A 115,716-nucleotide genomic window follows, 5' to 3' on the forward strand; every position below is an offset into this window, starting at 1 on the left:
CCGGGTGTGGCCCAAAAACCAAAAAAATAAAAATAAAAATAAATAAAATAAAATAGTGTCCAGTGCTTTTCCTTATGTCAGTGTTTCCCTTAGGTCAATATTTCTGTGTGTGTGTGTGTGTGTGTGTGTGTGTGTGTGTGTGTGTGTCTCCTGGCAGGCACGGGAACCATATGGGATGCCGAGATTTGAACCACCGTCCGGCTGTGCAAGGCAAACACCCTACCGCTATCTCTCCAGTCCCCTGGTCTATATTTCTATTCTAAGTCAAGTTCCTCAAATTTTTGCATAGCAGCATTTCTATGGATATTTTTGTTCAGCAATTATTCACACTCATGGTTCTAGATTTTTGTGGGTTTTGCTTTATTGGGGGGGTTGTTTTATTTTATTTTTGTTCTTAGGTCACACCTGACAGGTGCTCAGGGGATATCCTTGGCTCTGCACTCAGGAATTACTCCTGGAAGTACTTTGGGGACTATATGCGATGCTGTGAATCAAATCTGCCTTGGCCACATGTAAGGCAAGCACCCTCCTACCCATAAATAAATAAATATATTTATTTATTTAGTGTTTTGGGGCCATATCCAGCAGCGCTCAGGCATCACTCCTGGATCTGCACTCAGAAATTGCTCCTGGCAGGCTAAGAAGACCATATGGGATGCCGGGGAAATCAAACCAGGATTGGTCCTGGGTCAGCTGCATGCAAGGCAAAGCCCTACTGCTGTGCTATCTCTTCAGCCCCTCATGGATATTTCTTTTTTGGGGGGGGGGCCACACCCGGCAGCGCTCAGGGGTTACTCCTGGATCCAGGCTCAGAAATCACTCCTGGCAGGCTCGGGGACCATATGGGATGCTGGGATTCGAAACACCGACCTTCTGCATGCAAGGCAAACGCCCTACCTCCATGCTATCTCTCCGGCCCTTCATGGATATTTCTTATAGGAAACTAAATCAGGGAAGTATAATTACTGCATCAAGGTCTGGGCACATCAGCGTTTTGTTTGTGTGTGTGTGTGTGTGTGTGTGTGTGTGTGTGTGTGTGTGTGTGTGTGTGTGTGTGTGTGTGTGTGCTATCACTCCAACCCACGGCCCATCTTTAAGGCTTCTCCTTTGGAGACAGTTGTAGCTTTCAGGGCATGTCTGGGGGTCACATTTTAGAACATGCTGTGTAACCATGATTTAGAACAGACAGTAGTTCTAAATGTGGCAATGTGGCCTGTGCTACCACAGATGGATTGAGCTCTGGAACCTCCTAATTCTCCCAGTTGGTCACACCCAGGTGTGACCCTGAGCCACTCAACCCTGGATGCAACTTTAACCATGATAAGCATGGGTCTGATACACAGCTACCCTCACAATGCTCAGCCCTGGGACAAATGTGCTGATATGTGAGTGATGAGTCAGGTTTGCAGAGGAACCTCTGGCTCTAGGCTCTCAGGGGCATAGGGCTCCCTCCTCACTCCACTCATGTTGGAGGGGAGTGTCTGTTTCCACTACTGTAATATAGTAGGATAGAATACAGCTCTGGTGATGACAGTATTGGAGGATGCCCAGTGTCAGCCTGTGGATGTGGCACTTGTAGTGGGAAAGGCAGGGGCCATGGGCACATCTCCTAACTGTAACAGGGGACTTGTTTTGTATGTGGTTGACCCAGTTTCAATCCCCAGAACTCCACATTGTTTCTGGAGCCCTGCACGAAGAGCCAGGAGAAAGCTCTGAGTATTGCCATTGTGGTCCTGAAACCTAAATAAATAACAAATACTGCCAGGGCATGCCTAAGCTTTTAGGGGGGCTCAGCCCACCAGATGTATCTTCAGATTTTCCCGCTGTGAACGCCTTTTTCTCCTGCGTGGATGGTTGAGGAATTTCCAAAGAGACACCTGGTATTACATTTTCAGCCAGTATCTGACTATCTCTCCTTTGTTTATATTAGGCAAAATATTGACCTCTATCAAATAATTTGGCCCAGAAATTCCAGCACCAAAGTTTATTTGAGAATCCCTTTTTTCTGAATATAGTCAGCCCTAAAAGCAAAGACAATTTTTCTCTCCTTTTCAAATATGTCCTTTGCAGCTGCAGTTTCTGGTAATCAAGGGCGTAACCAGAATACAGATTTTGACTTTTGACCCTCCTTTAGAAATAGGGAAGCTCATTCTTGGGGATTTGGTACCTCCCTTCATTTAACTCTATAACAATAGAGTGCAGCCTAGAAAGACCAAGTTTCTAGATATTTCCTATTTTCTCCTAATCCTGATTTTTGCGTTTTAAGTAAGCTTGCAAGGAGTTGTGACCTTCTCTCTTGTAATTTAGAATTTTTAGTCACACCCATAGCTTAGGTATTGTTATTGTTATAGTAGGCTTTGTGACTACAATTATTCTTCACCTGTGGCTAATTTTACCCCTATAAATTCCCCTGCTCAAAAAATTAAACTTGTCGCACTCCTGCCAGAAACGTGTTGACCCCACATTCTCCGTGTGGTTTCATTTATTTCATATTTCATCTGCTTGTGCTCCCACTTTCCTATCGTGTAGTGCTATGACTCACGAGAATTGCTGAGACGCAAGATGTCTACAACAAAATACATATATATATATATATATATATATATATATATATATATATATATATATATATATATATATATTTTGGTTTTTGGGCCACACTCGGTAACGCTCAGGGGTTACTCCTGGCTATGTGCTCAGAAGTTGCTCCTGGCTTGGGGGACCATATGGGACGCCGGGGGATCGAACCGCGGTCCGTCCAAGGCTAGCGCAGGCAAGGCAGGCACCTTACCTTTAGCGCCACCGCCCGGCCCCAAAATACATATTTTTTACTCATAGCCTGACCCCAGGGCCAGAATGTCCTGAGAATGTCCAGATCTCACATGGAAGAGTGGGGTGGCAGCATAGGAGCACTAGGTGTTCATGGAGTGAATACAAGATATATGAGGACCAGCAACTTCTGTAGTAGGGTGACTCTGAGATGCAAACACAGGTGTCTCACCATGAGAGCTGCATGGGTGCAAGTGGAAAACTGAGACAGAGGCCTGGAGAGATAGCACAGTGGCATTTGCCTTGCAAGCAGCTGATCCAGGACCAGAGGTGGTTGGTTCGAATCCTGGTGTCCCATATGGTCCCCAGTGCCTGCCAGGAGCTATTTCTGAGCAGACAGCCAGGAGTAACCCCTGAGCACCGCTGGGTGTGGCCCAAAAACCAAAAAAGAAAGAAAGAAAAAAAAAGGAAAACTGAGACAGGCAAAAGCACAAGCTAGTTTTAGTCCTGGGGCCCCTGAGGAGAAGCAATTAGAAGATGGGAGAGGGCAGGACCTAGAGCAGGGGTCTCAAACTCAGCCTGTGGGCCATTTGCAGCCCTCTGTACAACATTTTGTGGCCCTGCCCTAGAGGAATCTTTGTTTTGTTTTGTTTTGTTTTAGTTGTTTGGGTCACACACCCCCAATATTCAAGGCTTACTACTGACTTTGCACTCAAGGATCACCCCGACTTTGCCTCCTGCGGCCCCCAAGTAAATTGAGTTTGAGACCCCTGACCTAGAGGGACTGACTGTCTCTTCTCTCTCTCTCTCTCTCTCTCTCTCTCTCTCTCTCTCTCTCTCTCTCTCTCTCTCTCTCTCTCTCTCTCTCTCTCTCTTTCTTCTCTCTCTCTCTCTCTCTTTCTTCTCTCTCTCTCTCTCTTTCTTCTCTCTTTCTCTTTTTCTCTCTGTCTCTTTCTCCTGGGTTTGATACCCGACACCCCATAGGCTCCTCTGAACCAGCCAGGAATAAATTCTGAGGTATTTTTGCAGTATGCACAACCGGGTGTGACCCAAAACAACAATAACAACAAACAAGTAAACAACAAAAAAAGAAAAAGAATTTACAAAATTCTGAAGACCTTCCTCTTGGGAACTTTACTTCAATAGGCCTTGAGAGGACACTAGGACCCTTGATTCTTTTGTTTGTTTGTTTGTTTGTTTGTTTGTTTGTTTTGGGCCACACCCATTTGATGCTCAGGGGTTACTCCTGGCTAAGCACTCAGAAATCGCCCCTGGCATGGGGGGGGGGGACGACCATATGGGACACCGGGGGATCGAACCGAGGTCCTTCCTTGGCTAGAGCTTACAAGGCAGACACCTTACCTCTAGCACCACCTCACCGACCCCAAACCCCCGATTCTTAAGAAGCATCTGGGGCAGGGTGGTCCTCATAATGAGAGAAGCCTGAGCACTCTCTAGCTTTCCTGCACACCTACCCTTTCAGCTGGACACAGCTCCTGAACTTCTGTTCCCACAAATGGTAAAAGTAATGAAATCCCAGACTCAAGACTGGTTAGATCCAAACACAGGTCACAGTCAAGGGGATTCTCTGAATACACAAATTATGTGAAAATCAGGGGGGAAACTAGCCTGGAACTGCTTAGAAAGCCCACAGAGTTTTGTGCAAATGTTTAATATTGTTGTATTGACTTGGCACTTGCTTGATAAAAATGTGTTTGTATTTCACAAGTATGTGTCACTTAGATACCAAGTAAAGTGTCCCATGATCCCCACCAGAGGTCAGCAACCTTTCTGATGGCAACCAGTGGGCATAGACTATGCCAGGGGGTGGTGCTTGGGGCAAAGGCAAAGCTGGCAGGCAGGAACAAGGTCAGAACAAGGGCAGAGCAGGGTTGTGACCTCTTCTTTACGAACTCCTTTCCATCCCATGCCTTTACTGGAGCTCACATGGCTTAGTTAACACAAATCGCAGCCCAGGTGTCCATCCATCAATGTGTTAAAATCTAGTGATTCTTTTATGAATCACTTCTTCCAAGTAGACTTCCCTGATTGCAGCAAATGAATTTTTCTCTCTCATAGCATTTGTGAATACTCATAACTTTGGGTGTGCAATTGTCTCAGATGTGCATTAGTTCTCTTTAGGACTGGGCTCTGGTTTCCACTCTGGGCTGTAAGCTCATCCAACTCACACATTCCTGAGTTTTATAGGCCCCTGCTTTTCACAGTTTTTTGGTCACTATTCTGGGCTAGGATATCAATTTTATGGCTGATGTTTCTCAAAATTGTCTGAAAACAACTGTCTGGTACTGGAGTTAATGCTATACAGACTCTCCCTGGGGTGGATATGTAGGGAACAGGGGAAGGTTGGAATTTAAAGTCAGTTTCATTTAGGAGTAAACCAAGAATATTCTAGGACTTCAAACTTTTCTACTGGTAAAGTGCCAGAGTGATAGTACAGAAAGTAAGATGGGGGCCGGAGAGATAGCATGGAGGTAAGGCGTTTGCCTTTCATGCAGAAGGACGGCGGTTCAAATCCCGGCATCCCATATGGTCCCCTATGCCTGCCTGGGGCGATTTCTGAGCATAGAGCCAGGAGTAACTACTGAGCACTGCCGGGTGTGACCCAAAACAAAACAAAACAAACAAACAAAACAAAACAAAACAAAAGTAGGATGATGGGTCAGAGAGCTAGCACAGCGGTAGGGCATTTGCTTTGCACATGGCCAACCCTGTACAGACCCAGGTTTGATTCCTGGCATCCCATATGGTCCCAAGCCTGCCAGGAACAATTTCTGAGTGCAGAGCCATAAGTAACCTCTGAGCACCACCAGGTGTGGCCCAACAACAAACAACCCCCCCCCCCCACACACACACACCAAAAAAGAAAGTAGGATGTTTGCTTTGCACATTGCTGACCCAGGTTTGATTCCTGAACCACACCAGGAGTGATCCTGGAGTACTGCTGGGTCTGGCCCCCAAAACAAACAAGCAAAAAGTATCTATAAATCACCTGGTGATGTCATTGAATACATATCTCAGACAACTCAAAGGATTAAAATTACTCTTTATGTGCAATTACTCTTTATATATAAATATAAATATAAATTGGTATCTCAAGAATAAAGCCAGGGGGCCAGAGAAATAGCACAGTGGTAGGGCATTTTCCCTGTATACAGTCAACCCAGGATGGACGGTGGTTTGAATCCCAACATCCCATATGATCCCAGAGCCTGCCAGGAGCAATTTCTCAGCACAGAGCCAGGAGAAACCCCTGAGCACCGCTAGGTGTGACCCAAAAACAAAACAAACAAAATAAAAAGAATAAAGCTAGGAGTAGCCCCTTCCCCAGCACCAGAGGATGGAGCATGGAACAAAAAGCAAACAAATAAATGCTGACTGGGCTGAGGAGGTTTAGTACTGGCAACACAATGGGGAGGTGCTGCAGGACAAGGCAGTGAGGTCAGAGTCACCAGAAGCCTCAGTGTCAGCGAGCAGGACTTTGTCACCAAGTGGGCAGAGCCTTGTAGCACAAAGGACAAAGTGTGCAGTGCAGTGTGGGCATAGGCAAGTAGTGGAGCTGGGGGTGTGTGCGGAGGGCATGGCAGAGATAGGTTTGGAGGACTCAGGGGCCTGGGAAATGGGAGCAGTCACAGAGAGGCAGGTCACTGACCCCTAGCCAAGGCAGTGGCCACAAGTGACCTTATGTGGACTGAACCATGCTGAGCCACTGACAGCTCCACAACTTCTGCAGAGCTGATGGGGTTTAGGGTGCTATATGATTGAACACATTTGATGGGAAAGTAGAGCATCTTTGTTTTTAATTTATTTACTTTTTTTTTTTTTTTTTTTTGATTTTGATTTATACCTGGAAGTGCTCAGGGATTACTCCTGGTTCTGTTCACCACTCACTCCTGGTGGTGCTCAGGGCATCATATGGGATGTGGAGGGTCGAAATGGATAAGCAGCATGCAAGGAAAGTGCCCAACCTGCTGTATTATCCCCTCTGCCCCCAGAAGAGAAACATATATAGATGTATATATACAAATTCTTTAATTGAATTACTGTGACATACACAATTACAAAGTTCTTTTTTTTCCTTTTTTTTTTTTCTGATTTTGGGGTCACACCTGGCAGTGCACAGGGGTTACTTCCTGGCTCTACGCTCCTGGCAGGATCAGGGGACCATGCTGGGATTTGAACCATCATCCTTCTGCATGCAAGGCAAACGTACTACCTCCATGCTATCTCTCCAGCCCCACAAAGTTCTTTTTAATTTTTTTAAATTTCGGTTTTATGTTTTTTTTTTTTTTTTTATGGTCACACTTGGCAACGCTCAGGGGTTACTCCTGGCTCTGTGCTCAGAAATGTCTCCTGGCAGGCTCAGGGGACCATATGGGATGCTGGGTTTCGAACCACAGTCCATCCTGGGTCACTGCATGCAAGGCAAGTTGTTTCCAGATTCTGGCTATTGTAAATAGCACTGCAATAAATAGGCATGAGGCATGCATTGTATTGTGTTTTTGTGTTCCTAGGATATATTCCTAGGAGTGCTATAGCTGGGTCATATGAAAGCTCAATTTCATATTGGAGGAATCTCCATATTGTTTTCCATAAAGGCTGGACTAGACGGCATTCCCACCAGTAATGAATGGGATTTCCTTTCTCCCCACATTCCCTACAGCACTTATTGTTCTTGTTCTTTGTGATGTGTGCCAGTCTGTGTGATGTGAGATGGTACCTCATTGTTGTTTTGATTTGCATCTCCCTGATAGTGATGTGGAGCATTTTTTCATGCATCTTTTGGCCATTTCATATTTCTTCTTTGAGGAAGTGTTTATTCTTCTCCCCATTTTTTTGTTTTTGGGTCCCATCTGGTGGTGCTCAGGGGTTACACCTGACTCTGTGCTCAGAAATCCCTTCTGGTAGGCACGGAGGACCATATTGGATGCTGGGATTTGAACCACTGTCTGTCCTGCAATCTCTCCGGCCTTCTTCTCCCCATTTTTTGAAGGAGTTAGACTTATTTTGTTGTTATTTGTTTGTTTATTTGTTTGGTTTTTGGGCCACACCGGTAACCCTCAGGGGTTACTCCTGGCTATGTGCTCAGAAGTCGCTCCTGGCCTGGGGGGACCATATGGGACGCCAGGGGATTGAACTGCGGTCCATTCCTAGGCTAGCGCTGGCAAGACAGACACCTTACCTCTAGCGCCACCGCGCCGGCCCCGTTATTGTTGTTCAGTTCTATCCGAACCTTGTATATCTTAAATGTTAGCCCCTTATCTGATGGGTATTGGGTGAATGATTTCTCCCATTCTGTGGGTGGCCTTTGTATCCTAGTCACTGTTTCCTTTGAGGTGCAAAAGCTTCTCAGTTTAATGTAGTCCCATTTGTTTATTTCTGCTTCCACTTGTTTGCACAGTGATGCCTCCTCTTTGTTTGTTTTTTTTTGTTTTTGTTTTTGTTTTTGGGCCACACCCAGCATTGCTCAGGGGTTACTACTGGCTGTCTGCTCAGAAATAGCTCCTGGCAGGCACAGGGGACCATGTGGGACACCGGGATTCGAACCAACCACCTTTGGTCCTGGATCGGCTGCTTGCAAGGCAAACACCGCTGTGCTATCTCTCCGGGCCTGATGAAGATGCCTTTAGTCTCAATGTCATGGAGTGTTTCACCTATGTGATCTTCTATATACCTTCAGGTATGGGTCTGATATCAAGGTCTTAAATCCATTTGGATTTGGCCTTTGTGCATGGTATTAGATGGACATCCAAGTTTTGTTGAAGAGGCTTTCCTTGTTCCATTTTGCATTTCTTGCCCCTTTATTAAAGATTAATTTATTGTATGCCTGGGGAACATTCTCTGAAAACTCAATCTATTCCATTGATCTGAGGGTCTATCTTTATTCCAATACCATGCTGTTTTAATGACTATTGCTTTAATTATAAAGTTCTTAATGATTTTCAGTCACACAATGTCCAATATTCTTTACCAGTGCAGATTTTCTGCCACCAATGTCTTCAGCTTCCCTTCAGTCCTCATCACTACCCTCTCCTGCCTACCTCTATGGTGGCAGACATTTTCTTCTCTCTCTCTCTCTCTCTCTCTCTCTCTCTCTCTCTCTCTCTCTCTCTCTCTCTCTCCCTCTCTCTCTCTCTCTCTCTCTCTCTCTCTCTCTCTCCCTCTCTCTCTCTCTCTCTCTCTCTCCATATCACTTTATTTTCTCTCAGCACCCAGTTCTTGTCCAGAGTGATTATTTCCAATTATCATTGCTATAGGGGTCCCTTTTCTGCCCTAATTGCACTTGCCCACTATTTATGGCAAACTTCCTACCATGCTCTGGTCCTCCTGGATCTCATTTCTATTGTTTATTGATATTAATATTATACTATCTTTTTTAATATCCCACAGATGTGTTTGATCCTACTGTGCCTATTCTTCTCCCACTGACTCATTTCACTCAGCACAATACTTTCCATATCCATCCATATATAAGCAAATTTCATGACTTCATTTTTCCTAATAGCTGCACAGTATTCCATTGTGTAGATGTACCACAGATTCTTTATCCACTGTTTTTTTTTTTGTGTGTGGTTTTTTTTTTTTTTTTTTTGGTTTTTGGGCCACACCCAGCAGTGCTCAGGGGTCACTCCTGACTGTCTGCTCAAAAATAGCTCCTGGCAGGCACAGGGGACCATATGGGACACCGGGATTCAAACCAACCACCTTTGGTCCTGGATCGGCTGCTTGCAAGGCAAACGCCACTGTGCTATCTCTCCGGGCCCATTATCCACTGTTCTTTAGTACTTGGGTAGTTTCCAGATTCTGGCTATTGTGAGTAGTGCTAAAATGAATAGAGGAGTACAGAGGGCTTTTCTGCTTTTTATTTTTGGGTCTCTAGGGCATATTCCAAGCAATGGTATTGTTTAGTCATATGGAAGCTCAATTTCTAGTTTTATGAGGAATATTCATATTATTTTCCAAAAAGGCTTGACCAGTAGGCATTCTCACTAGCAGTGAATGAGGGTCTCTTTCTCCCTGCATTTACACAAACATTGGTTGTTCTTATTCTTTTTGGTGTCTGCCAGTCAGTAGTGGAACTTTAAATCTGATGTAGTGCTCACAAGACCTAAGGAGTCAGAGTTGACTGGGCCCTGAGGTATAGGGACCCTTTGGGGGTCTCCAGAGCCATACTATACTGAGGTTTCAACTCAAGTCCTGGCACACTGAAAAATCCCAGCCCTGCAAACACCCTGGTAGTCAAACACTGATCTGAAGTGTCTGAAGTGAGTCAAAAAGACTTGCAGTGGGAGAGGAAGACAAATCTTGTTCATGACATGCGAATGGCCCCATACTTTGTGCTCTGAGAAGGCAAAGGTGAGCAGAGTCTGTGTTTCTCAGGGTAATTGGGGAAGACACTTTGGAGGCAGTAACAAATGACTTGGAAGGGCTGACAAGCTTGGTGAAGAATGATAATGCAAAGGGAAAACAAGCTTCTGGAACATAGGAGTTTGCATAACATTGGGAGATGGCACATGGCAGAAGTCCAGGCTGTACTGGTGGATGATTTCGACAGAGAGACAGAGAGGCTAGGGTATATACAGAGCCTGTATGACAAACTGGAGACTTCTGATTTACTGAGGAAGGTTTTGCCACAGGAGAATAATTTCTGGCTCTGTGCTCAGAGATCACTCATGACTGAGCTTGGGGGGTCATATGGAGTACTGGGAATTGAACCTTGGTTGGCCACATGCAAGGCAAGTATTCTACCTGCTGTAATATCACTCCAGTCTCTACTTTTTTTTTTTCGGGAGGGGGGCACACCTGGTGACACTCAGGGGTTACTCCTGGCTGTGTGCTCAGAAATCGCTCCTGGCTTGGGGGACCATATGGGAAGCCGGGGATCGAATCACCGTCTGTCCTGGGTCAGCTATGTGCAAGGCAAACGACTACCACTGCGCCATTGCTCCAGCCCCTCCAAACTCTACTTTTTAAATCATACATCAATGTAGGAATTCATAAGGGGCATCACAAACCTAATTTTAAATACTTACCTGGCAGGGGAGATACCATGATCACAAAGGTGGTTTCCCCAGGGCGAGGCTTATCCATTGCACTCCGGATGTGCTGACCCCTACGATTTCCCCAAATGTGGGAAACTCGACTGCATAATTTGTGGTAGTGGGGGACAGCGTTCATGCTCTCCCCTGAAAAACAAAAAAGAAGAAAAACAAAACAAACAAAAAAAACCCTAATTTTAAAGTGAATGCCCCTTCATCAACTGCTGCTGACTACTCATGCCAGACTCTTTCCAGGCTTAATCATCAGTCTGTGGAGCTCAAAATCTTGTCCTATGACGTGAGCCTGGATCTCACTTTCAAGATCTGCACTATCAGGCCTCTCCAGATGACCTTTATACGCTTATCTTCTGCTGCTATGACTTTCTTTCTCCCTGGGACCAAATTCCACTCATTCACTCTCCAAGCAAGAACTAGTTCAAACTGCTCCTCCTTTATGAAGTTTTGTCTCTGCTTCTCTCTCAAGGGGAGAGGTCCATTATGCTTCTGAATCATCCAAGTTATATATGTAAATATATATACATATATACACACACATATATATATATATATATATGTCACACCTGTTCTCAGAAGACTATGTAGTGAGAAGTTTTGAACCCAGGTCTGCAATAAGCAAGGCAAGTGCCTTACCCATTGTACTCTCTGACCCCTTTAGTGCTATTCTCTTATTCTCCATCTGAATCTAGGACAAGGTCATGACACACTATGTGTGTTGAAACTGGGAAGCATAGTCTTCCACGCCCCAAGAGACCAGTTCAAGAGTTCAAGTAAAGGAGACAGTTTTGAGTTTAGAATCTACAAAGTCCTTTGCGGCGGGGGTGGGGATAGGCAGGGAAAGTTACTCACTTTGAGTTAATACCTCACTCCAGAGCATAGCTATTTAGATTATTATTATACCTACACCCAGAGGCACCAAGAGTCACTCCTGGCAGTACCCAGACCATATGTAGCATATGGGACTCTAACTGGGTGCCGATGTGTGCAAGACAAGCACTTTACCCCTCCCCCATTTGTACTATCTCTCTGGTCCCCTATATGATGATGATGATAACACCCAAGCTGGCAGGGGAGATGTCTCAAAGGGTTAGAGACATATTCTGTTTGTGGAAACTGGCGGGGAGGTGGTGTTTCATCTCTGGCACCACATCATCTCCAGAGAAACAAGTTGGCAACAGGTCCCTGGCTGTGGATCCCCAAACTATACTGCCCCCTTAAAGTACTATACTTACCCCTAAACCTGCCCCCAAGTAAAGTGCATGTAAATAATGAGCCCACTAGCGTTTACTTCACCTCTCACATCTGTGGAGGTCTTCCAGCCTGCAAGGTCGAATCAGACCCTTATTAGCAGTGATCATTACCAGGGCTGAGGATGCATCCTAGGCAGGCTTGCATTTGGGGACAGGGAACTGAGGCAGGGGCTTGGCCATGGCCACTGGTGTGTGTCAAGATCTGAATAGGAGCTTCGAGCTATATACGTGTTGTCGTCCAAGATGCACAAGAAATAAAGGGTTTCAAAGCTCCCAAATCCGCACAAATTCATTATAGCGAACTGCACTAGCAGCCTGTGCCGACTGACTTAGACTTGGGGGCGGGCACTTGAGGCGAGTCTTCAGCGCATGCGCAGTAGCCTGAAGTTCCCACACGGCTGAACTTTCCAGGCAGCCGGAGAAGGCGTTAGCTGTTTTTTGGCTCAGTAAGGCCTCCGTAGGACGACGGCTCCCGGGGAGCGGAGTTTGGCGCGAGTGCACGACCGGGATGATGAATAAACCGATACGCTCCGCCTTGACCGGTGGCGACCGGCCGGAGCTCGTCGGGGCCGGTCACGTGAGCGCCGGCCGGAGGAGGCAGCAGCGGCGCGATGACGTAACGACGTCGGTCGTCACGTCGAGTGCGTCACGCCACGCCAAGCCGCGCCCCCATCGGGGGTCAGTCAAGGTCTGCGCCTGCGCCTGCGCCTCCGCTGGACCTGCGGGCCGGCCGCCGGCTTCGGGTGGGAGCCGGGCGCCCGCGGTGATGGGTGAGTCCGGCTGCGGGGGTGGCGCGGGGGCGGGGAAGGACTCCGCCGGGATGCACGGAGGGCTCGAAGCAGCCGCCCGGGCCCGGAGCCCCGGCGCGGGGAGGGTCTCGGGTGGAGCCGAGGTTCCTTGCCCGGCCTCTGGGCCGCTGGAGACGAGTCGGCGCTCCCGAAATCAACCAACCTGCGATGCGCTGGACGGCGCGCGCCCACCGCGGGGCGGGAGGAAGCTGGGCCTGGGCTGGCTCTGCAACCCCCGCATCACCCCTGGGGTCCGGATCTCGGGGACCCCGGGCAGATTTCCTTTCAGAGACGGTGCCTTGGTGCATTTGGCCCGGCTTCTCCTCTTTTCCCCCTTGCAAGGGGTAAGATGAAGTCCCCCAAAGCTGGACCCGTGTTGCATGCATGCATGGCACGGGCCTGCGACACCATGTTGCATCGCTTTGTTGGCGACTGTGGCCCAAGGCGGGGAGGGAGCGAGCAGGTGGGGTGATGAAGACTTGTGTCGGGTCGAGGTGTTGCTGGTGAATCTCTGGATTGAGTTGGGTGGGTTGAGCTAGCTAGGTGAATGAAGCGAGCATGCCTCCTCCGCCTGGATTGACTTCTTTGGACTGGAAGAAGCTTTGTTTTTTTAGCCCTTCAAGCTGCTCTGGAGTCCCACCTCTTTATGTCTCTGGAATCAGAAGCCCTTTTTGGGGGGTCGGCCCTTAAGACTCCCGAGGCGCGCACGCCCTTGGCCTTGCAACTAGGAGTCTCTGCCCTGAGTTTGTTGTTGTTGTTGTTGTTGTTGTAATGGACTGGTTTGGTCCTTGAACGAAACGTCCAGAACACAGTTTTAGGATTTTTGGCTCTTGAGTCTCTGTGGACGGTTCTTAGGCCGTTAGCAGAAATTTTTATTTTTTTAAATTTTTGTTCTTAGGCCACATCTGGCTTTGCTCAGGGCTTGTTCCAGTTTCTGCACTCAGGCCTGTACTACTGGCGGGCACCGGTGACCATAGGGGATGTCTGGTATCTAATCCACTGCACTACTCTCTATCACTCTGCCCCCCAGGCACTTCCTAATTGTAGCTTTTTAAGTGTGCTTCTAATTGTGTTGATCGTGGCTAAGGTGTCAGGCTGAGGAGTAGACTTGACTGATTTTGTTTGTTTGGTTTTTTGTTTTGTTTTGTTGTTGTTTTGGAGCCTCAGGGGGTTACTCCTGGCAGATGCGAGGTGAGGGGGGGACGGGACACCATATGGGATGCCATATGGGACGCCAGAGATCAAACCCAGGTCCATCCCAGGTCCATCCCAGGTCCGCAGCTTGCTATCACTATGGGTGCATGTTTGGGTGTTTTGGCTGATTCTTTTCTGCATGCTGACTCAGGCCGGGTGACTTGTGGGAGTTCCTATCCTTGGAGAATTACTGTGGCCTTCTCCCCAGTTCTTGTGAGCAAAGCAAGACCTTTGGCCTGCGATCACCTCCAGGTCTTGTTTATTCCTGCTTGCTATAAATTACAGTGTTAGATGCTACACTTTTCTTATCCCGCTCAAGTTGGATGCTTGCAGGTGCTGGAAAGCCAGCTTCATGAACTTTGCTTTCTAATGTTGAGACATGTTGTTAGCTGATGTTTTATTTAGGTAGCAGGTGTAGATTATGATAGGTAAGCAAACAGCCAGAAATTACTATTCAGATTAAAGAATTTAAAGAGAGAGGTCTGTTTGGTGAGGAGAAGACATGTTTACAATGTAGAACAGCATGCAAACATCTCAACTGCATTTCCCTGTTGGACACACTAGCCTTTCTGTTGCCAAATTAAGAAGCTCCTCAGGATGAGGATGAGAGGATGAGAGGAACGGGAGAAATTGAAATCTGTTTGCCCTGGGAGTGTTCCGTAACAGTATTTTCACTTGTGCCAGGTATTTTTATTTCGGGGCATGGGTTGCCAGGGATGGAAACAGGGCCACATGCATGCTAGAATGCTCCACTGCTGAGCCTCATCCTATTAGCCACCATTCCTGCTCACTTTATAGCAGCTACAATTTCAGGTTGTTTTGGGTTGTTTACATCCTATGTTCATCTGTACTCAGGCGACGCCCAGTTTGGCGTTTAGGAGATTGTGTGGTGCCCGGGGTGGAACCTGGGCTCCTGCAGACTAAGCATGTTCACAGGCCCATTGAACTACCGTGTTTCACCATACAGTCTTAGATTTGTAAGGCGAAATACATTTATTTTGGCAGACAGAAGTGGTTGTGACCGTTATGTACAGTTTTGAGAATGGGGGGGGGATCTGAGGTGTCTGGTATGTGGGGCTGCTCCTCTGAGCAGTGCTCAGAGATCGAACCTAAGGCTCAGGGTTGCTCCTAGCATCATGCAGTGCCAGGGATGGGGGCTTGAGCCTCCTACATGCAAAGCTTGTGCTCTGCCTGATGAGCTGACTCTAGCACTGAAGCTTTTCCTCAGTGAGCCAAGTATTACTGAGAAAAAAGGCAGGGTGTGAATCTTTTTTTTTTTTTTTTTTTGGTTTTTGGGCCACACCCGGCGTTGCTCAGGGGTTACTCCTGGCTGGCTGCTCAGAAATAGCTCCTGCCAGGCACGAGGGACCATATAGGACACCGGGATTCGAACCAACCACCTTTGGTCCTGGATCGGCTGCTTGCAAGGCAAGCTGTGCCTTGTGCTATCTCTCCAGGCTGTGCTATCTCTCCGGGCCCCAGGGTGTGAATCTTATACAGCAAAATAAGGTATCTCCCTGGGCCTAGCCCAATTCTGGATCCTTGACAAACTGGGTAAAGTACCATTAACTTGAAAAGTAATTCAAGTGCCATTCTAATACAAATACAATTAAATGTGTGTGTGTGTGTGTGTGTGTGTGTGTGTGTGTGTGTGTGTGTGTGTGTGTGTGTGTGTGTGTGTGTGTGTGTGTGTGTATGGACAAGTTTTGTGTTGTTTTAGGGTCATACACAGAGGTGCTCTGAATTTATTTCTGGCTCTGCCACCAAAGATCATGTAAGGTGCTGGGAATTGAAGCCTGGTAAGCCATAGGCAGGGCATATGCCCTACCGCTGTGCTATCTCCAGCAGCTGTGGTTGCAAAATTTTGTTGCTCAAGTGCGCTTGTAATTTGTATTACCAAGGAGCACATATTATTAAAAGCCTTTCGAGTTTTATATATATTAGGTGTTCAGTATGTAAAATGTGAAAACATTTTCTTTTTTTCTCTCTTTTTTTTTTTTCCTTTTTAACCTTTACTTTTTAAGCTACGGGCTAAAAGAAATAGTATTTGGGGCCAGAGAGATAGCATGGAGGTAAGGCGTTTGCCTTTCGTGCAGAAGATCGGTGGTTCGAATCCCGGTATCCCATACGGTCTCCTGAGCCCGCCAGGAGCGATTTCTGAACATATAGCCAGGAGTAAACCCTGAGCGCTGCCGGGTGTAACCCAAAAAACAAAAACAAAACAAAACAAAAAAAAATATATACTGTTAAAAGATTACATTTATATAATTCATATGTACACTTTTAGTGGTGATTTCTTAACAGACAAAATTCTAGAATATGAGTTTACAAACAAACTACATAGAAGACTTCATTAACGTAAAATAGCTTAAATTTATCATTCTTCCTAGGAAGGATTTCACATGTCTGGTTCACTAACATAAACTAGCAGTCTAATTTTTTCTAATTAAATCCACTTATGAATGGGCTGGAGTTCATTTAAAAAACATGTAGAAGTAGCTATTTTTTAATATAATTTGTATTTTGAACATAGTGGCTTACATATTGTTGACAGTATTTTAGGTACATATTTACATAAAATTAGGGGGATTCCCATCACCGATTTGTCCTCCCTATATCTCCGTTTTCGTCCTACCTCCCAAATCCTCCTCCCTCACCCCCGGGGCTGCTAGAAAATATGGTCCCCTCTGTACCTAGTTTACTACTTAGTAGTCTTGCACCTGTTTGGTCTTGGTGCCTCCCTTATTTCCCCCTCTAACTGGGAGGCAGGACTAGATAGTTCAAGTTATGTGGTTTTGTTTGAAGAAGAGAAAAGTAATAAACTAGGGTAAAAGTCTAATATGCCGAAAATGGGAGAAGTAGCTATTTTATAGATAGCAAGTTCGTACTTAAGTCGTTCTTTTAATAAATAATTTTCTAGGACTCTATACATTTAATACTCTTCTGCCTTAAGAAAATAGAAGCTTTATCACACTTTGATACCATCTGTAAATTTTGAAAACTTCTTTTTTTTTTTTTTTTTTTTTTTTAATGGTTTTTGGGTCACACCTGGTGGCACTCAGGAATTACTCCTGGCTTTGCTTTCAGAAGTTACTCCTGGGGCCAGAGAGATAGCATGGAGGTAAGGCATTTGCCTTGCATGCAGAGGTCATTGGTTCGAATCCAGGAGTAACCCAAGTGCTGTCGGGTGTGACCCAAAAACCAAAAAAAAAAGAAAAAGAAGTCGCTCCTGTCAGGCTCGGGGGTCCACATGGGATGCCTGGATTCAAACTGGGGTCCAAACTGGGTCCATATCGCTCAGGCCCCTGAAGACTTTTTCTTTTTTCTTTTCTTTTCTTTTTTTTTTTTTTTTTTTTTTTTTTTTTTTTTTTGGTTTTTGGGTCACACCTAGCAGTGCTCAGAGGTTACTCCTGACTCTACGCTCAGAAATCGCTCCTGGCAGGCTCAGGGGACCATATGGGATGCTGGGATTCCAACCACCAACCTTGTGCATGCAAGGCCAACGCCTTATCTCCAAGCTATCTCTCCAGACTCTGAAAACATTTTCTTTTGTTTGTGTGTTTGTTTGTTTGTTTGGTTGGTTGATTTTTGGTTTTTGGGTCACACCCAGCAGCACTCAGGGGTTACTCCTGGCTCCACACTCAGAAATCCCTCCTGGCAGGCTCAGGGGACTATATGGGATGCCGGGATTCAAATTACTGACCTTCTGCATGCAAGGCAAAACGCCTTACCTCCATGCTATCTCTGGCCCCTGAAAACATTTTCTTTTTTTTTTTTTTTTTTGGTTTTTGGTTTTTGGGCCACACCCGATAATGCTCAGGGGTTACTCCTGGCTATGTACTCAGAAGTTGCTCCTGGCTTGGGGGACCATATGGGACACCGGGGGATCGAACCGCGGTCCGTCCAAGGTTAGCGCAGGCAAGGCAGGCACCTTACCTTTAGCGCCACCGCCCGGCCCTTCTTTTTTGTCTTGAAAACATTTTCTTAAGTTACATTGTGTTACTTTGTAGTCATATATACATTAATCTCATTTTTTTACTCATTTATTTATATTTTTTGGTTTTTGTTTTTTGTTTGTTTTGTTTTTGGGTCACACCCAGCGGTGCTCAGGGGTTACTCCTAGCTGTCTGCTCAGAAATAGCTCCTGGCAGGCACGGGGGACCATATGGGACACCGGGATTCGAACCAACCACTTTAGGTCCTGGATCAGCTGCTTGCAAGGCAAACACCGCTGTGCTATCTCTCCGGGCCCTATTTTTTGGTTTTTGGGCCACATCCGGCAGTGCTCAGAAATTGCACCTGGCAGGCTCAGGGGACCATATGGGATGCTGGGATTCGAATCACCATCTGTCCTGGGTCAGCTGCATACAAAGGAAATGCCTTATTGCTGTCTCCGGCCCCTACATTTTTTTTTTTTATGAAGCAATTGTGATCAGTCCTTCATAATTGAGTTTCAGATATACAATGAATCAGGGCCCTTCCCATCTTACCTCCACCAATGGACCCAGAGTGTGTCCTATGCCATCACTCTTTGCCCCCTGGCCTACCAGTATAACAGATCCCTTTAAGTTTAGATTATTGTGGATGGAGAGATATCACTGCTGTATGGCATTTGCCTTGCACACAGCCGACCCAGGACGGATGGCAGTTCAAAGCCGAGCATCCCATAAAATCCCCCAGCCAGCCAGGAATGATTTCTGAGTGCAGAGCTGGGAGTAACCCAAGTGCTGTCAGGTGTGACCCAAAAATAAAATAAAACAAAAAGTTTAGATACTTAAAGTTTAGGTCCCTTGATTCTATTGATTCTATTATCGTTGACTTTGGCTTGGGTGTTTAGTTCTGTTCTTATATTTTTTCCCTGCCAAATATCCAAGACCACTTTGCCCCTGGCCCCCAGCCTTTATCTATTTCTCTTAGTTATATAGAAAAATGCGGGAATATGTGGTAAAATAAAGTAAACCATGTCCCAAGTTTCTATGTAAAAGGCGGAAGCCCCAATTTAAAAACTAAGAGTTAAAAAAATACAATAAAAAAGGGGGGACAGCAAAATATGGGGTAAATAGGGCTGAAGCTGTAAGTCATTTGTTTGCCTTGCACATGACCAACACGAGATGGACCCTGGTTTGAATCCCGGCATTTCATATGGTGCCCCGAGCCTGCCAGGAGTGACTTCAAAGCACAGAGCCAGGAGTAACCCCTGAGTGTGGCCAGGTATGACCAAAAAAACCAATAAATAAATAATATGAGGAAAATAGAAAGGAAAAACCTTTGATCTTAAAACAGGGAGACCTTACCAATGAAGAAACATCATGGCATAAAACCAACTATAGGCTCTGGGCATACTGAGTTGTCTAACCCCAAAGTCTTTCTCTGTGGTTCCAGTAAAAGCTCTTCACAATCATGGTTGTCGTGATCAGGTTTCTATAGTTAGAAATCCTGGTTTTTGTATAGATCTTATGTTGAAGTTAGGGTGACACGGAGCATCTTCTGTTTTTTTCTCACCAGTAGGTTGCAATGCAGAGAACCCTGCCCTGAAAGCATGTTGTTGTTGTTACCAAGTTGTCAGGGTATCATATGAACCCACTCTGGAGCAAGTTGATGTCATGGCAGCATTAGGGCCTTCCCTGGTAGAAGTCCAATTCCTGGTGCTGGTGTTGAAAATCATGCTGGTTCGATAAATGGAATCCAAGGTTCAGGGGTGAATGGCCAATGTTTGATCTTCTGAAGCCTAAGCCAAGACACTATGACTAGTGTTCAGAGTGTAAGACCCCACTGCAATATAAAATTTAAGTGTTCCTTGGCAGAATGGCATTGCCCATACACCCCTGAGCCACGGACACCATCTCTGGAAACAACCACAATTGTCTATAACATTACCAGGAAGCAAACTTCTACCAGGAAAGACCCTACCTACCATTGCCTGGCATTGACTTACTCCAAAGCGGGTTTTCTTAACACCCAGACAACTTAGCAACAGCAGCAACCTGCTTGTAGGGCAGGGCTCTTCGCATCTAATGGTGAAGTGAAACCAGAAGACGCTCCACATCATCCTGACTTCGATGAAGGAAATGCACAGAAACCAGAATCTTTAACTATAGGAACCTGACACCAACAACAGCTAATGTGCGAGAAAATTTCACCGGGACCATAGAGGACTCAGGGATTGGACAACCTAGTATGCCTGGAGCCCAGAGTTGTTCTTTTTTTTTTTTTTTTTTTTTTTTTTTTTTTGTGGTTTTTGGGTCACACCCGGCAGTGCTCAGTATTACTCCTGGCTCCATGCTCAGAAATTGCTCCTGGCAGGCACGGGGGACCATATGGGACGCTGGGATTCGAACCGATGACCTCTTGCATGAAAGGCAAACGCCTTACCTCCATGCTATCTCTCCAGCCCCCCAGAGTTGTTCTTATGCCAGAAAACTTTAGTGATAAGGTCTCCTTGTATGTCGGCTTTTTTTTTCCCATTTTCCCCATATATTGCTGGGCCTATGCAAACAACTATTGCCATTCTCACACCATTATTATTGTTGGATTTTTTTTTAGCTCTTATCCTTTAAAAAAAAAAAAGAGGGGCCAGAGAGATAGCATGGAGGTAGGGTGTTTGCCTTGCATGCAGAAGGACTGTGGTTTGAATCCTGACATCTCATACAGTCCCCTGAGCCTGCCAGGAGTGATTTCTGAGCTTAGAGCCAGGAGTAACCCGAGTGCAGCCAGGTGTGACCCAAAAAACAAACAAACAAACTAAAAATAACTGTAGTAAAATGCCTGTCTCGAATACAGACGGGATGGGAAGGAGGGAGGGGGGCACTGGTGGTGGGAATGTTGCACTGGGTTGTGCTGTTAATGACCGAAACACAACTACAATCGTGTTTGTAATCATGGTGCTTAAATAAAGAGTTTATAAAAAAAATTTACATGTTCCTATACCTACTAGATAAGAACTTATTTTCACATGTAAGATTTCCCCATTTTAATGTGCCTATGCAAAAAGGAACAATGCCACATGGTACTTACCAGTGCATATGGGAGTCAAAGTAACAAGCTAAACAATCCCGATAACCTGGTTCTAACATCTGTGTTCCAACATAAACTTGGAACACAAGAGAAACTTATCTACTGGAATTTCCTACTAAGGAGATTCAAAAAAAGGAATGTGGATGTTATTGTCAACAATATGTAAGACACTATGATCAAAATAAAAATTATATATATTAAAAAAAAAAAAGGAATGTGGAAAACTGCCGCTACGTAAGATAGACAATAAAAATTATACCTATTAAGGAAATACATCTAAAGAAATATTCAAAGGAGAATTACATGTCCCCTTTAAGATTTTTTTTTCTTTCTCCTCACCTCTCCCCCTTTAAGTTTTTTGAAATAGTCTGAGCGGGGAGTGGGGATGTAAAATCCAGAGCACACCTGAAGCCTGCAACATGGTCTTGTGGAGTCTGAAAAATGGCTCCCAGAAGTCACATATCAGGAAATGTCCTTGAGCTGAGGGGCTTTTGCATCAATATCATTTTTTTTTTTTTTTTTTTGGTTTTTGGGCCACACCCAGTAACGCTCAGGGGTTACTCCTGGCTATGTGCTCAGAAGTTGCTCCTGGCTTGGGGGACCATATGGGACACCGGGGGATCGAACCACGGTCCGTCCAAGGTTAGCGCAGGCGAGGCAGGCACCTTACCTTTAGCGCCACCGCCCGGCCCCATCAATATCATTTTTTAAAACATCGTTGAGTTCTTGGACTGTAGAAGGGCAGAACATAACAGGACTATAAAGTATTTCTATGTCAATTGTGTTTTAAATGTTCGTTCATTTCTGACCAACATAGGGCCTTATAGGGTTTGAAAGAGCTCAGTGGAGCTATTTCTGGAGCACATGCTCTGCCTGCAGAAGGCCTGAGTTCTATCCCTGACACTCAGTTTGCTGAGAGCAACAGGTCCAACCTGGGAGTACCGTATTTTCCGGTGTATAAGACGACCCCCAATTTTGCAGTTAAAACAGGTTTAGACCTATATTCGCTGTATCAGACAGAACGTTCCTGTGCTGCATGTGTTCCTGTGCTCATGTACCACAGTGAGCCAATCACAACAAGCAAAGGTTCAAAGGTTCTACTGTAATAGACTTCCTCTCTGACTCTGGCCAATCTGAGCAGGCTTTTTACAGTGTAGATTCGGGTCCAGAACATTGTCTAATTTGCATGCATAAAAAGCCTGCTTGGATTGGCTGAGTTAGAGAGGCGGTCAGAGCAGCCTTGCAGTGACTGGTGCAGGATCGAGTTGGAAAATTCGTTTTGTGGCAATATTCAGACAATTTTCGTTCAGCGGCTTTCGGGATATACTCGGCGTATAAGACGACCCCCTATTTTCGGTTGACTTTGTTTGTTTCAAGGGTCGTCTTATACGCCAGAAAATATGGTAAGATATGCGGCATAGTTTTTAGAAACTAAAATCTTGTTACTAAGGCTTAATTGACATGCTGGCACTTTTGAGGAAATTATTTGGTTTTGTGTGGCAGTTTGGGCATTCAGGCTCAAAAAGGTTAGCCATCACTGGTGCTTGCTTTGTTCATGGCTCACAGAAGTTCCATTCCTTGCATCCCATATAGTCCCTGAACCCACTAGGATTGATTCCTGGTAAGAGCCAGGAGTAAGCCCTCAGCACTACTGGGTGTGGTCCTAAACAAAAAAAAAAAACAAAACAGACAAACAAAAATACCCCCATACCCAGCTGGGTGTGGTCCTAAACCAAAAAACAAAACAAACAAACAAAAATACCCCCACACCCAGCTTTTAACTCTTGTCTGTTAATACAATTAAAGTAAAAATACAGATGACCAAGTAATTAATAATTATCAATTATATCAATGGTACTCTAGCAGATTGTTCTATTGTCTATATATAGAACATATGTTTAAAATATATAAAAGATGGGGCCAGAGAGATAACATGGAGGTAGCACATATGCCTTGCATGCAGAAGGACTGTGGTTAGAATCCTAGCATCTTATATGGTCCGCTGAGCCTGCCAGTAGTGATTTCTGAGCATAGAGCCAGGAGTGACCCCTGAGCACTGCCGGGTGAGACCCAAAAGCCAAAATAAATAAATATATTTTATATGTATTTATTATATATTTATAAATATATTTATATGAATATATGCTTGTATTTTTTGTATATATATAAAAGGGGCAAAAGTGATAGCACAGTGGGTAGGGTGTTTGCCTTCCATGCCGCCAACCTGGGTTCGATCGTAGGCATCCCATATGGTCCCCCCCCAAGCCTGCAAGGAGTAATTTCTGAGTGCAGATTCAGGAGTAACCCCTGAGCATCACTGGGTGTGACCCCAAACCTAAAATTAAGTAACATGCATAAATATGTGTTATATAAAATTTATAAATGAGGAGCTAGAGTGATAATATGGAGGGTACGATGCTTCCAGTGCATGCAGCCAACCCAGGTTTGATCACCAGTATCCTATATGGTCCTCAAGTACTGCCGCGAGTGATTACTGAGTAGTGAGCCAGGAGTAGTTCCTGAGCACGTCGGTTGTTGCCTTCCCCCAATTATATAAAAATTGTATATGAATACTGTTTGTTTGGGCCACACCTGGCAATGCTCGGGACCCTGTGTTGTGCCGGGGATTGAACTCAGGTCAACTGCTTGCAAGGCCAAGTACCCTGTCCACTGTACGATCTCTTTAGTGGGGTCTCAAACTTGCGGCCCACGGGTCACAAACGGCCCTCCGTACATTTTGTGGCCCTGCCCTAGAGGAATCTTTTTTTGTTTTGTTTTGTTTTAGTTGTTTGGGTCAAACCCCCAATGTTCAAGGCTTACTACTGACTTTGCACTCAAGGATCACCCCGACTTTGCCTCCTGCGGCCCCCCAGGTAAATTGAGTTTGAGACCCCTGTGTCTAGCCACTATATATAAGTATTTATATATGTGTGTGTGTGTGTGTGTGTGTGTGTGTGTGTGTGTGTGTGTGTGTGTGTGTGTACACATACGTGTTTAGGACTTTTATACCTGGGTCTGTTCCCAGGGGTCACTCCTGGTGGACCCAAGGGATGCTGAGGATCAAACCCAGGTTGACCGAGTGCTAGACCTTAGTTCAAGGAAATAGTTTTTGAAATGTGAATTAACAAAGAGTAAGAGAATAAGACACTGGTGAAGGGGGGTATTTTTTTATGACTGAAAACCAACTACAATCATGCTTGTAATCATGGTGCTTAATAAAGATTTTATTTTAAAAAAAAGGAGTTTTTGTAATTGGGTCATCATTAATGGGGCAACAGAGCTCAGAGGCCTCAGATATAGTGGTCGAACTAGACATCCAAAGCTGAATCACAACACTGAAAACCACTGAACTTTGAAATGTGCCTGTCAAGGGGGCAGGCCGTGGTGTGAGGACATCGAAATGCTGATGGAGAGAAGTGGACACTGGTGGTGGGATTGGGTTTAGAATACTGTATGCATAATACTCAATTGTCAATAACTTTGTAAATCATGGGTTTTAAGGGGTTTTGTTTGTTTTGTTTATTTTGTTTATTTTTGGGCCACTCAGGGGTTGCTCCTGGCTTTGCGATTAGAAATCCCTCCTTGCAGGCTTGGGGACCATTTGGGATGTCAGAAATCGAACCCAGGTCCATCCTGGGTCGGCCTCATCCAAGGCAAACACACTACCGCTGTGCTATCTCTCTGGTGCGTGTGTGCGTGTGTGTTATGTGTGTGTGTGCTATTTCTCTGGCCCCGTGTGTGTGTGTGTGTGTGTGTGTGTGTGTTTAATAATACTGATTTACCAAGTTATTTAAAATACAGTTGTTTCTTGGGCCAGAGTGATAGCACAGCAGTAGGATGTTTGCCTTGCAACTGCCAACCTGGGACTGACCCAGGCTTGATCCCCAGCTTCCCATATGGTCCCGAGTGCTGTCAAGTGTGGCCCTCCAAAAATAAAAATAAATCAAATAAAACACAGTTGTTTCAGTCATTTGGTGTTCTAGTACCAATCCTATTGCCAGTGTGGCCTTCCCTCTACCAGTTTCCCCAGTTTCATACCTGTGGGTGTACCTATTTGAAACCCTGAGACCCACCCATTTCTGGGAGGGGTCTTGGGAACCGGATAGTAGGTGTAACCTTACCTGCGAGACCCTCCCATTCCTGGGAGGGGTCTTGGAAATGTTAGATAAGGCTTGAACCAAGGGAATTCGGCCCTTTTTGGCTCTTTGCCCTTTCTGCGCTGCTGTGCGCTCTGGCTTCTGGGTTTCTGTGTTCTGGTCTTTGACCAGCATGGAGCCCAAAGGGAAGATGGCTAACAGGAAATAAGATGCAGGGCTAGCAAAATATTGCTGTGCATGAAAGGTTATGAATAGGCCACACACACGTGGTGGCTAGGGCTTGAATAAAGTTGTTGCTTCCTGACGCCTGACTGTGAGTGAGTGATTTCACCTGGGCCTGGGATTCGCCAACTGCATGGAGGTTGCAGAGCCACGTGGACTGGGATGGCACGGACAGAAATCCACCGACATCCAGCCCCATCGTTAATTATTTAACACAACAATACCCAACCCCCAAATTGGTCCTCTTGAGCAGTCACAACAATTGTACTTAATATTGCTTGTTCCAAAAGACAAATGGAATTATAAGAAAACAGATGAATAAAAGTCAGATTGTGATTATTGTTATTCCATATCACAAGTGGTGTTACTGAAGTATGGGGCTGGTTAGCCTTCTGTATTATTATTATTTTCTGTTTTGGTTTTGTTTGGGGACCATGACCAAAGGTGCTCAGGGCTTAACTCCTGTCTTTATGCTCAATGATCACTCTTGGTGATCCTTGGAGGTGCCAGGGCTTGAACCTGGCTCAGATGCATTCAAGGCAAGCACCCTACCAATTGTACACATTACTATGTTTGTTTGTTTGCTTGCCTGCTTTCTTCATTGATTCTATAGGACTGACATGGGGCTGCATATGCACCTGAACGGTGCAGAAGCTAGAGAACTGGAATGATTTGGTGTCCAATGTAATTGTGAGCTGCTTTGCCTTCAGGTAGAAAGGGGAAGCTGCCTGCCCTGCTCTGAGAGGATGCCAGTTTCTAATCCAGACCAGTCTACTTGGGGACATCCATCAGCATCATGTTCTTTTGGAGATTAATTGAGTCACGGTTCTTTAATTGAAATTAAATAAAATTGAGTCTTCAGATTTTGCAAAGCACATGTTGTAATGTATTGGTCTCTTTAGTAGTTTGAGGATAAAAGAGGATATCTGACTTTTATCAAAAATTCTTTTGTTTTGTTTTGTTTTGTTTTGTTTGTTTTTGGGCCACACCCGGCGGTGCTCAGGGGTTACTCCTGGCTGTCTGCTCAGAAATAGCTCCTGGCAGGCACAGGGGACTATATGGGACACCGGGATTCGAACCAACCACCTTTGGTCCTGGATCGGCTGCTTGCAAGGCAAACGCCGCTCGCTGTGCTATCTCTCCGGGCCCTCAAAAATTCTTTTTTAGAAACGCAAATCAAAACTCAACTATGTGGAACTAGAGAGACACTGTAAAGGCCTTGCACATGGCTGACCCAGGTTCAGTCCCTGGTACTTAGTATGATCCCCCGAGCTCATCAGGGAATGAGTCCTGAATACAGAGTCAGGAATAAGCTCATCAGGGAATGAGTCCTGAATACAGAGTCAGGAATAAGCCTCTGAGCATTACTGAGTGTGATCCATCAAAACATAACAGACAGGAAAAACTCATTCTGTAAGCCACAGAGACTACTACTAGATGTCAGGACCACAACTTCTGATATCTGTGTCAGATAGATTCATAATGGGCTAACATCTTAAGACCAGACAATAACATTCATAATGTTGATTGCTCTATCCATTTTAATTTCTGTGTTGCTTTCCACTCACTGTAAGGGAGCATGATCCTGCAGAAGTAGGCCCCTCTACTGTCCTGCTGTGGATTGACACTTGACAATGGGCTTATGTGACTTGGTTCTGCCATTGAAGAAAGACTGCTCAGGGCTGGTGTTTACACCTTTGGGAAGACAGTTGCCAAAGATCAGAAGCCTTCCCTATAAAATCTCTCTTCACAAGAAGGAACTCATGCTACTTACAGCCGCAGCGGCCTTCGACTGTGGAGAGAATTGGGTCTGATTCCATCTCAGACTCACTGTGGGCCAGGAGTAAGAAGGACACAGATAGTAAGAAGTCTGTCAGTTAGACTAGAACTTCCCACAGAGCATTTTTCGGTTTGTTGCTGGGCCGTAGCTACAGTGCTCGGGACTGTGCCTGCAGATCAAAACTGAAGCTCCTTATGCACAACATGTAAATGCAGTCCAGCCCTTTGAGCACCTCCCCTGAACTCCATAGAATACCTGTTATTGTTTTGAGGCCCTCCTCAGTAGTGCTCTGACTATTGGGCTGTTTTTGGGACTGCGCACAGGATTGAACCTCAGCCTCCTTCCTACAAAGCATATGCTCAACCTTCTCTACATATCCTCCATAGGTGCCTTCAAATAAAAAAAGAAGTTTTGTTGAAAGGCAAATGTATTCACTCAAACAAACTTACTTTTTTTTTTTTTCCCAATCACATCCAGTGTCCCTCAAGTATTAGTCCTGGCTTTGCATTTTCAGGAGTCACTTCCGGTGGGCTGAAGGACCATATGGGATGCTGGGGATCAAACTTAGGTCAGTCTCATGCAAGGCAAATAACCTAATTGCTGTTATATTGAAATGCCCATCAAAAATTTTATTTTAGGGGCCGGGCGGTGGCGCTCGAGGTAAGGTGCCTGCCTTACCTGCGCTAGCCTAGGAGACGGACCGCGGTTCGATCCCCCGGCGTCCCATATGGTCCCCCAAGCCAGGATCGACTTCTGAGCGCATAGCCAGGAGTAACCCCTGAGCGTCACCGGGTGTGGCCCAAAAACCAAAAAAAAAAAAAAAAAAAAATTTTTATTTTAAATAAGCATCTCAATAAAGTAAGGAAAAACATTGACAGAGTGCAAGGAAAAAAAAAAAAACAAGGAGGGGGGCAGGAAAGATAATATAGGGTTAAACTGCTTGCCTTTTGTTCTAAAACTCTAGTTGAGTTCCCACCACTGTACTTGGTCACACGGGCTTCACCAGGTATGATCCCTGAGCACTGCGATGTGGACCCCCAAGCCAAAAAAAAAGGAAAGATAGTAGAACTGATCCTGGGGCCGGAGAGATAGCATGGAGGTAAGGCATTTGCCCATCATGCAGGAGGTCATCGGTTTGAATCCCGGCGCCCCATATGGTCCCCCGTGCCTGCCAGGAGCAATTTCTGAGCCTGGAGCCAGGAATAACCCCTGAGCACTGCCGGGTGTGACCCAAAAACCACAAAAAAAAACTGATCCTTTGCCAGGATTAGAGTCATAAATTAACCCCGATCAAGGGAAAAGGGATTAAAAGATTAGAAGTAATTTTTAAAATAGCAAGTGCATTCTAAGACAATATGAAAAAACTCAAACTTTGTTTCTTATAGGAAATACAGTCATCAGAATTGACTGCAGAAGAAAGATCCTAACCTACTACCAGTATCAATGGAAAAAACTGGAGTTCTCCAAAAGCTGCCATCCCCCAAAACACCAAGGCCAGATATTACAGGTGAAATCTTTGAACTTTTAAGAAAAGTGGTTATACTGGGACCAGAGCGGTGGCACTAGAAGTAAGGCATATGTCTTACAAGCACTGTCTAAGAAAGGTCTTCTGGTTGTCATTTCTTACTTTTAGGTTAAAAAATCTTCATGAAAAAGAAAGATACGAAGCAGCATGATGGATTCAGAGGCTCATGAAAAGAGGCCGCCCATCCTGTCATCTTCCAGTCAGGAGCTGTCCCCTCACATCGCAAGTGTCAGTGAAATGAAGCATTACTTGTGTGGCTACTGTGCAGCGTTCAACAACGTGGCCCTCACATTCCCCATTCAGAAGGTTCTCTTCCGGCAGCAACTCTACGGCATCAAGACCCGAGATGCTATTCTTCAGCTGCAGAAGGATGGGTTTCGAAACTTGTATCGAGGCATCCTCCCCCCGCTGATGCAGAAGACCACCACCCTGGCACTTATGTTCGGTCTGTATGAGGATCTGTCCTGCCTGCTCCGGAAGCATGTCAGCTCCCCGGAGTTCGCCACGCAGAGCCTGGCAGCAGTCCTCGCGGGCACAACAGAAGCCATTTTCACTCCGCTGGAAAGAGTTCAGACCTTGCTTCAGGACCATCGGCACCATGACAAATTTACCAACACTTACCAGGCATTCAAGGCACTGAAGTGCCATGGGATCCGAGAGTATTACCGGGGCTTGGTGCCCATTCTTTTTCGTAATGGGTTTAGTAATGTCCTGTTCTTTGGTTTACGAGGCCCCATTAAGGAGCATCTGCCCACCGCAACAACCCACAGTGCCCATCTGGTCAACGACTTCATCTGTGGGGGTCTCTTGGGGGCTATGCTGGGAATCCTGTTCTTCCCAATCAATGTGGTGAAAACTCGGATGCAGTCGCAGATTGGTGGGGAGTTTCAATCTTTCCCCAAGGTGTTCCAAAAAATCTGGCTAGAACGGGACAGGAAGCTCACAAATCTTTTCAGAGGTGCCCATTTGAATTACCACCGTTCCCTCATTTCTTGGGGAATTATTAATGCAACCTATGAGTTCTTGTTAAAAATTATATGAGAGACATCATTAGCCCAGTGACATTTATCAGTACAGTAAGGCCCTCTAAGAAGAATGCAGTTTGGCTTCACTCCTAATTGGCAAAACACAGTGGTGTCTTAAGTCTAGGGCATAGTGATTATGGGCACAGCTGTTTTCCTGAAGCACCAACAAATTTAGAATAAAAGGTTTCAGTAGGAAATTATGAGGGTTTTGTTTTGTTGTCCCCTCCCTCCTTACTTTTAAAGTCAGAATTTTAGCCATTTGCCTGGTTAATAGTGTCCATGAAATGGTTTTTCCCAAGAGATGATTCCCTCTCTGGGTCTTTCCTGCATAAAGAAAAGATTCCTCCAGTCCAGACATGCCTCAGGCTTGCTTTAACTACTCCAGTGCTTGCCTCTGCTCTGAGAATGCCCAGAGGAGCATTCTCATTGCTATATTTAAGCATAACACAATAGGACAGAGGAGCAGAACACAAGAGATGAACAGCTTCTTAGGGAGAAATAGCTTCTCATGATAAATAGCTTGCTTTTTTTTTTTTTTTTTTTGGTGCCATGACAGCAATGCTCAGTGGTTACTTCTGGCTATGCTGGGGGACCATATGGAATGCTAGAGATTGAACCTGGGTTGTGTGCAAGGTAGGTGTCCTACCCGCTGTACTATTGCTCTGGCCCTGTATCGATCAGAAAGCACCCCCTGCCCCATGGGGTAGTTGGTGTCTCTCTGTATAGATGTTAAAGACTCCAGCAACTGATAAGGTCTATCTAGTGATGAATGAATGTGACCTTAAACCTTTTCAATCCACTTCATTGCCAGAACATGGGAGATTTTGAATTTATTTTTTTTAGTTTTTATTTTTAATTTTTTTTTTTTTGGTTTTTGGGCCACACCCGGCGGTGCTCATGGGTTACTCCTGGCTGTCTGTGCAGAGATAGCTCCTGGCAGGCACGGGGGACCATATGGGATACCAGGATTCGAACCAACCACCTTTGGTCCTGGATCGGCTGCTTGCAAGGCAAACGCCGCTGTGCTATCTCTCTGGGCCCGAGATTTTGAATTTATAGATGTATCAACCTACTCAAAAGTTTGGGGTTATTTTTTTGTTTTTTGTTTTTTTTGTTTTTCGGCCACACCGGTGGCACTCGGGTTACTCCTGGCTCTGTGCTCAGAAATCGCTCATGGCAGGCATGGGGGACCATATGGGATGCCAGATTTGAACCACCTTTGATCCTGGGTCATCCATTTGCAAGGCAAATGCCCTAGTGCTATGCTATCTCTCTGGCCCCTACTCAGAAGTTTCTTATGAATTGCTTAAAGAGCAGTTAAACTCCATTTCTTTGATTCATTGCTGCCAAACTAGCCAAGTGCATTACGTTTTTTCCCCCTTTGATAGTGTGTTATTTTCTTTCTTTTTTTTTTTTTTTTTTTTTTTTTTTTTGGTTTTTGGGCCACACCCTGCGGTGCTCAGGGGTTACTCCTGGCTGTCTGTGCAGAAATAGCTCCTGGCAGGCACAGGGGGACCATATGGGACACCGGGATTCAAACCAACCCCCTTAGGTCCTGGATCAGCTGCTTGCAAGGCAAACGCTCCGGCCCCAGTAGTGTGCCATTTTCAGTGTCCTGTTTTAAAACTCTTCAGAACACTTTGATATTGATTTTACTTCATTTGTGTTCCCCGTTTGTTTTCTTTTAAAACAAAGAAAAGGGTAAAAAAAAAAACACAGAATAGCTTTCACCTATTGTGGTATTGGCTCTGTTTATTTTACTCTTGGACATAGATTTCTTTTGGCAGTCTTGGGTTTAATAATGAAGTTTCCAGCTTCAATATTAAAAGAATAAAGAAGATGCTGAAAAGGTCCATTTAAGTTGTAGAACTTGGTTACAGATGGAGAGCAGACTCTCTTTCGCCTGAGAGACACCTCTTAAAGGAAGCAGCTGTTAAAGTAATTGTTTCCAGATAAATGGCAAAATGACTCATCCTAGTGGAGCAAAACTTATACATCATCCTTGAAAAGTGGCTTCTCACTCTACAAACTCACAGTTGTAAATACTCTGTTGTGACGATCACATTCCAGCATCTGACTTGGTGGAGTGGTAAACAGTCTCGTGTCCAGGTTTCTGTAGTTTTGGGTTACAGATCTAATAGATTGTTCTAGTACATGAACAGTGTTCACACTGGCCAAAACAGTTAGGCTCTTTATTGCTTACTCCATTTCTGGACAGATAATCCAAAAAAACCCACAAAAGTTTACCTCTCAGTCCACTAGGGCAGATCAGATCAAATGAGCATCCTTCCTTCTGGCAGTAGAGGTTAGGGAGTGGCATTAGGTGAGTGCCTCGCCACAAGGAAATGCCATAGCTTTACTGCAGCTGGAAGTGGCTGTTTACTCTAGAAACCTTGATGCAGGTGTCAGGGTTTCTGGAAACAAATTAACACCAAATAAATGTGACTAGCTTCTTTTGTTCTATTTAATAGTCAGGGTTGATGTCGGTCAAGTTCCAGCAATGACCTGGGCACTCTGGTGCCTTCATTTCAGGCGGGTGTGTGTGTTTGTGTGTGTGTGTGTGTGTGTGTGTGTGTGTGTGTGTGTGTGTGTGTGTGTGCTTCCGGCTGTGTCTGCGAACCCCTTCACCCCCCACCCCCCTGACTCAAGCAGGTGAGTGCTGCTGAGGTCCAGAGATGGTCTCTGCTCTCCAGGGCCTCCTTTCATCTATACACTCCATGCAGTGTTAGGAATCTGATTTCTAAAAGCACTTTTGTGAAATTGAAATGAAGTGAAGTTGAAATGGGGGAGAGGATGCCTTAGTTGGCTTCTGCTGTCTCAAATATGTTGCTTTTTAAAAAATAAATATTTTTAATGGTTTTAACAGAAATTTTGGATTTATTTATCACTTTTACAGCTTTTGAAGACCAAACTGCAACTACTTTACCAGGGATTATTGTCTGTTAACAGAACCCTTAAATTTGGGAAAAAAGAAAATCAAACTGATGGTTACCAACAGCTTTGTATGGACTTTATTTTTGGGGGTGAAGGGGCCCACACCCGGCCATGCTCAGGGGTTACTCCTGGCTCTGCACTCAGGAATTACTCCTGGTGGTGCTTGGGGGACCACCATGTGATGCCAGGGATTGAACCTGCCTCTCCCGCTGTACTAGTTGCTCCAGCCCCAGCTTTGTATGAACTTTAAAGTAGCCAAAATGTTCCTAAGTGAATCTAACTTGTTTTTACCATTAGTGTGAACTGGTATGGTAATGTTGAAAAGACAAGATAAGGGAATAAAACCTTCCCTGAAAAGCTTTACAAGTGGCTTTTCTGTCACAAACCTGGCATGCAGGCCATCTTGGATTCTACATTTAATACAATGGCTTGAGCCCTGTGGACCCCACCAAGTGAAACAAAACCTTTACGGGGCAGCCAATAGTTTTAATTTGTGATTGGAGACAATTGATGTCTTGCCTCAATAAGCAACACTCACCTTTGGTTGATTTTTATGATCCTCAGCTCTTGTGAACTGTGCAATAAAACAGTTGTGTATGTAGTACCTTTGGAGACCTGAAAATCAGATGACAATGGAAATAATCATTACAGACTGCAGACAGGTAAGGGAATGTTGGACAGGAAAGAGGCTCCAGAGGGCTTCACAGAAGCTTGTTAGGTTGGCCCATGCTGTTCAGTGTAGGCAACACTGCAGTGTTCAGGCTATGCCGGCAAAGGGAAGGTGAGACGAACTACTTTGGAAGGGAAGATGACCATTCAAGAGTTGGTTCCTTTTAAGTCACAATCTGGTTTTGTCTTTGGGCAAAGCAGGGCACATCAAAGACTTGAATCGTGGTTTCCCTGCACTTACGGATTCTTCGTGTTTGATACTCTTTAATAAATGCTTGACTAAGTGGCTCCTAAATTGGGTATCTACATGTTTCCCCTTTTAAAGTTTGATCATTAAAAGTGGGTACAAACACAAAGCTGTTTTTGATATTTTGAGTTTTGTGACTGAATTCAATGAAATGTTTAATGTTTCAGAATTACATGCTTTTTTTTTTGGCAATTATGTGGAATAAAGTATTATTTGGTCTCATTCTTAGCACTCATTGTGGTAGCTGAATCTGGATTTGTTTTGTTTTGCTTTTGGGTCATGCCCAGCTGTGCTCAGGGCCTACTCCTGTCTATGTACTCAGGGATCAGTCACTGGTGGCACCATATGGTGGCCAGGTGTCAAACCTGGGTTGGCCACATGTAAGGCAAATACCGTACTCCCCAGGCTCTCTTGCTCCAGCTGCAAAACATTTTGAGTTTTCTCATATGAAATAAACTTCACTGAGTGTATGCTATCTTGGTGATTCAGTTTATCAGTTGTTGGGAAAAGTGATTTCAGGTGTGTTTATCATGTCCATTTGGCACTGTAGTTTCTTACCACCTTGTAAACCACTAATGTGGCTTCATTAATGGTACTCTCTCAGATGGTGATGAAATCAAGCATAATTAATGTTGGTGTGTGGAGCTATCTTATAGTGGGTAAGGCATTTGCCTTGTATGCAGCTGACTCAAGTTCGATCCTGGACACCACCCAAGTCCTGCCAGGAGTGATCCTTAAGCACTGCTGAAAAAAAAAGGGGTGGGGTGGGGGAGTAGGGCCGGAGAGATAGCACAGTGGCGTTTGCCTTGCAAGCAGCTGATCCAGGACCTAAGGTGGTTGGTTTGAATCCTGGCGTCCCATATGATCCCCTGTGCCTGCTAGAAGCTATTTCTGAGCAGATAGCCGGGTGTAACCCCTGAGCACTGCCGGGTATGGCCAAAAAAAAAAAAAGAAAAGAAAAGAAATGAATATGGCCTCCAAAGTATCCTCCAGAAGTATTATTGACAGTGACCATTTCTGTTGGTGCAATCTGAAGTGACATGGGAACACAACCAGTGGTGCTTAGGGTTTACTCATGGCTCTTTGCTCAGAGATCACTCCTGGTGGGACTAGGGTCCATATTACTGCCAAGGATGGGAACTGGGTTGACTACAAGGAAAGCAGGCTACCTGCTTTACTCTCAGGCCCCTATGAATTTGTTTTTGGGCCACACCTTGTGGTGCTCAGGGTTTACTACTCCAGGTGGGCTTGGGGGACCATATGGGATGCCGGGAATCAAATTTCGGTCAGCTATGTGCAAGGCAAATGCCCTACCTTTTGTACTATTTGTTATCTTATGTCCTCCATGTCTGTTCTTCCCTTCATTTTTGTTGTGAGGACCAGGTTGCATATTCACTCACTAGAAACTACATGCTTAGTTGAAGCTCCCAACTATGGTTTTGTTTTTTAGTGGAAGTCTCTCTCTCTCTCTCTCTCTCTCTCTCTGTCTCTCTCCTCTCTCTCTCTCTCCTTCCTTCACCCCTCTCTCCCCCTCTCTCTCTCTGCCCCTCTCCCCTCTCTCTCCTCTCTTCTCTCTCCCCCGCTTTTGGCTTTTGGATTACATCCGGCAGTGCTCAGGGTTCACTCCTGGCTCCACGCTCAGAAATCACTCCTGGCAGGCACAGGGGACCATATGGGATGCCGGGATTCGAACCACCATCCTTCTGCATGAAAAACAAACGCCTGACCTCCATGCTATCTCTCCGGCCCCCAAGTGGAAGTCTCTGAACTGCTTTACACATGCTCACCAGGGTCATACTTCTAGGATTTGGTGCTTAAACACCTTTTTTGGTTTTTATTTTTGAATCACACCCAGTGATGCTCGGGTTATTCCTGGAGAGTTCAGGGAACCAGATGAAGTAATGGGGATCAAACCCAGGTTGACCACATGCAATCTTTGGCCCCAACTATCTATTTTTTTTTTTTTTCTAATTGTGATACTAGTTGGGGTCTTTTTGTGTTCCCATACACCTGCCTGTAAAGTGGCTGGAAATTGTGACACTGGGGATTGCAGATACAAGTAAGTTCTGAACACTGCTGGATGTGGCCTACACTCCTCCCAAATAAAATTAATTAAAAGCTTATAGGAGATAGAGGTAATTTTATATTTTAAGATGTTTAAATCTGGGCCCGGAGAGATAGCACAGCGGCGTTTGCCTTGCAAGCAGCCAATCCAGGACCAAAGGTGGTTGGTTCGAATCCTGGTGTCCCATATGGTCCCCTGTGCCTGCCAGGAGCTATTTCTGAGCAGACAGCCAGGAGTGACCCCTGAGCAACGCCGGGTGTGGGTCAAAAACAAAAAAACAAGACAACAAAAAAAAGATGTTTAAATCTAGTTTTCAATGAACATCTCTTTACTAGAAGGTAAAAGGTACTATAACTTTGTTTTTACCATATCAATAATGTTTAAGATGGTCCAAACTACATAATCTGAGTTCGGTGCAAAATAAAATGAAGTATTTAAATATTCCATGTTAGGACTGGAGTGATAGTGCAATGGGTAGGTCACTTGCCTTGCATGCTGCTGACTCAGGTTCAATCCCTGGCACCTCATATGGTCGCCGGAGCCCTGCTAGGGGTGATTCCTGAGTGCAAAGCCAGGTGTAACCAGATGTGGCCCAAAAACCAGATGGAAAAGGATTTCCAAGATGAATTCATAACAGTGCTAAACTAAATAAGGTCTTTCTCAGGATAGTGTCCTACATGACTGCACTTCACACACCCATGAAGCCAGCCCTGCATCTAAGTATATTTCAGTTAAGCAACTATAAAATCTAATAAGCCCTTAGTTATATTTGTCCCTTAAATCCTTAGGCTAGATTAGGCATCTAGTTGGAATTCAAATGTGTGTTGAATGACAAAGTTGAGTCTGATATTGCAGTTTTCCAGATCAGTAAGAAATGCGTAGCTTTTTATGGCCAGAATATATCTTACCTGGAAGAATATATTGTTTTTGTGCCACACCTGATTATGCTCAGGGGTTACTACTCCTGGCTCTGCACTCACTGGCGGTCTCAGAGGACCATACCAAGGATGGAATGGAACCTAGGTCAGCCATGTACAAGACAAGCACCCTACCTGATGTACTATCACTCTAGTCCTGGAAGAATACATTCTGTCATAGTAACCTCTAGTGGTGAGTCATTTATTCATTGTTTTGTCTTTGTGGGAACTTGAGGTCACATATAGTAAAGGTTTATTTGATTCAACCAACAAATATTTATTGAACAACTATTCTGTCAGATCCTGTACCAGGCACTAGGGATATACAAGAATAAATAAGACAGTCCCTGCCCTCAAGGAGCTTACAGTCTAGAAAAAGAACACACAGCACCTTAGAACCTTGTGAGAAAACCTTCTGTGTCTTTTGTTATCCAAAACACTTTAAATTTAGAATGCAGTTTGCAAAATGAAGATGCAGTAAGCTAAAAAAAAAATAATTCAAATGATTCAAGCTTGAATGTAAAAACCAGGAAATCTAAACGCATAGAAAAGTTGAACTTCCTAGTTTAAATACTTTGGACCAGATTTGAATTTTAAAATTATCGTTGTGATACTTTATAGTGACAGGTGTACGTATTCCTTAAAGTTCTGATTAAAATTCACATTTATAGCATTAATTTATAACTAAAGAGAGCAGCATACTTTCCTTGTGATAATTTTCATTATACTTTAAATGGGAAATGCTTAGAAAGTGTTTTTAGGGTGTAAATTTTATTATACTTTTATTTAGCAATAAACTAAACTTGGATATGTAACAGCATATGATTACATATATTTTAATGGTTATTGACAGAGTTTAATGGCATCAAAAATACTCCTAAGTCTAGATTTTATTTTCATTGCTTTCCTCCTCCCCTCATTTTTTTTCTTGTGTAAATACAGAGCCTTTTTTGTTGCTTTGCTTTTACTTTGGTACTTTGCTATTTATTCCTTAATCTAGCAGCATATTTAGTTTGGAATATTCTACTTAGTGGCAACTGAGAAATCTCTATCCCAGACTTAACTGGCAACTTCTGTTGTCCAGAAGGTATTGTGAGCTGTGGAAAGGTGGTGTGAGCAACCATAACAGTCTTCAACATGCACCATAGCCTGCAAGGCTCTTCAGACACTGAACAGGTTTGGTTATCTCATGTCCTGGCTCATAGGATGAACACAGCACTTAAAAGGAAGTGGGAGCCTCTGGAAATTGAAGGCAGACCTATTTATTAGGTGTCAGGAGACAGAACTAATGATTTGGCATATATATTTTTTAATTATTAAAAAAACACCAAATACCAGCAATCTGAGGCTGTACCTCAGGGCTGAGGGGATCACTTTATAATAACTGATATTAATTCATTTTTGTATAGCCCTTTATATTTTATGAAGTGTTTTATATATGTTTATACATTAGAGCTCATTGGTTTTAACACATTATAAATATAACCTTTACTTTTTATCATGACAAAGTGAATGACACTAAACATGCTGTTTAAATAGAAGGCAGGGAGATATACTAACATCTGAAAGACTTGCATCAAAAATAATTACAAGTTTTAAAGTTTGGCACTTAAGAGATATGCATTAGTTATTCAAAAATTCACATATACGGTTCCTTCAGGACCAACACAGGATGTTACTGAGCAAACTTCCTTAGCTTTTAGTGACTGCTGGTCATTAAATGGGATGATTGTCATCAGTAAATTATCAGACTATTTCTCCTGTATTAAATACAAGTTTAAAATATAGTGATGAGTGCCAGTACCAATATTCTGAGTAATATATAAGCACTAAGCATCTAAAATATCTAACTTTTTCCTATATTGCACTTTCTAGAAAACAAAACTTTAATGACATATCTTATTGGTTCTATACATAGGAGTGGGGTACACGTAATTTGCCCTCTGATTTCCTGAAAATGTTTCCTGTTAAGTTTTTATAAATTGTTCCCCTTTGTTTTCCTAAATATTTTGGTAAAGCCTTTTCAAAGATGTAACAGAAGTAACAAAATGAGTATGCTGGACTGGAGAGACAATACAGCAAGTAGGGCGCTTATCTTGTAAGTGGATGACCAGGGTTTGATCTCCGGTACTACATGCCCCAGAGCCTGCCAGCTGTAATGACTGAGCACTGAGCCAAAAGTAAGTCCTGAGCATGGCAAAGTGTGAGCCAAAAGAAAAAGAAAATGCACGTGTTCTTTGGGCTCTTGAAGAAAAAAATAACACGCTCTTTTAAAAGACTAAAACGGGGCCGGCGCTAGCTAGGACGGATCGAGGGTTGATCCCCGGGCGTCCCATATGGCCCCCCCAAGCCAGGAGTAACCCCTGAGCGTCACCGGGTGTGGCCCAAAAACAAACAAAACAAAAAAAAGACTAAAACAGTGTCTTCTTCAGCCACTCCATTTTGACAACTAAAAATAAAATAGTATTTGATGTTTCTGAAATTACTCAACATAGCATTGTCATAAATATACTGGTTTTCAGAAAGCTTTTTAGGATAAAATATAACGTATAGTACATTTACCAACAACCATACCTTACCAATTAAAATACAGTAACTAATTATCATGAATAAAAATGACTGAAATGGAAAACATCAAATTTGATTTTTTTACTGTAAAGTGAAATGGAACCTCAAAATTTGTAAGGTGCAATTTCTTCCAATGTTATTATATAGCTTTTGTTTTTTTGTTTTTGGGCCACAGCCCGTGACACTCAGGTTACTTCTGACTATGAGTTCAGAAATCGCTCCTGGCTTGGGGGGACCATATGGGGTTGGGGGGGGGGAGTATCAAACTGCGGTCTGTCTTAGGCTAGTGCACGCAGGGCAGACGCTCAGAGGCCGGTCACTCCTGGCTCAAAGCTCAGAAATCGCTCCTGGCAGGCTCCGGGGACTATATAGGATATGGGATACCAGAATTCAAACCACCTTCCATCTGCATGCAAGGCAAACACCTTGCCTCCATGCTATCTCTCCGCTCCCCCCCCCCCGTTATATAGCTTTTGATTCCTTAATACCCCTTGGTAATGTTTTGATTATGACCAGAACTCAAAGAGGACAAAGAATTATGTTGAATATTTTGGATGTTAATTTATTTTGGGGAGTGTATGCTGCCAGGGGACACACACATGCAAGTAATTCACTCTATTCCTACCCTTGACTGTTAATTTTCAATGATTACTTAATGTGGTTCTAATCTTATTTTTTGTTTCGTTTTTTCGGTCACACCTGGCAGCGCTCAGTGGCTACTCCTGGCTCTACGCTCAGAAATCGCCCCTGGCAGGCTCAGGGCACCATATGAGATACCGGGATTCAAACCACTGTCCTTCTGCATGCAAGGCAAATGCCCTATCGCTGTGCTATCTGTCTGGCCCCAGTTCTAATTTTAAACAAGACTATCCTCCACTTCATTTTATACCTACTTCTTCTGAGGCTTTTTAGTTAAGAATGGACTAAGTGTAGGGCCTATAGCTTATGATCGTAATTTTAGTAGAATTTTACTTGGTGAAGAAGGTAAGCCAACTTGATTATAAAGAACTCCTAGATGATTCTAAATATGTAAATAAGCAAGCCAGTTTACTGTCTTTACAAACTAAAGGGAAAATGGCAGAGTAGTGAGTAGAGGCATTCAAGGCCTGGACCCCAATGCTGTCACCCACTGCCATACTATACTGTATGACTTCACTCTTCTGATCCTCCTTTTACTCCAAAATTGCTCATGCAACCTACCTTATAAAATTTTTTTTGTTTTTGGGCCAAACCCAGTGGCACTTAGGAATTACTCCTGGCTCTGTGCTCAGAAATCACTCCTGGCAGGCTCGAGGGACCATATATGGGATGTCTAGGGATCAAACCCAGGTCAGCTGTGTGCAAGGCAAATACCCTACCCACCATGCTATTATACCTTATAAGGATTTGTTGAGAGTTGGTACAGTATGTGCACTATTTGACATGTGATATAATTGACAGGGGCTGGAGAATCAGAATGAATGAATTTATAGAGTTGAGTAACACGTGGACCCACCATCTAATATTGAGGTCTTAGGAAATGAACACTGGTGAAGGAATAGGTGTTGGAACATTCTTATCACTGAAACTCAGCTAAACAACTTTTTAACCATCTCATGATTTTATTTAAAAATTAAAACATGAGGTCCTCTTCATAAAGGATGCAATTGATGAAATTTTCTTTTATCAATAGTCATTGTACTTCATAGCTTATTTATGATGGTTGCTTGATTTTTTTTGCCTCTAAAGCTATTTTAAATATGTATTTTTAAGAGTTATAGTATTCCTGCTGATTTTTCACTGTGCTTTGTGGTAGCTGTTTTGGTTTTTGGGCCATATCTGGTGGTATTTAGGGACTTCTGGCTCTGCTCAGGGATCACTCTTGGTGGGTTGAAGGGACCATATGAGGTGCTAGGGATTGAACCTGGGTTAACTGCATGCAAAGCAAGTGCCTTACCTGATTTACTATCTCTCCAGACCCCTTGTTGACATTTTTTTTTTACCATACATGGTACAATTATCTAATTTACAAGCTCTGTCCTAGAGTCCACATTGTTATAAGAGTATGTATGAAGCATTTATGAAGTAGCTATTCAATAGGTCCTACAAAGAAATGCCTTGTTGTTGCTTTTTAAATTTATTTTGAGGCCATACTTAGTGGTGTTCAACTGCTACTCCTGCCTTAGTATTTGGAAGTTACTCCTGGTGGTGCTGGGGGACTGTGTAGTTAGTGTTAGGAATCAAACTTGGTCTCCTGTATGCAAAGAATGCACTACAGTCCATTGAGCTATTTCTCTGGCCCCAAAATGCTACTTTTATTCATGTATTTGTAGCTTAAATATTTCTGTGAGACTTTAAATACTTTTTTCTCTTATGGCTGGAATTCCCAGCATCTACTCCCAAGCTTTTCTTTTTAATCTTTTGACTAAAGGTATTCACAATAGTACAACTGAAGACAAAATAAACTTTCATAAATCATTGTTTTAACAGAGAGGATATATACAGTACAAATTGCCCTGAGCAAGGAATTAGGAGACTTGAATTCATTTCCTGCCTCTGTTCTGCAGGATGACCTTAGGCAAGTCACTTCTCTCATTTGTCAAATAATGAAACTGATTCCATTTGAAGTTATCTTCTACCTCTTGCTTTTATTTCCTCTTGCTTTTTTATTTAATGATAAAAACACCTTCTGGAAATTGTGTCAAGCACCCGATGGGTACAGAAGTTCTAATAATTTTTAAGGTAGTATTTTTCCAGTTGTGGTCTAGGACCACTTGAATAAAAAATTACTTAGGTTTTGTTTTCTCCTAGCTAAAATAGAACCTCCCAACTTGAGGGTGACATTTCTGCAGGTATTCCTAAGCTCTTCAGTTATTGTAATGTACCCTAATGCTTGAGAACCACCTGTCCAAGTACATGAGACCTCGGTAGGAAGGAAAGTGTAGCACTGGCTTGAGTTACTTCTGCTTCAGTCCCTTCTAAGCACAATGCCATTGACTGTGGGATTGAGGAAAAAAACTGATCACTTCAGCAGAGTCAGCCTCAGACTAGAGCTCTGCTTGATGGACATTACTTCGCTATGTTCCATGTTCCACGACAGAGCACAGACCAATGTCTTCATATTAGCTCTTGGTCTTGACATCCAAGTCACTATTAAAAGTTAGCAGGTCTCCCCTCCCTTATGAAAGAGTTGGACTGATGCATGCAAGGAAGAAAGATGAGTAAAAGTTTTCTCCCTAAATTCCCCTTCTATCCCAGTACTATCAGATATCACCATATGTGATTCAAAGAATCTGGCAGGGAAAACAGAAATCTCGGTCACTTTGTTCTTATCACTCTGCAGCCAGTCAGAGTACTAATCTAATCTAATAAATAAAACCTTTTCTATACAAAAGAAATATCCTAAAAAAATGACCTAAGTCCATTCCTTCTTCACTTTTCCTTTCAATGCTGTCTGCTAATAGGATGAAAATGTCAAGTAGTTGACTGCTTTTTTTAAAATTCATGCTAGGGGTTTTCAAATTCATAAAAAAATTTACAAAAAAGAGGTGGCTATCTTTTTTCCTAGAATTTCACAGAAGAATGCCTCTTATGGTGGGAAAATTGAATAATTTTGACAGGAAACTTAAAAAGACATTTTGTTGCAAGACTAACAGTAATAAGAATGCCATTATCTGTGCTCATTATAGAAATATAACAGCAACTTTAAAGGCCAACTATACTGATAAGGAAAGATAAACTTTCTTTTTTCAACAACCAGTGTGCCAATATCAAACCTCTGGGCTTTATTCAATACTACATCATGGTTTCTCCCATTCCAGCCAAAACTCCTGCCAAATGTCCATGAAATTCATGCTAGAATAACAACAAAAAAGTTAAAGTAATGAAAAGAAATAAATCTGATGAGAGTCACCATGCAAAATAACTGGAGTTCAGTGGCACAGATCAGCAGGAGCAGAGGAATGCGGCAAAAGATGCTGCTGCATAGAGTCTAACTTGGCGATGCCCCTATGAGGCTGGATGACCAAGCACTCAGGTCATAGGTATGTATGTTCATGGACCCCTAAGAACCAGGATCTTGAGCCAATCTTATATGATCTTCTAAAAAGAAATACTTCACCTAAATGGAAGTAATTTATAAGTCACATACCAGAGCAGTTCCTTATTTGATGTAAGTTGTGCCTAAAACTTTGGCTGATACAAAGAAACCCGTCCACTAAGGCACCCTGAGGCAATCTGACAATGTGTTGGAGAGAACTTTGTTGTCAGGACCACATCATTATGAGAGTACAGAGAACGGATCACCCGCAGGGGACTGGCTTCTCTGGGTAAGCAGTCAATAAGTTCACTGCATTGTTTGTCAAATCCCAACAAGCGAATCCCATAGCCATGTGGGGAAGAAATCATTCGCCCATCAGGGCTGAAGCAAAGTTCTTTGATATAACCCCTGCCTACATTGGCTTCTTCAATGTAATGTGTTAGTCGCAAGGAACAGCGAGGTGAGACAGGTCGCACAGGAGCTCCTTCTTGGAATTCATAGACGCAAGTCCACTAGAAGAGAAGAAAACATATCGAAGCAATAGCCTTCCAAATGATACTGCAGATACTCTTTAATTTGGGGCTGGGGTAATGCTCAGGGGAACATTTTTACTCTTGGTTCTGTACTCAGGAATTACTCCTGGTGGGGTTCAGGGGACCACATAGGATACTGGGGATCAAACCCAGGTTGGTTGCATGCAAGGCAAGTGCACTACCTATTGTATTATCATTCTAGCCCAATTCCTTAATTTCAATAAGCTTAAAATAGAGCACCAACTTGTTCTTGTTGCAAGGAATTATTCAGATGAATGCTACACCTCCTATCCCTACTAACAAAACTTGTAAGCCCCATATTTTATTATCTTTTTTATTTAAAAAATTTTTGGGGGGGTCACACCTGGCAGCGCTCAGGGGTCACTACTGGCTCTATGCTCAGAAATCGCTCCTGGCAGGCTCGGGACCATATGGGATGCCAGGATTCGAACCACCATCCTTCTGCATGCAAGGCAAACGCCCTACCTCCATGCTATCTCTCTGGCCCCATATTTTATTATCTTCATAAGCTAAGACTATTTTATACTATAACACTTTTAAGTCTTCTTCTATTTGCAAGGGTGTTGGCTGACACCTGATGGTGCTCAGGGAATCATATGAGGCTTAAACTCAGGTTGGTATGCTAATTCCTGAACTCTCTCTCTCTGGTCCTAAAGACTTTTATTCTCTGAGGCCACAGTGATTGTTAATAATTCTTTTTCTGAGAACAACAATTTTGGCATGACAAAAATTCTAGGTTTAAGATACTCAAGTAGGGGGGGCGGGAAGGTGGCGCTAAAGGTAAGGTGTCTGTCTTGCAAGTGCTAGCGTAGGACGGACCATGGTTTGATCCCCATGCATCCCATATGGTCCCCTCAAGCCAGGGGCAATTTCTGAGCTCATAGCCAGGAGTAACCCCTGAGCGTCAAACGGGTGTGGCCCAAAAACCAAAAAAAAAAAAAAAAAAAGATACTCAAGTAGTAAACCAAAAAAAAAAAAGATACTCAAGTAGTAGGATGCCTCTCCTGGACTACTTGAAAATTCTTCTCTCCTGTTAATGTGGCTTCTAGAACTAACGTGATCCCCAGAAGACAACTGCTATTCAGAGGAATGATAAGATCACAGGATATCTTTCCACCTCCCACTATTCTAGTCCTTTTCTTCCTTTAACTTTCCTTTTTTTTTTTTATTTGTTTTGGGGCCACATCCGGTAACACTCAGGGGTTACTCCTGGCTATTGCTCAGAAATCACTCCTAATTTGGGGACCATATGGGATGCCAGGGGATCAAACTGAGGTCTGTTCTAGGTTAGCATGTGCAAGGCAGACTCCTACCATTTGCACCACCACTCCGGCAGCTAACTTGCCTTGGTTTTATTTTTACTTGTTTATTTTTTATTTTTTATTTATTTATTTATTTATTTTTGGTTTTTCGGGCCACACCCGTTTGATGCTCAGGGCTTACTCCTGGCTAAGCGCTCAGAAATTGCCCCTGGCTTGGAGGGACCATTTGGGAGCCGGGGGATCAAACCGCAGTCCTTCTTTGGCTAGTGCTTGCAAGGCAGACACCTTACCTCTAGTGCCACCTCGCCGGCCCACTTGTTTATTTTTGACTTGTGGCCATACCCAGCAAAGTTCAGGGGCAACTGGCAGCTTGTGCTCACAGGTCACTCCTGGAGGTACTCAGGAGACCATATGTGGTGCTGGGCATGAACCTGTACCTCCAACATGCAAACCAGTGATAGGAGGACCATATGTGGTTCCAGAGATGGAACCTGGGTTGGCTATGTGCATGGCAAGTACTCTACCCACTATATTATCTTGCCGGTCTGTGGGAGACAGGCTTTTATAGGAGGGAGACAGCATGCACATGGCAATGGCAGCCTTTTAGTCCTGCTAAAGGTGAAGCACCGCTATACATACCTCTTGGTCATCAGTATTGCTTGAGCACCGGAGAAGAGTGGCCCAGCCTTTTGGGTGCAGCTGTAAGGATGTGATACAGTTTCCACGGTCTCTCTCACCAGGAACTTCAGGGGTTAAGACTTCAAGACTATTTCGTGGTGAAACTCCTGCAGTAAAGGAAGTCAAAACATGGTGTTTGTTTCCTCAAGAGTAAAATGACTCCTCAAAACTTTTATTTCTGGCAGCTACTTCCATGCTTTCATTGCCTTCATTCATTTTTGTCTGCTACTTAACATAAAATATAATGCCTCTTAATTGGTAGGGCTGAGCCCTAGGTATGGGAAAGTGTATAAGGCTTATTAGAGATCCTTTATGCTTTGGAACTACATCTAGAAAGCTCTTTAAATAGGAAAAAATATAAAATAGAAATCAAAGATTCATAACATGAAAGAGATCTCAAAAGACAGACAGTTCTCATCTTAAGAAAAACCGAGGGCCCGGAGAGACAGCACAGAGGCGTTTGCCTTGCAAGCAGCCGATCCAGGACCAAAGGTGGTTGGTTCGAATCCCGGTGTCCCATATGGTCCCCCATGCCTGCCAGGAGCTATTTCTGAGCAGACAGCCAGGAGTAACCCCTGAGCACCGCCAGGTGTGGCCCAAAAACCAAAAAAAAAAAAAAAAAACAACCCGATAATCCTCTTTTGGGGGTGCCCACACCCGGTGGTTCTCAGCACTTACTCATGGTTCTGAGATCTGGGGTAACTCCTTGGAAAGCTAGGGGGACCATATGAGGTACTGGGGGTCAAACCCATTTTGGTGTTTGCAAGGCAAGCACCCTATCTGCTGTACTATTACTCCAGCCCCCAAGAAATGGTACTCTTTTTGTTTTGTTTTTGGGCCACACCCAGCAATGCTCAGGGGTTACTCCTGGCTGTCTGCTCAGAAATAGCTCCTGGCAGGCACGGGGGACCATATGGGACACTGGGATTCGAACCAACCACCTTTGATCCTGGATCGGCTGCTTGCAAGGCAAATGCTGCTGTGCTATCTCTCCAGGCCCAAGAAATGGTATTTTTGTTTGTTTGTTTGTTTGTTTGTTTGTTTTGGACCACACCCGGCAGTGCTCAGGGGTTACTCCTGGCTGTCTGCTCAGAAATAGCTCCTGGCAGGCACGGGGGACCATATGGGACACCGGGATTCGAACCAACCACCTTTGGTCCTGGATCGGCTGCTTGAAAGGCAAACGCCGCTGTGCTATATCTCCGGGCCCAAGAAATGGTACTCTTTAGTCCAGAGAAGGAACTACTTAGAAGCCATGAAGACTGAAGTTATATAAACAAAAGGATAGTAAGTGTACTAGGACTATGGTTCTAAAGGACAGGATTAAAAGAAACAAATAGACCTTAATTTTGGAAGTGAGGAAGGAAACCTTATAAAGAGGTATTAGAGACAAGGGCTGGAAAACACTAATAATTATACGTATTCTTGAAACTATTATAATCATCATTTCCTTCTGCTGAGCCGAGTGAAAATTCAATGCCAAAGGAAGTCACTGTTACTGACATCATATCCCTTAAAAGGTTTAAACCTTAAAAGTAAGTTGTCATGTGATATACACTTAGTAAACACTTACTAGGAAAACGCAAATCAGAAGTCTAACGTATGGTCCCTTTCTTAAATAACTAGGTAGGAGACAAGCTTATCTCAGAGACCCAGACAATAGGGAAAAACTAAAATACTTCCCTTTAAGATCAGGCATTAGGGTCAACGCAGCGGTAGGGCATTTGCCTTGCCTGCGGCTGACCTAGCATGGACTGTGGCTCAATTCCCCAGCATCCCATATGGTCCCCCAAGCCAGGAAAGATTTCTGAGCGCATAGCCAGAAACCCCTGAACATCACTAGGTGTGGACAAAAACAAAAACTAAATAAATAAATAACCCTTAAGATCAGGCACAAGACAAAGTTGCCCACTCTCACCACTTATCTTCAGTATAGTACTAGAAATGTTGCTACAGCAGTTAGGCAAGAAAAAGACATCAAGGGTATCCAGATAGGAAGAGAAGCCAACCTCTGTTTGCAGATGACACAATTTTAGAAAATACTAAAGACACTACAAAAAAAAAAAAACCTTCTAGAAACATATTTTTACAGTAAAGTAGCAGGCTGAAAATTAACATGCAAAAGTCCCTGGTCTTCTGATATAAAATAATGAGAAGAAAAAAATTTTAAAAATGCCATTCACAATTGTACTTCAGAAAATCAAGTACCTTGGAAACAACAGAAGAGGTGAAAGACTTATGCAAAGAAAACCACAAAACACTACTTCAAGAAATAAAAGAGGACACAAGGAAGTAGAAACACATCCTTGCTCATGGGTTGGGAGGATTAACATCATTAAATGGCAATACTCCCCAAAGCACTGTACAGATTCAATGCAGTCCCTATAAGGACACCCATGGTGTTGTTTTTTTTTTCGTTTTTTTTTTCCTTTTTTCTTTTTCTGGTTTTTTGGTCACACCTGGCAGCACTCAGGGACCACACCTGGCTCTATGCTCAGAAATCATTCCTGGCAGGCTCAGGGGATCATATGAGATGTTGGGATTCGAACCACTGACCTTCTGCATGAAAGGCAAATGCCTTACCTCCATGCTATCTCTCAGGCCCCCGTTGGTGTTTTTCAAAGAAATAGACAAAATACTTTTTAAATTCTTATGGAACAAAAAACGTACATGAATAGCTAAAGCAATCCTTGAGGAAAAAAAGATGGAGGGATATCACTTTCCCCAATTTCAGACTGTACTACAAAGCTGTAGTAATTAAAATAGCATAGTATTAGAATAAAGACAACTCTCAGATCAGTTGAATAAAAGCTGAATATCCGAGAGAGCATCCCAGGTATATAAGTTAACAACCAAATGCCTGAGAACAGATTAGTGAATAAAGAAACTGTACATCTACACTATGGAATACTATGCAGCTGTTAGGAAAAGAGAAGTCATGAACCTACTTATACATAGATGGACAAAGAGTATCATACTGAGTGAAATAAATCCAAGGGAGAGAAACAAACCTAGACTGATAGCATCTGCAGAATTCATCTGTAGGATATTAAAAAAAACACAAACCCATAGTATGAGAATAATAACCCAAATACAATAGAAATGATGGGCAGGAAATGTCGTTAGTCAGAGCAGAGGCCACTATGAAAATAATATTTGGAAACGATCACTTTGGACAAGAACTGGAAATTGAAAGGAAGTAAAGTGATATGCAGAATACCTGTTTACTTACAGTATTGTAAACTACAGTGCCTAAAAGGAACAAAAAAGAAAGAGAAGAAAAGTATCTCCCATAGAGGCAGGCTGGGAGAAGAGATGGGTGGTGTTATACAAGGGTAATTGAGGAAATTGGTGGCAAGAAATGAACACTGGTGATGGAGTAGGTGTTGAAATATTGTACGATCAAAACTCAACTATCAGCAACAATTAGCTTTGTTATCTCATGGTGATTTAATTTAAAAAATAAAGAAAATACTTTAAAAAAGAGACCAAGAATTACAAAAAAAAACCCATATTTGGTCACTAACACTCAGTTCATCAAAAGACAAGCAGTAAATATTGTAAGAGCTTAGATGAGCAGTAATATGGACAAAAATGATAGGTGAAATCTGCACAGGCAGAAAGCACTGCAGTCAAAAGTAGAAGGAATGAACAGGCTAAGTAGTTGGTTTTGCCAGAAATGTGTTTTAAAAGCAAATGTGGCTTACTTTAAAAGCAAATGTAGGGGGCCCGGAGAGATAGCACAGCGGCGTTTGCCTTGCAAGCAGCCGATCCAGGACCAAAGGTGGTTGGTTCGAATCCCGGTGTCCCATATGGTTCCCTGTGCCTACCAGGAGCTATTTCTGAGCAGACAGCCAGGAGTAACCCCTGACCACCGCCGGTGTGACCCAAAAAAACAAAAAAAAAAGCAAGTGTAGGGGCCGGAGAGATAGCATGGAGGTAAGATGTTTGCCTTTCATGCAGGAGGTCATCGGTTCGAATCCCGGAGTCCCATATGGTCCCCCGTGCCTGCCAGGAGCAATTTCTGAGCCTGGAGCCAGGAATAACCCCTGAGCACTGCCGGGTGTGACCCAAAAACCACAAAAAAAAAAAAAAAAAAAAAGCAAGTGTACCTATAACCAGTCCTAAAGCGTCAGGCACTGCTCAAATCACACAGGACTGTGAAACAGGACACTTTCACAAGTACCCGATAAACTCATCCCTTTGCACATAAATGATTCTTTTACATGTATTAGCTCATCAAATTTTCACAATAAGCTTATTGAAACAGGTATTTCCAAATTGTTTCCTCTTCAAAATAGATGCTACTAGTACACAAAATAAAACCAAAGCACAGTGGCCAGAGAGATAGCATGGAGTTAAGGCATTTGCCTTTCGTGAAGAAGGGCGGTGGTTCGAATCCCGGCATCTCATATGGTCCCCTAAGCCTGCCAGGAGTGATTTCTGAGCATAGAGCCAGGAGTAACCCCTGAGCGCTGCTGGGTGTGACCCAAAAACCAGAATAAAACAAAAAAAAAAAACAAAAAAAAAACAAAAAAAAACACCAAAGCACAAACTCCAACAGAAATGCTAAGCCGGGAGATTTTGGTGATAGTTTTGAAAGTGACAATTCACTATAAGAACAGCTTCATGTTTATTTTCATGGATTTTATATGCAGACTTGGATCCTTGAACACATCATAGACTTTGGTTTTATGAATTTTATAACAAGTTTTCAACAACAATATATTGTCGTCAGGTTATAAAATCAAAATCCAACTCACCTTCTCTTTGTGAGGCTCGTGACATGTGTTTCTCAGAAGAATTAGAATCACTATGATGACAAGGTGAAGCAGAAACTCTAGGACCAGATGAACTCGATGAAGTGGTCAAATCTTGAAAATACAAAACATCCTGACAGTAAACTTAGCAAAAGTCTGGTAGTGTCCCTTATTCTTTTTTTTGTTTTGTTTTTTGTTTTTTTGTTTTTTTGTGTCACACCCGGCAGTGCTCAGGGTTTACTCCAGGTCTATGCTCAGAAATCGCCCCTGGCAGGCACAGGGGACCATACGGGATGCCGAGATTCGAACCACCGTCCTTCTGTCCTTCTGCATGAAAGGCAAACGCCTTACCTCCATGCTATCTCTCCGGCCCCACCCTTATCCTATTTTTATAGAAGCAACCAGGGATATACCTGGTGGTGCTCAGGAGGATAATGCAGAGATCAGACTTCGGACACTGTGTATGGGGTGTGTGTTACCATTTGAGTCATAACCCCTAAGTCTCTTATTTACTTTTTGTTTACACCTAATGGTGCACAGAAATTAATCTTGGCAGGCTTGGGAGCCATATGGGATACCAGGGATCAAATCCGGGTTGGCTGCATGCAAAGCAAGTGTACTACCACTGTACTATCACTCTGGCCCTCTTTTTTATTATTGTTATTGTTGTTTTTTATTTTTGTTTAAACTTTATTTATGTATTGATTGGTTTTTGGGCCACACCCAGAGGTGCTCAGGGGTTACACCTGCTCTGCACAAAGAAATCGGCCCTGGCAGGCTAGAGGGGACCATATGGGATGCCGGGAATTGAACCAGGGTCCGTCCCGGGTTGGCCAAGTGCAAGGCAAATGCCCTACTACTGTGCTATCTCTCGGACTCCGATACTGTTATTTTAAAAATCTATTTGGGGGCTGGAGAGGTGGCGCTAGAGGTATGGTGTCTGCCTTGCAAGCGCTAGCCAAGGAAGGACCACGGTTCAATCCCCCGGCGTCCCATATGGTCCCCCCAAGCCAGGGGCAATTTCTGAGTGCTTAGCCAGGAGTAACCCCTGAGCAACAAACAAGTGTGGGCCAAAAAACCAAAAAAAAAAAAATCTATTTGAACCATACTGTTAAAATAAACATTTAGCTAGTCTCTTTCTAAAAACTTTCATACTAATGATTTACTTAAGTGAAATAAAATTTAAAAAGAATAAAATAATTATAGGAGTATCTTTGTTTATCTTTCATTTTTGTGGTAAAATGGAAAAAATCAGTAATGATAAAAACTGAGCTATTTTCACTTTCTGACCAATAGTAGAACAGGGTCAAAACAATAAGACTATTCATTACTAAAATCATGAATATTAATATCCTTCTTAAAGCATATCAAAAACTTATACAGCCACTCTTGAAACTATGTAAATATTACCTTTGAAGTACAATACAAAGTTGACATCAAAAAATAAAATGGGGGTCCAGAGAGAGAGCATGGAGGTAAGACGTTTGCCTTGCATGCAGAAGGATGGTGGTTCGAATCCCAACATCCCATATGGTCCCCCGAGCCTGCCAGGAGTGATTTCTAAGTGTAGAGCCAGGAATAACCCCTGAGCGCTGCCAGGTGTGAACCAAAAATAAAAATAAAAATAAATAAAATGGATGGGCGGAGCAATAGTACAGTAGGTAGGTGCTTGCTTGCACTAAGTGAATTTGATCCCTGTGATACCATATGGGCCCCCAAGTTGCCAGGAGTAATTCCTGACTGCATAGCCAGTAGTAAACCCCAGGCATCACCAGGTTTAACTCTAAAGCAAACAAAAGCAATGGGGGCCAGAATGATAGTACAGCAGATAGGGCATTTGCCTTGCATGCAGATGACTGGGGTTTGATCCCTAGCATACCAAAGGGTCCCCTGAGCACTGCCAGGAGTAATCCCTGAGTACAGAACCAGGAGTAATTCCTGAGCACAGAGCCAGAAGTAAGCCCTGAGACAATGATGTATCAAAATTACGATAAAATATTCTGGCAAGGGGCCGGAGAGATAGCATGGAGGTAAGGCGTTTGCCTTTCATGCAGAAGGACGGTGGTTCGAATCCGGGCATCCCATATGTTCCCCTGTGCCTGCCAGGGGCGATTTTGGAGCCTATAGCCAGGAGTAACCCCTGAGTGCTGCCGGGTGTGACCCCCCAAAAAAAAATTTCTGGCAAGCAGGGGCCAGAGCGGTAGCGCAGCAGTAGTGTAGCAGTAGGGCATTTGCCTTGCATGCGACTGATGGACCACGGTTTGATTCCCGGGTGTTCCATATGGTCCCCCGAGCCAGGAGTGATTTCTGAGTTATGCATAGCCAGGAGTAACCCCTGAGCATCACAGGATGTAGCCCAAAAACCAAAAAAGGAAAGAAAAAATCTGGCTAGCTGAGAACTAAATTATTTTAAGTTAATAGCTATTTTTCCTGAATAATTATGAAACAAAATTACAAATTTTAAGTTAATGCTTAAGATCAAAGTAGACTTTTATATTTCCTGGAAACAAAAGCTCTACCATCTTTGAGTTTTCTTCCCTTCTTGCTATCATTCTTAGAATGGAAACAGAAGAATCTATGTCTGAAATTCTTTGAAAAAACTTTCTTTTGGGAGTTGGGGTCACATTTGGCAGGAAGCCTTGTGGCTTACTCCTCTCCTGGTTCTGCACTCAAGGTTACTCCTGGTGCTGCTCGGGAAACCATACGGGGTGCTAGGGATTGATCTCAGGTTAGCCATGTGCAAACTAAGTATCCTTGCTGTGCTACCAGCCCTAGAAAATTCTTTAATCAAAAATGCAAAGCTTACCTGAACTTGAAGTAGTTCTTCTTGCTCTCAAAATGGGATAGCTGCCTACTTCTAAAGATTTAGTTAAGTCAAGATCATGAAAAATCAAGAGATACCCAGAGGATGTTGAGATCAACATTTTGGAACAATCTGGAGTTAATCTCATTCGCATGAGAAAACGTGTGTGAAAGAATTTCTTATGTGGACAACCATCTTCTGTACACCTAGAGGATAAATCAAACAACAAAACTTAAAAGCTATCACCAATGTAAGATTCAGTGAGTCATATTTTGCCCTTCCCATTTTTCATTTTTCTCCTTGCTTACCATCCAACCTTTTTTTGTTTTGAGGTCACACCTGGTGGCACTTGGGTTACTCCTTGCTCTGTGCTCAGAAGTCACTCCTGGCAAGCTCAGGGACCTTATAGGATGTCGAGATTCAAACCGGGGTCCGTACTGTCTTGGCTATGTACAAGGCAAACACCTTACCACTGTGCTATCTGCTCCAGCCCCAATTCCAACCTTTTTTTTTTTTATTCCAACTTTTTTTTTAAAAATTTTCTCCGAGGCCGGAGAGATAGCATGGAGGTAGGGTGTTTGCCTTGCATGCAGAAGGCAGTGGTTCGAATCCCAGCATCCCATAGGGTCCCCCGAGCCTGCCAGGTGCGATTTCTGATCACAGAGCCAGGAGTAAGCCCTGAGCACTGCCAGGTGTGACCCAAAACAAACAAAAAAATTTTTTGTATTTATAAAAACTTTCCTATTTGTGTGGGGTTTTGTTGCTGTTATTTTTGGGCCACACCTGGTGACGCTCAGGGGTTACTCCTGGCTCTATGCTCAGAAATCGCCTCTGGCTTGGGGGGACCATGTGGGACACAGGTTGTGGTCTGTCCTTGACTAGCGTGCACACAATGAACGTCTTGTGCCCTGTGCCACCACTCCGGCCCCTTTCAATTAGTTTTGTTGTAGTTTTTCATTTGGGGCCACCATCAGCAATGCTCAGGATAATGGTAACTTCTAGCTTTGTAGTTAGGAATCACTTCTGGTGATGTCCAGGAATCATATGTAATGCAGGGGAACAAAACCATGTCGGCCATATGCAAGGCAAGTGCCCTACTAGCTGACTATCTCTCCAGTCCCTAGAAAGTGTTTTTTGTTTTTGTTTTTGGGACACACCCGGTGGTGCTCAGTTATTATTCTTGGCTCTGCACTAAGTAATAACTCCTGGCAGGCTGGTGGGGGAGCAAACTTAGACCCATCCCAGGTCTGCTGTGTGCAAGGCAAATGCCCTACCAGCAGTGCTATTGCTCCAGCCCCTATTTTGGGGGGGGGGGGGTACAACCACACAGCAGTGCTCAAGGCTTACTTCTCACTACATTCTGTGATAACTCCTGGTGATGATTTGGAAACATGTGGTGTGCTCAGATTGAGCCCAGATCAATCACATGCAAGGTAAGCATCTTACTTACTGTACTATCACTCTTGCCCCTTAGTAAAATTTAAAATGTGATTTTAAATAATTATTTTAGTTGTCTGCTCATAATTGAGGTATAAAAAAGCGATGGAAATTGTGCAAGGGTAGTGACTTGAGCATTGTGTAACTCGTAACAAAGGAAGTTTTTTTGTTCTGAGCAACTTTTAAGTTCAGTATATTTTCCCCTCTGCTTCCCTTTGTGACAATTGTGAGTAAAGGAAGTTGCACACATGCTCACTTGTGGTGCTTGCACAGTCATCTGTGAGGTTTCTGGGAGGTTGCATATCTGAATACAGTGCTCATATCTGGAGACAGTACTTGTTGGGTCATACGTACAAGTCAGAGATCACACACGGTTCAAGGAGCCCTAGGTCCTGGACAGCAGTGTTGCTGAGACTCTAAGCGCCACACGAGAGTAGCCTGGAAAACTGAACTCATTCTTGTAAAGCAGGCACCATTAGCCACCACTTTAGGACACCCCTAAAGTCAGTTTCTTCATATCACCAACTGCAAGAAGGCGAAGGCTATCAGAATTCAATATTCAGTATGGTACACTTAATCTCCCTAGTTCTGGTGATATCCAAGTCTTCAAATATATTTAGCATCTTTCAAATAAAATGTTTGGGGGGGGGCAAGATGTTATGTGTTACACTTATATTCAGGAGTTCAGGGGTTTGTTTAAGCCTCTTCTAGTTTGTGCTCAGTAGCTCCTAGCAGTGCTGGGGATCAAACTGAGGTCAAAGGCACTCAAAGCAAGTGTCTTAACCTCTGTATACTTTCTTCAGTTCAGATTTCTAATTTCTTTTTTTGGGGGCACACCCAGATGTGCTCAAGAATCACTATCGGAGAACATTGAGGACCATACATACAGGAAGCTGCGACTGACCCTGTCAGCCACACACAAGGCACAATCTATCATCTATTATTACTATGGCTTACTGTTCCACATTTCTTAATTGCATTCTGCTTTAGAGAATAAAGCTCCAGCTCTCCCTTTGAGTTGTTGCTATGACCAGGTTCACACACTTGGTGACAGTGCTTGCATATCTGGTTGCAATTCTTGCTGGGGTTTTCACACTTAATTATATTGTGTGGGGAGGGGTGACACTCTTTAACTGCAGTGCTTGCACACACTTACTTGGCTACAGTGCACTGGAGAACTGGAGATCACCTACATTTTTTGTGGTGCGAAGTATCACACAGTGGCAGTGACACTGGGTGACCACTGTATTTAATGTGGGGGACAGTGGAAGGCAGGTATTCTGCGCTGGGTTTTAATGACAGGCCCAGTGAACTCTTTGTAACAGGTTTTGAGGTATGAAATAACAATCATAAAATGTACTCATTTTGATTGTACATCAGATAATTTTCAGTAAATTTGAAATCATTAATAATACTAAGGTATTTTCATCAGTCTAAAAATTTCCTCCTATCCCTTGGTGTCACTTGTTACCCACTCTAGATTTGAATATATCTATGGGAACTGAGTTTCAGTTTCCATAATCTACCTATTCTGAACATTTCATAAACACAGAATCATTTAATAGGTGTTCTTTCAATAAATTTGTCACAGCAAAAAATTCTTAATTTAGGGGCCAGAGATAGCATGGAGGTAGAGCGTTTGCCTTGCATGTAGGACAGTGGTTTGAATCCTGGCATCCCATATGGTCCCCCGAACCTGCTAGGAGTGATTTCTGAGTAACCCCTGAGCGCCGCCAGGTGTGACCCACCAAAAAAAATTCTTAATTTCATCCTTTCATCTTCGTAGTTTATTCTTTTTCAGGTCACATCTTATCAAATTATCAGGTGATGAGTGTTTGAATTTTTTTGTTCGTTTGTTTTTTGGGGTTATACCCAGCAGCACTTAGGAATGATTCCTGGCTCTACATTCAGAAATCGCTCCTGGCAGGCTCGGGGGACCATATGGGATTCCGGGATTCAAACCACCGTCCTTCCACATGCAAGGCAAGTGCTCTACCGCCATGCTATCTCTCCGGCCCCAGAGTGTTTGAATTTTTAAAAAAATTATGAATAATGCTACTATAAGCATGTTTTTGTTTTTTGGGCCAGTGGTACTCAGGGGTTTACTCCAGGCTCTGTGTTCAGAAATCTCTCCTGGCAGGGACTATATGGGATGCTGGAGAATGGACCTGGGTCAGCTGTATGCAAGGCAAACACCCTACCCACTATGCTATATCGCTCCGGCCCAGCACACGTTTTAAGTCTTTATGTAGACAAAGTATTTTTCTTTGATAACTAGGGGTGAGCTATTAAGGCATATAATCATTAAAATGTTTAAAAAACTCACTATTTTTTTAAATGACTATATTGAAATTTTACTTTTTTCTTGACTTGAAGCCCACATAGAAGTGCTCAGGGACTAGCCCTGGCATGGTGACAAAGGGCACCTGAAGGACCATCATATGCTGCTGGGGATGAAATTGAGGCTTCTCACAGGCCAAGAATGCACTACAAACTATTTCAAGGCCTTTTTTTTTTTGGAGGGGGTGTCATTCCTGGTGGCGCTCAGGGATTATTCCTGGCAGATTCAGGGAACTATAGGAATGCCAGGCATCGAAACTAAGTTAGCTGCATGTAAGACCCACTGTGCTATAGCTCTAGCCCTCAAGGCCTATTTTGTTTTATTGTTTTGGGGCCACAGTTGTGCTCAGGGCTTACTCCTGGCTCTATACTCAAGTCTATTATTCTGACAGAGGGACTTGGGGGAATCTATTAGATGCTGGAGATCAAACCCAGGTCTGTTACGTGCAAGACAAGCACCCTACCCACCAAATTTCACAAGTGCCCCTTTTCCATTTTGTATTTGGGGGGGGGGGTCACACCTCGCAGTGCTCAGAGATTACTCCTGGCTCTGTGCTCAGAAAATCGCTCTTGGCAGGCTCAGAGGACCATATGGGATGTTGGGATTTGAACCATCATCCATCCTGGATCGGCTGCGCGCAGGCAGCTGAGCTATCTCTCCAGCCTCATTTTATATTCCTTTTTTTTTTTTTTTTTTTTTTTGGTTTTTGGGCCACACCCGGTGACGCTCAGGGGTTACTCCTGGCTATGCGCTCAGAAGTCGCTCCTGGCTTGGGGGACCATATGGGACGCCGGGGGATCGAACCGCGGTCCGTCCTAGGCTAGCGCAGGTAAGGCAGGCACCTTACCTTTAGCGCCACCGCCCGGCCTCATTTTATATTCTTTTTTTGTTTGTTTGTTTGTTTGTTTTTTGTTTTTGGGCCACACCCTGTGACGCTCAGGGGTTACTCCTGGCTATGCGCTCAGAAGTTGCTCCTGGCTTCTTGGGGGACCATATGGGACGCCGGGGGATCGAACCACGGTCCGTCCTAGGCTAGCGCAGGCAAGGCAGGCACCTTACCTCCAGCGCCACCGCCCGGCGCATTTTATATTCTTAACAGTAACCTGAGGTTCCAAATTCTCGATTTTTGCCAATATTTATCATTTTTCCCCTATTAAAATCATTTTAGTAGGTGTGAAGTAGTTTTTCGTGTCTTTCACTATATTTCCCTAATGTTCAACATCTTTTCTTGGTTTTTAGGCCACGCCTGGCACTTCTCAGGGGTTGCTCCTAGCTCTGTGCTCAGGTATTATTCCCAGTGGTGCTTGAGGGACCATATGGGCTGTCAGGGATCAAACCCACATCAGCTGTGCATAAGACAAATGTCCTACCCGCTGTGCTAGAGCTCCAGCTCCCTCTGTACTTGTTTGTGTTCACTCTTGGTTATGGTGCTTACCAGGAATTACATATCTGGTTGTGATGCTTATTCAGCCACTGAGCTCACTAGCCATGGGGCCGGAGCGCTGGCGCAAACTATAAGGCATCTGCCTTGCAAGCACTCGCCTAGGATGGACCGCAGTTCAATCCCCTGGCATCCCATATGGTCCCCCAAGCCAGGAGCGATTTCTGAGCACATAGCCAGAAGTAACCCCCGAGTGTCACCGGGTGTGCCCCCAAAACAAAACAAAACTGTGCTCGTTAGCCATTATTGCTCATATGCACTAAGAACCCCACCCACTGAGCTGTTGTGACTGCACTGAATGCATGTGGGTAGAACTGGGCAACAAAATTATGAAATTATGTCCTCATAAGGTAAGAATGTGAGTCACTTAGTAAATCCTTGTGCACTTAATTTTGTTAGAGAGAGAGAGAGAGTGTGTGTGTGTGTGTGTGTGTGTGTGTATGTGTGTGTGTGTGTGTGTATAGAAAGAAATGGTTTGGTCAAATTTTCTATTTCTTTTGGGAAGGGCATCCCAAGCTCAGTGGGCCTAGGCACTGGGCAACAAAATTATGAAATTATGTCCTCATAAGAAATCTAAGTCACTGAGTAAATCCTTGTGCACTTAATTTTGTTATGTGTGTCTGTATAAAAATGGTTTGGTCAAAATTTTCTATTTCTTTTGGGAAGGGCATCCCAAGCTCAGTGGGCCTGGGCCCTGCAGTGTCAGGGTCTAGAAGGGTCTCCAAAGTGATATAGTCAGAAGGGCCACACCCCAGTGCATAGAAGTTTCAACGCTGATGCCTAGCAATGTCCAATACATGATGTTTCAGGAATAAACCTGGTTTGGGTGCATGTGCCCCAATATCTGTGCTATCTTTATGGGCCCTTTTTTTCTTGGGATGTTGGAAGTGGGCTACACTTGGCTATACTTAGAGCTTACTCCTGGCTGGCTCTGTACTCAAGAGTTCACTCCTGGTGATAGTGCATTACATGTTGTGTGGGAACAGAGCATAGGTCTGCTGTGTGTAAGGCAATTAACTTGATCCCTGTAATAGCTTTCCAGTTCCAAATTTCTATTCTTTTTTTTTTCCAGGACCCAAATTTCTATTCTTTTTTTTTTGTTTTGTTTTGTTTTTGTTTTTGGGCCACACCCGGCAGTGCTCAGGGGTTACTCCTGGCTGTCTGCTCAGAAATAGCTCCTGGCAGGCACAGGGGACCATATGGGACACCGGGATTCGAACCAACCACCTTTGGTCCTGGATCGGCTGCTTGCAAGGCCAACACCGCTGTGCTATCTCTCCAGGCCCTTTTTTTTTTTTTTTTTTTTTAAATCGAAACCACTCATACTGCATCCTCTCCCTCTATCCCTTCCAAAGGAAGGGAAGAACGATCATCAATGGCAAAAGGCAGCCGCAAAAGCGACACCTAGAGCCAGCTTCACGCTCTGACTCTTCCTCATGGGTTCAGGTGCTCTACATGATCAGAGAAACTTCTCTAGTAACATACTATAGAAATGATCTCTGAGGGCCCGGAGAGATAGCACAGCGGCGTTTGCCTTGCAAGCAGCCGATCCAGGACCAAAGGTGGTTGGTTCGAATCCCGGTGTCCCATATGATCCCCCGTGCCTGCCAGGAGCTATTTCTGAGCAGACAGCCAGGAGTAACCCCTGAGCATCGCCGGGTGTGACCCAAAAACCAAAAAAAAAAAAAAAAAAAAAAAAAGAAATGATCTCTGAAAGTATAGTCTTCCAAATTTCTATTCTTATGCTACAATCATGAAGTGAGCTAAAAAAAAGTGTTTTTCTGAGACTCTGTGAAATATAATTACTCTGCAAATGTTTCATAATATTCATAAGGCTTTTTAGACATGGGCTTTGAATCACATTCAGATCGGGGGAGGGTGAGTTGGGTCACACTCAGTAGTGCACAGGGCTTACTCCTGATTGTGCTTGGCAGACTATATATAGTGAGGAAGGTTGAACCCAGATGAGTCACGTGCTAGGCAAATGTCTTACTATATTTCCAGCCCCCCGATCATGAATTTTTAAATAATACTTTACATGGGGCCGAGAGCATGGAGGTAGGTTGTTTGCCTTGCATGCAGCAGGACAGTGGTTCGAATCCCAGCATTCCATATGGTCCCCCGAGCCTGCCCCGCCAGGAGTGATTTCTGAACATAGAGCCAGGAGTAACCCGAGCACTGCCGGGTATGACCCAAAAAAACAAAATAATAATAAGAATATTTTACAAACCATTTGTATCTAAAATAATAATACAGATTTATTTATTTATTTTTGGTGGTTTTTGGGTCACACCCGGCAGTGCTCAGGGGTTATTCCTGGCTCCAGGCTCAGAAATTGCTCCTGGCAGGCACGGGGGACCATATGGGACACCGGGATTCGAACCGATGACCTCCTGCATGAAAGGCAAATGCCTTACCTCCATGCTATCTCTTCAGCCCCTCAGATTGATCTTTTATCTTCTATTATTTGAGTTTAGATACCCTGGTCATTTTCATATATGTATGCAAATATTGCTTTTTTTTGAACAGTTTAATAAAATTAAATATTCTCTTTCTTGTAATATTTCATAGACATCACCTATAAAATTGAAAAATCTGTTATTTATTAATAGACTTTAATGAATTTTCCCCACTTTTTTTTTTTTTGGTTTTTGGGTCACACCCAGCAGTGCTCAGGGGTTACTCCTGGCTGGGTCTATGCTCAGAAATCGCCCCTGGCAGGCTTGGGGAACCATATGGGATGCCGTGATTTGAACCATCATCCTTCTGCATGCAAGGCAAGTGCCCTACCTCCATGCTATCTCTCCGACCTGCTCCATCTTTTTAAATGGCTAAGGCAGAAGTGATGTTCAAAATGTTAAAATTATTAATGCATGAAAATCAGGCAGCGAGAATAAGTGCAGGATCTTACTCTGCTGTGTAACAGACTCATATCATAAAAAGCAAAAATAAACATTTCAAAAAAAGTAAGAAATCCTCATCAGAGATGATAGGAAACTCTTGAGGTAGTTTCCTTCAAGAATATCTTCTTGGGGCCGGGAAGGTGGCGCTAGAGGTAAGGTGTCTGCCTTACAAGCGCTAGCCAAGGAACGGACCGCGGTTCGATCCCCCGGCGTCCCATATGGTCCCCCCAAGCCAGGGGCGATTTCTGAGCACATAGCCAGGAGTAACCCCTGAGCGTCAAACGGGTGTGGCCCAAAAAACCAAAAAAAAAAAAAAAAAAAGAATATCTTCTTGCCTCCCAATTCTTACCACAGGCTGTGCTCTTTACACTGACTGTATAGAAAGAGGAGGTACAGTAAATGCACCCCATATACACCTCAACACAGGTTCTTTGCCTGGTCTGTGTTGTGAATTGGGGGACCAAAAAAAATATATCTTCTTAAAAAAAAAAAAAAAGAATATCTTTTTGGGCTCGAGAGATAGCATGGAGGTAGGGCATTTGCCTTGCATGCAGAAGGACGATCATTGGAATTCGGCATCCCATATGGTCCCCTGAGCCTGCCAGGAGCGATTTCTGAGCATAGAGCCAGGAGTAACCCCCTGAGCACTGCCGGATGTGACCCAAAAACCAAAAACCAAAGAATATTTTCTAGAATATCTCTAGAAGAGGAGCCTGGATAGCAAGAAGTTGCCAGAATGACCCCTGAGGATAACCTAGAACCAATGCTTTTTCTTACCTTCAATCTAAAGTGTATTTCATAGTGAACTACTAAAGTTTCCAAATATGATAGCATACAGTTGATCTTGTTAGTTTATTTTGTTGTCTCCTTTTTCATTACTGAGATTATGTCTTCTATTTTTTTTGCTTTTGGGACACACCCAGTGGCGCCTAGGGGTTACTCCTGGTTCTGCACTCAGAAATCACTCCTGGCCGGGTTAGGGGACCATATAGGATGCCAGGAATCGCATGTGGGGTCCATCCCAGGTCAACCACATGCAAGGCAAATGCCCTACCAGAGTGTTATTTCTCTAGCCCCTATCTTCTTTTTCTTAATTATTTTCTGTTGTGGTGGTACTTGTTTGTGGAGATTATATCTGGCAGTGCCCAGGGACTGCTTTTGCCTTTGTTGGGGCATTAGGCAGTGCCATGATTGAACACAGGCCTCCTGCACAGGAACTGTCCAGCCTTTCTGATTCATTTTTTTTTTTTTTTAAGCGTTAGAATGGGGATTCGGGGAAGGGAGGCAGGTGGAGGTTGGGTTGGGTACCTGGAGGCTGGCGGGTCTCTTCTGATTCATCTTAATCAATGAATTTTTCAGAGTAGGTTCCTAAAAACAATTCTGTATCACACTTTTAATTTCATAAATTTCTGCTTTTATCATTTCTATTTAGTCACTTTTGTTGGGTTTTCTTGTTATTTTTCTAGTTCAGTAAGATGCTTAATTTTTGGGGTTACCTTGTGTCTATAATCTCTTCTTTGATACACAGATTATTTAGAAAGTTCATGTCAAAAAATAAAGAAAGTTCATGTCTCTGGATATGGTAATGTTTAATTTTTTTTTTATTTTGGGCCACACCCGCTGATGCTTAGGGGTTATTCCTGATATGCACTCAGAAATCAATCCTGGCAGGCACGGGGGACCATACGGGATGCTGGAATTCGAACCACTGTCTGTCCTGGGTTGGTGGCATGCAAGCAAACGCCCTACCACTATGCAATCTCTCCAGCCCCTACATGTTCAATTTTTGAACATGTTTTTCTTCAAAGCATATAATCATCTCTGTGGAAGCAGAATTCAAAATATGCAGGTCTATAAGGTTCATTCGGTGGCACAAGATAAGAATTTCTCACTTAAAATTTTTTTTCCTGGGGTCCGGAGAGATAGCATGGAGGTAAGGCCTTTGCCTTTCATGCAGGAGGTCATCGGTTCGAATCCCGGTGCCCCATATGGTCCCCTGTGCCTGCCAGGAGCAATTTCTGAGCTTGGAGCCAGGAATAACCCCTGAACACTGCCGGGTATGACCCAAAAACCACAAAAAAAAAAAAAAATTCCTATTTTTGTCTGAACTTATTATATGTATATAAAATATAATTTATGTAAGCTATTTTAGAATTTATTTATGTTCTAATTAGCATGCATCTTATTTAATTTTGGCTACTCCCAACTGTGCTCAGAGTAACTATGGGTTCTGCACTCAACCATATCCAGCAGTGCTCAAGAATTATTTCTGGCTTTCTGCTGAAGTTACTCATGGTGGTGGCTCAGGGAACCACATGGAATAGTGGGGATCAAACCCAAATTTAGTTTATTCACCACAAATTTAGTTTTATTCATTTTATTGCTTTGCAGTGCCAGGGTTCATAGCCTCATACACTCAAGGCATGTGCTCTACCACTGACCATATCTCTGACCCTAATTTACATGTTTTTTTTTTTTTGGAGGGAGGGGATGGTTTGGGTTATACTTGGCTGAACTCAGAACTTACTCTTGTCTCTGGGTTCAGGGATCACTCCTGGTGGTGCTCAGGTAACCAAATGTGGTAGTGGGGAATAAACTCAGGACAGTTGTGTACAAAGCAAGCACCATATTTCCTATACTAGCTCTCTGGCCATCAATTTCCATGTTTTTAAAAAATTAATTTCTGAGGTTGGTCAGAGAAATGGTACAGGGATTAAGGTGCTTGTCTTGCATGACTGGCCCCAACAGCATATATGGTCTAGTCCACTGCCAAAAGCAGAGTACAAAGCAGGAAGTAAAACCTGATTACTACTGAGTATGGTTCAAGTCTTTCCATCCAGAATAATAATTATTATTCTGAACCTAAGAATAAATAGATCTATCCTCTAATCAAATAATACTAGACTTTGGTTTTGTTTTTATGCCTAGCCAATGACACCCAAGGGTCCAAGGCCAGAAATTAAACCTTGGCATCTTACATGCTAAGCATGTAGTCAACCCATTGAGCAGTACCTTTTTGTTTCTGGGCCATATCTGGTTGTGCTCGGGGGCTAGGCTGGTTTGATGTTAAGAGATTCCTTCCAGTAGTGCTTGGAATGGAACCCAGGGTCTAAAACATGCAAGACAAGTGCTCGACATCCATTTTTAAATTTTTAAAAAAATTTTGGGCCACATATGGCGGTACTTAAGAGTTTATTCCTGGCTCTGTGCTCAAGAATCACTTTGGAAGTGCTCAAGGAATCATATGAGAAGCCACATATTGAACCCAGGTAGACTGTGTACAAAGCAAGGGCCCTACCCACTGTACTATTGCTCCAGCCCCAATAACAGTTTTTTAAACTAAGATCTCTTTTTAGATGGGGCCTAGGAGAATATTCTGAAATATTCTTTTTTTTTTTTTTTTGGTTTTTGGGCCACACCCGGTGACGCTCAGGGGTTACTCCTGGCTATGCGCTCAGAAGTCGCTCCTGGCTTGGGGGACCATATGGGACGCCGGGGGATCGAACCGCGGTCCGTCCAAGGCTAGCGCAGGCAAGGCAGGCACCTTACCTTTAGCGCAACCGCCCGGCCCCCTGAAATATTCTTAATCAGAAGTAATACCTAAATAAGAACAAAAAAAAAAATTCAATAAAATACTGCATTTCTAGTTCACCATAACTAGCAATCTATTCCCCCCCCCCAAATCCTCAACTTTATTTTTTTTTCTGGGCCATGTCCAATGAGGCTCAGGGGCTGCTTTTGGGGGTTTAAGGAGGGATCATGAAGTACTGAGAATTAGATTTGGATTTCTTTTTTTTTTTTTTTTTTTGGTTTTTGGGCCACACCCGGTAACGCTCAGGGGTTACTCCTGGCTATGCGCTCAGAAGTCGCTCCTGGCTTGGGGGACCATATGGGACGCCGGGGGATCGAACCGAGGTCCGTCTCCTAGGCTAGCGCAGGTAAGGCAGGCACCTTACCTCCAGCGCCACCGCCCGGCCCCAGATTTGGATTTCTTGCATGAAAAACACAAACTCAATAAGTGTTATATCTGCTTACTATCACTCCAGTCTGAAAACTACACTTTTACTACATAAAAAGGATTAACACAAAAGTTATAAATACGTTTAGAAATGAGCTAAAAAAGAAAAGTATTTTAATGCCACAAAGAAAATACAGAAACATTTCCCTTAAATTCAGGAAGCTGAGAATAGAAAAATAGAACAGGGGCTTGTGGAGCCAGAGAGATAGCATGGAGGTAAAGCGTTTGCCTTGCATGCAGAAGGTCGGTGGTTCAAATCCTGGCATCCCATATAGTCCCGAGCCTGCCAGGAGCGATTTCTGAGCATAGAGCCAGGAGTGACTCCTGAGCATTGCCAGGTGTGACCCAAAAACAAAAAACAAAACAAACAGAACAGGGGCTTGTACTTAGCCAACTCCAATTCAATCTCCATAGCATTACGTGTAGGCTCTAAGCACCACCAAGAATGACCCCTGAGCACAGACTCAAGAATAAGCCCTGAGCACTACTAAGAGTAGCCTAACATCCTCCTTCAAAATAAAATCTTGGAAATTCTGGGGCTAGAGCGATAATTTAGTAGATCATTAGGGCATTTGCCTTGCACATGGCTGACCTGGTTTGATCCCTGGTATCCCACATGGTCCCCCAAACCTGCCAGGAGTGATTTCTGAGCAGAGTCAAGGAGTAACCCCTGAGCACTGCTGGGTGTGGCCCCAAACCAAAAAAAGAAAAAAGAAAGAAATTCTTCTTACAAGTCAGTTTCATAATTTTTCCATTACATAAAGATTTTTGTTTTGATTTGGGGCCACATCTAGAAGAACTCAGGAGGTATTTCTGGTATTTCTGGCTCTGTGCTCAAGAGTGATTCCTGGAGGTACTCAAGGGTCCACCCATATGTGGTGTCGTGGACTTGAACTGAGGATGGACACATGCAAAGCTTCTGTATTAGTCCCTGGCCCTCTTCATAAAATTATGTCTAAGAATTATGGTTGTGATATATAACTAAATGATGGGATTTCCCTCCCTCCCCAAGTTCTAGGGCCAGACCTGGTGGTATTCAGGGGTTACTCCCAGAATTGAAGTTGGAATTATTTCAATTATTTCAGAGGGCCAGGTGGTGCCAGGGATCAAACCCAGGGCTTCAGCATGCAAAGCATATTCTTCAGCCTTCTGCACTATCTCCTTGGCCCTGGAATCTTTCTTCTGAGGGGGGGTATTTTTCTTCCACAGGCAATTTCTTTATCCTAAATAGATATGAAAGCTAGGCTATAACACTAAATCTATTTACCCTCTTTAAAAAAACCTTTCTCGGGCCCGGAGAGATAGCACAGCGGCGTTTGCCTTGCAAGCAGCCGATCCAGGACCAAAGGTGGTTGGTTCAAATCCCGGTGTCCCATATGGTCCCCCGTGCCTGCCAGGAGCTATTTCTGAGCAGACAGCCAGGAGTCACCCCTGAGCACTGCCGTGTGTGGCCAAAAAAAAAAAAAAAAAAAAAAAAAAAAAAAAAAAAAAAACAAAAAACCTTTCTCAAAACCCTAACATGGTTTCCTATTCACAAACCTGTTGGTGTCCCAAATAATGACATTTCCATCAAATCCTGATGTTACTAAAAGTCTTGTATTAGTATCATATTCGATGTTCTTCACCCAGCTAGTATGGCCATGTAAAGTGCATACTTTGGTGTTTAATTTTCTCAGATCCCATAGTGCTATTGTAGTGTCATCAGAGCAGGTTGCAAACAGCCGGTTATCGAGAAATCTACAAAGTAGAAAAGAAAGACTTGTTCATTAATATTTTAATAAAAAAAACTGGAACTTTAGAAAGTCTCTAAATTATCTAATTAAAAAGAGGGGGGAGGGGCCAGGCGGTGGCGCTAGAGGTAAGGTGCCTGCCTTGCCTGCGCTAGCCTTGGATGGACAGCGGTTCGATCCCCCGGTTTCCCATGTGGTCCCCCAAGCCAGGAGCAACTTCTGAGCGCATAGACAGGAGTAACCCCTGAGCATCACTGGGTGTGGCCCAAAAATGAAAAAAAAAAAAGAGGTGGGAAGGTGACTATAAACTCGTTACTAAACCTAGTGACTTCTGACATATAATAAAAAATTGGATACTTGGGGCCGGGAAGGTGGCGCTAGAGGTAAGCCTTGCAAGCGCTAGCAAAGGAAGGACCGCGGTTGATCCCCCGGTGTCCCATATGGTCCCCCCAAGCCAGGGGCGATTTCTGAGCGCATAGACAGGAGTAACCCCTGAGCATCACTGGGTGTGGCCCAAAAACCAAAAAAAAAAAAAAGAAGGGGGAAGGTGACTATAAACTCGTTATTAAACCTAGTGACTTTTGACATATAATAAAAAATTGGATACTTGGGGCCGGGAAGGTGGCGCTAGAGGTAAGCCTTGCAAGCGCTAGCAAAGGAAGGACCGCGGTTGATCCCCCGGTGTCCCATATGGTCCCCCCAAGCCAGGGGCGATTTCTGAGTGCATAGCCAGGAGTAACCCCTGAGCGTCACCGGGTGTGGCCCAAAAACCAAAAAATAAATAAATAAACAAACAAATAAATAAATGAGAACGTACTTGATGAAAATATAAAACTACAACAATAAACCTATTAATTATACTTGAATCTTTGCTTTATTTAATGTTAAGATGCTCTGTGTGTATGTGTGCAAGTGTGCAAGATGCATTCTAACACTGTATCAGGATGCGTTGTGTATGTGTACACAAATGCTTTTTCTATATAGAGATTTATATACACATATATATAAAAAACTTGCTAATATTTTGCAAAAGAAATTTCTGAAGTTTCTTCCAAAAGAAATAATTATATGGGTTAATTATACAGAATAAAATGGTAGTTAGGAAAGACTTCATGGTGATATCATTTTTGTTTTGTTTGTTTTTTGGGCCAACCCAGGAGCGCTCTGGGGTTATTCCTAGATCTGTGCTCAGAAATTGCTCCAGGCAGGCACCTGGGACCATATGGGATGCTGGGATTCGAACCAACATCGGTCCTGGGTCAGCCCCTAGCAAGGCAAATGCCCTACCGCTGTGCTATCTCTCTGGCCTGATATCATTTTTTCATTTATTTTGAAGCAGGTCATAATCAATAGTGCTCTGAGTAGTGCTAAAATGAGCAGGATAGGATGTGTTGTTCTCTCTTGTTCCTATATGCAAGGCAAGCAATCTAGCCCTTTGAACTACCTTCTGGGCCTGAATTGATTTAAAAAAATGAGCAGGAACTCCCAAAGTGGCCAAGGGTACAAACGCATGTAGAGAAATGGTATACACTGAAAGTGCTGTGTGTTAACATCATTTATTCATTCTATACAGATTCCTAGAGATCCTATACAGATTCTATAGAGTATTTCTTAGTCATAAATATATACCTATCAAGACTTTTAAAAAGTTATTATCCTTATTTTGTAGGTGATTGGGTTTAGTTCAATAGGTTGTGCCCTCCTGACTGTGCTAAGATATGAACCCCTGTTAGTGCTTGGGAGACCATATGAGGTACTAGGGATTCAAACCGATTTCAGCAGGATTCAAGGCAAGTGCATTAATCATGTACTATCCCTCTAGCCTAGAAGACATTTGTTTCTTTTGGTGATCATACCCAGCTGTTCTCAGGGACTACTCCTAGCTCAGGAATCATTCCTGGTGGGATTTAAGTACCTATGGAGTGTTGGGGATTAAAACTGAGTGAGTGACCTGCAAGGCAAAAGTCCTACCCACTATACACCCCTCTGAACCCTATGACAATTATTAACCCAAAGTAAGCAGTTGTAGATAAAATAATCACTTAATTATCTAATAGTATTAGATAAATCCTCACAAACATGACTCTAAAATATATCAAATTAAAATTTAAATCTAACCTTAATAAATTAATAAAATATTAATAATTCAAAGTATCAGATGAACAAAAGACTTGCCACACATAAAACATGAGTTTTTCAATTATAAAACCTCTTTATAAGTTCATAGCAAACCACAACTTATAACTACAACAGATCTAGGTAAATTGATGTCTTTACTTTCTTTTTTTTTTTTTTTTTTTTTGGTTTTTGGGCCACACCCGGTGACGCTCAGGGGTTACTCCTGGCTATGCGCTCAGAAGTCGCTCCTGGCTTGGGGGACCATATGGGACGCCGGGGGATCGAACCGCGGTCCGTCCTAGGCTAGCGCAGGCAAGGCAGGCACCTTACCTCCAGCGCCACCGCCCGGCCCCGATGTCTTTACTTTCTAAGACAATGGATGAAGAAAAACAGTAATTGAAAGTACATTCTCTTGGGGCCGGGCGGTGGCGCCGGAGGTAAGGTGCCTGCCTTGCCTGCGCTAGCCTAGGACGGACCGCAGTTCGATCCCCCGGCGTCCCATATGGTCCCCCAAGAAGCCAGGAGCAACTTCTGAGCGCATAGCCAGGAGTAACCCTGAGCGTCACAGGGTGTGGCCCAAAAACCAAAAAAAAAAAAAAAAAAAAAAGAAAGTACATTCTCTTAAAATAGTTACCAATATTTCCTCATATCACGTAAAGATCATTAAACTTTATCTTAAAAAATGTAAAACTTATAAAAAAAGCTTTATAGTTAAACTATAAGCAAAATTATAGAATATGAAAATTTAGTTCTATTTACATATTTTTTCAAATGAAAGTCATTATTATATCCTGATTTTATATTTTTTATATTTTATATTCTTCTATATTAAAAAAGTTAATTATGGAGCCAGACCAGTAGCACAGATGGTAGGGCGTTTGCCTTGCATGTGCTTATCTAGGACAGACCGCAGTTTGATCCCCAGGTGTCCCCCAAGCCAGGGGCGATTTCTGAGTGAATGGCTAGGAGTAACCGCTGAGCATCACGGAGTATGGCCCAAAAACCAAAAACCAAAAAAAAAAAAAAAGGTCAATTACCATTCCTATTACTGGGACTTGTTAATTATTCTTGTGAGGGGCCGGGCGGTGGCGCTGGAGGTAAGGTGCCTGCCTTACCTGCGCTAGCCTAGGAGACAGACCGCGGTTCGATCCCCCGGCGTCCCATATGGTCCCCCAAGCCAGGAGCGACTTCTGAGCGCATAGCCAGGAGTAACCCCTGAGCGTTACCGGGTGTGGCCCAAAAACCAAAAAAAAAAAATTATTCTTGTGAACTATCCACAAAATTCTGTGAAGTGCCTTATTTTTTTTTGCTTTTTTTTATTGGGGGGAGGGGCACACTTGGTGATGTTCAGGGGTTACTCCTGGCTCTGTACTCAGAAATTGCTCCTTGGGGCCGGTGAGGTGGCGCTAGAGGTAAGGCCTTGCAAGCGCTAGCCAAGAAAGGACCGTGGTTCGATCCCCCCCGGCGTCCCATATGGTACCCCCAAGCCAGGGGCAATTTCTGAGCGCTTAGCCAGAAGTAACCCCTGAGCATCAAATGGGTGTGGCCTCAAAAACCAAAAATAAATAAATAAATAAATAAATAAATAAATAAATAAATAAATAAAAAGAAATTGCTCCTGGCTCGGGGTACGCTGGGGGATCAAGATGCTGGGGTACTGAACAGCAGTCCAACTTAGGTCCAACTTAGGTCAGCCACGTGCAAGGCAAATGCCCTACCACTGTGCCATCACTTGGCCTATTATGCAATCATTTCTCATTTCTTTTCTCTAATTGATTGATAAATAGTCCAATTCTATTAAATTTTTATTTGCAAGTGATTTTACACATAACTTGGCAAGTTCTCCGCATTATTTTCAGGGTTTTGTGAAATTCTACAACTTCTGTAATATAAGAAATTTAAGGGGTGGGGGGAAAGGGAGTTGGGGGCATTGGTGGTGGGGATGTTGCACTGAAGGGGGTTTTTTCTTTTTTTTTTTTAACAAAACCCAACCACTAACATGTTTGTAATCACGGTGCTTAAATACATACTTAAATAAGGATTTTTTTTTTTTTGGTTTTTGGGTTACACCTGGCAGTGCTCAGGTTACTCCTCGCTCTGTGCTCAGAATTCGCTCCTGGCAGGCACAGGGGACCATATGGGACGCCGGGATTCAAACCACCGTTTGTCTTGAATCAACTGCATGCAAGGCAAACACCCTATCACTGTGCTAACCTGAAACAAAGTTAATTTTTTGGAGATAACCCAGGTGCAGGAGGTTCTGAAAACAGCTCCTCCTCAATTGGGCTTGTAGTCTCGATCTCCACCTTCTTCTGTGTTAGGCTGCTGAGGTCATCTGGGATGGAAAGGCCTTCGGATCTTGAGCTAGAATCTGGGTTATAGGGATCCGCTCCTCTGCCTGTTGTTGGTCCCCATCCAATGGAATTTTCTTTCTGGCTTCTTCCCAATCAATCAATGACCTCTATAAAGTAGGGAGCCGAGGTCCTCGCACAAAGGCACCTTTGGTAGAAGAAAGGCTGTGAGCCTCAGCTTCTGGGAGGCCTCTCAGTTTTCAACTCTTCCTTCTTCACTGCCTGCTTCAGTCCAGCCTGAAGGGGCCTCCACCAGGTTCAGAACAGGTACCACATGCACCAATGTTCTGGTGATGGGTTCTGCACTCTTGGTCCAGTTCAAGGCCATAATTAGCCACCAGAACGGCAAGGCACTCAACATTGTTGTAGTCTTCTCGGGTCTCTAGGTCCAGTGTCAACATTCAAGGTGCATTCAAGGTGCCAGTTGTAGAGTAAAAATAAAAATAATAAAGACCACGAGTGGGGTGAGGCCACCCTAGTCACGATGTTTCTAACCACTCAGGAAGAGGGATCTGATGAAGCGGGGTAGTAGTGGTGACAGCAGTCAGAAAAGATATTCATTGGTGTCAGCTTGCTTTATTTTCTCATGGCCTTTCTCTGCCTTGTGCAGCCTCTGTGCCGTGTCTGCCTAAGCCGTGTCTTTTCTCTCCCAAGCTCTCTCTAGGCTGTGCTCCTAAGCCAGGTCTTTCCTCCTGTGCTGCTTATCCCATGTCTTCTCCCTCTCACCCAAAGTCAGCATTTTGTTTGTTTGTTTTCTGGGTCACACCCTAAGGCACACAGGGATTACTCCTGGCTCTGCACTCAGAAATTGCACCTGGCAGACATGGGGGGCCATATAGGATGCTGGGAATTGAACTGGGTTTGTCCTTTGTTGGCCACATGCAAGGCAAAGGCCCTACCACTATGCTATTACTCTGGCCCCTACCACTTTTTCTTTATTATCCAGAACCCCACCCACCAGGGTGGGGGAAGGCTCTGTAATCCAGGTGTGGTTTTACATACCAAAAGAGATTAGGGAAACAGGAAGTAGGGGGAAGGGCCTTTGTTAGGATTTTTCATAGATTCACTTTACACTAAATATCAAACCTTTATATCTGATATGTTGAGTGTAAAAATTTTCTCCCATTCAGGGCCCGGAGAGATAGCACAGCACCAAAGGTGGTTGGTTCGAATCCCGGTGTCCCATATGGTCCCCCGTGCCTGCCAGGAGCTATTTCTGAGCAGACAGCCAGGAGTAACCCCTGAGCAACGCCGGGTGTGACCCAAAAAACAAAAAACAAAAAACAAACAAAAAAAAAAATTTTCTCCCATTCAGTTAGCTTTCTTCTAATTTTAACCTGTGTTTCTTTTGCCATACAGAAACTTTTTAGTTTAATGAAGTCCCATTTATTCAGATTTGAGCATCTTGTTTTTAAATCGACTCTAAATCTATGTACAATGTCCTCAGGAAGGAAAAATAAGCCTATTTAAAGACTTAAGAGTTCAAATTAAGGGGCCGGGAAGGTGGCGCTAGAGGTAAGGTGTCTGCCTTACAAGCGCTACCAAGGAACGGACCGCGGTTCGATCCCCCCAAGCCAGGGGAGATTTCTGAGCACATAGCCAGGAGTAACCCCTGAGCATCAAACGGGTGTGGACCAAAAACAAAAACAAAAACAAAAACAAAACAAAAAGAGTTCAAATTACAGGGGCCAGAGAGATAGCACAGCAGTGTTTGCCTTGCAAGCAGCTGATCCAGAACCTAAGGTGGTTGGTTCGAATCCCAGCATCCCACATAGTCCCCCATGCCTGCTAGGAGCTATTTCTGAGCAGACAGCCAGGAGTAACCCCTGAGCACTACCGGGTGTGGCCCAAAAACAACAAAACAAAACAAAAAGAGTTCAAATTATATACATTTCTCCATATTTTCCTAGCTATGAGACAATAAAAACTACAAAATTATCATTTTTATAGTATACTCAAAACTAAAAAATGAGGTAAAAGACATTGATAAGGGGCCGGCGAGGTGGCGCTATCTGCCTTGCAAGCGCTAGCCAAGGAAAGATCGAGACCTCGGTTCAATCCCCCAGTGTCCCATATGGTCCCCCCAACCCAGGGGCAATTTCTGAGGCTTAGCCAGGAGTAACCCCTGAGCATCAAATGGGTGTGGCCCGAAAAAAAACAAAAACAAAAACAACAACAAAAAAGACATTGACAAAACTCATTTGAGAGGGGCTGAAGAGAGCAGAGCGGTAGAGCGTTTGCCTTGCAAACAGCCAAAGGGTAGTCAGCCGTGCCTGCCAGGAGTAGCCCTGAGCACCACTGGGTGTATAATGCCCCCCAAACAAAACAAAACATCTGAGAATATGTGTGGTCCTAAAAAAGCTTCAAATTTTGTTTTTCCTAACCAACAGATAAGCAGATTTAAATTCTGAGGTGTCAAATACTAACATAGGTCCACTGGTGACTGCAAACAAAAAACATGATTCTAACAACAAATTAGTCACTTTCAGTAATAGCAAGCAATTTGACACAAATCTTTCCTTTTGGGGATGAATAAAAATTTTCTTGTAAAATATTAGAAACTAAAATGATGAAAAATATAATAAAAACGTGCGATACCCACCAAACTTTATTAAATTTTTATCATTTTGTTTTCAGATCTTTTAAAACATTACTACAAAGAAAGCACCATGTGTGACCCTCCCCAATCCCATACCTGTCTCCCTCCCTCTCTAGAGGGAACCACTTACTATCCAAAATTCGTTGTTTGTCACCCCATATGTTTCAATATCATAAAACTTTAAGCATGTGTCCAAAGATAACTTAAAATTTTTCTTTTAATTTATTCTGAAAATACTTAATGAGCACTCATTAAGTGATCATCATAGTTCTAGGTGCTAGGAATATAGCAGAAAACAAGTAGACAAATATACGTTCTCACAAATGCGTGTCTATTTTAAAACTTACATACGTGGTATCACACTGTACAGCACATTTTGCAATCTGCTTTGTTGTTTTGTTTTGGGGCCACAACTGTTGACGCTCAGGGGTTACTCCTGGCCATGTGCTCTGAAATCGCTCCTGGCTTGGGGGACCACATCAGATGCCAGGGGATAGAACTTGGGTTTGTCCTGGGTCAGCCGCATGCAAGGCAAATGCCCTACACTGTGCTATAACTAAGGCCCCTGCAACTTGCTTTCTGTTCAATCTTTTTTTTTTTTTTTTTGTGAGTGTGTGTGTGGTTTTTGGGTCACACCCGGCAGTGCTCAGGGGTTTTTCCTGGCTCCGTGCTCAGAAATTGCTCCTGGCAGGCATGTGGGACCATATGGGACACCAGAATTCGAACCGATGACCTTCTGCATGAAAGGTAAATGCCTTACCTCCATGCTATCTCTCCGGCCCAATCCCACATATCACAAAACAAAATTCATCATACTACAACCTCTTTATTGCTACTATTTAAAGTTATATTGTCCGAGTTTGAGTTACTCATATTCACTTCCTGTAGACATGTGACGTATCCAAACAGATGCAACCTGCATTAAAAAATGCAGTGAATTTTAAAAATTGGGTATGAAAAAACTGAGGTAATATTTCAATGTTTATGGGGAAATTTAAAAAATCTTAATGTTTATATATTATACTAATATTCCAATATAATTATATATGGAAACAGCATTTTATACATTGTTGTGTATGTAAACATTTTATGGGATTATTATGTTACTGACCCTACCTAGGGTGTGACCTGGCACTCTGCCCCCACCACTGGGTGGTATCTGATCCCACCATTGGGTGGTACCTGATTCTGGGGGATAAAAACAAGAGTCTGTGGAAGGCGGGGGAGGGGGGAGACGGGCTTTTGGCTGGAACTGATGCTGAGGCTTGGGACTTCAGTCTTGTCCACCGAATAAAGCTAATATTTCCACAAGCCTGACTGTCTGCGAGCTGTTTACCCGCCGTTTCACCTCAGAACCGCTAGCAGACACGTGCTCCGAGCTGGAGGGGAAAGACCTCATCCTCCATCCCTCCATCAGTCAACCTCTTCAGGGGCTGACTTGCAACAATACATACTATTGTTCCATGTATTTTTTTTCTTTTTTGGTTTTTGGGTTACACCCGGCAGTGCTCAGGGGTTACTACTAGCTCTATGCTCAGAAATAGCCCCTGGCAGGCACAGGGGACCATATGGGATGCTGGGATTCGAACCACCATCCTTCTGCATGAAAGACAAATGCCTTACCTCCGTGCTATCTCTCCGGCCCCTATTGTTCCATGTATTACTGAAAATTAATTTTGGGGCCGGAAAGATAGCATGGAGCCAGGAGTAACCCGAGCACTGCCGGGTGTGCCCCAAAAACCACACACACAAAAAAATTAATTTTGTTTTTCTTTTAATATAAATATTTGAGAAGTTCAAATTAATTGTGTAGCTAGAATTACAATCCTGATACTAAAAGAATTTAATTTTAAATTTTAGAGTGGAGGGGCGGGTGGAAGGGAGAAAAAAATTTTTTAGGGTGGAGAACCACACTAGCAATAATAGGGCTTTCTCTGGCTTTAAGATTAGAAATTGGGGGCCGGGCGGTGGCGCTGGAGGTAAGGTGCCTGCCTTGCCTGCGCTAGCCTAGGACGGACCGCGGTTCGATACCCCGGTGCCCCATATGGTCCCCCAAGAAGCCAGGAGCAACTTCTGAGCGCATAGCCAGGAGTAACCCCTGAGCGTCACAGGGTGTGGCCCAAAAACCAAAAAAAAAAAAAAAAAGATTAGAAATCACTCCTGGAAGTAATCTGGCTTCTAACTTTGATGACATAATTTTTTTCATTATTTTTTATATTCTAGGTTCAGCACAACTATAAATACCAATTTATCTTAATATAATTTATTTGACCTTCTGAGTTTACTTTTGGTTTAAGGACTTGAATTCTTCAATGCTAAATACTCTCTGACATCAATCTACTAAAAAGAGACTTTCCTTAACACTGAGAAGACTTAACAAGAACAATGACCTGCTTACTGGACAGGGCTTGCTGTATTGCCCCTTAATTGTGAGGTGAAACTAGAGGATACTCCACAGCAGCCTGACTTCAATGTAGGATGTGCAGATTCCAGGATCTTTAATACAGAAAACTGATGCCAACAATAGGACTGCGTGAAAAATAAAACTGTATTGGCACTACAGACAATGACTTGGATTGAATAAACTAGTTTGCCTGGAGCCTAGAGTTGGTCTTATGCCAGGAAACTTCAGGGGTAGTGGTCTCCTTGTATTTAGACCAAGGCTATTCCTTTCTATGACCCCCATATTTTGTTGGGCCTATGCAAACAATATTTGCCACTCTTAACACCGTTTTTACTGTGCCCTTTTGACTAACCCTTAAAAAAAACCTCTTAAACTTTTGATGTTAACTTAAACTAATATGTATGTGCATGAATTATAAAAATACTATGCCTTCAAAATTAAGGAGTCACATAAATCTCATGGCTTTAGGATGCTTTGTGTACTGCTAAGAAACGTTATAATGTACTACAATCTGGGGACTTGTGGACAAAGTAATTGTACATGGGTTCTGCCTTATTTTTCTTAATGTTTTTTTGACTGTAAGTTCAATATTTAGGCGTCAGCAAGGGGATTTCTTCTGAGAACTCTGTTTATGGGCGATTGTTCTTTCACTGTAACTTTACCTTGTCCTCTTTGCATCATTGTTCTCATAATTAAAAATAAAAAATTAAAAAAATACTTGTAGCTTCAAAACTAGTTCTCCAATTATCTTCTTTTTTGTCTAATTCTTTTTTTTTTTTTTTTAGTTTTTGGGCCACACCCATTTGATGCTCAGGGGTTACTCCTGGCTATGTGCTCAGAAATCACCCCTGGCTTGGGGGACCATATGGGACGCCTGGGGAGTGAACCGTAGTCCATCCTACGCTAGCGCTTGCAAGGCAGACACCTTACCTCTAGCGCCACCTTGCCAGCCCCTCTAATTCTATACAATGAATCACTCAAATAATCCTCTAGATTTTTTACCTACTCTTTCCCCCCTTTTTTTTCTATTTTTTGGGTGAAATTTTTTAGTACTCTCTTCCAATTTACTAATTCTCTCTCAGTAGTAGAATGGTAGACTATGTTGCATATTGTTTTCTTTTTAGTTGACTCATTTTAACACTAACTTGTTCATGTTTGAGATCTTTTATATCATCATGTTGAGCTCACTTTGAGTAAAAGCTAAACCTTATTTCTTTTTTTTCTTTTTTTTTTTTTTTTTTGGTTTTTGGGTCACACCCAGCAGCGCTAAGGCTCTATGCTCAGAAATCACTCCTGGTAGGCTCAGGGGACCATAATGGGATGCCAGGATTCGAACCACTGTCCTTCTGCACGCAGGCAAATGTCCTACCTCCATGCCATCTCTCTGGCCCCTAAATCTTTATTTCTTTAAGCATCCTAAAAACGCTTTTAAGTTATACCCATTTAATGAACCTATGCTGCTGTTAAAAAATTAATATCACCATGTGAGTAATAATGTAGAATGATCTTTCTGTTCATTTTGTTTTGGGGCCACACTTGGTGGTGTCAAAGGATCATTTAGGGGGGATTATATGGGATGCTGGGACTGAACCCAGCATGCAAGGCAAGTGCCATGCCCACTCTACCACTCTCGTATTGCTCTAGACCCTGAAGTGATATATATATATATCATATATATACGATACATATATATAAACATATATATATATATATATGTTTGTTTGTTCGTGTGTTTGTTTTAGTTTTCAACTCACATCCAGCAGCGCTCAGGGTTACTCCTGGCTCTGCGCTCAGGAATTGTTCCTGGTAGACACGGGGTATCATATAGGGATGTTGGGATTCGAACCACCATTCATTCTGAATCAGCTGCATGCAAGGCAAATTCCCTATCACTGTGATATCTCTCCAGCCCTGCCAGAAATGATCTTTAACTACGTTATATTGTGAATAGTCACAGTATAAAATAGTATATGTAGAATGCTATCATTTATATAAAAGCATATGTATGTGTGTGAATATGTCTTTGCATGCATAAACTATCTCAGAAAGGATAGCAAGAAATTGGTAATAGTAGTTATCTCTGGGGAGGGGTAATAGGTGGCAAGGGGACAGAGATGGGAGACAGACTTACTTTTCACTGTTTACCCTTTTGTACCTTTGAATTTTGTACCACGTGCATGTATTACCTAGTTAAAAAAAATAAATAAAATTTATTTTAAGTTTTTGTTGGACTACTCCATAAAATTAAATTCATCCAGAGGAAAAATATCTATTAAAACTGATTTAGTTATGATATTAATATTAGATGTCTTCATCAGTTATAGAGTTTTGGGTATAGATTCATTTTATATAAAATCATTTCTCTCTTCCTTTTAAATAATTTTGTGGTTGTTTCACCTGGATTTCTAGGTCCCCAGTTCACAACTAAACCATACAATGATGTAACAGATCTCTAATTATTTGTTGATACCGGAGCTATAATACTTACACATTCAAAGACTGATTTAAAAAGTGACTAATTTAATTTGTGACCATAATGTGTACAATCAGCTAAAACTTTTAGTTTTAGTAAAACTAAAATGGGTAGTTAATGTATTTTCTTATGCCAGCCAACTCTGCAGATTTCAACCAAGCAAATTCCTGCTATCATATAGTTGTTTTGGCTCTGATTTCTGTCTTATATGAAGCATCTTATTACTTATGAACCTGACTGAGATAAACTGTTAGGTGTCAATGCTAAACTAAACAAGCTTGTAATTTCCACAAGATTTGCACATGTGGAATATGCAGATGATTTCTGGTCCACAAAACTGTTTATGTTGTTTCAGGGCCTGGCTATGTCTTTTATGCTATTTAATCTATTGTTCTCTGTATTTAGAACATAGGATTATATCAAAACTTAGTAGCGCACATTAGTTAGAAAAAATGTCCAAAGTTCCTTTTATAGAACAATAAAAGGAGTAAATATAAAATAAAATCTTATTAAATATTAGAAAATAAAAAATTTCCAACTCATCCATTCCATCCATATTCCACCTACTATTAGCATTTAAATGTTCTTTCAGTATTATTGTGTTCTAAATAAATTTGTATATGGGATTTACAGTTTTTATTAGCTTGTTTTGGTTTTGGTGCAACACCCAGTGGTAACTTACCTACGGGCTTACTTCTGGCTCTGTGCTCTGCGCTTGCTCTTTGCAGGTGAAGGGGGGGACTATATAGGATGTCAGGGATTGAAGACAGTTTGGTCACCTGCAAGGCAAGTACTTAACCTGCTGTACTATTTCTCTGGCCCTACTTGTATTATTTTGACCCATGTTATTTCAAGGATTTTTTTATGTTTATATGTAGTCTCTATTATCATTTTAATGACTGCATATTAATCCACCAAGATGTTCAAGTTATTATACCTCTTTTTGTTGAAAATTTAAAGGGCTTCCAACAACAATATAAAAGAAATTCTGTGTCTGTGTGTGGGTTTTTTTGGGTTTTTTTGGGGGGGTTATTTGGTTTTTGGGTCACATCCTGCAGCGCTCAAGGGCGACATGGGTTGCCGGGATTTGAACCACCGTCCTGCACGCAAGGCAAATGCCTTACCTCCATACTATCTCTCCGGCCACAGTGTGTCTGTGTTTTTCCCCTCATTAATTTTGATTGGGGAAATGTTGGTAAGAAATGATAAGCGAAGTTATTTAGCAGTTATTCCGTTAAAATGTTTATTGCTAAATGGTTATTTAGCAAATATTCACATTTAGATCAATGGCAATACAGAACCAGCATATTACATGACTAAGATACATTCACAAAGGTGATCTTACATACAAAGAGGAAAAGGTATAATCATATGAAAGTGTTTCAGAAAAATTCTTATCAAAATGGTTAACAGTAAGATTTGTAATTAAAAGGATACAGGGAATTAAGTAATTCACAAACACAAATGTTTACTACTGCTGAACAAAGATTACAAATTATTTTGTTTGTTTTTGTTTTGGGGCCACACCCATTGACACTCAGGGGTTACTCCTGGCTATGCGCTCAGAAATCGCTCCTGGCTTGGGGAACCATATGGTAGCCGGGGAATTGAAACGCAGTCCATCCTAGGCTGGCGCTTGCAAGGCAGACACCTTACCAATCGCACCACCGCTCCAGCCCGGCACTACAAATTATCACTAAATTAATAAAACAGTATTTTTGGCCACATTAAGAAAGTGAACTTGGGCCCGGAGAGATAGCACAGCGGTGTTTGCCTTGCAAGCAGCCGATCCAGGACCAAAAGTGGCTGGTTCTAATCCCGGTGTCCCACATGGTCCCCCGTGCCTGCCAGGAGCTATTTCTGAGCAGACAGCCAGGAGAAACCCCTGAGCACTGCCGGGTGTGGCCCAAAAACCAAAAAAAAAAAAAAAAAAAAAAAAAAAGAAAGTGAACTTTTCCATTATAATACTAACCTGATATTATTAACACAGTCTTCGTGAGCTTCAGAAAGTGTTTTTATGTGCTTTGAAGATATAGGGTCAAAAAGCAGAACCTCAGTCTGTTCACAAGCAACTGTCAGCACTGACCTGAAAACAAATAACACAATTCTCTCCTTTAGTTTTCTAGCACTCTCTGGTTACTCAGTTGTTTATAATAATATGTTACAAGTGAATAACTTCTTTCTGCCTTTTACTATATTTAGCCAAATAAAATACAGACAATATTATTAGTAAAGCAGGAAATAGTACTCTCATTCATACGATTCTGGAATGTAAATGATATAGCTTATGTCTGGAGAGTATCTCTAAATTATCTGAACTTCAAATGTGTATACCTTTTCTTTTTTTTTTTGGTTTTTGGTTTTTGGGTCACACTCGGCAGTGCTCAGGGGTTACTCCTGGCTCTATGCTCAGAAATCGCCCCTGGCAGGCACAGGGGACCATATGGGATGCCGGGATTTGAACCACCGTCCTTCTGCATGAAAGGCAAACGCCTTACCCCCATGCTATCTCTCCAGCCCCAAATGTGTATACCTTTTGACCAAGCCTTTTTTGTTTGTTTGTTTGTTTTGGGGTCACACCTGGTGGTGCTCAGGATTACTCCTGGCTCTGTGCTCAAAAATCACTCCTGGGGGCCCGGAGAGATAGCACAGTGGCGTTTGCCTTGCAAGCAGCCGATCCAGGACCAAAGGTGGTTGGTTCAAATCCAAGTGTCCCATATGGTCCCCCGTGCCTGCCAGGAGCTATTTCTGAGCAGACAGCCAGGAGTAACCCCTGAGCACCGCCGGGTGTGGCCCAAAAACCAAAAAAAAAAAAAAAAAATCACTCCTGGCAGGCACAGGAAACTATATGGGATGCAGGGATTCGAACCATTGTCCATTCTGAATCGTCTGTATGTAAGGCAAATGCCCTACCTGACCCAGCCTTTTTTTTTTTTTTTTGGAATTTAATTTGGTGAAGATTGCAGAAAAACTTGTATAGATATACAAATGTGGAAAAATATAGAGCAAAATATAAAATGTACCAAAAAGGGGTTCAGCATGTATCCTACTATACCATTCAACTATCAAACTCAATGTTTTCCTTTATATTTTAGTTTTATTTGTGTGTGTGTGTGTATGTGTGTATTAAGGATCAAACTCAAATAAAAGAAAGATAAGCTATTTATCATAAGCTATATTGTCGGCCCCTTTATTTCTTTTTTTTTTTTTTTTTGTTTTTGGGTCACACCTGGCAGTGCTCAGGGGTTATTCCTGGCTCCAGGCTCAGAAATTGCTCCTGGCAGGCACAGGGGACCATATGGGGCGCCGGGATTCGAACCGATGACCTCCTGCATGAAAGGCAAACGCCTTACCTCCATGCTATCTCTCCGGCCCCGGCCCCTTTATTTCTTACATCAGCCTTCCCTTACTACAGAAGCTATATTTATATACTTTTTTTTTTTTTTTTTTGGTCACACCCGGCGGTGCTCAGGGGTTACTCCTGGCTGTCTGCTCAGAAATAGCTCCTGGCAGGCACGGGGGACCATATGGGACACCGGGATTCGAACCAACCACCTTTGGTCCTGGATCGGCTGCTTGCAAGGCAAACGCCACTGTGCTATCTCTCTGGGCCCAACTTTTTAATAAGTCTCATTTTGAAGTCAGAAAATCTACTGTATCCAATTTATTTTGATTAAATATTAATATTTCAGTGGGCGCAGTTCTTTTAAGTTCAGATCAATCAAATGAAATCTGAAAATCTCTAAAACTGCATATCCAACTAACATGTTCTTGTTTGAAAAACAAATAGAAGTCATATATTTAAGATAAAACTACAATAAGAGGAGCTGGGGCGGTGGCACAAGCAGTAGGGCATTTGCCTTGCACGCACTAACCTAGGACAGACCGTGGTTCGATCCTCCAGCATCCCATATGGTCCCCCAAGCCAGGAGCAATTTCTGAGTGCATAGCCAGGAGTCCCCTGAGCATCACCGGGTGTGGCCCAAAAAGAAAAGAAAAGGGAAAAAACTACAATAGGAGAAAATTTTAAATAAACTTATATTTATTTTTATTTTGGGGAGGGTTTCATACCTGGCAGCGCTCTGGGGTTACTCCTAGCTCTACGCTCAGAAATCACTCTTGGCAAGCTCAGGGGACTATATGGGATTCCAGGAATCCAACCACTGTCCATCCTGTGTTGTCTGCGTGCAAGGCAAATGCCCTACCACTGTGCCATCTCTCTCACCCTAAATAAACTTTTTTCCAATTAAGTGGGAGAAAAAGAATAAAACCTTGAATAAAGGAGAAATAAAAGTAAACTAGGGGGGACTGGAGAGATAGCACAGTGGTAAGGCGTTTGCCTTAGACGCAGAAGGACGGTGGTTTGAATCCCAGCATCCCATATGGTCCCCTGAGCATACTAGGAGCAATGGGCCAGGAGTAACCCCTGAGCGCTGCCGAGTGTGACCCAAAAACCAAAAAAAAAAAAAAAAAAAGTAAACTAGGGACTGGAGCAGTGGTCCTCAAACTATGGCCCGTGGGCCACATATTTATTTGTATCTGTTCTGTTTCTTTATTGCAAAATAAGATATATGCAGTGTGCATAAGAATTCGTTCATACGTTTTGTTTTTACTATAGTCAGACTCTCCAATGGTCTGAGGGACAGTGAACTGGCCCCCTGTTTAAAAAGTTTGAGGACCCCTGGATTGGAGCGATGGCACAGCACGTAGGGCATTTGTCTTGCATACAGCCAACCCTGGTTTAATCTCTGGCATCCCAAACTGGTACCCTGAGCCTGCCAGAGCCAGGAGCACAGAGCCAGGAGTAACACCTGAACACTGCCAGGTGTGACCCAAAAACAAAAATAACAACAAAAGTTAAATAAAAATAAAAATAAACTAAATTGCTCTTTAGTGATCACAGACTGTCCTTAAAAGGTGTCATCAGGGGCCGGGCGGTGGCGCTAAAGGTAAGGTGCCTGCCTTACCTGCGCTAGCCTAGGATGGACCGCGGTTCGATCCCCCGGCGTCCCATATGGTCCCCCAAGCCAGGAGCGACTTCTGAGCGCATAGCCAGGAGTAACCCCTGAGCGTCACCGGGTATGGCCCAAAAACCAAAAAAAAAAAAAAGGTGTCATCATAGGGGCTAGAGAGATAGCATGGAGGTAAAGCATTTGCCTTTCATGCAGAACAACTGTGGTTTGAATCCCAGCATCCCATAAGGTCCCCTGAGCCTGCCAGGAGTGATTTCTGAGCATAGAGCCAGGAGTAACCCCTGAGCACTGCTGGGTGTGACCAAAAAAAAAAAAAAAAAAGGTGTCACTACAGGGCTGGAGAGATAGCAGAGCAGTAGGGCCTTTGACTTGTATGCAGCCAAACCAGGATGAACTGGTTCCATTCCCAGCATCCCATATGATCCCCCACACCTGCCAGGAGCAATTTCTGAGTGCAGAGCTATGAGTAACCCCTGAGCACCACCAGGTGTGGACCAAAAACAAAACAAACAAACAAACAAACAAACAAAGGTGTCATCATAAACCATCAAGATAGACAAATTTCAAAAAATTATGTGAAGAGTCTTGGTGTAATTATGACAATATGAATTATTTTATTTTTGTTTGGTTTTTGGGTTATACCTGGCAATGCTCAGAAAATAAGTTTTTTTTGTTTGTTTGGTTTGTTTTTTTTTTTGTTTTTGGGCCACACCCAGTGATGCTCAGGGGTTACTCCTGGCTATGCGCTCAGAAGTCACTCCTGGCTTGGGGGACCATATGGGACGCCAGGGGATCGAACCGCGGTCCGTCCTAGGCTAGCGCTGGCAAGGCAGACACCTTACCTCTAGCGCCACCGTGCCGTCCCAGAAAATAAGTAATTTTTTAAAAAAAATCTGGGGCGGGGGCCAGAGAGATAGCATGGAGGTAAGGCGTTTGCATACAGAAGGTCACCAGTTCGAATCCAGCTTCCCATATGGTCCCCGTGCCTGCCAGGAGCAATTTCTGAGAATGGATCCAAAAGTTTCCCCTGAGCACTGCTGGGTGTGACCCAAAAACTACAAAAAAAAAACACAAAAAAACAAAAAAAATCTGGAGCTGGAGAGATAGCATGGATGTAGGGGTTTACCTTGCATGCAGAAGGATGGTGGATAGAATCCCAGCATCCTGTATTGTCCCCAGCCTGTCAGGAACAATTTTTGAGTGTAGAGCCAGGAGTAACCTGAGTGCTGCAGGGTATGAACCCGCCCCCCAAAATCTATACATTTGGCAAGGAGGAGTACAATTAGAGTATTTTGCCTTGCAAGCAGCCAAACGAGTTTGATCCTTGACATCACATAAGGTCACCAGTGCCTGCCATGTGGTGATCACCTGCCAGGGAATTGATTCCTGTATGCAATGCCCGGAGTAACCGCTGAGCACCACCAGGTGTCCCAAAACAACCAAAATGATGTATATAATATATATTACACTTCTATAGACGTTTCTTTTATTTTTAAAATGAAATTTGTGTACCATAATTTACAATACCGTTGATAAGGTTTCATGCTTAAAACATACCAATACTACACCCTCCACTAGTGTCACTTCCCTCCATTTTCCCAGTGTCTGGTTCCCTGCCCCACCTCCTATAAATCTCCAGTTTCTACTGCCTTTGGGTATTTGTAATTCCTGTTTCTATATACCCCAATGATAGCAATCATTCTGTGTCTTATCCTCTTCCTCTTCTAACTAACTTCATGGTTCCAGATCCACCCACAGAACAGCGAAACTCGCATGATTTCTGGGGCCAGAGAGATAGCACGGTGGTAAGGCATTTGCCTTGCACACAGAAGGACAGTAGTTCGAATCTGGGCATCTTATATGGTCCCCCGAGCCTGCCAGGAGTGATTTCTGAGCATAGAGCCAGGACTAACCCCTGAGTGCTGCCAGGTGTGACCCCCCACAAATCTTCATACCATAGTTTATTTATTTAGTCATCTGCTCTAGGAACCTTCAGTTATTTCCAGATTTTGATGACTGATTGTGGATATTGTTGCAAAATTATTTCTTTCTGTTACTAGAGCTTAGGAATTAATATTTCTTCTGTTTTTGGGGGGGTGCATGTAAATAAATAAATAAATAATTCTGGAAGAATTTTAAATAACACTAAGACATCTATAAAAGTGAGTTTCTGGATTTGTTGTTGTTGTTGTTGTTGTTTTGTTTTGTTTTGGGGCCACACCTGGCAGTGTTCAGGGGTTAGGCTTGGTTCTGCACTCAGGAATCACTCCTGGTGGTGCTCAGGGAATCATATGGGATGCATGTGATCAATATTCTCAGAATCACATATTGTCTCCTGAGCACTGCCAGGAGTGACTTCTCAACAAACCCAGCACTGGCAGGTATGGCCCAATTATCTATCCCCATGTATAATTTTTTTAAGAGTACCATTCACCATTTGTCCCAGGTCAAAGCCTACATTTTTCATATTGGTTAGAAATACTATCTTGGGGCCGGGCGGTGGCGCTAAAGGTAAGGTGCCTGCCTTGCCTGCGCTAGCCTTGGACGGACTGCGGTTCGATCCCCTGGTGTCCCATTTGGTCCCCCAAGCCAGGAGCAACTTCTGAGTGCATAGCCAGGAGTAACCCCTGAGCGTTACTGGGTGTGGCCCAAAAACCAAAAAAAAAAAAAAAAAAAAAAAAAAAGAAATACTATCTTATCAGACTTTGTTTTGTAATTAAAAGATATTTTTTGTTGGCCACCCAAGACATCATCCCGGGGCCATTCAGGCCATATGTGGCCTAGTGGGTAAGCACTTTATTGCTAGGGCCTAAGGATGTGGTACTTATTGGTCCTGAAGTGCTGGGAACCACCAGAGCCACTTGGCAGTTGTTCAGGTATGTCCAGGGCCACACAACGCTCAGGGATCTCTAGAGCTAAAACCTGTAGTACTTAGAGTCAGGCCACATGGTACCAGGGATCAAATCTGGGTCAGGCACAGGCCAAACCTGTGTGCTAACTGCTCATTATACTATCTCCTGCCCCGTGTTTTAAATTGTTTTTGTGCAACGTGAAGTACTGCTCAAGGGCTTCTCCTGGCACAGTACCTATGATTCATTGCTGGCGTTGGAGGCTTATATACAATACTACAGACTGAACTTAGAGGGAGGTGTCCTGCATGGAAAATAGACAAAGAAAACTACAAAATACTGCTTCAAAAAATAAAAGAGGACACAAGAAAATGGATATACATACCCTGTTAATGGACTGGGAGGATTAACATCATTAAAATGGCAATGCTCCCCAAGGCACTGTACAGATTTAGTGCAATCCCTCTAAGGATACCTATAACACTCTTCAAAGAAGTAGATCAAACACTCCTAAAATTCATCTGGAACAATAAACACTCCAGAATAGCTAGAGCAACCCTTGGGAAAAGGAATATGGGAGGCATCACTTTCCTCAACTTTAAATTGTATTACAAATCAATAGTCATTAAAACAGCATGGTATTGGAATAAAAGCAGACCCTCAGATCAGCGGAATAGACTGGAATATTCTGAGAATGTTCCCCAGATATACAATCAGTTAATCTTTGATAAAGGAGCAAGAAATATAAAATGAAGCAAGGAAAGTGTTGGCACAATTGGTCAGCCACTTGCAAAAAAAAAAAAAAAAAAAAAAAAAAAGAACTCAGACCTCCAGCTAACACCATGCACTAAGATCAAATGCAAATGGATTAAAGACTTTGATATCAGACCTGAAACCATAAGGTATATAGAACACATAGGTAAAACAATCCAGGACATTGAGACTAACGGCATCTTCAAGGAAGAAACAGCACTCTCCAAACAAGTCGAAGCAGAGATACACAAATGGGACTATATTAAGTTGAAAAGCTTCTGCACCTTAAAGGAAATAATGCCTAGGATACAAAAGCCACCCACAGAATGGGAGAAGCTATTCACCCATCAGACAAGGGACTAATATCTAAGATATACAAGGTACTGACAGAACTTAACAAGAAAAAAACATATAACCCCATCAAAAAATGGGGAGAAGAGGGGCCGGAGAGATACCACAGTGGTAAGGCATTTGCCTTAGATGCAGAATGGTGGTTCGAATCCCGGCATCCCACATGGTCGTCCGAGCCTGCCAGGGGCGATTTCTGAGCGTAGAGCCAGGAGTAACCCCTGAGCGCTGCTGGGTGTGACCCAAAAAACCAAAAAAAAAAAAAAAAAAAATGGGGAGAAGCAATGAACAGACACTTTCTCAAAGAAGAAATACAAATGGCCAAGAGGCACATGAAAAATGCTGCACATCACTAATCATCAGGAAGATGCAAATCAAAACAATAATGAGGTACCATCTCACACCACAGAGACTGGCACACATCACAAAGAACTACAACAATTAGTGCTGGCAGGGATGTGGGGAAAAAGGAATTTTCATTCATTGCTGGTGGAAATGCCATCTAGTCCAGCCCTTACGGAAAACAATATGGAGATTCCTCAAAAAAATGGAAACTGAGCTCCCATTTGACCCAACTGTACCACTCCTACGGATATACCCTAGGAACACAAAAATCCAATACAAAAACCCCTTTCTCATACCTATATTCATCGCAGCACTATTTACAATAGCCAGACTCTGGAAACAGCCAAAATGTCCTTCAACTGATGAATGGCCAAAGAAACTGTGGTACATATACACAATGGAATATTATGAAGCCGTCAGGAAAGATGAAGTCATGAAATTTTCCTATACATGGAATCTATTATGCTGAGTGAAATTAGTCAGAGGAAAAGAGACATCACACAGAATAGTCTCACTCATCTATGGGTTTTAAGAAAAATTTAAGACATTGAAATAATTCCCAGAGATGAGGGCCAGAAGGACTGGCTCAAGATATGAAGCTCACCACAAAGAGTGGTGAGTGCAGTTAATTAACTACGCTGAGAACTATCTTAACAATGCCAGTGAGAAGGAGGCCAGAGCGAGAGCATGAAGGTAAGGTATTTGCCTTACATGCAGAAAGACGTTGTTTCGAATCCTTGCATTCAATATGGTCCCCTGTGCTTGCCAGGGGCAATTTCTGAGCATAGAGCCAGGAATAACTGGAGAGCTGCCGAGTGTGACCCAAAAACCAAAAGCAACCAACCAACCAAACAAAAAACACAAACAATGTGAGTGAGGGATGTAGAAAGCCTGTCTCGAACACAGGTGGGGGGTAGGGAGGGAAGAGATGGGGGTATTGGTGATGTGGAAGGTTGCACAGTGAAGGGGCTATTCTTGTTATGACTGAAACCCAACTACTATTATGTTTGCGATCACAATGTTTAAATAAAGTATTACAAAAATAGAAACTGGGCCGGAGAGATAGCATGGAGGGTAAGGCATTTGCCTTTCATGCAGAAGGTCATCGGTTCGAATCCCGGCGTCCCATATGGTCCCCCGAGCCGGCCAGGAGCGATTTCTGAGCATGAAGCCAGGAGTAACCCCTGACTGCTGCTGGGTGTGACCCAAAAACCAAAAAAAAAAAAAAAAATAGAAACTATCTCTTTGTCTCTTAAATCTATCATTGTATTCCTCAAGGGTTGCCACCATCCTGATTTCTAATATTAATAAAAAAAATCTTAAAAATATGGGATATTAGTTTGTATAGTGGTTAAAGTGCATGTTTGCATGCACTTAGTCTGAGTTCAATGCTTAGAACTACATGTTCCCCTGAGCATCTCCAGCATGGTCTTGGTGACTCCCACCATTGAAAAGGTGGTCCAGGTATCCCTGACACTTAGTCAGGGTCTGAGTAGCATCTCATCCTTAGGCCCTTGAAGAGAACTGATAGCTTGACTGGTCAAGAATCACTGAGTACTGGTTCCCCATCTCAAAAACAACCCACAAACTTGCTAGGGGCCCTAGATGTAGTTTAGTGGTAGAGTACTTGCCTTGCATGTATGAGACCTGGATTTCATACCAGCACTAAGAAAAAACAAGTCCAAGAAAAGAAGTCTTTTAGGTCTGATTTCTTCTGCATAGGATTGCTTTATAAGATTTATCACTGTTGTTAAAATCCTACATGTCCCACAATATGCACTCATACATTTCTGTGAGATGTAGGAGTAAAATCACTAAATCCTGGACCTTGAGTTTGATCTGTTGAGCTGTTGACAAACTCTTGGAAAGCGGCTTAATTTTTATTTTGATCTTTATTGGATTTAATTTGCTGTTCTAACTTGAAATAGATGTTTATTTAAGTTTGTTGACTTTTAGCCTTCAAGATTTCTAATATATATAATTTAGAGCTATAAATTTTCCTCCATACCAGGTTTTAGCTTTAACTGTACAAATTTTGAAATAAAGTATTTTTAATCGGGGCCAGAGCGATAGCATAGCAATAGGGCATTTGCCTTGCATGCGGCCGACTGGGGACAGTTCGATTCCTGACATCCCATATGGGGCACTGAGCTTACCAGGAGCAATTTCTGAGCGTAGAGCCAGGAGTAACTCCTGAGCTTCACCAGGTGTGGCCCAAAAACCAATCAATCAATAAGCTGCTTTTAAAAAAGTATTTTTAATCATTCAGTTCCATATATATATATATATATATATATATATGACTTGTTTTTGGACCACACCCAATGGTATTCAGAAATCACTCCTGATGGGCTTGGGGTCTATATGGGGTGCTGGGGATGAAACCCAGGTGTGGGGAGCCTAGCTGATGAAACCTGGGACATAGGACACCTCAGTAATTCCTAATCTGGTCACCCACGTGACCAAAAGGCCCATGCCTTGAGAACAAAGGAAATAGACAAAAATAAAGTAATTCAGAGCAGCCCAATATATCCAGCCAGAAAGAAAAATATAGAGTTTGCCTTTGTGTTAGCAAACATTATTAAGAACTCTGTTTGAATCTTATGCCTTTTAGTAAAACGTGCTCAGGTCTACCTCTGCCCCTCCCTACTACCTGCCCCAGTTTATGCTAATGAATGCTTGTAACTGTGATTGGTGTAAAATTTGTAACACCCCTGATGTGTTTCAGCCCTTAAAAGCTGATCCCCCAACAATAAACTTCCCTTTTTGAACAGCATGCGTTGTCTTGAAGGCTTCTTTTACTAATCTCTCTAGTTCTTCTTTACAGGTCGGTTCTGCTCGAGTGAACCCATTAATAACTGGCAACTTTCATTTCCACACCCCCGCGGGTCGGGGGACTCCCGTGAAAGTTGCACCCAGGTAGGCTGCATGCAAGGTGAATCTCTACCCACTGTGCTGTTCCTGTAATTTCTTCCCTTCTTGGTGGATTTTGTCTTTGTTGGGGTACAACTAACAGCATTCTTAGCACACGTTACCCAGAAAAGTGTCCTTTTTTTTTTTTTTTCTGACAGAGAGAGAATTTAATTTTCTTAGAGCTGCTACTACTCTTGCTGCTATACCAGCTTCCTTAAGGCCACTGCTGATGACTAGCTCCTCTTAGAAGAATTTCTTCTTTTTCTTGGAAACAACCTTGTTTTCATCACTAGCTGGCAATCTCTTCCATTTAGGAAGACTTACACTGCCAGCTGCCGCTTCAAGATCATTACTATTAATTTGTTCATCCTTCGAAAATGTTTTTCTCTTTTTGAGTTTGGAGGAGACAGAAGGATGTTTATTCATTATATTCTCCTGAGGCATTGCTTGTTTTTTGTTATTTCATTTTTGCAATTTCTTCTGTGACAGATTATTTAAAGAGCTATTTCTGGGTCTGAGTTACCCTTACTGATGTTTTTAGAATTACTTATGCCTCGATAACGAAAGCAGCCTTAAATGATATTTTCATGTCTCTGTTTTCCCTCTTTGGTTAAGAAGTAAGATTTATTGTGGCAGGTGGGAAGGTTGGTGAATGCTGAGGTAAGAGCAGGAACTGGGGGTGGGGGACAGCCTCAAGGCTCTCAGGAATGCAGTGCCTGTCATTTGTCCAGAGGCCCTATGTTCAGGATATATTTGATCCCACAACTATCTGGGATCAGCTGCTTCACAGCCCTTATCCCGCATTGAAACTTGGTAAAACCTAACTTCTTGAAATGTGGATCTCTGGGGACCAAAAAACTTGAACCTGATCCAGCCTCTTAGAGCCTCAATCACATGTTGCTTGTTCTCTCTGGAGTCTAAAATTGGGGCTAATATGAGAGAAGGCAGACAGGAACATCTCCAACAAAGGATCGTCTCCCAGGTCCTTTATTATAGTACATACATAATACTGCATACACTGTACGCTGCATACACTATAAAGGAGGCTGCATGCTATATGCAGCCATTGCACATTAAGCCCCCGGGGGCAAAGTGCAGTAGGCTGTATTGGTTGTACTACTTTAAATATTTTATATTTTCTCTAGCTTTCCTAAATTTTCTCATGGAGGACAAACCAAACCAGAAAAATGGGAGACATCTCAGTACATAACATGAAGCTCTACTATTACAAAGCCATAGTAATCAAAACAGCATGGTGGGCCCGGAGAGATAGCACAGTGGCGTTTGCCTTGCAAGCAGCCGATCCAGGACCAAAGGTGGTTGGTTCGAATCCCGGTGTCCCATATGGTCCCCCGTGCCTGCCAGGAGCTATTTCTGAGCAAACAGCCAGGAGTAACCCCTGAGCACTGCCGGGTGTGACCCAAAAACAAAACAAAACAAAAAAAAAAAAACCCAGCATGGTACCAGAACAAAGTCAGACTTTCAGACCAATGGGTCAGAATAAAATATCCAGTGACAAACCCACAAGTAGATGGTCAATTAATCTATGACAAAGGAGCCAAGTACTTGAAATGAATTTTTCTTGAAGAAATGGTGTTGAGCCAGAGAGATAGCACAGCGGTGTTTTCCTTACAAGCAGCCGATCCAGAACCTAAGGTGATTGGTTCGAATCCCAGCATCCCACATGGTCTCCCGTGCCTGCCAGGAGCTATTTCTGAGCAGATAGCCAAGAGTAACCCCTGAGCATAGCCAGGTGTGGCCCAAAAACCAAAAAAAAAAAAAAAAAAGAAAGGGTGTTGGAACAATTGGATAAACACATTAGAAAATTAAAGATTGAGGCCAGAGTGGTGGCACATCGGTAGGGCATTTGCCTTGCACGCACCAACCCAGGACAGGACCGACCAAGGTTCGATCCCCAGCGTCTCATAGGCAGGAGCGATTTCTGAGAGCATAGCCAGGTGTAATCCCTGAGCATCACAGGTTGTGGCCCAAAAACAAACAAAAAAGAAATTAAAGATCAATCCATATCTCACACTTTACACAAGTCAATTCAAAATGGATTAAAGACTTTGAGATTAGAATCAAATCCACAAAGTTCACTGAAGAAAACATAGATAGAATACTCCAAGACGTTACACCTCTAAGTCGTCTTCAATGATAAGATGCCGATGACAAGGACTACAGATTCAAATCTGAATAAATGGGACTACATCAAACTAAAAAGTTTCTATTTGGAAAAAGAAACAGGCTAAAACCAAAATACAATTAAGTGAGTGGGAGAAAATTTTTGTACTCAACACATCAGAGATAAAGATTTGATACAAAGATTAACTACAGAAAACCTAAAAAAAAAAAAAAATACATCAAAAAATGGGGAGAGGAAATGAACTGACACTTCTCTAAGGACGACCAATAAGTGGCCAACAGGTACATGAAAAAATGCTCATCATCATTTATCATTACAGAAGTCTAAATCAAAACAACAATGTGAGAGATAGCATGGAGGTAGGGTATTTGCCTTGCATGCAGAAGAACAGTGGTTCAAATCCCGGCATCCCATATGGTCCCCTGAGCCTGCCAGGATTGATTTCTGAGCGTAGAGCCAGGAGTAACCCCTGAGCACTGCCGGGTTTGACCCCCTCTACCCCAACCCCCCCCAAAAAAGACAGGGAATTTTGCCTTGTCTGACCCCTATAAAAAACTATGGATAGAGTTCTCAGTAAACTGAAAACTGAGTTGCCATATGGCCCAACAATCCCACTTTTGGGTATCTATCTCAAGGACAGTAATAATTAATAAAATGTTTTAGCCCTTATAATGCTTGCTTCAAATACTGTGTATTAATATGTGTTAATTCTATTAGTAACAAAGTAAAAAATAGGATATTGTAGCATGAAATAATTAACGATGTGGCTGGATGGCGATGGATGGAGGCCTTTGTGCTTAGGCCCCAGCCACGTGGCTTCATCCCCCATGCAGCCGGCGGGTCCCAGGCCCAGGTGATGGCGTAATCAAGACTCACTCACAGGCAGGCTTCAGGAAGCATTAACTTTATTCATGCCCTATTCACCACATGTTTGTGGCCTATCTCATAACCTTTTAAGCACAGCAATACTTTGCTAGCCCTGCATCTTATAATTCAGTCATCTTCCTCCGAGAGCCCAGCAGGGCCAAAAGGCAAAGACCTTTAATCCCCTGGCTTCCGGGTTTATCTACCTATTCCAAGACCCCTCCCAGGAATGGGCCGGGTCTTGCAGGTAAGGTTACACCTATTATCCGGTTCCCAAGACCCCTCCCAGAAATGGGTGGGTCTCAAATAGGTACCCTACAGGATATCAAATGGAATATCAATTCATTTAATCATATCAAACCTTATCCCTTAGCCTAAATGAAAGGTAATGAAATAAGACAACTAAAGAGACAACTTAGACAACTAAGACAGCTAAGCCAGGATACAAAAACCCTTTGTGTCTAATGACCTTTCTGCTTCTCAACTCAACAAAATAAATGTGTCTGGTACAGAGAAAAAGATTTACGTATCTCTGCACCCCAGGAATCATTCATCCACAAACTATCCCCATAGACCTCATCCATCTGTTGTATATTTGATTTTGCCAGGGGAGTACATACTATAACAATTATAGAGAGCTAATATGTTTGGATGGTGCCTGCAGCGGTGCTATTACTCTCATCTGATTGCTCTCTTCATCTTTCTGGATCTCCTGGGAAGCTGCTGTTTGATAGAAGGCCATGTTAGAATGACTGGGAAAGTACCTCAGAGGTAGGTATTGTCCCAGTTACTAAGTGAAGTCTAAATGACTGACATTCACCTATGAATTTGGGGGGATTAAAAAAGAGTGAGAGGGGCTGGAGCAATAGCACAGCAGTAAGGCGTTTGCTTTGCATATGGCCAACACAGGTCAGACCCCAGTTAGAATCCCGACATCCCATATGGTCCCCCAAGCCCATCAGAAGTGATTTCTGAGCACACAGCCAGGAGTAACCCCTGAGTGCTGCTGGCTGTGATCCCCTTCCAAAAAAAAAAAGGAAAGAAAGAGTGAGGAACAATGAGAAGGCCTACTGACCTATACTTTTCCAGTGAGATGTCTGCTGGCAGCCTGCTGTGCTAGTTTCTTTTTTTTTTTTCTTTATTTTTCCCCTCCCTCTGCTAGTTTCTTCATTTCTTTTTCTTTTTCTTTTTTAAAAACCTTTATTTATACACCATGGCAATGGAGCTCAATTTCAAGTTTTCTGAGGTATCTAGCTCTCACCATTTGCAGATGACATGAAAACCCTAAAGATTCTATCAAAAAGCTTCTAGAAATAGATTCATATAGCAAAGTGGCAGACTACAAAATTAACATGCAAAAACCAATGGCCTTCTCATACACAAATAATGATAAAGAAATAGACCTAAAAAAAAAAAAAACCCGGGCCCGGAGAGCTATTTCTGAGCAGACAGCCAGGAGTAACCCCTGAGCACCGCCGGGTGTGACCCAAAAAACAAACAAAAAAAAAAAAAAACAAAAAAAAAACCATTCATGGGCCCGGAGAGATAGCACAGCGGCATTTGCCTTGCAAGCAGCCGATCCAGGACCAAAGGTGGTTGGTTCGAATCCCAGTGTCCCATATGGTTCCCCGTGCCTGCCAGGAGCTATTTCTGAGCCAGAAGAAACCCCTGAGCACCGCCGGGTGAAGAATAGACTTGAGTATTCAGAGAACGATTCTCAGACAATCAATTAAATAACTGATAATATAATCAATTAATCTTTGATAAAGAAGAAATGTAAAATGAAAATGGTGCAAGAAAAGTCTCTTCAACAAGTGGTACTGGGACATCTGGTCAGCCACATGCAAAAATGTGAACTCAAACTCCATCTAACACCATGCACAAAAGTCAAATCCAAATGGATTAAAAACCTTGATATCAGATCCAGAGCAGTAAGGCATATAGTTTCTTAATTTCTTTCTTTTTTCTTTCTTTGTTTTTTGGTTTTTGGGTCACACCCAGCAGCACTCAGGGGTTACCCCTGACTTTGCACTCAGAAATAGCCCCTGGCAGACACGGGGGACCATATGAGAGGCTGGGATTCAAACCACTGTCCACCATCTGTCCTGGATCGGCCGAGTGCAAGGCAAATGCCCTACCACTGTGCTAGCTCTCGGCCTCAGTTTCTTAATTTCTTTTTTTTTTTTTTTTTTTTTTGTGGTTTTTTGGTCACACCCGGCAGTGCTCAGGGGCCACTCCTGGCTCCATGCTCAGAAATTGCTCCCGGCAGGCACGGGGGACCATATGGGACGCCGGGATTGGAACCGATGACCTTCTGCATGAAAGGCAAACGCCTTATCTCCATGCTATCTCTCCGGCCCCGTTTCTTAATTTCTTAATTGTGTGTATAATGGATTATTCCAAAGTCCTGTGGAAGGTGCTAAAACATCTTTATTATATATTAAATTATATGTTATATAATAAACATTACATTATATAATACATAATTATATAACATATAAAATTATACATACTTTTAATCTAAGGGAAAAATTCAAGTCCAGAATTCGTATTTTCCAGGTAAATTGAATTTATCATTATCTTCTATCTCTAGTAATATTTTGCCTTAAGTCTATTTTGTATATTAATAGTATCAGCTTTGTTTATTTACATGGATTTGACCTGAAATTTTTTTTTTTTTTTTTGCTTTTTGTTTGTTTGTAGCCACATCTGGTAATGTTCAGTGGTTACTCTCTGGCCGTTCTCAGAGAACTGTACAGAATGCCAAGGACTGAATCTGGGTCAACTGCATGTAAAGGTAAGCCTTTACAAGTAAGTGCCTTACTGGCTATACCAGGGGTCCTCAAACTGTGGCCCATGGGCCACGTACAGCTCCACGTGCATTGAAGACATTTATCCAGCCTGCAGAGTATTTTTGCCACCACTGCCTGTCCTCATTCATCCAGAGCCCACAGTGAGCATTTGGGTAGGGATCCTCAAACTATGGCCTGCCAAAGGCAGGCACATAACTCCCATTTGAAATACTAGATTTGTTTTTAGTTTTTTGGGTTTTGGGGGTTTTTTTTTTTTTTTTTGGTTTTTGGGTCACACCTGGCAGCGCTCAGGGGTTACTCCTGGCTCTACGCTCAGAAATCGCTCCTGGCAGGTTTGGGGCACCATACGGGATGCCGGGATTCGAGCCACAGTCCTTCTGAATGCAAGGCAAAACACCCTACCTCCATGCTATCTCTCTGGTCCCAAATAATTCATGTTCATTTACCAGTCATTCTCTATTTTGCTTTGTTTTGTTTTGTTTTTGGTTTTTTTTGGGGGGGGGCCTCACCCAGTGACTCTCAGGGGTTACTCCTGGGCTATGCGCTCAGAAATCACTCCTGGCTTGGGGAACCATATGGGACACCAGGAATGGAACAGTGGTCCCTCCTAGGCTATTATGAGCAAGGCTGTGCCACTGCTCCGGCCCCTGAAATACTAGTAGATTTACTGATTTAAACTTTACTTGTTCTTCATTTTAAATATTTGTTCCTGTTTTTTTTTTTTAACTTCAAAATAAGATATGTACATGTGTATAGATTTTTTTAAACTATAGTTTGACCCTCCAACAGTGGGTCAGCTGAACTGGCAACCTGTTTAAAAAATGTGGAGGACCCCTGGGCTGTATCATATCTACAACCCATTAGCCTTTCTCTTTGTTAATCTGATTTGTTAACATCTGGCTTGGGAATTACTCCTGGCAGTACATATGGATGCTCAGGATCAAACCCAGGTCGGCCACGTGCAAGGCAAGCACCCTATCAGCTGGACTATCTCTCCAGCCCCCGTGATTTGTTTGTTTGAATATCTCCATCCATTTGAACAAAATATTATATTTAGTAATTTAGGATTTCTTTTCAGCTGTTTTTGTACTTCATTTTCCCCCTATTTTGCACACTTTCATGTACCTTAGACTGAGACTAGATCATATTTTTACCTGTGAGCATATCCTGAGTCCTTGTTTTAGCACCTAACTAGGCTAGAAATTTGTTTTGATTTCTCTATAATGTCTCATCCTTTGATGGTTTTTCTACGAATTTTAATAAAAATCAAACATTATAACACCCCCATAAAACCAAGGCATTTAGAAATCCTCTAATTTATATGGCACGTTTTAGTTCAATATGTTAATTCCAAAAGATAAAATAAGATTCCGTTATACATATTTTCCACTTTATTTTTCCTTCTCTGCTTTTTTCCACTTTATTTTTCCTTCACTGCTTTTTTCTTTTTTTTTTTTTTTTTTTTTTTTTGGTTTTTGGGCCACACCCGGTAATGCTCAGGGGTTACTCCTGGCTATGTGCTCAGAAGTTGCTCCTGGCTTGGGGGACCATATGGGACACCGGGGGATCGAACCGGGGTTCGTCCAAGGCTAGCGCAGGCAAGGCAGGCACCTTACCTTTAGCGCTACCGCCCGGCCCCATTCACTGCTTTTTTCCACTTTATTTTTCCTTCACTGCTTCTAGCATTAGATCTTTCTTTTCTTTTTTTTTTTTCTGTTTTTTCTTTCTCTCTCTCTCCTCTCTCTTCTCTTTTTCTTTCTTTTTTTCTTTTTTACCACACCTTGGTGTATAGCAGGGTTCACTCCTGGCAGCTTCAGATGCCCATATATGATGCCAGGGAATGTACTCTGGTAGGATCTGTACAAGACAAGCACCACTGTACTATCTCTTTGCCCCTTTGATCTTTTACTAAAAGTTACTTTCTCTGGGGCCAGAGTGATAGTATAGCAGATAAGACTGATTGCTTTTTTTTGTTTGTTTGTTTTTTTGTTTTTTTTTTTTTTTTTTTGGTTTTTGGGCCACACCCAGCGGTGCTCAGGGGTTACTCCTGGCTGTCTGCTCAGAAATAGCTCCTGGCAGGCACGGGGGACCATATGGGACACCGGGATTCGAACCAACCACCTTTGGTCCTGGATCGGCTGCTTGCAAGGCAAACGCCACTGTGCTATCTCTCCGGGCCCAAGACTGATTGCTTTACAGGGGACCAACCTGGGTTCAATCCCCCAAATCCCAAATGGTCCCCTCAAGCACCAGCAGGAATGATATCTGAGTCCAGAGCAAGGAGTATCCCTGAGCACTGCCTCGTATAGCCCCCAAATGTTGTTTTAAGTTACTTTCTCTGAAATTAGACTTTTTTATTTTATTTTAATTTATTTATTGGTTTTTGGGTCACATCCGGCAGCGCTCAGGGACTACTCCTGGCTCTACGCTCAGAAATCGCTCCTGGCAGGCTTGGGGGACCATAGGGGATGCCGGGATTCGAACCAACGTCCTTCTGCATGCAAGGCAAATGCCTTACCTCCATGCTACCTCTCCGGCCCCTGAAATTAGACCTCTTTTATTTTTTTTTAAATATGGATCCTTCACGAATTTGCGTGTCATCCTTGCACAGGGACCATGCTAATCTTCTCTGTATTGTTCCAATTTAGTATATGTGCTGCTGAAACAAGCACTAGACTTTTTTTTTTTTTTTTTTTTGGTTTTTGGGTCACACCCAGGGTGCTCAGGGGTTACTCCTGGCTGTCTGCTCAGAAATAGCTCCTGGCAGGCATGGGGGACCATATGGGACACCAGGATTCGAACCACCTTTAGTCCTGGATCGGCTGCTTGCAAGGCAAACGCCGCTGTGCTATCTCTCCAGGCCCTTCTTTTTCTTTTTAAACATTTATTTATTTAGGTTTTTGGGCCACACCCAGCTGGCACTCCAGGCTCTATGCTCAGAAATTGCTCCTGGCAGGCTTGGGGACCATATGGGATGCCGGAAATCAAACGTATGATTGCTGTGTCCATCCCAGGTTGGCTGAGTGCAAGGCAAATGCCTATCGCTATGCTATCGCTCGGGCCCCTGAAATTAGACTTCTATTCCTGCATGTCTGGTAACAAATTCATTCCATTTGGCTTACCTAAATATATATATTTCTTTTCTTCTCCCCCACAAACTTTCATACATAGCCTGGTAGCACAGGCCTGAAAACTTGGTGCTTGGACCTTCTGGTGCTGGGGGTCACAAGGACCACAGTGCTGGGAGGCTGCCAGGTACCCCAGGAGCCATACTGTACTGGAGATCAAACTTGGGAGACTTGGACAGAAAAATTACATGGAAAGGTAAATTACTTTTCTTACATGCAGCCAACCCTGTTTGAGTACTAACATAATATATATTGTCCTGAACAATGCCAGCTCTATGCCCATAGAGTTAGGTAGAGTCAAAGATAACTGCCAGGTGTGGACCCAACAAAAAACAGTAAAAACAAAAAAACTGACTTGGGAGTCCTGCACCTGTAAGGCATGCACTCTACCCTTTGAGTTAGCTCTCTAGTCATCATCTTTGTTTCTAACAAAAAACAAAAATCCGGGCCCGGAGAGATAGCACAGTGGCGTTTGCCTTGCAAGCAGCCGATCCTTCATGCTATCTCTCCAGCCCTAGAAAACCCTTCTTATTCATTCTACCACTATCATCATGTAACCCAAAAATTTGCTTCCAGGAATGGAAAGTTACTTCTAAAGGCCCGATAGATAATAGGAGAAAGGCGCTAGGATATGGAGAAAACTACAAGTGAATGTTTATGAAGAATGTATTCCTAGTATTTCAGAAGCTTTCTGAATGGGGCTTGGTAGAGGGAAAAAGTGAGGAAAGTAAGTTCCATGGTTAGATTTGACAGTCATGGAGTGTTCGTGCTCTCTCACACATACCTCTCTCCAATCCCAAACCCCTCCTCAGATAAGCATTCATTGCCAACTGTTTACAAGAATACTCAGATATCCCAGACCTTGTGTGACTTGGAAAAAACATCTGCATGAATGAAATGGTACAGCATAGACCTGCTCACTGACTGGATTCATTGATTTCATATCTGTTGCTCAGCTCCTTTCTTGGCATAATTTAGGTGGTGCTTAGAAAAAAATGGTTGTTTTGTGAACCTGTCTTTTGTTATCTCTAGCTCACTTACTGTCTTCCCACCATCAAAGATCCTTTGAGGTCCTTTATTTTGAAGCACTTCTATTCCTTCCTCAGTCCTAATTAATGAATTCATTTCCACTAATTTCTAATCTTGGTTCATGTGCCACTTCCCTGGGGGGAAACCTTGAAAACTTCTAGTGCAAAACAGATTCCATCTTCAAGTCTTTACCTCGATTTGGTGGAAAACAAAAAGGATCATGAGGGGCCGGCGCGGTTGCGCTAGAGGTAAGGTGTCTGCCTTACCAGCGCTAGCCTAGGACAGACGGCGGCTTGATCCCCCAGCGTCCCATATGGTCCCCCAAGCCAGGAGCGACTTCTGAGCTCATAACCAGGAGTAACCCCTGAGCATCACTGGGTGTGGCCCAAAAAAACAAACAAAAAAAAAGGATCATGAATTCTCCAGGATGGCTATCGAATACCAAGTTGAACCAATAGTTCCCAAGCACAGGCAAAGCTGCGCCAAACTGGCTGGTCTGGCTCAATGATGAACCTCTCTGCCTCTGCACCAGGAACAAACATGCCATGCGGTCCTCAAATACCTGCTGAAGGCAGAAGACAGGGAAAAATAATGCAACGGAGACCAAGACGAATTCTATTCAGTGTGTCATCTCATGAGGTATACAGCACAGCGTGAGACTTTCCCCCTCTTCCTCGACTAACTGTGAATTTAGTGTCCTCACAAAAAACCAAGTGGGGAAAAAAAACATGTTCTGTTGCAAAATTCCCCAGAGTGGACGGACGGACACCTTTAATTAATTAATTTATTTATTTATTTATTTTGGTTTTTGGGTCACACCCGGCAGTGCTCAGGGGTTGCTCCTGGTTCTACACTCAGAAATCGCTCCTGGCAGGCTCGGGAGACCATATGGGATGCTGGGATTCGAACCACAGTCCTTTTGCATGCAAGGCAAATGCCTTACCTTCATGCTATGTCTCTGGGCCCAGGACACCTTTAATTTAACTTTTTTTTTTTTTTTTTTTTGGTTTTTGGGCCACACCCGTTTGATGCTCAGGGGTTACTCCTGGCTATGCGCTCAGAAGTCGCTCCTGGCTTGGGGGACCATATGGGACGAACCAAGGTCCGTCCTAGACTAGCGCTTGCAAGGCAGACACCTTACCTCTAGCGCCACCTTCCCGGCCCCTTTAATTTAACTTTTGTGGACTGAGTCCTCCTTCCACAGGCGAGACAGGTTCTCTTACCTTACTCCTGGGCCCAACCAACCTCGAAGGGCCCAAAGAACATCAGCCAACAAGTCTGCTAGGGGGTGTTCACCCTGCGGGGATGCCCCACACCCTGAGCCTCCTTCCTGTACCTTTGAGTTTCTTTTTTTTTTTTAAATGTTGGGTCACACCCGGCAGCGCTCAGGGGTTCCTCCAGGCTCTGTGCTCAGAAATCGCTCCTGGCAGGCAGGCAGGCTCCAGGAGCGGGGCCCACCTGGGACGTAGGGATTCGAACCACGGTCCTTGTGCATGCCAGGCAAACGCCTTACCTCCGTGCGTCCTCGGGTCCCTGATGGAGGGGCCCCAGGGCCGCCTACGTCTCCCCGGCAGCCTCCCAGGAGCGGGCCTGCGGGGTTCTCTGCCGGTTGACAGCCAAGGGCGCACCGGGGCGGGGGGCCCGGGGGCCGGGCTTACCCGTCGGGCGAGTACTCGAGGTTGAAGACGGCGCCGTGCGTGCGGGTGCTGAGGTACACCGAGTCGGCGGGGTGGATGGAGCCGTAGAGGCTGGTCATGGTGCGGAAGTTGTCCCGCGCCGGGTCCACGACGAGCCCGCGGCCCAGGCTGCGCCGCCGCAGCCAGCCGAACAGGCGCGCTCCGGGGCCGCCCGCGCCGCCCCTGCCGCCCGGCCTGGCCTCGGCCGCCGGCCCCGGAGACCCCGGCGACCCCGGCGACCCCGGCGGCCCCGGCGGCCCGACGGGCGAGCCGGGCTCCAGCTCCGTGGCGCGCGCCGCCGGCGACGGCGTCGGGGCTCCGGGCGCGGGCGGGGACGGGAGCGGGAGCGGCCGGGCGGCGGGAGGCCCCTCCGGGTGCACCGGCTCTTCCCCCCTGCGGCCGGCCCCCCGGCCCCCCGCCGGGCTCCCGAGCCCGAAGGGAAACATGACGACGCCCCCGCCCCCCGCACCGGCCGCGACCCCGCCGGCACACGCCTCGGCGCGCCCGCTCCGGCCGCCACTTCCGGCGGTGCAGCAGCCCGAGCGCTCCGGCGGGCCGGGAGACGCGCGCGCTCGCGTTCCGCCCATCAAGGCCACCCGCCGCCCGCCGCCCGCCACCCGCCGAGGCTGGGGGACCGGGAACGTGGTGACACTGCATCTAAGGCAGGGAGGGGAGGAAGGGAGGGGAGGGAGAGAGAGAGACAGGTCAGTGAGAGAAAGAGAGGGAGACAGATGAGAGAGATAAATGAAATAGAGAGACTGAGAGAGAGATGAGTGAGAAAGAGAGAGATTAGAGAGAGAAAGAGACAGAGACGAGTGAGAGAGATATATGAGAGAGAGATGAGTGAGAAAGAAAGAGCTATGAGTGAGAGAAAGAGAGATGAGTGAGAGAGAGAGATGAGTGAGAGAGGGAGAAAGAGATGAGAGATGAGAGAAAGAGATATATGAGTGAGACAGATGAATGAGGCAGAGATGAGTGAAAGACAGATGAGATGAGGAGAGATATTAGTGAGAAACAGAAAGATGAGTGAGAAAGAGACAAATGAGAGAGATATGAGTGAGAAAGACAGAGATGAGAGAAAGAGATAGGAGTGAGAGAAAGAGAGATATGAGTGAGAGACAGTGAAAGAGAAGCAGAGAGATGAATGAGAGAGAGATCTGAGTGAGAGAGACAGAGAGATGAGTGAGAGAAAGAGACAGAGAGAGATGAGTGAGAGAAAGAGAGAGAGATGAGTAAGAGAGACAGAGAGAAATGAGTGAGAGAGAGACGAGAAAGATGAATGCAGGTCACATATGATTTGTTGCTTAATTTTTACAACTTAAGACTAAAGTTTCAGGTTTACTGTGCACTAAAAACTTCGTCTTGTCACCACCGAGCCTATAAATAATACCAGGCCTTTTGCTACCTGGAATAGTTTGCACAAACACTTGACTACTAACTGGCCCACTTGGGCAAGCCTTTTTTTTTTTTTTTTTTTTTTTTTGAGCCACACCCGTTTGACGCTCAGGGGTTATTCCTGGCTATGCGCTCAGAAATCGCCCCTGGCTTGGGGGAGCCATATGGGACGCCCGGGGATTGAACTGCGGTCCGTCCTACGCTAGGACTTGCAAGGCAGACACCTTACCTCTAGCCCCCTTCCCGGCCCCTTGAGCAAGCCTTGCTCAAGAGCAAAGTCTTCCTCTCTACGTAGGAGAGTGCACCCAGCCAGGAGATCTATGGGGACCTGGAGAGCTGAATCAAATCCAATCCAGGCCCTAGAGCTCAGGGTCACCTCACTGTCCATGCTAGGCCGGGTGCCAAAAGCACTCGTGCAAAGCCATAATGCAGAGTCACTGAAAATGGCAAGCCATACTGCAGTGCCACTGAAAAGGAAAGGTGTTCCGGTGCACGAAAGGTTTAAAAGGACCCCTGGGGCTTCCAAAGGATCGAGTAATCTTCCAGGAAGATCTGCTTGAGGTTCGAGAGAACAGATTTAAGATCTAAATGCCCCCAGTGTCCCTATCATTCACCTGCTTGCTTCTATGGCAGGCATTTTTCTCTCTACTATTGACCTCATGTTTCTTTCTCTGACTTATTCCCCACAACCCAGCCCAGTGACAAGCTTATCACTAAAGACCATTTCTCCTGTTCTCCTTTTTTTTTTTTGTTTTTGTTTTTGTTTTTGGTTTTTGGGTCACATCCGGCCACACTCAAGGGTTACTCCTGGCTCTATGCTCAGAAATCACTCCTGGCAGGCTCAGAGGACTATATGGGATGCAGGGATTCGAACCACCGACCTTCTGCATGAAAGACAAACGCCTTACCTCCATGCTATCTCTCCAGCCCCTGCTCTCCATTTCTATTGCCTTTGGGCATTTATTATTCCCCTCCTGTGTTTCTTTATATCCCACATATGAGAGATCATTCCATGTCTGTCCCTTTCCTTCTGAGTAACTTCACTTAGCATGATACTCTATTGATCCATCTATATAACAACAAATTATATGACTTTTTTTTTTCTTTATTGGGGTGGGGAGTGACAAACCTAGGTATTTACTGCTGGCTGTGCTCAGGAATCATTTCTGGCGATGCTTCAGGCGATGCATCGAACCTGGGTAGGCTGCATTCAAAACAAGCATCATGCCCAGTGTACATTATATCTCTAGCCTTCATATTTTTGTAGGGTTATATTTTCTCCTAGACTGGTTGATGATGGATCCTCAAAGAGCTCCCAAGTGGGAAAGAGATTCATATTCCCCTATTCCCTAGACCGGGGAAGCCATCCTGGTAACATTTATCAGAGGCAAATAATCCACACAGGCAGGAGGGTAAAAAAAGCAAGAAGTTCGGACACAAAATCCTTATTATCCCAAGGGATAATAAAATAATCTACATAATAGAAATAATAATCTACATAGAAAATAATAATAAAATGATTATTCAGAAAATAATCTACATAGACTGAAAATAATCTACATAGACTAAAGGGAATGAAAAAGGTTCAGGAAAATTCTACCACAAACCTTCTCTCAATAGGAAGAGATACCAGCAGGTCGATAGACCAGCTGTGGAAAACACATCAGAAACAGTTTCTTCCTGAGTCCCTAGATCTATAGTGGGAAGAGAAAGACCATTCCTCAGTTGGAGAACAGGTAGGGTAAGAGATCTATCCAGAGGTCCTTCTAGTCCATGAGTGGAAATCAACAAAGAAGAATTATCCTGAATAAAATGAAAACCAGTTACTTCCATACCTGACCAATGAACAGGATCACTGCAGAAGCAATCACAGGAGCAGAGCTATGGTTGCTGTCTCTAAACTTTGGATTCTTCCTGCTTGCTTTCTCACTGAGCATCTCCCTTTTCTCAAAAAGTTCTGTTCAGTTTCTTCAGATCTGAGAAGTCAGCTCTGTTCTTCCAGAAGAGGGAAAGATATCCCCAAGACCACACACATCCAGGCAGCACATAGGAGACATGAGACACAGGTCTGGAGCTTAGACTCTGGAGTTCTGATTCCACATCTCAGACCCAGTAGCACACCCTCTGGAACAAGAACCTGGAACTTTGAATCTGGAGCTTGAATTCTGGATCTCAAGCCTGGAGCTCACACCCGAAATACAGACCCTGGAGCTCTGACATTGGAACTCAGATCCTAGAGCTCAGACCTTGGAGTGAACTCTGCCTGGGCTCACACCAGGAACAGGAACAAACAGAAGTTCCCTGCCCAATCAGCTCCAGTGGGAGTCCAGACACTGGCAGGGCCAAGGAAAGAATGTGCTGCTATTCTGGTTCCCACAAGGCTACACAAGACCTCTGGATGCCTCAGGTGAAGGGTTGGGGTGGGAGATTATCTAAGGTGAGTCCAGGCCACCTAGGTGATCTATGAAAAACAGTCAATGATGGGCTAAAGTAATAAGACAGCAGGTAGGGCACTTGCCTTGTAAGAAGGTGGAACAGAGATGGGACTGAAATTTGGTATGGGATAGATGTCTGGTATGACTTGAGGCATGCCAGCAGTGATCCTGGAACACCTCTAGGTGCACTCCAAATATAAATAATGAAAAAAAAATTTAAAGGACAAGAGAAAGACAAATAGACCTAAAAGGCTTAAGTCACAGGGGTCTCAAACTCACGGCTCACAGGCCGTTTGCGGCCCTCGTACAACATTTTGTGGCCCTGCCCTAGAGGAATCTGTTGCAAGTCAGCCCCTGAAGAGGTTGACTGATGGAGGGATGGAGGATGAGGTCTTTCCCCTCCATCTCTGAGCACGTGTCTGCCACCCTGTCCAGCCAACGGTTCTGAGGTAAAATGGCGGGTAAACAGCTCGCAGACAGTCAGGCTTGTGGAAATATTAGCTTTATTCGGTGGACAAGACTGAAGTCCAAAGTCTCAGCCTCAGTTCCAGCCAAAAAGCCCCTCACCTTCCACAGACCCTTGTTTTTATCCCCCAGAATCAGGTACCACCCAATGGTAGGATTAGATACCACCCAGTGGTGGAAGCAGAATCAGGTACCACCTTAGGGTGGGGGCAAAATGCCAGGTCACACCCTAGGGTAGGGCACAATCACCGATCAGGGTAGGGTCAGTAACATAATAATCCCATAAAATGTTTACATACACAACAGAACCTTGTTTTGTTTTGTTTTAGTTGTTTGGGTCACACCCCCCAATGTTCCAGGCTTACTACTGACTTTGCACTAAAGGATCACCCCGACTTTGCCTACTGCAGCCCCCAGGTAAATTGAGTTTGAGACCCCTGGCTTAAGAGAAAGAGAGTGTAGGGGCTCACAGAAGACCCCCAAATGATGAGATGAGAGAGCTTTCGATTAGCTCAAGAGACTGCTGATGTAGTTACATAGAGAGGCCATTCCATGGAGCACATGAGTGACTAGTGTCAACTCCAATATAAGTCTTGATCACATCATCTAAGAGGCCTGAAAGCATGTAAGCTGTGACCTTGGTGCCCCCTCTACTGCGTGTGCTGTGCCACCAGATCTGACAGGGTGAGGACACTTTGCTAGCTTCGGCACCTTTCTTCTATGTGTTCCTGTTTGTGTTTATTTCTCTGGAAGTGAAGACAAAGGCTAGAAACACACATTACATTGGTTTTCAGCAGCACTGGGAAGATGAAAGAAAATATGATTCACTCCCAGCAAGAGGGGCAAAAAGAAGTGCAGAGACAATGGCCAAGACCCATTGTGTTTTTGAGCTACTAGTGGTCCAAGGGAGTAAATCCTTCCCTGGCTGGTCCTCCAGGGAAGGGAGGTACTCAAGGGAGTCATTGGATTGCTAAGTGCTGTAGAAAGAGGGTCTCCACCACTAACCCTGGTTCACAACATGCCAGGTGCAGTGTGCTGCTGTGCTATCTCTGCCTTAGCATGGTAAAAACAACAATGTTACATACCTAAGAAGTTTGGCCTTTGAGAAAGAATTAGGAGATATTGCAGGTTTTTCCCTTGGTCAATACCTTGGTGGCGGACCTCAGGAAAACTAGGTTTGGGGGTACCTTCTCCTTTGTCACTAGACACAGTAGGATCAGAACAGGCCATTCAAACTGACCTGTAAGCTCTGAACCCTCTGTTGAAGCACAATCTTCCAAGGAAAGTTAAGTCCTAATAAAGAAGACAGTTGAAATAGGGAGTGAGGAGTTTAAAGGGCCTTGCTTGGTTCTCCAACATTCTACTAGGTATTGACCCTCCAAAGGCTGTATACTGAGCCAGCAGATGTAGATTATGGTGGGGAGAAGCCACTTGATCATACCCAGACTCTGAACGTTCCCTTTGAGTTATTTTAAACTATCTCACTTTGGGGTTTTTCTCTCAACATGGAGTTGCTGTCCAGCCATCTCTGCTCCAGGCCTAAGGAAAAAGGTATGAAGGGAGAAGCTTAGAGAGATTAGGAGAGAGGAAGCTGCAATTTGTCAATGGGCCTTAGCAAAGGTATAAATCGAGCAGGAAGGCCAGTTCAAGCAGCCTAAGAGAAGAACTTGTGTCCAGATCAGTTCTGGACAGTTTCCCAGCTCATTTTGGAGTAGAGCATATGGACCCTGAGAGTAGGAGTCAGATTGTTCCTCAGACAAAGCAGCAGTGCTAGCCAGAGACTATGGAACTATTGCAAGTGAGCAGGTGTTTCTTTGGAGATTTTGTGGTTGATAGTAGTGGAATAAGCTGGGCCTCTAAGGCTCCACTGAGCTGTTGTTTCGTCTGCAGACCATTTGGTTCACATGATAAAAGGGAAAGTGGAGCTGAAAGATCATCTTTTTTTTTTTTTTTTTTTTTGGTTATTGGGCCACACCCGGCATTGTCAGGGGTTTCTCCTGGCTGTCTGCTCAGAAATAGCTCCTGGCAGGCACGGGGGACCATATGGGACACCGGGATTCAAACCAACCATTTTTGGTCCTGGATTGGCTGCTTGCAAGGCAAACGCCACTGTGCTATCTCTCTGGGCCCAAAAGATCACCTTGACATATAAGAAAATAGATGTGTTGTTCTACACATCTGCATAGTGGGGAAAAGTTAAGGGACAGTCAGGGAAAGAAATTCCCAGGCATGTAGGCATCCCCAGCCTCTAAGCCCACAAATCCTCTCTGTAGGACAATATACCACCTCCTCTCAGAATCAGAGATGAAGGAATAGTGGTGAGAGAAGGAGGAGCATATTCTAGACCAGCACAAGATAAGAAAAAGCTAAAGCTAGATCCTAAATATCCATCAGAGCAGGTGTGCGCAGATTGGTGAAATGATGTTAAAGAAAATATAGGGCCGGGCGGTGGCGCTAAAGGTAAGGTGCCTGCCTTGCCTGCGCTAGCCTTGGACGGACCGCGGTTTGATCCCCCGGTGTCCCATATGGTCCCCCAAGCCAGGAGCAACTTCTGAGCACATAGCCAGGAGTAACCCCTGAGCATTACTGGGTGTGGCCCAAAAATAAAAAAAAAGAAAAAAAAAAGAAAATATAAACTTGTCTTGTGCTGTTGATGCCAGTTATTCAAGCATGTCATAATGTCGCACTTCATTATCCAATAACAAAATGTATGTTGACTATTATTGATAGGAAGGGTTTGGTGGGTAGCTGAGTTAGATTTGGGAACAGGAACTCATCTAGGGATGCTTAGGACTCTCATCCTGCTAGCTCTCGGGAACGCAGGGGCTTGGTTCAGGACTGCATAGAGCGAAGTTCTGCAGAGCCAAGAGAAGAGCTGTAATGTCAGAGTGTCTATGACAATGAAGACCCAGAGGTCAAGGGCTAAAGTGGCAGGAAAGTGTATGTCTTTCGGGAGAGGAAACTCTCAGACCAGGGCTGGGATCTGAATGTCACCTCTCACTCTGTTCACCTCAGAGCACTGAGATTTAGAGACTTAAAGTGAAGAGGGATGTTCCTTGGAGGTTGGAGGCTACAGGAAAGGAGACAAGGGATTTATGCATGAGGGCCACACTTCTTAGATCCCAAGACCAAGACTAGGTGATACCTGTCTTAAACCTGAATTGTTTGACTGCCCCTCATCCCCTGTTGCTGATATGGATACCTTTATAACTTGTCATCACTTTTAGTGTTGGCCCACAATTGGAACTGCAAAATTGGGGACAGTCTCTACAACAAAAGGACCAGTATCTCAACCAACTGTAGCCAAACATGGCCACCTTCCAGAAACACCTGGTCATGTTCCATCAGCTCATCTATTAAATGGATTAGATATAACATCAGGTGCTGCTACACAACTGGCTTCAGGACCAACCAAAATGTCATAGCATCAAGTTCTAAAACCTAACAAACATTGAACATTTTCTATACCATTTCAATTATTTTTCTGCCTTAGGTAGCTTGTGGTAAGTTCAAGCAAAATTTGCTATATAAAATGGCAAAGCATTGGGGCCGGTGAGGTGGCGCTAGAGGTAAGGTGTTTGCCTTGCAAGTGCTAGCCAGGGAAGGACCGCGGTTCGATCTCCCGGCATCCCATATGGTCTCCCCAAGCCAGGGGCAATTTCTGAGCGCTTAGTCAGGAGTAACCCCTGAGCATCAAACGAGTGTGGCTCAAAAAAAAAAAAAAAAAAAAGGAAAAAAATGGCAAAGCATTATCTTTTATACAAATAAATTTTGGCTTCATTGGAATACTGAACATGTGTGGCTCAAAAATGTTTGACCTTACTTGGCTTATGTAAAACTCATAAATTTAGGGGCCGGAGAGATAGCATGAAGGTAAGGCATTTGCCCTTCATACAGGAGGTTATCGGTTCAAATCCCGGCGCCCCATATGGTCCCCCGTGCCTGCCAGGAGCAATTTCTGAGCCTGGAGCCAGGAATAACTCCTGAGCACTGCCGGGTGTGACCCAAAAAGCACAAAACAAACAAACAAACAAACAAAAACCTCATAAATTTAGGAAAAGCTCACAACCTGAGACCACGTTTCTTTTCAAGAACAGCACAGAGCCATTCTCCCACTTCAAGTTTTCATTCTAAGGTGGTTCAAAGAACATAGAATCAAGATACATACTTTCATTGATACTGGAATTTATTCCAAGTTTTAGTATAACTGGTCAGCTATTTGGAGGTATACTATACTTTTCTCCATAACATAATATTGCAATTTAAAATGTAAACATTGGGGCTGAGAGATAGCATGGAGGTAAGGCATTTGCCTTTCATGCAGAAGGACGGTGGTTCAAATCCCAGCATCCCATATGGTCCCCTGTGCCTGCCAGGAGTGATTTCTGAGTGTAGAGCCAGAAGTAACCCCTGAGCGCTGCCAAAAAAAAAATGTAAACATCAAATAACATGTGATGTATAGCAAAGTTTGCTTCTTTCTGTTACTGTTGTTAATGGTTTTTTTTTTTGTTTGTTTTTTGTTTTTTTGGTTTTGGTTTTGGGCCACACTTGGTGGCACTCAAGGGTTACTCCTTGTTCTGCACTCAGAAATTGCTCCTGGCAGGCTTAGGGGACCAAATAGGATGCTGGAGAGCAAACCTGGGTCAGTCCTGAGTCGACCTCCTGCCAGGAAAATGCCCTACCACTGTGCTATCTCACTTTGGCCCCTGGTGATGTAATTTTTAAGTTATCAGTAAAGAGCCATTAGAGCAGTTTACAAAGCAACTAACATATTTCTTCTTTTGGGGGGAGGGTTCACAATCCAATGGTTCTCAGGTGTTACTCCTACTTCTACATTTCAGGAAACACTCTGGTGATGCTCAGGAATCAAATGGGATGATGAGGATTGAACTCATGTCAACCACATACAAGGCAAGAGCCTCACGTGCTCTTCTAGCCCCAACATGTTTTCTCTTGTTCCTAAAGACAGTGTCTGTGCAGCTACCCACCGAAGAAGGGTAGTAGGGGACCTGGCCAATAGTGAGGGATCTGGTCCAGCCCACTCAGCCTGGCACAGAATCATCTTCTTCAGGGTCTGGAGCCTTCTCCAGGGACGCTTCGGGTCACTGTTACCTGTTCATAGTATCCCTGACATCCACATTGCCATCCCTTGCTCTAGATCGTCTGTTTGAGTTTTGTGAAGTCGTTCTGCATTATAGTCATGTGGATTCTTTCAAGACCACTCTTTCTTACTCCATACTCTTGCTGGTACACATCTTCTATTTTGTTAATGGCTAAATTAAAAATCCTCTTTAAAGCCTGTAAGGCTTCAAAATGCTTCGATTAAAGGAGGAAGTGGAGGAAGAAGGGAAGGAAGAAGAAACAAGAAAAGAGAGAAAAATAGAGAGAAAGAAAGAAGAAAGAAAAAAGAGAGAAGAGGGAGGGAGGGAGAAAAAAGACAAAAATAGAAAAATTAGGGGCCAGAGAGATGGCATGGAGGTAGGGTGTTTACTTGCATGAAGAAGGATGGTGGTTCGAATTCCAGCATCCCATTTGGTCCCCCAAGCTTGCCAGGAGTGATTTCTGAGCTTAAAGCTAGGAGTGGCCCCTGAGCGCTGCTGGGTGTGACCCCCCCCCATAGAAAATTAAAAGAATTAAAGAAAAATGTTCTCTCTGTTCCTCTGGGTGTCTCGCCAGTTCCCGAGATCAACAAAACTACAAAGAAACCAGATGGGCTCTTCACCACCCCGATGTAGTGAAGCTCTGAGAGTCCCAGTACTCTCAGCACAGTACTGTAGCCTAGAATAATGGCAGGGATGTAAAGTGCACTGTGTACGAGTGTGGCTATGAAGATGGCAGCCCAGTGTGTACATGTAGGGCCCTCAGAGCAGAGGGTAAGGGAGGTGAACATTCCACCTGGTGGCTAGTCAGAGGACAAGGTCACTTGCAAGTTACCAACCCACGTTTAAATTCCAGTTTATGTCCCTAGAACCGCATATGATCTTCAGAATATTACCACAAGTGATCCCTGAGAAGAGCCAGGATTAAGCCCTAGTACCACCAGAGTGGCCCACAAAACAAACAAAATTTTATTGTTGTTGTTGTTTTTTTTTTTTTTTTTTGGTGTGTGTGTGGTTTTTTTTGGGTCACACCCGGCAGTGCTCAGGGGTTATTCCTGGCTCCAGGCTCAGAAACTGCTCCTGGCAGGCACGGGGGACCATATGGGACGCCGAGATTCGAACCGATGACCTCCTGCATGAAAGGCAAACGCCTTACCTCCATGCTATCTCTCCGGCCCCTAATTGTTTTTTTTTTTTTTATAGATTTATAGATATACTTATGGTAATGTCATACCCAAGACAAAAGTTCCCCTGACATAGGAGCAGTGAGGTTGATGGCCTGGTTAACCTTTCCTTAATTTTTACCAGTGTATTACTGACAAAGCCTATCATTCCCCACTGTCTTCATTCCAAGTTTTTTTCCCCTCTTTTTAAGTTATTTCCAGTTGGAATAAATTTTAATTTTCAATTGAAAAATTCTTGAGCATTTATGTACATGATATTTTGTTATATGGCTCACAGAATTAGCTTATTTCACAGGTCAGTATTGTGGGGGTTCTTAGGCTTCACTTGATCTTAGCCAGAAGGCCAAGAAGCAGTGGAAACATAGAGATGTCCAGTAACTAGTTAGATCACAGAACTAGTGACAAATAGGGATTTAAATTAAAGGTAGTTCCACAACTAAATATGTGCATTTTTTTTTGGGGGGGGGGAGTCATACCCGGCAGCAGTCAGAGGTTACTCCTGGTTCTATGCTCAGAAATCGCCACCGGCAGGCTCAGGGAACCACCGTCCTTCTGCATGTAAGGCAAACACCTTACCTCCATGCTATCTCTCAGGCCCCTAAATATGTGCATCATTTTATAATTCTTTTATGTTATACATTTTTTCTTATAAATTTTTCAAAATTTTTAATGCCACCACTTTTTTTGTTTTGTTTTTTGGGCCACACCCGGTGGTGCTCAAGGGTTACTCCTGGCTGTCTGCTCAGAAATAGCTCCTGGCAGGCACGGGGGACCATATGGGACACCGAGATTCGAACCAACCACCTTTGGTCCTGGATCGGCTGCTTGAAAGGCAAACACCGTTGTGCTATCTCTCTGGGCCCTACCACCATTTTCTACTGACATAGAATGTAATATGCAAAAAGAACTGATAGATGGCAACAAATGACAAAAACAGTAACTTTCATAGATAGTATATAGTAATAAATAATTATAAAGCAGTTGTTTTACAAATTAAAATATGTATGCCATCTCAGATTCTATTCTAAGAAAAATTCATATTGTATTTTAAACACTTTAGAAATAAGTCCCATACTACTGTATGTAAACTGTTTAGAGATCAATCCTTACCTTATTATGAATTCAACAAAAATGCTGTAGATTCACAACACACACATTAAGAGCCTCTGTAGCTCTTAACTTAAGCATGATTATAAAGTTTGCATTAACAATATAATGACTGGGGGCCTTGAGTGATAGCACAGTGGCGTTTGCCTTGCAAGCAGCCAATCCAGGACCTAAGGTGGTTGGTTCAAATCCAGGTGTCCCATATGGTCCCCCGTGCCTGCCAGGAGCTATTTCTGAGTGGATAGCCAGGAGTAACCCCTGAGCACCGCCGGGTGTGGTCCAAAACCCAAAAAAAAAAACAAAAAACATAAACAAACAAACAAACAAAACAATATAATGACTGAACTTAATTCAACAGACATATGTTGCAACAGATATATGTTGCAACAGATATATGTTCCCAGGAGGAATACAGATATGATTTTGGGGTAGTTAGGTTAAAAAAAAAAACTATGTAAGATAGTAAGTAGGATCAATAAGAAAATAGAAAAGAGGGGCTAGAGTGGTAGCACAGTGGTAGGGCGTTTACCGTTTGCTTTGCACACAAGCCAACCCAGGACGGACTCCAGGACGGACCCCGATTTGATTCCTGACATCCCATATGGTTCCCCGAGCTTGCCAGGAGTAACCCCTAAGCACCTACAGGTCTGATTCCCCTCAAATATAAAAGAAATTATAAAGAGATTAATTCAAAGAAAAAGAAACTTGGAAAAAAATTTGAGAAGACTATTAATTGACTAAGTATTTCACAGATGAATACCTTGCAGAAAAATCAAACACATGAAAAAGATACATTGTAAATTGCTATTGGAAACCGCACAGCTTATATAAGAGGTTAGTGAAGGAAAGTTAAGTACAGGACTTCAGAAAGGTGTGGTGAAAAGTCATGCTAAGAAACTAATTCTTGGGGCCGGGCGGTGGCGCTAAAGGTAAGGTGCCTGCCTTGCCTGCGCTAACCTTGGACGGACCGCGGTTCGATCCCCCGGTGTCCCATATGGTCCCCCAAGCCAGGAGCAACTTCTGAGCACATAGCCAGGAGTAACCCCTGAGCGTTACTGGGTGTGGCCCAAAAACCAAAAAAAAAAAAAAAAAAAAAAAAAGAAACTAATTCTTTTTAAGAGAGAAGGTGCTAGGACAGAGGTACCTAACATTCTAAAAGATTTAT

General features: G+C 43.6%; 2 protein-coding genes, 1 long non-coding RNA gene, 3 other non-coding genes and 2 pseudogenes across 6 annotated transcripts; 4 read left to right on the forward strand and 4 right to left on the reverse strand.

Annotated features, from left to right (window-relative positions):
- Positions 1 to 10,812: 10,812 nt before the first annotated feature.
- On the forward strand, positions 10,813 to 10,976 carry LOC126025912 (U1 spliceosomal RNA). Its single transcript, XR_007501539.1, has one exon. It is a non-coding gene; the product is annotated as a U1 spliceosomal RNA (small nuclear RNA).
- Positions 10,977 to 12,738: 1,762 nt separating this feature from the next.
- LOC126023968 (uncharacterized) lies at positions 12,739 to 28,693 on the forward strand. The gene is made up of 2 exons (XR_007500864.1): positions 12,739 to 12,864; positions 28,575 to 28,693. It is a non-coding gene; the product is annotated as an uncharacterized LOC126023968 (long non-coding RNA).
- A 128-nt stretch (positions 28,694 to 28,821) lies between these two features.
- On the forward strand, positions 28,822 to 29,939 carry SLC25A51 (solute carrier family 25 member 51). The gene has a single exon (XM_049784166.1). The coding sequence runs from the start codon at positions 28,862 to 28,864 to the stop codon at positions 29,753 to 29,755; it is 894 nt and encodes a 297-aa protein (XP_049640123.1). The 5' UTR covers positions 28,822 to 28,861; the 3' UTR covers positions 29,756 to 29,939.
- Positions 29,940 to 40,720: 10,781 nt separating this feature from the next.
- DCAF10 (DDB1 and CUL4 associated factor 10) lies at positions 40,721 to 103,312 on the reverse strand. The gene is made up of 7 exons (XM_049767891.1): positions 102,849 to 103,312; positions 81,002 to 81,115; positions 66,894 to 67,091; positions 53,218 to 53,420; positions 50,415 to 50,525; positions 45,613 to 45,758; positions 40,721 to 43,669 (listed from the first exon to the last, which is right to left on the reverse strand). Exons 1-7 carry the CDS (start codon positions 103,310 to 103,312, stop codon positions 43,301 to 43,303), a joined length of 1,605 nt encoding a protein of 534 aa, XP_049623848.1. The 3' UTR covers positions 40,721 to 43,300.
- Positions 59,749 to 59,943, reverse strand: LOC125995289 (uncharacterized; annotated as a pseudogene).
- Positions 61,669 to 61,801, forward strand: LOC126032199 (small nucleolar RNA SNORA51). The gene has a single exon (XR_007503828.1). It is a non-coding gene; the product is annotated as a small nucleolar RNA SNORA51 (small nucleolar RNA).
- LOC126030428 (uncharacterized) lies at positions 92,180 to 92,327 on the reverse strand (annotated as a pseudogene).
- LOC126027568 (U6 spliceosomal RNA) lies at positions 99,601 to 99,705 on the reverse strand. The gene has a single exon (XR_007502286.1). It is a non-coding gene; the product is annotated as a U6 spliceosomal RNA (small nuclear RNA).
- Positions 103,313 to 115,716: the final 12,404 nt, after the last annotated feature.

Source organism: Suncus etruscus, chromosome 1, assembly GCF_024139225.1.
Source record: "Suncus etruscus isolate mSunEtr1 chromosome 1, mSunEtr1.pri.cur, whole genome shotgun sequence".
Taxonomy (NCBI): domain Eukaryota; kingdom Metazoa; phylum Chordata; class Mammalia; order Eulipotyphla; family Soricidae; genus Suncus; species Suncus etruscus.

What these genes read in the sequence shown, in the direction of transcription:
- DCAF10 (XM_049767891.1), bottom strand. Translation starts at nt 103,312, where the DNA reads ATGTTTCCCTTCGGGCTCGGGAGCCCGGCGGGGGGCCGGGGGGCCGGC. An exon ending in ACGAGCCTCACAAAGAGAAG is followed by an intron (nt 45,759 to 50,414) that starts GTGAGTTGGATT and finishes CCTTTACTGCAG; the next exon opens with GAGTTTCACCACGAAATAGT. An exon ending in GCAATACTGATGACCAAGAG is followed by an intron (nt 43,670 to 45,612) that starts GTATGTATAGCG and finishes CTTCTCTTCTAG; the next exon opens with TGGACTTGCGTCTATGAATT.
- SLC25A51 (XM_049784166.1), top strand. Translation starts at nt 28,862, where the DNA reads ATGATGGATTCAGAGGCTCATGAAAAGAGGCCGCCCATCCTGTCATCT.